This window comes from Capricornis sumatraensis, chromosome 9, assembly GCF_032405125.1.
Source record: "Capricornis sumatraensis isolate serow.1 chromosome 9, serow.2, whole genome shotgun sequence".
Classification (NCBI taxonomy): domain Eukaryota; kingdom Metazoa; phylum Chordata; class Mammalia; order Artiodactyla; family Bovidae; genus Capricornis; species Capricornis sumatraensis.
The window spans coordinates 34671119-34815297 of NC_091077.1; the positions used below are offsets into that span (position 1 = coordinate 34671119).

General features: G+C 38.1%; 1 protein-coding gene across 1 annotated transcript; it reads left to right on the plus strand.

Annotated features, from left to right (window-relative positions):
- The first annotated feature begins 9179 nt into the window (after positions 1-9179).
- DTWD2 (DTW domain containing 2) lies at positions 9180-83618 on the plus strand. The gene is made up of 6 exons (XM_068981394.1): positions 9180-9397; positions 42636-42726; positions 47903-47997; positions 53315-53507; positions 76526-76654; positions 83448-83618. The coding sequence occupies exons 1-6, from the start codon at positions 9180-9182 to the stop codon at positions 83616-83618; spliced, it is 897 nt and encodes a 298-aa protein (XP_068837495.1).
- Positions 83619-144179: the final 60561 nt, after the last annotated feature.

Genomic DNA, 144179 nt, shown 5'->3' on the forward strand with positions numbered 1-144179 from the left:
GACATTGTTATCAATCAATTATCAATAATATCATATTATCAATCATATGGGGGATCATCAATAATCCCCTATATGTTTGCTGGGCCATGCATAGATAATGGAACACAGAAAGGAATTTGTGCGTGTGTGTATGTGTGCTTTCTAAGGACTTGAAGTCTTTTAAATTTTTTTAATTGGAATATAATTTATTTACAATATTATAGCATAGTGATTCACATAGGCCTGTGGGTATATCATTTAGCATGTTGATGTATTACAATAAGCGTATGCTGAGGCTCAAGGTCTAGTAGAAGTTGACTTGTTCACCATCTTGGACCTAGCTGGTTCTAACCAGCTTATTGTTGTACCCTAGGGCTATATCATTCTTTTAAAGGTTGTGCCCTGCTCTCTTCCTGTCTCATTTTTTACCTCAGGATGAATGCTAGCACCATTTTGAAGCTCCTCATTAATGGATGGGCTCACTACATGAAGGATAGGGTGATGAAAGGCACAGTTCTTTCTTGAGCTCAAGGTCCTAGCAGGTTCCTACAGGAACTCACAGACAGGGTTGTTGCTTTGGGTAAAGAAGATTAGTAAAACCTGTACCCCTCCTCTGCTCAAGGACTGTGACGCTATACACTGGTTTTGGAACTTCAACTCTGAACATGAAAAATCACTTAATCATTACTTTTATAGCATTTTCCTTCAGAGATATCTGAATGGAGAACAAAATATAACTGCCAACAAACCTCTATAATCTTTAAACTTTGCATAACTTTTAAGCAAAGTTCATATTTCCCTTTATACTTCAATTTAAAACACAGAAAGAATTAAAAGGATACCTAGTGTTGGGGCCTATGCCTTTTAGTTACTGGCTCAAACGAGGAATTGCCAACAGATAACTTGTTAGATCAAGATGCCCTGCAGCTCAAAGTTCAGTTCAGTCGCTCGGTCGTGTCCAACTCTTTGCAACCCCATGAATCGCAGCATGCCAGGCCTCCCTGTCCATCACCAACTCCCAGAGTTCACTCAAACTCATGTCCATTGAGTCTTTCACCTTTGGATTCTTTACCACTGAGCCACCTGGGAAGAAGAGGCTTTCTTCTTTTCTTCTATGTTCTTCTGGCTAATATAAGAATTGGCATCAGCACCTTGACAGGAGAAAATCAAATAAAATTTTAATAACATGTACACATGAGAGAGACTCAGGAAAATTGAGTAACTCGCCACAATGGCTGAAACCCTAGACTTAAGTACCATTTTCAGCTAAACACAATGGAGGATGCTGAAGTAGTGGTTTAGGACTTCCAAGGGGAGAAAGGCAATCACCTTCTAGGTAGAAAAGCAGAAGTCCATATAGTCAAAGCTATGGTTTTTCCAGTAGTCATGTATGTGAGAGTTGGACCATAATGAAGGCTGAGCACTGAAGAACAGATGCTTTTGAATTGTGGTGGTAGAGAAGACTTTAGAGTTCCTTGAACATCGAGTCAACCCTAAAGGAAATCAACCCTGAATATCACTGGAAGGACTGATGCTGAAGCTGAAGCTCCAATACTTTGGCCACCTGATGCAAAGAGCTGATTCACTGGAAAAGACCCTGATGCTGGGAAATATTGAGGGCAGGAGGAGAAGACAGAGGATGAGATCGTTGGATGGCATCACTGATTCGATGGACAGGAGTCTGAACAAAGTCCAGGAGATGGGATCCCAGGACATAGATGCCTTGTGTGGTGTGGTAGTGTGGTTCATGGGGTTACAAAAAGTCAGACAGGACTGAGAGACCACACAACAGCAACAGCAAAGCAAATATTTGATATACAAATGTCTGTTGGGCCATGCACAGCATGGGACCCAGAGAAATTTTAACAAACATACGTTACTGGGATCTGCTCTGTCTACTGCGTCCAGTTTACTCCATAGTTATCTGTCACTAGAAAAGGGCATCTACCACCTCCATTCTTTTAGGCACTTAAGGGGAAGGTCAAAGTTTCTTCCTGAGTCTTTAATCTTTTGGGCCCTGGTGATTTTTTAAAAACTTCTCATTTTGTATTAGGGTTTAGATGTTAACAATGTTATGGCAGTTTCAGGTGAACAGCGAAGGGACTCAGTCATACGTATACATGTATCTGTTCTCTGCCAAATCCCCCTTCCACCCAGACTGGCACATAACATTGAGTAGAGTTCCACGTGCTTGCTATACAGTAGGCCCCTGTTGGTTATCCATTTTGAATATAGCAACATGTATATGACCTTCCCAAACTCCCTAACTATCCCTTCCCCCTGGCAACCATAAGTTCATTTTCTAAGTCTATGGGTCTCTGTTTTGTAAGTTTGTTTGTATAATTTCTTTTTAGATTCCCCATATAAGGGATGTCATACAATATTTCTCCTTCTTTGTCTGACTTATTTCACTCAGTATGACACTCTCAATATCCATCCATGTTGCTGCAAATGGCATAGTTTCATTCTTTTTAATGGCTGAGTAATATTCCATTGTATATATGTATATATTTCCCCCTTTACCCTTCTTGAATTTTTGTGTCTGGTCTAACAATAAAATTGACAAAAGACAGATAAACAGGGAAAAAGAAATCATTTTAATTCATGTGCATAGAGGTCCCATAGAAATGAGATATGGTAAGTGGCCAACGCAGGTGGTTTTTTATATTTGTTAAATGAAAGAACAATAAATTTGTAAGGAATTCACAGGACAATTCACAGGACAAACCTGAGATCCCACTCAGGTTTGGGGTGTCCAGTTAGCGAAAAATTTAAATGGAGTTTCAGCTTGAGGTAGTGAATTAAAGACGTAAGGGTGTTTGTTTATATAGGCTTAGAGGCTGGAATTCACTATTTTTGGCAACAAGGTGTCTTTCTCCCTCCAGATGCAAGGAGTATACCTTTCATCTGAGTGATGGATTTTCTGCTTCCAGGGAGACATGAAGGAGGGTCAGAGTGTCCTCTTGTTGGCTGTTTCTTAAGTATCTTTAATTCTAAACAATACACCATTAAGGCACAATTTGGGCAGTTTTCTCTGCTGCTGCTGCTAAGTCACTTCAGCCATGTCCGACTCTGTGCGACCCCATAGACGGCAGCCCAACAGGCTCTCCGTCCCTGGGATTCTCCAGGCAAGAACTCTGGAGTGGGTTGCCATTTCCTTCTCCAATGCATGACAGTGAAAAGTGAAAGTCAAGTCAGTTTTCTCTGGGCCCCAACAATTCCCTCCTTTGAAACTTGTCTGGAAGTTTCACATACTCAAAGCTGAATTGATGACCATGGAGAGAGAGAGCAGGTTCGCAAAGTCTTCCGTTTCACTGAGCCGGTTTCTTAGTTCTGAGAAAAGGACAGATTTTTTTCAATAATTGTATCTCATTTCTGCAGAAGGACATGGAAATCCACTCCAGTATTCTTGCCTGGAGAATCCCGTGGGCAGAGAAGCCTGGTGGGCTGCTGTCCATGGGGTCGCACAGAGTCGGACATGACTGAAGCGACTTAGCATGTATGCATGCATGTATCTCATTTCAGGAGGCAGTCAGGCAGATGGGCTCCCAACACTAGGTCTATTGTGCAAAGAGTCAGGTATTTAATTAGTGGCATTTCTATGGAAACGAAAAATAAAGGTTAAAAATTGGAGCAGATTATAAACCAGTTTTTGAGCCCAGAGGGCAGTCAGTCAAGAGGACTTCTAGATTATCAATGTCCAAGCATCTTTTGCAGTTTGAAACATCTCTGATGATGTGATTGGGTGTTCCTGTAAGCTCTCTGAGTGACTCATATAGCAACAGGCACAAGGATTATTTAAGTATAAGCTGTTGTGGCAATTTCTCTGAACTTTATGTCAAGTTGTTTAGCTTTGGTTTGCGGAATAGTTTTAGGTTTCAGTGATTTCAAGTCCAAAAGATGGGAGAAAATTGGAAAAGTTAGTTTAGAGAGTTGTAGTCAAACACTAGAGGAAACTCTAAAAACTCAGTCTAGTTTTTAGGTAAATTACAAAACCTCAAGGAAAGTTAACAGCAATAAAATCTGATACCTATATGTATGAATTATTATTGACACACAATTGTCTCTCTAAAATCACCCTAATTTCTACTAAGGTAGCCAAATTAAGACGAATTTGTTTGCAAATTATGTCTAGAATTAATAAACTTGAACTGAGTGTTTATATAAGTCTAGCAAGAATAGTGACTAACCATATATGATCTTTTAAACCTATTTTGCTTGAACTTTTACAAGGAATTTCCAGATTGAACTTTTAATGCCGTTTGAGGCCAGGAAGCCACACCAAAGATTTGCTTATCAGACTTTCCTGTAATACCTATAGATTTGGGTGAATTCCTCCTTTCTTGAGGTCCCCTCAATATCCTGCATTTCCTGTACCTGCCAGGATGTGACCTTCCTTACTCACCTGGTAAGGCTGTTGGGATAGTTGTAAGCAAGGTATTAATATTAGGCTGTTTTTACAAGCTTTATTGGCTCCATAAAGTCAACCTTAGTTCCTTTAACCTGTCTGGTCATGTCTGAGTCTACAAGGGTCTGTCGCACATATGACTATTCTTGGGAGCTCCCTGGTGGTCCAGTGGTTAGGACTCCAAGCTCTCACTGCCAGGCACTAGGGTTTGATCCCAAGTTGGGGAACTGAGATCCTGCAAGCCTCAAGGTTCAGCCAAAAAAGAAAAGACCATTCTAGTCAAAGCCTTGGTAATGTAATCAATGTTTCCAATTGTGTTCTGTTTTAAAGTGAACAGATTCTTATTGAACTTACATAAATAACTATATTGCCAAAAAATAAGGATACTTCCTGAGAGTTTCTGAATTCTGGAGGGATCAGGTAGAGAGAAAAAGGTAAGTGTTTCAATTCTGCTTACAAAAGTATAATTTACCAAATTTTTATAAAACTTCCTTGTATCTGAAAAACAAAAAGTTTAAAAATTAGTCATATTTTAGACCGCCTTGCCAAGCAGCACAGTGGCAAAGTCTCTACCTGCTAATGCAGGAGACACACGAGATGTGGGTTTATTCCCTGGGTGAGGAAGATCCTCTGGGGTAGTAAATGGCAACCCACTGCAGTATTCTTGTCTGAAAAATCCTGTGGACAGAGGAGCCTGGCAGGCTATAGTCTATTATAGAGTCATAAATAGTTGGCCACGACTGAACACGAGTATGAATATTTTAGACAAAAAGTCATAAAAACTGTAACCATATTCATTAGTTCATTCAATCCCATATAATTAATTGTTGTTCTTCTTTGAGTTCAGTTTTTCCACTAGTTCTGTTGTCCTTGCCTGATAATTGAGAGTGACAGGGACAGTGATAGTTCCAAGAAGTTTGCAAGGTTTTTGTTAAGGCTTATATGTTTTGCCCAGTGAACTGGGTATCTTGATCACTGGAGATTGCAGAAAACCCCAAGAGGAAAACACATTTTTGAAAACTGTCTCTTTGCCAATATCAGGGCATCAGCCTTGTGGTAAGGGAAGGCCTCAACCTATGGGAAAAACATACATATATTGATAATAAGGAGAACATATTTATAACCCATACTAAGTGGCAGTTGAATGAAGTCCAGTTTTAGGTGTTCCACGGGTCCAGAGAAAGGAGGTCTGAGGTCTCTGGGGCAAGAATAGTTTTTTCCCAGGGTTATGGACCTGACCTGCCAGACATTGCTGATACTGTTTTGCAGTTTTATTCATATTTTTTAAAATAATGATTTTTGTAAGTTATCACACACTATGTATACAACTTTATCATTATTATTTATTAATTTTTTTGAGGGAGGCCCACTGAAAAGCATGCAGGATCTTAGTTCCCCAACCAGAGACTGAACTTGTGCCCCTTGCAGTGGAGGCGCAGTCTTAACCACCGGACTCCAGGGAAGTCCCTGTTTTTGCAGTTTGCTAGAAATCTTCCTACCAATGTCTATTTACAATTTGAGTCATATTAAGCGAATTGTGAGTGAGGAATGCAACAAAAAGAAAAATGAGGTTTTCCAGGGAGCTGGGAAAAATTGCTTCTATCACCAGTCAAATCCACAACTGGGTATTGTTTTTGCTTTGGCTCCATCCCTTCATTCTTTCTGGAGTTATTTCTCCACTGATCTCCAGTAGCATATTGGGCACCTACCGGCCTGAGGAGTTCCTCTTTCAGTATCCTATCATTTTCATACTGTTCAGGGGGTTCTCAAGGCAAAAATACTGAAGTGGTTTGCCTTCCCTTCTCCAGTGGATCACATTCTGTCAGACCTCTCCATCATGACTCGTCTGTCTTGGGTGGCCCCACAGGGCATGGCTTAGTTTCATTAGTTAGACAAGGCTGCGGTCTGTGTGATTGGCAGAAAGTGAAGAGGAACTAAAAAGCCTCCTGATGAAAGTGAAATAGGAGGGTGAAAAAGTTGGCTTAAAGCTCAACATTCAGAAAATTAAGATCATGGCATCTGGTCCCATCACTTTATGGCAAATAGATGGGCAAACAGTGGAAACAGTATCAGACGTTATTTTTTGGGGCTCCAAAATCACTGCAGATGGTGATTGCAGCCATGAAATTAAGACGCTTACTCCTTGGAAGGAAACTTATGACTAACCTAGACAACATATTAAAAAGCAGAGACATTACTTTGCTAACAAAGGTCCGTCTAGTCAAGGCTATGGTTTTTCCAGTAGTCATGTATGGATGTGAGAGTTGGACTGTGAAGAAAGCTGAGCGCCGAAGAATTAATGCTGTTGAACCATGAGCCAAAATACCCAGGAGGCCCCCTTGGAACTTCTGTAATCATTTGCTATCAATGAAACGCCGTAGTCCCTGGTTGTTGGTCACATGTAACTTGGTGGCAGCGGCAGAATCTTCACAAGCCTGGGAAATTTGGAATCTAGGGTTCATCTCCTCTAAGGCATCCAGGAAATCATCCCCTCATTCCTCCCCTCTGGGTGTGGTATCATTACCTGGGAGCGCTGGGGGTTAGGAATGGGATTTTGGTAACCCTTTGTCCCCTTCTCAGGGAAATCTTCCCTCTAACAGTCTAACAATCTTTGCTTTTAACTCAAGGACACATCCATCTCATTCCTCGCACACATGTGCACAAACATCAGGCCTGATGTTGAGGTTGTCTCTAATCTGTTTTAACCTCTCAGACTCCCTTGAAACAAAGAGCATAATGATCTGGTTACTAGGAGTTGAGAGATAAATAAAACATAAATTAACATCTTAAGATTAGTTTGTTAACACTGATGAACTAAGTTGGTTTTCTCTTTTAAAGGAGCTTTTGCTTAGCTTCCTAGTGCCTTGGTATTTCTCAGAGGTTTGGTGACTGATGGTTTTTATTTTGGTATTGAAGTCTGTCTCAGGCTGGTAAACTCACATAAAATAGCAGCTGGCTGGGTGTGTGATACATTTTTTTCAGGCTTCTTAAGGTCAGGGTTCATAAACTGGACGTTGGGCGAATTTCTTGCTTTTCAGAGGGGAAAAGTGATTGTCTTTTCACCCAGCTCTGGCTCTATCCCACCTGCATGGGAGTTTTCTTTGATTCTGGTCAACCTCTAGGAGAATGAACTGTAGAGAAGCAAGGATGAAGCAGGGGCCCATTTAAATGTGTTTATGGTAATATTCTAGGCAAGAGATGACACAGGCTTGAATCAGGGCAGAGGTAGTAGAAATAAATGGTTGGATTTTGAATTCTTTGATGGGTACAACCGACGATCTCATGTTGGGTGCTAAAAGAGAAAACCAAATATAAATAGGCTTGTTAGAACTTAATTTCCTTCACATAATTCATAGTTGGGAGTCTGGAGGGACCTTAAATGACTTGCCAGAACATTTCACATCTTGAGACTGGAGATCAGAGTTTAAGGGTTGTCACAGGAGACTTTTAGTAGTTAAAGAGTTGGTTCTCCAATCTAAATTGCATCCTTATTTCTTTGTTTTGATTCACCTCCTTTTGTACAGTCTCTAGGATTTCATTATCTCCCAACTACAACTGACATTAAGTTCCAGCTTTTTCTCCCATCCCACATTCATCACCAGGCAGGTTTTCCAGCTTTTTTCTATTCTCCCTTCGAGTACCCCAAAATAAATGACAGGTACCCTTTTCAGGGGAAAAGAATGCAGAAAAGTTGAAAACAATAGCCTTGTATTCTATATACAAGCTTGATTTTAAGATGACTAAAAATGTCATAGTGAGATCAACATTTTAAGAAATACAGTACTGTTCTATTACTATCAATGATAAATCTACTTTATTTTATATTTACTCTTTCGTAGCTCAAGAATCAAGATAATTGTCATTGCAAAACAATTCATATGTCTGGTGAAAACTTTTTTTGTTTAAAACATTGAATGCTGGAAGAAGTAACAAAGTATTAATAAGTGAGAAGAATCAGCACCCATATAAGGCAAGAAGTAGTCTCTTTTCTAAAGTGAAGTTAGTTAGTTTTTAAAAAACTGCGGGCTATATTGCTGTTTTTCAGAGCTGTAAAACCTTAGGCAAAGCAGTTATCTTTCTGTGGCTTTTCTTTCCTCTCCATGAAAGCTCAGCTCTCTTATTGCCTCCTGAGCTTAGGGTCCTCGGATAATGAAACAAAACAAAAAAACCTCATTTAAAGAAATATTTAGTGTCTAGCGTAAAATGCATGTTTGCTATTGGAAATACCAAGTACAAGTCACAGGGCACAGGTTCCCGACCTGAGTAGGAAATCCTCTGAAGCAGACCAGCAGTGAATCCTATTTACAGTCGGTGCATACTTTCCCATGCTGGCCTGAAACTACCAAGTACATCAGCGGCTGCGACTGTGTACACTCACACAGCTACTAATAATTATTAAACTGCCATCCTGAGGCGGAATATGCAGAATTCCACTTTACTTTCACTTTTGAAGGGGTTAAAAATAAGGAAAGTACAACTTTGCCACCTGAGATGTTTTTAGAAAAGATTTCTTTGCTTGCCCCAGAGACACTACCCTAACCTCAGTAGCTTCCCAGGACAAACCACACTTTGCTTCCGGGTTCCAGCTGAGCTGTTTTACTAGGCACAAACCAATGGGCTCATTCCTTCTCCGCGGCGGGCGGGGGGGGTCTTCCGCCTGGGCTTCGGAGACCCGCCCTCCGTACGTGGCGTGCGTGCGTAGCGCCGTGCGACGCGGGACGGTTTCTTCAGCTTGTGGCGCCCCCCGGCGGTAGCAGTGAAGCGATGTGAGGGCCGGCCGTGAGCGCCTGCCATGGAGCAGCACCAAGAGGCGCGAACACTCGGGGACCCCGTCGCGTGGCCGCCTGGGACCTTGAGGTCTCAGACGCCCGAGGAGGAGGAGCCGCGGGTGGGCGGGTCAGCGCCAGCGGCGTCTGTTTTGGACGCGGAGGCGTATGCGGCCAGTGCGGACGGGCTGTGGGAACTGCCAGTGGAGCCGGCGGAGCGGAGGCCCGAGTGCAGCCACTGCAGGTGACCGCCGGGCGGGGGCGAGGGCGGGGACTGAAGGCCCGCGGCGGACTTGGGGGGCGGGGTGGGGGAGGGAAGGGGCGCGCTGCAGCGCCCCCTGCCGGGGAGGCGGCTGCTGCGACTCGGACCAGGGGAGCGTTGTCTCTGCGCTTGGAGCAGCAGGGTCCACTGGTTGACGTTGAAATCACTGTGAAATAGCCACCACTCTTTCAGTAAGAAGCCTTTTCTCCAGGTTCAGGATTACTTACCCTTAATTCATGCAAGACACTAGAGGGTCATGCGATGAGCGGACAGAAGCTCCGCTGTCAAGAAACAAGTGTCTGATGGAGGAAGTAAGGCGTAGTAACAGTAATAACACTTTTATGTTTATGTGACACAGCCATCTCACGGTCAAAACAAAACAAAAGCATAAAACGGGTTAGAGACTAGAGACAATCAAGGTGGCTATTACAGTAGTTGAGATTGGATTCCGAATTCTGAATTCACTTAGAAATATATAGTGAGCACCTACTGTGAGCCAGGCACTGTGCTCGCTTTCTGGAAACCTAGGCATGGATTGCGGAGAAGGCAATGGCAACCCACTCCACAATTCTTGCCTGGAAAATCCCATGGACGGAGGAGCCTGGTAGGCTGCAGTCCATGGGGTCGCTAAGAGTCGGACACGACTGAGCGACTTCACTTTCGTGCATTGGACAAGGAAATGGCAACCCACTCCAGTGTTCTTGCCTGGAGAATCCCAGGCACGGCGGAGACCGATGGGCTGCCGTCTATGGGGTCGCACAGAGTCGGACATGACTGAAGCGACTTAGCAGCAGCAGGAATGGATAGAACATGTCTCTGAGCTCACTGGGCCTCTTCTGGTCTAATGAGGAGACTGTTTATTAAACTGAGTGAATGTGAGTGAAGTCGCTCAGTCGTGTCGGACGCTTTGCGACCCCGTGGACTGTAGCCTACCAGGCTTTTCCGTCCACGGGCTTCTCCAGGCAAGAATACTGGAGTGGGTTACTATTTCCTTCTCCAGGGGATCTTCCCGACCCAGGGATCGAACCCGAGTCTCCCGCACTGGAGGCAGACGCTTTAACCTCTGAGCCACCAGGGAAGTAGCAATTAGCATTGTCTGCTCGATTTAGTTATGGCAGAAATTGAAGAGGAACTAAAAAGCCTCTTGATGAAAGTAAAAGAGGAGAGTGAAAAAATTGGCTTAAAGCTCAACATTCAGAAAACTAAGATCATGGCATCTGGTTCCATCACTTCATGGCAAATAGATGGGCAAACAGTGGAAACAGTGGCTGACTTTATTTTGGGGGGGGGGGCTCCAAAATCACTGCAGATGGAGATTGCAGCCATGAAATTAAAGGACGCTTACCCCGTGGAAGGAAAGTTATGACCAACCTGCTGCTGTTAAGTCGTTTCAGTCATGTCCGACTCTGTGCGACCCCATAGACGGCAGCCCACCAGGCTCCCCCGTCCCTGGGGTTCTCCAGGCAAGAACCAACCTAGATAGCCTATTAAAAAGCAGAGAAATTACTTTGTCAGCAAAGGTCCATCTAGTCAAGGCTATGGTTTTTCCAGCGGTCATGTATGGATATGAGAGTTGGACTGTGAAGAAAGCTGAGCGCCGAAGAATTGATGCTTTTGAACTGTGGTGTTGGAGAAGATTCTTGAGAGTCCCTTGGACTGCAAGGAAATCAGTCCTGGGTGTTCACTGGAAGGACTGATGCTAAAGCTGAAACTCCAATACTTTGGCCACCTCATGCGAAGAGTTGACTCACTGGAAAAGACTCTGATGCTAGGAGGGATTGGGGGCAGGAGGAGAAGGGGACGACAGAGGATGAGATGGCTGGATGGCATCACCAACTCGATGGACATAGGTTTGAGTAAACTCCCGGAATTGGTGATTGACAGTGAGGCCTGGCTTGCTGTGATTCATGGGGTCGCAAATAGTGGGACACGACTGAGTGACTGAACTGAACTGAATGTACTTTCACGATTGTAAGGACTGTTTTCCCTGCTTGTTTGTGTCTCATACAGATGTACAATTTTTTAAAATAACTTTCTTTTCTGTTGTAACATTAACATAGGCTGTAAGAAATGCGTATTTATTTTTATTATATGTGGCTGTTTGGGGTCTTAGTTGCAGCACAAGGAATCTTTGATCTTTGTTGTGGCGTATGTGATCTTTAGTTGTGACATGCAAACTCTTAGTTGTGACATGTGGAATCTAGTTCCCTGACCAAGGATCGAATCTGGGCTCCCTGCATTGTGAGTGTGTAATCTTAGCCACTGGACCACCAGGGAAGTCCCACCAGGGAAGTCCCACCATTAACCTTAATGGAATGAAAGCTAATGGAGCCTTTCAATTTTTACTGGACCTCTTGGGAGAATTCTGCCATTGAAATATTCCTTGAAACATTCTTTCTTTGGTTTCTGTGTGATTTATCTGACTTTTCTATCCTAGTCTTCTTTGCCTGTTCTATTCAAACTGTCAATGTTGGGCCACCTCAAGGTCTTTTTTGTATATTCTCTTGTTCTAATTCCATTCATTTCCCACAGATGATCTTACCAGTTTTCATGGTTAAGTTGTCACCTCTACATTGGTCTACATCAGACTCTTCTCTGGAGTAAGAGGTGAATGTCTTCATATAATCATTGTGTATGGAGTACTTTGCTAATTACTGTTAATACAGTTGGAGGCTTTATCCATATAGACTGTTTAGTTTGTTGTTGGGTACAGATGAGAAACCAGTAAAAAAAACAACCAAATAGTAATTACAGATTTAAAAAAAAAACCACAAAAGAACAGCAATGAAGGAGAGAAGTGGGATGTTGTAATAGAAAATAGCAGGATGATGTCAGGAAAGATTTCTGAAAAGATAGCACTTATATTGAGACTTGAAAGATAAGAATGATTCAACCAAGAGAAAAGTGTTTCAAGAAGGGGAGCCGAAGGACAGACTGGTTGCTTTTCTTTACCATTTGACCTTTTCCCAGGGCTCAATCAAAAGACCTCAGAGTCAGAATCTTGAGTGTAAGGACCTTTTTATATTTTCTGACTGTATATGTCTAGTAGGTATTCTGTAGACCTTTGACAAAGGTGAGTAGTTTGTATCTAGAAGAGACTGTTTGGAAGAGAGGGGTGAATACAATTTAGTTAAATAAATTGTCTAAAGTTGTTAGATGATAACACTTAAAAATGCGGCAAAGAGGTCTAGTAGAACGCTGAAAGAAAAATGTTTCAAATATAAATCCAGAGCTAAATTATGCTAGCTTTATCATATCGCTTTTTACTCAGAACTGTAGTTGAAATAGTTTAAAAACTAGTCTTCTGTGGTTAGCAAAATTTTATAATGTTTCTGACCTGTTTCTCCTTGTGTTTTAAAGCACTTTTAGATTGATAACAAACTTGAGAGGAAGGTACAGAGATTTCCCATATGGCCTCTGCCCCCTCCATCCCCCCACCACATACATAGCTTCTCAGTTATCAACATCCCCTTCCAGAGTGGTACATTTGTTACAATTGATGGACTCGAGTGACACATCATTATCACTTAAAAGTCCATAGTTTAGATTAGGGTTTACTCTGGGTGTTGTACATGTCTTAAGTTTGGACAAATTTGTAATAATATTTATCTGCTAATATAGTTCATGCAGAGTGTTTTCACTGCCTTAAAAATCCTCTTGGCCCTGCCTTTTCATTCCTCTCTCCCCTCTAACCTGATCTACTGTTTAAAAAATTTACTGGATTTTAGCTTGTTTTCAGTTTTATTTAGTTAATATTTGAGAATTATAATTCACTCTGACATTTCTGGGTTTTGCTTTTTCTGGTGAAATTTTCTACCTTTTAAGGACTTTTCTTTCCCTTGGCATGTTATTTTTTTAATTGGTTAGGATACAGTTCTAGAAATAGAATATTTAGGTGTTACCAATAAAATATAAACTAATTTATAGCTATTTATATTTTATTTCATTAGGCTGTTAGGGTCTCAACTAGTTGCCTGAGTGAACTTCTTTACTGTTATGCTTATAATAGTTTTTAAAATTGAAATGCATTTTTAGGTTTGAGTGGTCAGTATGTCACAATCATTTTGCCCTTTTTTAATACTTAAAACACTATTTATTTCTCTAAATACATTACTATAATTATCACTGCCTACAGAGTTCTAGCACAGAAGGCAATGGCACCCCACTCCAGTACTCTTGCCTGGAAAATCCCATGGAAGAAGGAGCCTGGTGGGCTACAATCCATGGGGTCTCTAAGAGTCGGGCACGACTGAGCGACTTCACTTTCACTTTTCACTTTCATGCATTGGAGAAGGAAATGGCAACCCACTCCAGTGTTCTTGCCTGAAGAATCCCAGGGACGGGGGAGCCTGGTGGGCTGCCGTCTATGGGGTCGCACAGAGTTGGACACGACTGAAGTGACTTAGCAGCAGCAGCAGCAGCAGCAGCAGCAGCAAAGAGTCCTAGAGATTGGTTTTGTTTGGGAAGTGTAGACTCAATTTAAATTATCTTGCTCGTTAGAAATAGATCATATCTTAAATGTTGGGGCCAGTGTGAGGAAAGCAGGAGAGACTCCATCTTGAGGCCTGTCATTGGTCTTAAAGATAGGATATGAACTGGGCCTGAACCCTGCCCAAGAGTGAGGAAACTGTTGCTAATGGAAACCAGGTCTCCTGGAGACTTCCCTCCCTACAGATGGCAAATGGAGATTGTAGTTGAGGTCAGGCTGCCCCTGTTAGATTAACCATGGAGACATCCCCCCTTGATGTATAACCATTATCCCCCCTCCCCCTTAACTTAATTGTTTATTCTCCTAGCACCTACTTATTGTAAAACTCAGTCATATACAACAAAGAGGTTGCTAATATGTAACCAGTCACGTGGGGGTTGGGTATGAAACTGGGCCTCTCAGAAACATCAGGGTCCTTGTTGGGAACTGATTCCTCTTGGACCCGCTGGGGGAATAAGCTATACTCCACTGTCTTGAGCGTCTTCCGAGGTGTGTTTTGTGACTCTGGATCCCACAACAAAATATGAATGAAATATCCTTTAAAAGATCCCTACTAGTTTGGTATTGCAGGTTACAGATTTTATAAAAAGTATGTCCCTGTTAAAAGGAGCAGCATGTACAGGAGTACACTGTATCTGTACAGTGTATTTGGAGAGCTTGGCAGAAAGGAGGGAGAGGTGAGGCTGCAGAGGTTGATGGTGGTTCTGCTGGGAAGGGCCAAATAAGCTGTGTTAGGAAGTTAGAATTCCTGGCGGACTGCAGTCCATGGGATTGCAGAGTCGGACATGATTGAGTGTTTAACCACTTTCACTCTTCTAATCTTCCTCTTTAGCTTAGCAGATAAAGAATCTGCCTGCAGTCCAGGAGATATGAGTTGGATCCCTGGGTCATGAAGATCTACTGGAGAAGGAAATGGAAGCCCCTTCCAGTATTCTTGCCTGAAAAATCCTATGGGCAGAGGAATTTGGTGGACTATAGTCCATGGGGTTGAAAAGAATTGGACATGACTGAGGGACTAAGCAGCAGCAGGAAGTTTGAGCCTAAAGCACTGCTGCCGCTGCCGCTAAGTCGCTTCAGTCGTGTCCGACTCTGTGCGACCCCATAGACGGCAGCCCACTAGGCTCCTGCGTCCCTGGGATTCTCCCGGCAAGAACACTGGCGTGGGTTGCCATTTCCTAAAGCACTAGAGCCCGACAAAATAGCCACTGAAGTTTTTTTTTTTTTGAATGGAGGTGTCAATTTGACTTCCGTGGGTGGCTTTTAGCTATCATAATTTATACTCTGTTTTATTAAGAGAAATGCAAACCGAATGGAGATACAGTGGTAAAGGCTTGCCTGGGAAGAGTCAGAGCCTCATTATAGTAAAGATGCCAAACATCTTAATTATATCTTTATGTCTTCTGTGGATATTCCTGCCTGCGAACAAGAGTTGGAAACCACTTGCAAATCATTGGTCATAAAAATAAGAACAGAGAATGTTTTAATGTGTCTGAGGGAGGAAGACAGCAGGGACAACATATACATAAACTGACACAGATCGGCCCTGAGACGTGATTTTTCTCTCTCCAGTGCTTTTTTTCTTTCGAAAGTACAAAGTTGTAAGGATTATGTGAACCCACATTGATATAAATAGCACCCATTTATTAGATACTGGTCATTAGCAGGTCATCCACTGAGATGAGGTGTTTTCTATTTGCTATTTTTTATGTCCCATAGCAGCCTTCTGGAGTTGATGACATCATTAGCTTTTGAAGGATGCAAAGGTGGAGGTAACAATCAGGTAGCAGAGCAGGGTCCCTGGCTCCAGTCCGCTTGGCTCCCCAGCTCCTCCCAAGCTCCTGCAAGCTTGACTCTTTGCTGTACGCTCCACGCTTGCTGAAGAAGCCGTGTTATTTTGATTGTGGAGTGGATGTAGTCACTAGTTAAAGCAGAGCTATTAAAGCGGTAGGAGTAGCTCTGTTTTCATACTTTTTAAGCTGAAGTATGTTTCAGTTCAGTTCAGTCACCTAGTCATGTCTGACCCTTTGTGACCCCATGGACTGCAGCACCCCAGGCTTCCCTGTCCATTACCAGTTCCGGAAGCTTGCTCAAACTCATGTCCATGATGATGCCATCCAAACATCTCATTCTCTGTCGTCCCCTTCTTCTCCTGCCTTCAATCTTTCCCAGCTTCAGGGTCTTTTCCAGTGAGTCAGTTCTTCGCATCAGTTGGCCAAAGTTTTAGAGTTTCAGCTTTAGCATCAGTCCTTCCAGGACTGATTATTCAGGACTGATCTCCTTTATGATTGACTGGCTTGATCTCCTTGCAGTCCCAATGGCTCTCAAGATTCTTCTCCAACACCACAGTTCAAAAGCACCAATTCTTTGGCGCTCAGCTTTCTTTATGCTCTAATTCTCACAGAAAAGAAAATTAGATACCAAGTGAATTAGAGATACCAAGGGAACATTTCAGGCAAAGATGGGCACAATAAAGGACAAAAATGGTATGGACCTAACAGAAGCAGAAGATGTGAAGAAGAGGTAGCAAGAATGACCAGAAGAACTATACAAAAAGATCTTAATGATCCAGATAATCACGATGGTGTGGTCACTCACCTAGAGCCAGACATCCTGGAATGTGGTCAAGTAGGCCTTAGGAAGCATCACTACGAACAAAGCTAGTGGAAGTGATGGAATTCCAATTTCAAATCCTAAAAGGTGATGCCGTGAAAGTGCTGTACTCAATATGCCAGCAAATTTGGGAAACTCAGCAGTAGCCACAGGACTGGAAAAGGTCAGTCCCAAAGAAGGGCAGTGCCAAAGAACGTTCGAGCTACTGCACAACTGCACTCATCTCACAGGCTAGCAAAATTATGCTCAAAATTCTCCAAACCAGGATTCAACAGTACGTGAACTGAGAACTTCCAGATGTTCAAGCTGATTTTAGAAAAGGCAGAGATCCAATTGCCAACATCCCATGGATCATCAGAAAAGCAAGAGAGTTCCAGAAAAACATCTATTTCTGCTTGATTGACTACGCCATTGCCTTTGTGTGGATCACAACAAACTGGAAAATTCTGAAAGAGATGGGACTACCAGACCACCTGACCTGCCTTCTGAGAAATCTGTATGCAGGTCAAGAAGCAGCAGTTGGAACTGGACATGGAATAACGGACTGGTTCCAAATTGGGAAAGGAGTATGTCAAGGCTGTATATTGTCACCTTGCCTTTTTAACTTATGTATGCAGAGTACATCCTGCAAAATGCTGGGGTTGGATGAAGCACAAGATGGAATCGTGTTGCTCAGACAAATATCAATAACCTCAGATATGCAGATGACACCACACTTATGGCAGAAAGAGAATAAGAACTAGAAAGCCTCTTGATGAAAGTGAAAGAGTAGAGTGAAAAAGCTGGCTTAAAACTCAGTCTTCAAAAAACTAAGATCATGGCATCTGGTGCCATCACTTCATGGCAAATAGATGGGGAAACAATGGAAACAGTGACAAACTTTCCTTTCTTGGGTTCCAAAATTACTGCAGATTGTGACTACGGCCATGAAATTAAAAGACGATTACTCCTTGGAAGAAAAACTGTGACCAACCCAGGCACCATATTGAAAAGCAGAGACATTACTTGGCTGATGAAGGTCCGTCTAGTCAAAGCTATGGTTTTTCCAGTAGTCACGTATGGATGTGAGAGTTGGACCATAAAGAAGTATGTTTACTTCAAGCTTAGTAACAGGATGCCTGAGTGTTAGTATTTTCTAGCTCCTTTTTTAGGATTCCCAGGTGGTACTAGTGATGAAGAGCCCACCTGCCAATGCAGGAGACGTAAGAGAAATAGGTTCGATCTCTGGGTTGGGATGATTCTTTGGAGAAGGGCATGGCGACCCATTCCAGTATTCTTGCCTGGAGAATCTCAGGGCCAGAGGAGACTGGTAGGCTGCAGTCCATAGGGTCTCAAAGAGTCAGTCATGTACAACTGAAGTGACTTAGCATGCACACAGCTCCTTTTTTACGTAAATTGAGATACGCTTGGTCGGTGTACAATGTTATGTAAGTTTAAGGTATACAGCCTGTTGATTTGATACATTTATATGTTCAGTATGATTATCCCTGGTAGTGGTTAACTGTTGTCACCTAATTATCATTTCCTTTTTTGTGCTGAGAAGTTTTAAAATGTAATCTGTTAGCAAGTTTGAAGTATGTAATATAGTATTGTTGACTATATCAGAGTGCTGTGTATTAGATCTCCAGCATTTTTTCATCTTCTGCTTCCAAGTTTGTACCCTTTAATAACATCTTGTTTCCTTATTCCATGTCTTAACCTTTTCTGTATTCTTTAGGCTTGAATATTTAGGAGAAAAAGGTGATGGGAATGAACACATGAGAAAGTGAAGCAGGGAAAACTGTAGGTGTTTAAGAAGAACACAGGAGCCACAAGCTGGCAGCCCACAGATGTTTTGTTTAAAACTATATCTTTACCAGTTTGAAATTGGTTTGTTAATAGTTAAAAATGAGGATGTTTTATATCAGAATCCGGATTTCTGGTTTCTGTAAGAATAGGGAGATCAAGCAGCTTTGGGGCCACCATCCTGAGTATTGGTTGTGCCTTTAGATTGAGTATGATCTGTCCAGGTCATCATTGCTCCCAGTCCGTCCTGCTTCATCCATCTCTGATTAACTGCCTGCCCCTCATAGATACTTGCCTTTTCATCTGGGTCTCATGTATGTCATTGTGGTCTGGTCTGCCTTAGCAGCAGGGTAAATCAGCCTGCACGTTTTATAAGTAAAAGTGAAAAATGGTAATTCCCAAAGCAGTTACTTTATAATAATTGAGATTGTTGAGTTGGTATTGACACTTAGAAAACTGTTTGAGTAAATTTAAAATAAGCTAGATTATTGATGATAATTTTTAGGATAAAAATCTAGATAGTCTTCAAATTTAATTCCTTGTGCATATCAAAAGTATATTCTTAAGACACTAGGTTAATTTGTTCTTTCTTGTTAATCTAGAAAATCTGTTTATTCTTTGAAGTAGTTTATTCCTAAGATATGTGGGACGCTAACTGATTTACAAATTACTGTGCAAGCTAATCATATGTTCAGAGTTGAGCAGAAATGATATATCTCAAGAGGGAGTTTTTTTCTTAATTAAGTCTCCAAAGATGAGTGACCAATTAAAAAAAAACACATCAGAGCTTTCTAAATGTTTGATTTATTTTCCACAAGAAAAACAAGAATGTTATCATTACCCTCTGATAGATGTTTTCTTCAAAGAACATCAAAGCACATTAATTTTTTAACTATGTTTACATTTGTCCTGAATTAAAAATTTATAGTTCTGTTAGTGCTTATGTACTGAGAGAATATATTCTGAGATAGTCTAGTATAACATTTGGTTTTTTTATTTTAAAAAATATGTAATGTACTTTAATTTTTTCCAGTTTTATTGAGATTTAATTGACATACAGCACTGTATAAGTTTAAATACAACATAATGATTTGACTTGCATATACCGTATGGGACGTATACCATGCGTATACCATGAAATGATTATTCTGATAAATTTGTAGAACATATGTCATCTCATATAGATTAAAAAAATAAAATTTTTTTTCCTTATGATGAGAACTCTTTAAGTTTTATTTTATTTATTTATTAATTTATATATGCTGTGCTGAGGCTTATGGAATCTCAGTTCCCCAACCAGGAATTGAATATGGGCCATAGCAGTGAAAGCTTGGGATCCTACTAACTACCAGGCCATCAGGAAACTGCCAGGATTTACTTTGTTAACAACTTTCATCTATAATATACAGCAGTGCTAATTACATTATATTGTACATTACATCCCTGGTACTTAAATTTATCTTATAACTGGAAGTTTGTACTTTTTGACCACCTTCATCCAGTTCCCCCTCTCACCGCTTCTCACCTCTGGTAACCAAAAACCTTATCTTTCTTTGTTGGTTGAACTATAATTGACCTTCAACACTGTGTTAGTTCCTGGTGTCCAAATAGTGATTTGATACTTCTGTACATTAGAAAACAATCACCACAGAAAGTCTAGTTACCAGTGTTACCAGTTACTATTGTTTTGTTTAGTCGCAAAGTCATGTCTGACTCGTTGTGACCGCATGGGCTGCAGCCATTCAGGCTCCCCTGTCCTTCACCATCGCCTAGAGTTTGCCCATCCACCCATCTCATGCTCTGTTGCTCCCTTCTCCTCTTGTCCTCAATCTTTCCAAGCATCAGGGTTTTTTCCAATAAGTCGGGTCTTTGCATCAGGTGTCACTAGACAAAGATATTACATGATTGTCGACTATATTCCTCACACTGTACATTTCATACAGGTAGGACATTTATTTTGTAACTGGAAATTTGTACCTCTTTATTTCCTTCACCTTTTTCGCTTATCTTCCCACCCCTCTCCTCTCCTATGGCAACCACTTGTTTATTCTCTTTGAGTAAATTCGGCATTATTTTAAAAGAGTTCACAGGTTACACAGTGCTTTTTTCATATATGTTTTTATTTACCACATAAAACAACTTTGTGATTTAAATAGTTATTCTCTTTTATGTATTTTTAAGGTCTTGTAAGTAATAGGGTAGAGCTCCATTCAGTTCAGTTCAGTTCAGTCGCTCAGTCGTGTCTGACTCTTTGCAACTCCATAAACTGCAGCACGCCAGGCCTCCCTGTCCATCACCAACTCCTGGAGTCCACCCAAACCCATGTCCATTGAGTCAGTGATGGTATCCAGCCATCTCACCCTCTGTCATGCCCTTCTCCTGCCGTCAATCTTTCCCAGCACCAGGGTCTTTTCAAATGAGTCAACTCTTCACATCAGGTGGCCAAAGTATTGGAGTTTCAGCTTCAACATCAGTCCTTCCAAGAACACTCAGGACTGGTCTCCTTTAGGATGGACTGGTTGGATATCCTTGCAGTCCAAGGGACTCTCAAGAGTCTTCTCCAACACCACCGTTCAAAAGCATTAATTCTTCGGCACTCAGCTTTCTTCATAGTACACCTCTCATGTCCATACATGACCACTGGAAAAACCATAGCCTTGACTAGACGGACTTTTGTTGACAAAGTAATGTCTCTTCTTTTTAATATGCTATCTAGGTTGGTCATAACTTTCCTTCCAAGGAGTAAGTGTCTTTTAATTTCATGGCTGCAATCACCATCTGCAGTGAGCTCCATTACTGTTCATATTTATATTTCCACATCAGATAATAATGAATGATACTGAAATGAACAATATTACAGTCTTTGTTTTCCTATTGCATGTAATAAATACTTCCAGTGAGGTGTTCCTTTTCCTTCTTCTAACCCATTGATTCTTTTGCTTTGTCCATGGTGATTTTTAATTATTTTAAGAGGGGCAGTTTTATTGTCTTTTTTAACGTCCCCCTTTACCTCCTGAATCCTTTATCTGCTTGTGGTCAGCTTCTCTCTTGGTGACTGTTCATCAATCAGAAAGGCAAATTTGAAGGAACTATTGATTTTTTTTCTCTTCCCTGGTAGCTCAGATGGTAAAGAATCTGCCTGCAGTGCAGGAGACCTGAGTTCAATCTCTGGCTGGGGAAGAACCCCTGGAGAAGGGAATGGTGACCTACTCCAGTGTTCTTGCCTGGGAAATCCCATGGACAGAGGAGTCTGGTGGGCTACAGGCCATGGGGTTGCAAAGAGTTGGACATGACTGAGTGACTGACACTTTCACTTTTTCTTTTTTTCTCTGCTGAGCTTTTTAAAGATTTTTAAATTTATTTATGACTGCTGGATCTTCATTGCTTCACACAGGCTTTCTCTAGTTGCAGTGAGTGGAGACTATTCTAGTTGTGGTGGTTTCTCTTGTGGAGCATGTGCTCTAGGCACACACAGGCTTAGTAGTTGTGGCACAAAGGCTTAGTTGCTCCATGGCATGTGGGATCCTCTTGGGCCAGGGGTTGAACCCACGTCCCCTGCATTGATAGGTGGATTCCCAACCACTAGACCACCAGAGATGCTCCTCTGTTGAGTTTTTAGCTTTCCTGTTTCTCATTTTTCTTCTACTGGAAGCCTAATCAAAACATTGTGTTCCAATATTATGAAACACAGTAATGTTCCAGAATTACTCAAGGGAAAAAAAGAAGTGTTCCAAGATTACTCAAGTTGGGGGGGAAAAAAAAAGAAAGGAAAGTTATGGAATGAGTCTCCTGACCTTGCAAAGACTTACAGAGATTGACCTGATGGAAACATGTCTGATCTCACAGGTGAGACCCCTAGGAAAAAATTAAAATTAAGAAAAGAAAAAGCTGGACAGACATATCAGTGACTACACACTACAAGAGGAGAGAGTCTGCAGTTTAAGCCTAGCTAAGTTTAGACAGCATATTAAAAAGCAGAGGCATTACTTTGCCAACAAAGGGCCATCTAGTCAAGGCTATGGTTTGTCCAGTAGTCATATATGGATGTGAGAGTTGGACTATAAAGAAAGCTGAGCACAGAAGAATTGATGCTTTTGAACTGTGGTGTTGGAGAAGACTCTTGAGAGTCCCTTGGACTGCAAGGAGATCCAACCAGTCCATCCTAAAGGAAATCAGTCCTGGGCGTTCATTTGGAAGGACTGATGTTGAAGCTGAAACTCCAATACTTTGGCCACCTGATGCGGAGAGCTGACTCATCTGAAAAGACCCTGATGCTGGGAAAGATTGAGGGCAGGAAGAGAAGGGGACGGCAGAGGATGAGATGGTTGGATGGCATCACTGACACAATGGACATGGGTTTGGGTGGACTCCAGGAGTTGGTCATGTACAGGGAGGCCTGGTGTACTGCAGTTCATGGGGTCGCAGAGTAGGACACGACTGAGCGACCGAACTGAACTGAACTGAAATTTACAAAGAACCAGAACCAGAAAAATTAAGTAGACTCCAGAGTCTCTATACTAGATTGTCTAAAAATGTCCAGTTTTCAACCACAGCTTACTGAACTTGCAAAGTAACAGGAAAGTGTGACTCACATACAGGGAGAACATTAGAAAACAGGAACTGTCTTTGAATGGATCAAGATTTTGGATTTAGCAGAAAAATAAAATATTTGAAGTTAACTCTTATAGTAGATTCAAAGAATTAAAGGAAAAAAATACAGTGACTATGATGCAACAGAGATTCTCAGTAGAGGCATAGAAATTATTTTTAGAAGTCTGTGCAAATTGTCAACGTAGGTTTGTCATTTGTAACAAAGGTACCACTCTGATTGGGGATGTTGTTAATTGGGAGGCTATGCATGTGTTGGGGCAAGCGGTGTATAGAAAAGCTCTGTACATTCTTGTCAATTTTTCTGTGCATCTAAAGCTGCTCTAGAAAACGTCTTAAAGATGTGTATGATTTATTTGTCTATGTAAATGTGTTACTTGGCAGCTCAGTTTAAAAAAAAGTGTGTTAACATGTATATAACAAATTTATCATTTTAACCTCTTACAAGTGTATGGTTCAGTGGCATTAAATACATTCATAATGTTGTATAACCATCACTGCTTATCTCTACCCAAAACTTTTTATCATCCGCAGTATAAAATCTGTACCTGTTAAATAATATTTTCTCATCCCCTTCTCCCCCAGGCCTTGCTAACCTCTATTCTATTAATACTGTTTCTGAGAATTACCTACACTAGATCCTTCGTATAATCATACAATATTTGTTTTCTGACATTTCACTAAGAATAGTGGTTTCAGGTTCCATCAAAATTTCATTTTTATGACTGAATTGTATGTATGCATGCATGCATGCAGAGTTGCTTTGGTCGTGTCCAACTCTTTGCGACCCTATGGACTGTAGCCCACTAGGCTCCTCTGTCCATGGGATTTCACAGGCAAGAATACTGGAGTGGGTTGCCATGACCTCCTCCAGGGCATCTTCGCGACCCAGGCTTCGAACCTGACTCTCACATCTCCTGGATTGGCAGGCGGGTTCTTTACCACTAGTGCCACATGGGAAACCCTGAATTGTATGTATATGCCATTTTAATTTATCCGTTATCCATTCTTTTGTTGATGGATACTTGTGTTTCTTTTTGGCTACTGTGAATAGTGTTACCGTGAACATTGGTATACAAATATCAAATCTAGTTTCTGCTTTTCATTCTTTTGGATGTATACCTAGGAATGGAATTGCTGGCTCTTAGGGTAGTTTTTTGTGTTTAACTTTTTGAGGAATTGCCAAACTGTTTTCCATTGCAGTTTCAACTATTTTACATTTCTGTTGGCAATGCACAAAGGTTTTACTTTCCACAATACTGAAGGTACCTGAGTAGTTAACAAACAAAGCATATATATCATGCTTAATATACTTGAAATTGAAACTTTAATACAAACCCTCAAAGGGAAGAAATCACTAAAAAAAAAAATGTAGCAGTTAACATTGCTTTAGCAAAACATAGATTCTTTTAAAATGTATTTATTGAGGTATAGTTGACATATAACCTTATATTAATTTCAGGTGTACTACAGCATAATGATTTGATATTTATATATAATGCAAAATGATACCCCAATAGGTCTAGTTAACATCTGTCACCTTAATATAGTTACAGAAGAATTTTTTCTCTTGTGACGAGAGCTGTTGACTCTACTCTCTTCAGTTCAGTTCAGTCGCTCAGTCGTGTCCTACTCTTTGCAATCCGTGGACTGCAGCCCACCAGGCCTCCCTGCCCATCACCAACTCCTGGAGTTTACCCAAACTCATGTCCATTGACTCGGTGATGCCATCCAGCCATCCCATCCTCTGTCGTCTCCTTCTCCTCCCATCTTCAATCTTTCCCAGCATCAGGGTCTCTTCCAAAGAGTCAGTTCTTCACATCAGGGGGTCTACTCTCTTAGCAACTTTCAAGTATGCAGTTTATCACTGAAAGTCTGTACCTTTTGACCCTCTTTATCCATTTTTGTGACTCTCCTTGATAAATAATGAATTCTTTGGAAGGAGAATCTAGTGTAGTGTAAGATGTAAAAATTTTACAGTGACAATGATGACTCATTATTATTTTCTTTTGGAGTATAAGAGTTGGAATTTGGCTACTGATTGATTTAATTTTAAGTTAAAAATAATTTTAGGCTTAAAGGTTGTAACAATAGTACAGAGAGTTCCTGTATACCTTTTTTGTTGATAGTTTCCCTGCTTTGGTTTTGTTTTTGTTTCTCTTGCCTGAGGAGACTTATCCAAAAAAATATATAGTGCTAAGATCAATGTCAAAGCATACAGGCTATGTTTTCTTGTAGGGTTTTTATGATTTCAGGTTTTACATTTAAGCCTTTAAATGTAAATTTAAGGGTTTGAATTTGAATTCATTTTTGTATATAGTGTGAGAAGGTAGTTCAGTTTGATTCTTTTGCATGTAGCTGTCCAGGTTTCTCAGTACTGTTATGGAAGAGGCTGTCTTTGCCCAACTGTATATTATTGCCTTCTTGTCATAGACTAATATATAAATGTTGGTTTATTTCTGGGCTCTCTATCCTGTTCCATTGATGTGTGTCTGTTTTTGTCCTGGTACCATATGATTTTGATGACTGTAGCTTTGTAGTGTACTTTGAAATCAGGGAGGATGATACCTCCAGGATTTTTTTTTTTCTCAAGATTGTTTGATTTTCAGAGTCTTTTGTGCTGCTATACAAATTTTAGAATTGTTTGTTCTAGTTCTGTGAAAAATATGATAGTATTTGGATAGGGATTGCATTAAATCTGTAAATTATCTTGGGTAGTAGGGTCGTTTTAACAGTACTGATTCTTTCAATCTGTAGTATATTTTTCCATTTGTTTGTGTCATCTTCAGTTTCTTTCATCAGTGTCCTCTAGTTTTCAGTATATGGATCTTTCACTTCTTGGTTAGATTTATTCCTTGGTATTTTATTCTTGATGATGCAACTGTGAATTGATTTTTTTTTTCTGAATTTTTTCTAATGGTTTCTAATGGTTCATTGATAGTGTATAGAAATGCAACAGATTTCTTTGTATTAATTTTATATCCTGCAACATAATGAATTCATTTATTCTGATAGGTTTTATGGTGGTGTCTTTAGGATTTCATATATAGTGTCAGGTCATCTGTAAACAGGGACAGTTCAGCTTTTTCCTTTATGATTTGCATGCCTTTTATTTCTTCTTCTTGTTTGGTTGCTGTGGCTAGGACCTTCAGTACTCTCCTGAATAAAAGTGGTGGGAATGGGCATCCTTGTCTTGTTCCTGATACTGGACAAAATATTTTTTACTGTTGAATATGATGTTGGCTGTAGGTGTTTTGTATATGACCTTTATTAGGTTGAGATACATTCTCTGTGTATCTGCTTTCTTGAGAGTTTTTATCATAAATTGATGATGAATTTTGTCAAAAGCTTTTTCTGGATCTGAGATGATCATATGATTTTTATTCTTAAGTTTGTTAATATGGTCTGTCACACTGATTGATTTGTGGGTATTGAACCATCTTTTGTTCCTGAGCTAAGTTCTACTTGATCATGGTATATGTTTCTTTTAATGTAAAGCAGAATTTTGTTGGTTAGTATTTTGTTGAGGATTTTTGCATCTATGTTCATTAGTAATATCAGTCTGTAATTTTTTTACTTATTGTGTCTTTGTCTGGTTTTGGTATCAGGGTAAATCTGGCCTCATATAGTAAGTTTGGAAGCATTCCTTTTTCTTAAAATCTTTGAAATAATTTGAGAAGCATTGGTGTTAAGTCTGTTTCGTAGAATTTACCTGTCAAGGTGTTTGGTCCTTGACTTTTGTTTGTGGGGATTTTTTTATTACTGATTATATTTTGATGTTATTAATTAATTAGCCTGTTGATGTCTTTTATTTCTTCCTGATTTGGTCTTGGGAGATTGTGCATTTCTAGAAATCTTTCCATTTCTTCTAGGTTGACCATGTTATTGGTGTGTATAGTATTATATTGGTGTTCATAGTCATCTCTTATGAGTCTTTGTATTTCTATAGTGTTGGTTGTTACTTCTCTTTCATTTCTGATTTTCTTTTCTTTCTTTTTGCCTGCGCCGTGCAGTTTATGGAATCTTCCCTGGTCAGGGATTGGACCCAGCCCACTGCATTGAAAGCCTGGAATCCTAGCCACTAGACCACCAGGGAAGTCCCTGACTTTATTTATTTGGATCTGCTTATTTTTTGATGAGTCTGGCTGAAGGTTTGTCACTTTCGTTCATCATTCCTTTTTGAAAGATAATTTTATTTATTTATTTTTGGCTGGGCTGCGTCTTCGTTGCTGTGAGGGCTTTACTCTGGTTGTTGCAAGCAGGGGCTGCTCTCCAGTCGTGGTGCGTGGGCCTCCGTTGCGGTGGCCCATCTTGTTGAGGAGCACAGGCTCTAGGGCAGGTGGGCTCAGTGGTTGTGGTTTCCAGTCTCTAGAGCACAGGCTCAATAGTTGTGGTGCATGGTCTTGTTACTCCGTGGCGTGTGGTATCTTCCTGGATCAGGGATTGAACCTGTGTCTCCTGCATTGACAGGTAGATTCTTTACTGAGCCACCAGGGAAACCCCAGTTTTGTTTGTCTTTTCTAAGAACCAGTCTTAGTTTCACTAGTCTTAGTTTCATTCATCTTTTCTTTTTTCTTAAAATTTTTTATTTCATTTATAGTTGACCCCTGAATAGCTTCACAGATCAGCTTTGACTCCTTGCTTGTCAGGATGGTCATTCATGCTGTTCCTTTTTGTTGGCCATTGGCTAAGGAACATAGAATTTTGCCACTCATGGACCTGGAGGCTTGCTTTAACTAACCATGGGGGTAGTCTTTGTTCATTCAGTTATTATTAAGACAGTATCCAGTAAAGGGACATAGAAAAATGAGTAAGAAATTGTTTCCTCTAGAATTCATAGTGAATTGAGTATGAGAAAACATGTCTATGTAATTAATATTTAAGACAAATTATGAAAGTATAAATTAAGAATTTGCTAAGAGTAATTTACTTAATTTATTAAGATTTTTTTGTTTTATTTCTATATAAGAAGACAGAGTAAATAATAAGATAACTGACTGTAGATGTTTATGATAAGATTCTCAGTGTTAATCTGACATTTTGTCATTGAAGCTCTAGTAGAGGCTTTATATAGCTATTATATATAATTATATCTCTGGACGCAGGCTTTTGTTTTCCAAGCATCTGGCTCATTTGAAGGCTTCTTTAATTATAATAACACTAACATTTTTCTCATAGATCCTGTAGTAGGAACAAACTTATCTCTAGGCCAGTGATCCCTAAATTATTTTGAATACATACCACAGTTGATTAAAACACTTAAGATGTAATTCTAATAGGTATACATATTTATCTCTGACAATACATGTTGATCATATACTAATGTATGACTTGCATCATAAAAAATAGAAAAACATAGATAAAAGGAAGAAAGTATGATGAAATAAACTGTTTAAAAATGTCCTGCTTCCCTGGTGGCTCAGAGGGTAAAGCGTCTGCCTGCAGTGCAGGAAATCTGGGTTCAATCCCTGGGTCAGGAAGATCCCCTAGAAAAGGAAATGGCAACCCACTCCAGTACTCTTGCCTGGAAAATCCCATGGACAGAGAAGCCTGGTAGACTACAGTCCATGGGACCGCAAAGAGTCAGACACGACTGAGCGATTGCTTGCTTGCTTGCTGATTGTGATAGAGCCCTACTCTTACTATTTAGTATTTTTGGGACATAATATATACTTACAGTAAGGTTCATGATAATAAGTTACTGATAGTAAGATGTGATTTCACAGTTCAAGTGTCTTTATAATTTCTCCTTTCTAAAGTTATTGACATATCTGAGATTTATTAACTCTAATGAAGAGTTTGAAGTAGCAGTAAGGAAGAAACACCTCTGCCATATACTTACTGTTTGTTTGTGATTATGTAGTTATAATTTCTTCAGTATAGACTCTTTCCTGTGGATGCTATTGTTAGCACTTCATGGTATGAAACTCCTTTTTTATTAGGATACTGCATATCCTGACACATTACCATGTGCTTTACCATCCCACAGAGGGCGTGTTTATTCTATATACTGAATATTAGTCATGCTTAATTATAAATAGAAGTGATAATATTACCTTTTTGCACCTGCTTGGGATAATTTACTCACTTTGGAAATCACTGCTCTAGACATGCTTAGGTCAATATGTCTCATCTAAAGATATTTATTCTCTTTAGAGAGTTACTTCCTCTCCCAAAACAATGACTTATTTTTCTGAGCCTGTTGTTCTTCTACTTCAGAAGGCATTTATAAAATAAAATAATGTAGTGATAGAAATGGTTTTGGGGGTTATGAAAATATGGTTTACTACACTTCAAGCTGTTAGGCATGGATGAGATTGCTTCTCTTTATAAGATGAAATTTTATTGTGACATTAATAATGAAAAGTTGTTCCTTCTTTTGCTTCTTATATTTAGTTTCAGAAATGTAAAACCTAGAGTTTATTTTACAAATTATTTGTTTCTTTAAAATGACAATAGAGGGCACTGTGGCATTTAGTTTTTCACAGTCTTTTAAAGTTGGAAAGTTGTTGCTATTTTTAATGTGTGATGCAGTGTATCTGTTCAACTGATCTATTGAAGAGTGATAAAACTCTTTGTTCTTTGCTTTTTCACTCTGTGGAACTATAAAATTTTTGTTGAGTACTGGGAAATTTGAGGTGCGGTATCTTTCTGGGTTCTATATTTGCTTTACTTTAGTGGGTAAAAGAAATTCTTTTTAAATGAATGATTTTTGTAAATCTGTTCATTAATCTTTAAACTTTGCCTCTGTGAGATTTTCTTGATTAAAATTAGTACTATGAGAAAAATAGCTGTTGGTAAATATTGTTAGAGATTTAATTAAACTTTTAAATATTAACATTTAAGCAAAAAGTTGTTTTTGTAGGTTTTAGCATCTGTAGTCATATTTATTTGCCTACAGGCTGTCAAAGATAGCATACGAGAGTGACAGCTTGCCCTTGTGTTACATCGTTCACTTCAGAAGCTAGTCAGTCCGTCTGACAGGAGGTGTATGTATTTATTCATACAACCTTAATGAGAAAAGAAAAAGCATGCTTCATAAAATTTCTTTAAGGAAATTATTTGAAAACCCCATTTATGTATTAAGAGTTGATAAACACTTATTGGGTTGTATAGATAACCAATAAATGTCTACTGGGTTGTGTAGCTAACACCCGGTGACAGAAAACAGTATTTATAATACATTTGCAATGCGTTGTAAATGTAGAAGAGTTAAAAATCTCAGCTGTTACTTCAGTCATTCTGTTATAAATTAGTTTAAAATAGTCATAAATGACTACATTTTATTACATTTGCCTGTGATTCAGTGATTATTTCCCAGAACTTTCTTGGTGTTTCATTGCCAGTTCTATGAAAAAGGAAATTGAAAACCTCTGACACAGACAAGATCAGGTAGCAAGACAATGATATTGTCAGTGAGATATCTTAATAGCTGTTTTCCCAACCTATACCCAGTCTACCAGTATATTTATCAGATATTAATTTTTCTTCCTGAGAGCTATGTAAATTCTAGAAGTATGCTTGATTTTTTATTTCTCCACACCTTCTCCAGCATTTGTTTCTATTCTTTTTGATAGTAGCCATTCTAACAGGTGTGAGGTGATATCTCATTGTGCTTTTGGCTTGCATTTCACTGATGAATAATGACATAAAGCATTTTTTCATGTACCTGTTGGCCATCTGTATGTCTTCTTTAGAAAAATGTCTATTCAGATCTTATATCCATTTTTCAATTGGATTGTTTGTTTCTGTTCTTGAGTTGTATGAGTGCTTTATATATTTTGCATCTTAGCCCCCATGAGATATATGATTTGCAAATATTTTCTTCTAGTGTGTTGGTTGTCATTTCATTTTATTGATAGTTTCTGTTGCTAGGCAGAAACTTTTTATTTAATATAGTCTCACTTGTTTATTTTTGTTTTTGCTTTTGTTATCAGGTTAAAAAAATCATTACCAAGATGTAAGTCAAAGAGCTTACTGTCTATATTTTTCTTCTAGTGGTTTTATGGTTTCCAGCCTTACATTCAGATCTTTAGTTCATTTTGAGTTGATTTCTGTTTATGGTTCAGTTTCTTTTATTTTAATGTCCAACTTTGCTAACACCATTTAGAACAGACTGTAATTTCCCCAGTGTATATTCTTGGCATTTTTGTTGTTAATTAATTCACCATATATGCATGGGTTTATTTCTAGGCTCTGTGTTCTGTTTTGTTGATCTACGTGTGGTTTTATGCCAGTACAATGCTGTTTAAATACTAGTGCTTTTTTAGTATAGTTTGAAATCAGGGATCATGATGCCTCAAGCTTTATTCATCATTCTCAAGATTCTTTGGCTATTTGGTTTAATGGTTCCACAAATTTTAGGAATTTTTGTCCTATTCTACTAAAAAATGTCATTGGAAGTTTGATAGGGTTACATTGAATCTGTAGTTGTCGATATTCAGTTGCCCACTCATGTCTGCTTGTGATCCCATGGACTGTAGCAAGCCAGGCCTCCCTATCCCTCATCATCTCCTGAAGTTTGCCCAAGTTCATGTCCATTGCATTGGTGATGCCATCCAGCCATCTCATCCTCTGACACCCTCTTCTCCTTACGCTCTCAATCTTTCCCAGCATCAGAGACTTTTCCAGTGAGTTGGCTGTTTGCATCAGGTGACCAAAATACTGGAGCTTCAGCATCAATGCTTCCAGTGAATATTCAGGGTTGATTTACATTAAGATTGACTGATTTGATCTCCTTGCTGTGCAAGGGACTCTGAGGAGTCTTCTCCAGTGCCACAGTTCAAAGGCATCAATTCTTTGGCATGCTACCTTCCTTATGGGCCAGCTCTCACAACCTTACGTGACCACTGGGAAGATGGTAACCTTGTATATGGACCTTTGTTGGCAGAGTGATGTCTCTGCTTTTCAACACTGTCTAGGTTTGTCATAGCTTTCCTGCTGAGAAGCAGTTGTCTTCTGATTTCATGGTTGCAGTCACCATCTGCAGTGATTTTCAGACTCAAGAAGAGGAAATCTGTCACTACTTCCACCTTTTCCTCTTTTGATTGCCATGAAGTAATGGGGTGAGATGCCATAATCTTTGTTTTTTCAATATTTAGTTTTAAGCCGGCTTTTTCACTCTTCTCCTTCACTCTCATCAAGAGGTTCTTTAGTTCCTCTCTCTTTCTGCCATTAGAATGGTATCTGTATATTGAGGTTGTTGATGCTTCTCCTGTCTATCTCGATTTCAGCTTGTAGCTCACCCAGCCTGGCATTTCTCATGATGTGCTGAGTGTATAGGTTAAATAAACAGGATGGCAACAAACAGCCCTGTTGTACGCCTTTCTCAATCCAGTTGTTCCAAACAGTGTTTTAACTGTTGCTTCTTGACCCACATACAGGTTTCTCAGGAGACAGGTAATATGGTCTATCTCTTTAAGAGCTTTCCACAGTTTGTTATGATCCACACAGTCAAAGACTTTAGTATAGTTGATGAAACAGAAGTAGATGTTTTTCTGGAATTCCCTTGCTTTCTCTGTGATCCAGTGAATGTTGACAATTGACCTCTCCTTCCTCTGCATTTTCTAAATCCAGCTTGGATGTCTGGAAGTTCTTGGTTTGCATAATGCTGAAGCCTAGCGTGCAAGATTTTAAGCATGACTTTACTAGCATGGGAGATGAGTGTAGTTGTCTCATGTTCTGAACATTCTTTAGTGCTGCTCTTCTTCGGAATTGGGATGAGGATTGACCTTTTCCAGTCCGGTGGCCACTGCTGGGTCTTCCAGATTTGCTGACATTTTGAGTGCAACACTTTGATAGCATCATCTTTTAGAGTTTTGAATAGCTCTACTGGAATTCCATCATATCTACTAGGTTTATTGACAGCAGTGCTTCCTAAGGGTCGATTGACTTCACACTCCAGAATGTCTGGGTCTGGGTGGCTGACCATACCATTATTCTTATCCAGTTCATTAAGGTCTTTTTTTTTGTACAGTTCTTCCATGGATTCTTTCCATCTCTTCTTGATCTCTTGTCCTTCTACTAGGTCTCTGCTGTTTCTCTTCTTTATTGTGCCCATCTCTGGGTGAAATGTTCCCTTGATATTTCATATTTTCCTAAAGCAGGCTCTAATATTTCCCCTTCTGTTGTTTTCCTCTGTTTTTATGCATTGTTCATTGAAGACCTTCTTGTCTCTCCTTGCTATTCTTTGGAACTCGGCATTTAGTTGGGTGTACCTTTCCCTTTCTCCCTTGCTTTTCACTTCTCTTCGTTCTTCAGCTACTTATAAAGACTCCTCAGATAACCACTTTGCCTTCTTGCTTTTCTTTTTCTTTGGGATGGTTTTGTTTGCTGCCTCTTGTACAATATTATGGACCTCTGTCCATAGTTCTTCAGGCACACTGTTCACTGTATCTAATCTCTTGAATCTATTTGTCACCTCCACTGCATATTCATAAGGGACTTGATTTAAGTTGTACCTGGCTGGCCTAGTGGTTTTCCCCAATTTCTTTAGTTTTAAGTCTGAGTTTTGCTATGAGAAGCTGATGATCTGAGCCACAGTCAGCTCCAAGTCTTGTTTTTGCTGACTGTATACAGCTTCTCCATCTTTGGCTACGAAGAATGGAATCAATTTGATTTCAGTATTGACCATTTGGTGATGTCCATGTGTAAAGTTGTTTCTTGTGTTGTTGAAAAAAGGGTGTTTTCTATGACTAGTCCATTCTCTTAGCAGAATTCAGTTAGCCTTTAGCCTTTGCCCTGCTTTATTTTATACTCCAAGACTGAACTTGCCTGTTACTCCAGGTATCTCTTGACTTCCCACTTTTGCACTACAATCCCCAGTGATGAGTAAAACATCTTTTTTTGGTATTAGTTCTAGGAGATCTTTCTTATAGGTCTTCATAGAATTGATCAACTTCAGCGTCTTTGGAATCAGTGGTAGGGGCATAGACTTGAATTACTGTAGTGTTGAATTGCTTGCCTTGGAAGTGAACCGAGATCATTCTGTCATTTTTGAGATTGTATCCAAGTACTGCATTTCAGACTCTTTTGTTGATTATGAGGGCCACTCCATTTCTTGTATGGGATTCTTGCCCACAGTGGTAGATATAATGGTCATCTAAATTAAATTCTCCCATTCCCAACCATTTTAGTTCACTTATTCCTAAGATGTCGATGTTTGTTCTTACCATCTCCTGCTTGACCAAGTCCAATTTACCTTGATTCTTGGACCTAACATTCCAGGTCCCTATGCAATACTGTTCTTTGCAGCATCAGATTTTGCTTTCATCACCAGACACATGCACAGCTGAGCTCCACTTCCTCTTTGGCCCAGCCGCTTCATTTTTTCTGAGGCTATTAGTTGTCCTCCATTCTTCCCCAGTAGCATGTTGGACACCTTCCAACCTGAGGGACTCACCTTTCAGTGTCATATATATATATTTTTTTCGGTGTCATATTTTTTTTTTTTTATACAGTTCATAAGATTCTCACAGCAAGTATACTGGGGTGGTTTGCCGTTCCTTCCTCCAGTGGATCAGGTTTTGTCAGAACTCTCTGCTATAACCCATCTGTCTTGGGTGGCCCTACATTACTGTTCAGTTGCTCTGTTGTGTCTGACTCTTTATGGCCCCATGGACTGTAGCACAGCAGGGTTCCCTGTCCTTCACCATCTCCTGGAGCTTACTAAAGCTCATGTCCATTGAGTCAGTGATGCCATCCAACCATCTTATCCTCTGTCGTCCCTCTCCTGTCTTCAGTCCTTCCCAGCATCAGGGTCTTTTCTAATGAATCGACTCTTCTCATAAGGTGGCCAAAGTATCGGAGCTTCAGTTTCAGCATCAGTCCTTGCAATGAATATTCAGGGTTGATTTTCTTTAGGATTGACTGGTTTGATCTCCTTGCTGTCCAAGGGACTCTCAAGAGTTATTTCCAACACCACAGTTCAAAAGCATCAATTCTTTGGTGTATGGCTCATAGCTTCATTGAATTACGCAGACCCCTTTGCCATGACAAGGCAGTGATCTGTAGTATGGACGTTTAAAAAATATTAATTTTTCCAATATATGAGTATGGAGTATCTTTCCATTTATTTGTGTGTTCTTCATTTTCTTTCATTAATTAATGTCTTGTAGCTTTCAACATACACGTCTTTCACCTCCTTGGTTAAGTTTATTCCTAGGCATTTTATTCTTTCGGAAAAGGATTTTAAAATTAGAAGAGCAGTTATTCTGCACTTACCAGTAGTTTGGTAAGAAATGGTTTAACATTTGGATAGCTAGTCACCAGCGTAGTACATACAGACAATTGTAGAGTAGGAAAGTGTGAGAAAAATAGCTGTTAATAATAAATAAACACACATTCTTATTGTAAAGTAACGTGCTAAATATAAAGTTAATCAACTGAAATACAAAATGTTTTAAAGAGCTATAGTTTTATTAGCTTGAGGTAATTAGAATTAGGTTAATAAAGGGGGCATGCTTTAAAATAAACAGGTAATGATATTTTATGAGCATGTTAAAGCATAAGCCAGAACAATTAGGTTTAGCTTAAATCACAGTTACAGGGTTTATATGTAAAGTGCTTAACTGTTTTTTTTGTTGTTGTTGTTGCTATTTTTTAGTAAATATTTTCTTCAGTATATATTTTTGCCTGCTGTGTGCTATTGCTTACAAGAAAGATCACAGTTCAGTTCAGTTGCTCAGTCGTATCTGACTCTTTGCGACCCCATGAATCGCAGCACGCCAGGCCTCCCTGTCCATCACCATGTGAGAGTTGGACTGTGAAGAAAGCTGAGTGCTGAAGAATTGATGCTTTTGAACTGTGGTATTGGAGAAGACTCTTGAGAGTCTCTTGGACTGCAAGGAGATCCTACCAGTCCATTCTAAAAAAGGAGAAAGATCACAAATGATAACAGAGGAAGATCTGAGGAAATTCTTGGCTCTCCAGTGTCTAGAACTTGGTGCTTTCACTGTTAACACGCAGGGGAGCTACAATCCCACAAGTTGTGTGTTATGCCCAGAATAAAGCAACAAAAATGTCAAAGTCTTCCTTTGAGAAGGAAAATCTTCCTCTGAGACTCTGAATTTCATTTATAATGCAAACTAATTGTCTTAGTACTAGAGAGGAAGTGAAGGAGAGATTAGTATTTGATATGTAAGAAAATGAAGGGATAGGATAAGAAATTGTGTAGGAGAAGGGTATTCCAAGGTTGAGGTAAGAGGGAATGCAAAGGTATTTGCTTATGTATCCAACAGTATATATTGAAAGCTTACTATGCTAGGTGCTGGAATATGAAAGTGAAAAAAGTAGGTCAAGTCAAGTCCTTGCCCTTAGGGAGCTTACTTTGTAGAAAAGGAAACCCACCTTAACAAAACATGTCAAATAGTGGTAAAATGCCTCTTTCTTGGGCTTCCCTGGTGGCTCAGACGATAAAGAATCTGCCTGCAATGTGGGAGACCTGGGTTCAATCCCTGGGTTGGGAAGATCCTGTGGAGTAGGATATGGCAACCCATTTCAGTATTCTTGCCTGGAGAATCCCCATGGACAGAGGAGCCTGGAGGGCTGTAGACCATGAGGTTCCAAAGAATCAGACACGACTGAGTGACTAAGCACATGGCCCAGCCTCTTTCTTACTAATCACACCCTAACATTCTTTTTTCACTGCATTTTTATATTTTTAAAAATAACAACTTTATTTAGATATTAGTCACAGACCATGGTGTTTATCATATTAAAGTATATAATTTAGAGTTGTTTTTGTTTTTGTTGTTTTTGTTATATTAGCAAAGTTGTGTAGACACCACCAGTATTACAGTGATTTTAGCAGGTTTTCGTTGAATGTCTCTTCAGCATCTTTCTCTTAAGCTGCCTTCTTCTTTTTGTATTACATCCTTCCCATTAGCCTCTACTAATTATCAGCTGATCATTCTGGAGAATTGCTCAGCAGTCCAGTTAAATTTGGGGAGGGGTAGTTTTTGAGGTTTTGACTGCAGATGTGCTCTTCTGAGCTGTTTCTATGGTTCTTTCTGATGACTAGCTGGCCTATTATTTAGCTTGTTGCTCTTAACTAAGAAGAGTTTTGTTTTGAGAGCACTCTTGGGCTTGAATTTCTCATACTCCATTTCAAATAAATCATTTACTTTAGGGAGAGCTTTAGAGCTCTTTTTTCTTACATAGCCTGACTCTCATCCAGGGCAGTTCCTGGGCACAGGGCTGAGCAGTAGCCACTGACTTGCTGCTTCTGGTGTAGCAGTCTTGTACTTCTATCCTACAAGTGATTTGGGGTGAGAGCAGTTGGGGTCCCAACATTTTCAGCCTCCTGCACAGTAGTAAAGCTTCTGTGTTGTAAATGAAGGCTGGCTGGAGGAAGGGAGCCTCTTCTCTTCTTGGCCACACTCACTAGGAATTTATTTTCTTCAATTTGGAGTTGGAGGAGATGACATATGGTAAGTCTTGACTGACAGCTGCGAAGAAGCTCTGCTCTCTTGGCCACACTTACCTAGAGAGGACTTTCTATCAACCTGAACCAGGGCAAGGTAGTAAATAGGTTATAACTCAAATGCCACAAACTATCCTAATACCAAATTTTCCTGTAAATTTTCTTGAGTAATGTTTTTTTTTAATTCAAATGTACCCTTAGGATAATTTCTAGAGTCTTTAAGTGGTTCTTTTTAAAAATAGTATTAGTCAGTTTTGCCTGCTTCCCTGGAGATTGGGTGCTTGATGCAACTTTCCTTATTATCCTGGGAGTGCAACTCTCCAAACTACTTAATTCTGAATCTTCCTAAAGACCAAGCATATCTTCCTAGTAAAGAAATTACTCTCCTAGTTTGCTGCCGCCCCCGTGAACAGAGGTTTGGTCAGACATGAAATCCAGAGCTATCAATAACCAGAGCAGTTCTTTGCACTATCCTGTCATATTAAGGACTTTTATAATTATATATATATATATATATATACATGTGTGTGTATGTATGTATGTATATATGTATATTTGTATATATATGTATATGTGTGTATATATGTATGTATGTACGTCATGAGTTAAAGATGTTATTGTTCAGTCGAATCAGACTCTTTGTGACCCCAGCATGCCAGAACTGGGGGTCTGCAGCATGCCAGGCTTCCCAGTCCTTCACTATTTCCTGGGTTTGCTCAAACTCATGTCCACTGAGTGGATGATGCCATCCAACCACCTCATCCTCTGTCGCTCTCTTCTTCTCCTGCCCTCAGTCTTTGGTAGCATGAGGGTCTTTTCTAATGGGTCAACTCTTCTCATCAGGTGGCCAAAGTATTGGAGCTTCAGCTTAAGCATCAGTCCTTCTAGTGACTATTCAGGGTTGATTTCCTTTAGGATTGACTGGTTTGATCTCCTTGCAGCCCAAGGGACTATCAAGAGTCCTCTCTAACACCACAATTTGAAAGCATCAATTCTTTGGTGCTCAGTCTTTGTTATGGTCCAACTCTAACATCTATACATGACTACTGAAAAAAACCATAGCTTTGACTATACGGATCTTTGTTGGCAAAGTGATGTCTCCACTTTTTAATACTGTGTCTAGGTTTGTCAGACTACCACACAGCTGCACTCATCTCACATGCTAGCAAAGCTATGCTCAAAATTCTTCAAGCCAGGCTTCAGTAGTATGTGAACCAAGAACTTCCAGATGTTCAAGCTGGATTTAGAAAAGGCAGAGGAACCAGATATCAAATTGCCAACATCGGTTGGATTATCAAAAAAGCAAGAGAGTTCCAGAAAAACATCTGCTTCTGCTTTATTGGCTATGTCAAAGCCTTTGACTGTGTGGATCACAACAAACTATGGAAAATTTTTTAAAAGATGGGACTACCAGACCACTTTATCTGCCTCCTGAGAAATCTGTATGCAGGTCAAGAAGCAACAATTTAGAACTGGACATGGAACGACAGACTGATTCCAAATTGGGAAAGCAGTACATCAAGGCTATATATTGTCACCCTGCTTATTTAACTTATATGCAGAGTACATCATGTGAAATGCTGGGCTGGGTGAAGTGCAAGCTGGAATCAAGCTGTGTCCCCTTCTCCTCCTGCCTTCAGTCTTTCCCAGCATCAGTGTCTTTTCCAATGAATCAGTTTTCCACATCAGTTGTCCAAAGTATTGGAGTTTCAACTTCAGCATCAGTCAACTCTTCCAGTGAATACTCAGGACTGATTTCCTTTAGGATTGACTGGTTGGATCTCCTTGCAGTTCAAGGGACTCTCAAGAGTCTTCTGCAACACCACTGTTCAAAAGCATCAATTCTTCAATCCTCAACTTTCTTTATTTTCCAACTCTCACATCCATACTTAACTACTGGAAAAACCATAGCTTTGACTAGATGGACCTTTGTTGGCAAGGTAATGTCTTTCCTTTTTAATATGCTGTCTAAGTTGGTCATAGCTTTTCTTCCAAGGAGCGAGCATCTTTTAATTTCATGTGTGCAGTTACCATCTGCAGTGTTTTTGGAGTTCCCCAAAATAAAGTCTGTCACTGTTTCCTTCCCACCCCCCACCCCCATCTATTTGCCATGAAGTGATGGGAGCGGATGCCATGATCTTAGTTTTTTTGAATGTTCAGTTTTAAGCCAGCTTTTTCACTTTCCTCTTTCATCTTCATCAAGAGGCTCTTTAATTTCTCTTCACTTCCTGCAGTTTGGGTGGTATCATGTGCATATCTGAGGTTATTGATATTTCTCTTGGCAATCCTGATTCCAGCTTGTGATCACAAGCTGGAAAGATGCTATTAACAAGAGTTAATTTTGCCAATTTTTTGCTATTCACAGAAGTCTATGGCTTTCACTCAGCTTGTTTTCTTGATTGGATTTTTCAGTTCTTTTGCTTTACAGATATGTGGATTTTCCTACATAGGGTATATGGTAGTTTTTTTTTTTTGCATTCTTTCATATTCTTAGAACCATATAGTTTATAAATATGTCAGTTGATTTGCAGTTAAGTTCTGATTTTTAAAAAATGACTTAATCTGATCAGATTTTTCTTATTTTTGGCTGTACTGAGTCTTTGTTGCTGTGCTTGGACTTCCTTTATTTACAGAGAGTGAAGGCTACTCTTTGTTGTGGTGCTTGGGCTTTTCATTTTGGTGGCTTCTTTTGTTCCTAGAGCACAGGCTCTAGGGTGCATGGGCTTCAGTAGTTGCAGATGGTGGACCCTAACGTGTGTGGGCTCAGTAGTTGTAGCGTGTGGGCTTTAGCTGCTCCTCAGCATGTGGAATATTCAGAGACTAGAGATTGAACCCATGTCCCCTGCACTGGCAGACAGAGTCCTATCCACTGTACCACTGCGGAAGTCCTTTCATCTGATCTTAAATTACATTTTATAAAATAATGTTATTGACATTTGGTCATGCATTGCAGTCGTATGCAGTTTCATGCAAAAAAAAAATTCAGAAACTTATACTTTTATCTCTTCATATATTTTCTTAGGTCCTTTGTCTCTCTCCTCTCCTTCTGGGACCCCTAGAATGTGAATATTGGTGTGTTTAATGTTGTCCCGGAGGTCGCTTATGCTGTCTTCACTTCTTTTCCTTCTTTTTTCTATGTTTTGCGGCAGTGATTTCCACCATTCTTCTTCCAGATCACTTATCCGTTCTTCTGCCTCAGGTATTCTCTTACTGATTCCCTCTAGTGTATTGTTCACGTCTGTTTGTTTGTTCTTTAGTTCTTGGACTTTGGTAAACATTACTTGCGTCTTCTCCATTCTTTTTCCAACATCTTGGATCATCTTCACTGTCATTATTCTGAATTCTTTTTCTGGAAGGTTGCTTGTCTCCATATAATTTAGTTGATTTTCTGGGAATTTATCTTGTTCCTTTATCTGGGTCATAATCCTATGAATTTTTATTTTGATTAACTTTCTGTGATTGTGTCTTTTGTTCTGGAGGCTCTGGGATTGTAGTTCTCTCTTCTGTCTGACCCCTGTGGATGAGACTAAGAGGCTTATGTAAACATCCTGATGGGATAGACTCCAGAAACTTAAACTTTTAAAACTCGAATATATCTCATCCACTGTCTCCTTTCATTGAATGGGCAGTCCTTTCTAATTGTAGCCCTTGATTTGTTTGTCACTGAAAGTGAAAATGAAGTTGCTCAGTTGTGTCCAACTCTGTGTGACCCTATGGACTGTAGCCTGCCAGGCTCCTCCATCCATGGGATTTTCCAGGCAAGAATACTGGAGTGGGTTTCCATTTTCTTTTCCAAGGGATCTTCCTGACCCAGTGATCGAACTCTGGTCTCCCACATTGCAGGCAGACTCTTTACCGTCTGAGCCACCACGGAATCCCTTGTTTGTCACATAGAGTTCCATAAGTCACTCCTCCTGTGTTTGCTCATATTTACTCTTCTTGTGACCACTGAGGGACTCTCTGTTCCTATAAATTTGCTCACATTCCTAAGAGGGAATCCTTGGTAGGACTGAGTAGTCACACTGAGTCATTTCAGATGTCATTGGAAAACAAGTGTATTGATTTCCTTGGGTTAATCATTCACTCTTGGTTCAGTAGTGAAGAGGGGACGTGGGGTCACTTTGTACAATACGTTTATATCTCTGCCTCAAATATTATTTAGATAATTTCTTCAGCAGGAGCAAAGGTTTAACAGTTTCTTGCAAAGTGAGGTGGTAGATACAATCGAACCGATTTACTCACACTGTGTGTTTTATTAATATACGTATTTTTTACCTCAGGCTATAATTCAACATAAGTAAAATTGAGGAAACAGTAGGTAGCAATCAATTTTCTAGTAGTAAGTGTGCTGTTGGGAATTCTCTTTAAAATATAACATTCACTTGTATACTGTTATAATGCTATGTGACATCTGCCTGTAATAGTGATTTATTGTGAACATTTGCTTCCATCATATTGTATCTGGCTGCTTGGTTAATTTCATGTTATAAACACACATATTTAATACAGGATGTAATGATAAACTACCCATGTATGTTCCTTCAGTACCTTTGGAAGGACACACAAGAAACTGATCACTGGTTGCCATTAGGGAAGAGAAGGCACTAGACTGGAGAAGTGAGACGGGAAGTGCACCCTTTGATTCCATCCGAATTTTGTAATAAGTGCTACTGAAACAAGGCACTAAAAAGTAAGGAAAATGAAAGCAACAGAGTAAACAATAACAAAAGGGAAAATAAATGGGTATGATACATGCTCTTGAGGATGTAATTCTAGCCAAATATTCTTTGGTGGCCCCTGTTTGGGTTTCTTCTCACAATTGGTAAGTTCTCCATGTTGACTGATGGCTAAGTTCGATTAGCACTGTCTTCTAGGTGGTGATTATATTCCAGTATTTTATTACCACTTTGTTCCTTCCAACTTCAAATGATTCAGATTAGTTGCCAGGTTTCTGTTTGACATGAGATCTGTTCTTGATTTGGAATGCAAGTTAGTAGAAGTATTGCTTCATGAATGAAAAGACCATAGTGGTGACTTATGACTCTTCTTCCACTGAAGATAATTAAGGCAAGATTTTTTGAGATACTTTGATCTACTATGGATGGTAAAAAATTTACCTGAGTCTTATTTTTCAAATTCTTATATTGAAAATATGTTTGATTAAATTCTTTCTTAATAACACTTTAAAAGAATTCAGCTTTAGCAAATCTATATAATTAAGTGTGATTATGTTCAAATTTTACATTATTGTTATATAATTTTATTTTAAACATATTACAGTTTTTCTTTTTTATTTTGTCCTTTAGCCGGCCTCAGAAAGTGTGTTTGTGCCCATTTCTACCAGCGCATCCTCTACACATCTCTACCTACTTGTATATAATTCAGCATCCAGCAGAGGTGAGTAAGGTGTTGTGAAATACACAATGTCAGTTAGGATATTAGTACACAAGAGGATGCATGCAGGTGAACATACTCATCCCTTTCAGCTTTTCAGCATTTTAAAAAATAAACTGGTATGCTTTATAGACAGATAAAATATATTTCATAAAATGGTACTATTTCATAAAAACTGTGTTACTGAATGGTAGAGAGAAATTTAGAATTCCAATGAATTTATATGGAGAAAAAAATGAAATTTTGTGAGTTGAGTCAAGAAATTATTGCTTTTTAAATTTTGATCTTAGCTTTTGTTCTTTGATGTCTTTCCTTGTTAAGGTAGAAGTTATTCTCAGCACTTTAGTGTTATAAAATGAATGTGTAAGTTTTTTACTTCTTTAAGTGAATAGAACAAATGTGTATATTTTACATGTATTTATGAAAATAAAAATATATAAAATATGTATATATGTTGTGTATAAAAACTTTTTAGTTAATGGTTTCATATATTGGGGAGGATTATGCATGTGTGTATGTGTGTTAGTAACTCAAATGCAGTAATGAAGAGAGGAGGGGAGGATATCATAGATAATCAGAAATTGACATCAGTACCAAACTCTTTGATGTGTGATACAGGTACAAAAATGAGTTTAGTGTAAACTGAAGTTAAAACTCTTCCAGGCTTTGAAGGAAGAATAATTTTTTTCTTGTATTTCTGAAGTATTAATATACAGACTTTAACAAAGACATTAAAGGATATTAATCTGTCACTTTCCTTTTCCAAATGATAAAATAATTACTTTTATTGTGAATTGTTAGATGTTTCATTTGCTGGACAACCCTTTTTTTTTTTTCCCCAGTGTTAACAGCATGCTTTTGTTAGGATTGTGACACTTCTATCACTAGCATTATATTACTGCATTTAAACTTATAACCTGGTGTAGCTTAAATTTACATAAAATGATAGCTTATTGGCCATAACAGTTTTGACTAAAGCTTGACTTTTGCTGACAAGTGTTGTTTTCATTTCATATTACACATAGTATGGGGCATTTTCATTGTTATTTGATTCCAGACATAAGATGGATTTTATTTTTTATTTTTTTTATTGAAACATGTATACTATCATGTAAGAAATGAATCGCCAGTCTATGTCTAATGCAGGATACAGGATGCTTGGGGCTGGTGCACAGGGTTGACCCAGAGAGATGTTATGGGGAGGGAGGTGGGAGGGGGCTTCATGTTTGGGAACGCATGTACACCCGCGGTGGATTCATGTCACTGTGTGGCAAAACCAATACAGTATTGTAAAGTAAAATAAAGTAAAAATAAAAATTAAAAAAGAAAAAAGAAAACTAAAAAAAAATAAGATGGATTTTAAACTGGAGGTTTTTCATTGATTTGTGGCAGTTTTAATGTTTTCATATCTTATTCCTTGTTTTCTTCATTCCTGCCTTTCCCCCCTTCCTTTTCTTCTTCCCTCTCTCTATTCTTCACTTCCTTCCTTCTTTCATGGTTAATCCACCCTTTAGATGATCCATTCATAATTGTATGTGCTGCAAATATATTTCATGTATGTACAAGTCAATCAGTATTGCTTTTCTTTATCACCCAAGGAACTTTACAGTCTTAATCTAACTCAGTCATACTGGGCTGCCTTGTGCTTAATCTCAGCATACAGTTTGCAGTCACAGAACAGGTCAGTTTGATGACTTCCCCTAAAAACTGATTGAAAACCAGTTGTATAGGCTCTAGGAAGGAGCTTTGAGGAAAGAAGACTTGATGGAATGGATGAAATGGTGTTTATTATGGTGGAGCATTTCAAAGAGTATGGACATGCAGATAGAAAATTACTTAAGGATGGAAAGAAAATAGTTACCTCAAAAATAACAAAAAAAACTTTACAGAAAAGAAATGTTATGTTAAATAGCTTGGCTTTTTGTGAACTATATATATATATATATATATATATATATATATATACACACACACATATAGCCATTAATGATGTAAACACTGTTTATTGATTTCACTAAAAGTGCTAGAAGATGTAAGGGTAAGGAGCGATGTAAGAAAGCTAAATCTTCATTTATTATGAGAGGCTATAGTTATAGAGTGAGTAAGGCTCAGGAGTTTAAATTCTTCACAGCTCTGTAAACTCTGTAACCCTGGGAAAGATAACCTCTCTGTGCCTCAGTTTTGTCATTAATGAAATATATAATAAAAATATACTGTGTTACTGGTTTATGGTGAATGGTCGGTGTTTAGTCACTCAGTCGTATCTGACTCTTTGCGACCACATGGACTGCAGCCCGCCAGGCTCCACTGTCCATAGGGATTCTGCAGGCAAGAATACTGGAGTGGGAAGCCTTTCCCTTCTCCAGGGGGTCTTCCCAACCCCTGCATTGCATTGCAGGCAGATTCTTTACCAGGTGAGCCACCAGGGAAGCCCAAGAATACTGGAGACAGTAGCCTATCCCTTCTCCAGTGGATCTTCCTGACCCAGGAATCGAATCAGGGTCTCCTGCATTGCAGGTGGATTCTTTACCAACTGAGGGTTTGAGAGGAGTATGCAGATAGAGGGAAGGTATGAGGGAAGAGTCTTATGGTGAGTAGTAAATGAATAATACATAAAATGCACTTAGAATTACATACATGAAGGTTACCTAATATGATGGTAATAATTGACAGTTTGTATGTAATATCTAAAATTGATAAGAAATAGCAAGGCACATATAGAAATATGGACATAACTACTGGAAGAAATAGCTGGAGAAGTTAAAGCAATTGCCTCTGGGAAGTAGTATTGGGGATTGTATCTGGGAACAGTTTAAATCTTTGGCACTGTTTGACTCTTACACATGTGTTACTTTGACAGACGTTTGGAAGGTGGTTTACTTATGTGTCAGAGACTCAGAAGTGCGGGGAAGGAGGGAAGGAGACAGTGTGAGACACTGGAAATAGTCCTGGAGCCCCTTCGCCCGCCTCCTGCAGCCCCCCGCCAGGGGAGCTGCCCCAGAGTGCTCTTGCCAGGCTGCTTCAAGCGCCAGACTGCTGCATGTTCTTTTAGTTAAAATCCCAGCAAATTCTGACTCTCCTGTTTCTGTTTGAATTTTTTATTAGGTAGATCAGTGTAGCTACTCTCAGCATGTTTAAATTTACCTTTTTCATATTATTTTAATTAATACTTCCTAGATTTAGAGGTTAAAGAAGTAAACACAGAATGTTCCTGAGAGAGTAGCTAACTGTGTGTATGTGTTTGTTGAATACCATTACTACAATACTTTTTGTTTCTGTGCAAAAATAAATAATGTAATTACACATTTATTTTTAATTACTTCAATACATTCATGTATAATTTATTGTTTTATGTATTAGTTTGCTAAATAACTGATATTCCTAAAGGAAGGTAAGTAATATTTGATAATCCTTTAGGACATTGTCACTTTTTTACAGACACGAAAGTAGTCAAATTATTTACTGTGAGGATGTATATACACACAAGATTAAGTAAACTGGTAAAGATAACATTGGAGTCTATGTGCGTGCGTGCTTAGTTGCTTTAGTCGTGTCTGACTCTTTTGTGATCCCTTGGACTGTATGTAGCCTGCCAGTCCATGGGATTTTCTAGGGCTCTGTCACTTATTTCATTAAGTATGACATTCCAGTTGGGCCAGTGGAAGAAAGCCAGGAAGTGACTGAGCACTATAGGCCAGAATAACCCAGATAAGTATGAGGCTAAGACAGAACAGCTAATCACCTGCAACAGTTGGACTGTGAAGAAAGCTGAGCACCGAAGAATTGATGCTTTTGAACTGTGGTGTTGGAGAAGACTCTGGAGAGTCCCTTGAACTGCAAGGAGATCCAGCCAGTCCATTCTGAAGGAGATCAGCCCTGGGTGTTCTTTGGAAGGAATGATGCTAAAGCTGAAACTCCAGTACTTTGGCCACCTCATGCAAAGAGTTGACTCATTGGAAAAGACTCTGATGCTGGGAGGGATTGCGGGCAGGAGGAGAAGGGGACCACAGAGGATGAGATGGCTGGATGGCATCACTGACTCAATGGACGTGAGTTTGAATGAACTCAGAGAGATGGTGATGGACAAGGAGGCCTGGCGTGCTGCGATTCATGGGGTCGCAGAGTCAGACACGACTGAGCAACTGAACTGTCTGAACTGACTCTACTAGGCTTAAATATGGAATTCTTGTGACAACCAGAAAGGTGATTTTTTTGTGTTGGAAGTTAGGACATTGAGAGGGAAAAACCACTGATTTATGGTGAACATTAACTATGATGATAGTTAATGCAATTTACAGAAATTGTCACCAACTTTTTCTACATGAAAACTATATTTTATTTCTCTTTCCATACTTTATTCTTTGGATGGAAGGTCATAAATGCAGCTCACACTCAAGTAGGAAAGAGAGAGTAAACATTACCCCCACTGGAGTGGGGAGAGTTTATGTTTATTACTCGGAATTCTTCTATGAGGAAGACTTGTCTCTTCTCTCCTACTTATTTAATATTTATTTATATCTGTCTGGACTCTATTTTATACTTTGTGTTATAATCCAAATACTATATTTGTTATTTTATTGCTCAAGTTGTTCCATTGGGTGCTTTTAAGATTGGCTTCTGTGTTTCTTTATTGTTCCAAAACAATATGCCCAATTCTTTTGTTTTTTTGAACACATGTTTGCTTTTGAGGCATCAATATCTAGATAATTAGCTTCAAGTTGACATACTACAAAATGTAGTAGTCAAAAAAAGTTTGTTTTTTTTTAAATTGAATCAAGAAGTTTGATTCAATTTAAACACATTTACATTTTTATAATCTTATTATTTAGATTAATGTTATCTTTTTTGATCAGTAAACATGTAAACACACCCAAATAGAATAAAAATGTACACTTATAGTACTGATAAGTTGGAGAAACTGTAGCTCTGTTTTATTAAATTGTGGTCTGTAGTAAACAACTTGTAAAAGTTGTATATAATGTTGTGAATCAAATGTTCATCAGAAAATTTTTAGTGGGGAATTCCCTGGCAGTCCAGTGATTAGGACTCGGCACTTTCACTGCTGAGGGCCTGGGTGGGGAACTAAGATTCGGCATGTGCAATGTGGCCAAAAGAAAAAAGTCTTAAAAGTGTGTTTATCTAAGTAAAATCTGGATTTTAATTAATTTTTTAATTACAGGAAAACAAGGTGTTGCGGACAGTTCCTCTTCTAGCAGCATGTCTCCCCAAAGATAAATGTAAAATCAAGATTGGTCGTCGCTTCAGTGAGGAAAGGTAAATTAATTTTTAGGGCAATTTAATCAAATTCTTTTTTTACTTCAAAAATGATTTCCTTCAGGTTATCTATCAGACCTAGAACATAGTACATTGGAAGTGGTTAAAAAATAGAATTTCTGCCTTGTCCCTCAAAAGGCATGCATATTTACTGTTTGTTTCATTTTTGTTAAGATGGTTTATTTTAAGATGTTAGTACTTGTATTAGATTCAGTTCCTGTTTTTCTTTCTTTTTCCTTTAATTATATATGATATCCATTTGTATAAAAACGTATATTCCATTTCTAGTCCATTAAGACCTTCCTAAGGTACAGTGACGAGAACTGTATTTAGTATTCTAGTAATAGGCACGTCATATTTTAAAAAAAATGATAGAATGCCTTCTCTTGTGTTGTAAAATATTTTTTTGATGAGGTCCCATATGTGTAGGAATTTGTTAGTTGATATCTTCACAGACGATTCTACAATACTCTTGGATCCTATTTTGCTCTGTATTATAGAACCCATTATATAAATATATATTATTTAAATTTTTCTACAAGTTGTTTCTTACCTTTGAAGCATATTTGTTGCTTTTCTGCCTATTCACAGTCTTCACAATTACTTTGATCCTATCTATACTAAATATCTGAGGTTATTGATATTTCTCCCGGCAATCTTGATTCCAGCTTGTACTTCTTCCAGCCCAGCATTTTTCATGATGTACTCTGCATAGAAGTTAAATAAGGAGGGTGACAGTATACAGCCTTGACATACTCCTTTTCCTATTTGGAACCAGTCTGTTCCATGTTCAGTTCTAACTGTTGCTCCCTGACCTGCATATAGGTTTCTCAAGAGGCAGGTCAGGTGGTCTGGTATTCCCATCTCTTTCAGAATTTTCCACAGTTTTGTGTGGTCCACACAATCAAAGGCTTTGGCATAGTCAATAAAGCAGAAATAGATGTTTTTCTGGAACTCTCTTGCTTTTTCCATGATCCAGTGGATGTTGGTAATTTGATCACTGGTTCCTCTGCCTTTTCTAAAACCAGCTTGAACATCTGGAAGTTCACAGTTCACATATTGCTGAAGCCTGGCTTGGAGGATTTTGAGCATTACTTTACTAGCATGTGAGATGAGTGCAATTGTGCTGTAGTTTGAGCATTCTTTGGCATTGCCTTTCTTTGGGATTGGAATGAAAACTGTCCTTTTCCAGTCCTGTGGCCACTGCTGAGTTTTCCAAATTTGCTGGCATATTGAGTGCAGCACTTTCACAGCATCATCTTTCAGGATTTGAAATAGCTCCACTGGAATTCCATCACCTCCACTAGCTTTGTTCATAGTGATGCTTTCTAAGGCCCACTTGAATTCACATTCCAAGATGTCTGGTTCTAGGTGAGTGATCACACCATCGTGATTATCTGGGTCGTGAAGATCTTTTTTGTACAGTTCTGTGTATTCTTGCCACCTCTTCTTAATATCTTCTGCTTCTGTTAGGTCCATACCGTTTCTCTCCTTTATTGAGCCCATTTTTGCATGAAATGTTCCCTTGCTATCTCTAATCCATAACCTCAGATATGCAGAAGACACCACCCTTATGGCAGAAAGGGAAGAGGAGCTAAAAAGCCTCTTGCTGAAAGTGAAAGAGGAGAGTGAAAAAGTTGGCTTAAAGCTCAACATTCAGAAAATGAAGATCATGGCATCTGGTCCCATCACTTCGTGGGAAATAGATGGGGAAACAGTGGAAAGTGTCAAACTTTATTTTTTTGGGCTCCAAAATCACTGCAGATGGTGATTGCAGCCATGAAATAAAAAGATGTCTACTCCTTGAAAGGAAAAGTTATGACCAACCTAGATAGCATATTAAATAGCAGAGATAATTTGCCAACAAAGGTCTGTCTAGTCAAGGCTATAGTTTTTCCAGTGGTCAGGTATGGATGTGAGAGTTGGACTATGAAGAAAGCTGAGTGCTGAAGAATTGATGCTTTTGAACTGTGGTGTTGGAGAAGACGCCTGCAAGTCTCTTGGACTGCAAGGAGATCCAACCAGTCCATCCTAAAGGAGACTAATCCTGGGTGTTCATTGGAAGAACTGATTGATGCTAAAGCTGAAACTCCAGTACTTTGACCACCTCATGCGAAGAGTTGACTCATTGGAAAAGCCTCTGATGCTGGGAGGGATTGGGGGCAGGAGGAGAAGGGGACGACAGAGGATGAGATGGCTGGATGGCATCACTGACTTGATGCACATGAGTTTGGGTGAACTCCGCAAGTTGGTGATGAACAGGTAGGTCCTGCGTGCTTTAGTTCATGGGGTCACAAAGAGTCAGACACGACTGAACGACTGAACTGAACTGATACGAAATATATTTTTAGATGAAAAATTTAATTTTTCTTGAAAATATGGAGATTTCTTTTTCAGTTCACTAATGAAAATGCTAAGTAAGATTAGTGCCAGCACCAAGCCTAAGGAATTTACCAAACGTTTTTCTTCCTTTATTATTTTATCTTTGTATTATGAAAATAACATTATATTAGAAGTTTATAAAATAACTTTTTTCCTTTTTCTGAAATTGTTAGGCATTCTTTATATATGTGTATATTTACAGTTTGCGTTGCTTTGCCCTGCAGAAGTGAGCTTTTGTCTGGGCTTGGTGCTGCTGTTTGAATTTTGCTATTTTGTTGCGAATGGAAGCACTATCCAGAGCTCTTCCTGGGGGAGCAACCAAATAATTTACACTGTGACACTTTCACACACAGAGGCTCTTTATAATGATAGTTTCTTTATAATTCTTGGATAGATGTGGATATATAATTTGCCAACTTGGACCTTGTTTTTTTATTGCAAAAATGGTGAGTATCTTAATGGTAGAAGTGGAAACTATCTGGGTCGTCCCTGACATTTGGCTCTCTAACCGTTCCACAAATATGCTCGGGGATGAGAAACTTCATACTTTTCTAAATTGTGTACCTCATTTTGAGCCTATGTTATTAAGTTCAGTTTTTTTGACGGTGCCTAGTATAGTGCTTATGCAGTAAATTATCATTCACTCTTGGATTCTAAACTAAAGCTGATTAAGAATATTGTTTTAATATTAGTTCAGTAATTAAATGATTGATTTAGTTTTCTGTTATAGAGTTTATGATATTACTCTGGGGGGATAAGAGGCCTATTACTTTTGGTATCCTTTGTAAATAGAATTTAAAAGAGTTGGGCTTTGTATATTAGCCCTGTATACTATGATTTTCTAAGTTTATTTGTTAGTCAGAAATTGTTTTGTAGATTCCCTAGAACTTTATTTTTATTTTTATTTTTACTTCATTTTACTTTACAATACTGTATTGGTTTTGCCATACATTGACATGAATCAGCCACGGGTGTACATGAGTTCCCAATCCTGAACCCCCCTCCCACCTCCCACCCCGTATCATCTCTCTGGATCATCCCTGTGCACCAGCCCCAAGCATCCTGTATCCTGTATTGAACATAGACTGGCGATTCGTTTCTTACATGATAGTATACATGTTTCAATGCCATTCTCCCAAATCATCCCACCCTCTCCCTCTCCCTCAGAGTCCAAAAGTCCATTCTATACATCTGTGTCTCTTTTGCTGTTTCGCATACAGGGTTATCATTACCATCTTTCTAAATTCCATATATATGTGTTAGTATACTGTCTTGGTGTTTTTCTTTCTGGCTTACTTCACTCTGTTTAATCGACTCCTCCCTAGAACTTTATATGTAAGTAGCATTTTATGTCATTTATATGTCTTCTTTTCTGTTGCTTATGGCTTTTATTTCTTTTTCTTGCCTTATTGCAGTAACTGGGACTTTCAGTATGTACAATATGTATTATGAGTGGCAAAAGCCCATATCTTTACCCTGATCCTAATCTCAAGGGACATCGTTAAAACTTAAATTAACTGTATATTTTTGTAGATGCCATTTATTAGTTCAGAGATGATAGCATATATTATTGTTAATTGATTCTTTAACTTGTCTCTTTCCCCCTGAAGTTTGTTTTGTTGCTTGCAGACAGGCTTTCTTACTCATTATTATATCTCTTGTGCTAAAATGCTTTAACATGCATTTTTGAGAGAAGTTCAACAAGAATAATAAAGCTGCTGTCCTCCTCACAGACTAATAAAGACTTTTTATTTTAAATTTTTATTTATTTTTAATTTTTATTTTTACTTTATTTTTCTTTACAATACTGTATTGGTTTTGCCATACATTGACATGAATCCACCACAGGTGTACATGAGTTCCCAATTCTGAACCCCCCTCCCACCTCCCACCCCATATCATCTCTCTGGATCATCTCCGTGCACCAGCCCCAAGCATCCTATATCCTGTATTGAACATAGACTGGCGATTCATTTCTTACATGATAGTATACATGTTTCAATGCCATTCTCCCAAATCATCCCACCCTCTCCCTCTCCCTCTGAGTCCAAAAGACTGTTCTATATATCTGTGTCTTTTTTGCTGTCTCGCATACAGGGTTATCATTACCATCTTTCTAAATTCCATATATATGTGCTAGTATACTGTATTGGTGTTTTTCTTTCTGGCTTACTTCACTTTGTATAATCAGCTCCAGTTTCATCCAACTCATTAGAACTGATTCAAATGTATTCTTTTTAATGCCTGAGTAATACTTCATTGTGTATATGTACCACAGCTTTCTTATCCATTCATCTGCTGATGGACATCTAGGTTGCTTCCATGTCCTGGCTATTATAAACAGTGCTGCGATGAACATTGGGGTACATGTGTCTCTTTAAATTCTGGTTTCCTTGGTGTGTATGCCCAGCAGTGGGATTGCTGGGTCATAAGGCAGTTCTATTTGCAATTTTTTAAGGAATCTCCACACTGTTCTCCATAGTGACTGTACTAGTTTACATTCCCACCAACAGTGTAGGAGGGTTCCCTTTTCTCCACACCCTCTCCAGCATTTATTGCTTGCAGATTTTTGGATCGCAGACATTCTGACTGGTGTGAGATGGTACCTCATTGTGGTTTTGACCTGCATTTCTCTGATAATGAGTGATGTTGAGCATCTTTTCATGTGTTTGTTAGCCATCTGTATGTTTTCTTTGGAGAAATGTCTGTTTGGTTCTTTGGCCCATTTTTTGATTGGGTCATTTATTTTTCTGGAGTTGAGCTGCATAAGTTGCTTGTGTATTTTTGAGATTAGTTGTTTGTCAGTTGCTTCATTTGCTATTATTTTCTCCCATTCCGAAGGCTGTCTTTTCACCTTGCTTATAGTTTCCTTTGTTGTGCAGAAGCTTTTAATTTTAATTAGATCCCATTTGTTTATTTTTGCTTTTGTTTCCAGAGATCCTGAACTTTCAACTATTTGTCGGAAGTCTGATACATTAATATTATATCCAGGGGCTGAAGCTGCTAATTTGGAAGAATTTATATTAGATTCTCCTGTTTATCCTTCCACAATAATCATCATCGATGGCACGTGGAGCCAGGCCAAGGACATTTTCTACAAGAATTCCTTGTTCCGACTGCCTAAACAGGTACACTAGTATTTTGACCTAGAGAAAATATAAATGTATAGTTCTATGTGTAGTATGTATTTTCTGAGAGGACACATGTATGCTGTTATATGTGAATTTGATGGTATTTATATATAAGCATGTCTGTACATAGGTATGAATATGCTCTTGTGTATGTTTTATATATATGTAGAAAATTTCAGATTTGTCCTTATTTCTCAATTCCTACCATCAAGTTTCACAATCGTTTAGGTATTTAGATGTATTAAAAGTCTCATTTAATCAGGAGAGTCTAAGGATTATTTACTTTATGTGTATTAATGTTTTTGTTAAGAAATGTTATGTTTAAATATTTTTGGGATACTAAATTGCTTTTTTTCTATTGGAAATGACTGAGTTTTTATGAAGGGCTTTTTTGGTCGTTCATGATTATAATCATATAATAATTATAATCATATAATGAAATCAAAGTTTAGTTTGTTGATGTAATTGATGATGATAAATTTCCTAACAGTTAAACTGTTCTTGTGTTATTAGAATGAACACTTACAGTATTCTTTTGATACATTGCCAAAGTTTATATTTTTAGTTAATGGCATTAGATTATAATTTATATATTTTTTGTACTTTTATTACAATATTTGAGAACTAATATAATGTTCACTTCACCAAATAGAAATTTTAGTATTTTTCTATGGCTTAGAATAGTTTAAATAATAGTTTGCTCCTTAAAAGTTACATGGAACTTACTGGTAAAACCACCTGATCCTGGTCACTTTAAAATAACTTGAAAATACTTCTTTCAAACTCTTTTATCAAAATTATTTAAGCTTTCTACTTCTATTTGATTTGGTTTTTAATAGCTTATCTTTTTAAGGGAACTATTCCTTTCTCTTTGGTTAACAAATTGGTCATCTGTACCTGTATATTCTTAAGGACTTACTTAAATTTCTTTTGAATGTTTACTTTTTTCTAATCTCTTTCTCTCTCACATACTCACTTTTTCCCATGAACAGACTCAAAAAGGGTTTCCCTATTTATTGAGCTTTCAGAAGTATTAACCTTTAGATTGTTTTAATGACTATTAAACTTTATTCTTTCTTCATTAATTTGAGCTTTTCCCTTGATCCCTTTATTTCATGTTTTCAGATTTTTTTCTTTTTGATTTTGTAAGATTTGTGCTTACTAGTGCTATGTTTCTTTACCAAGATTAGTTAGTTTCTTCTTTAATAATAAAGGAAGACTGTAATATTCTTCTTAGTGTAATTGTCATTGTTTTCTGTGGCTTTGGATTGATGTGTTTTTTGTTATCTGTAACATTGGTATAATTTCTTATTTGTTTTGATTTCTTTCTATTCATGAACTACAGTGAGTTCTTAATTCTCAAGTGCTCTAACATTTTTTGTCAGTATTTTATTTCTTATTTTGTTGGATCATGATACCATTGCCAACAATATTTTGAATAATTTTATGATATTTATGAGGGCAAGTACATGGAAAATTTTAATGCATGTTCTATGAGTATAAAAAATTTATGTTCTCTGTTTACCAATGAAACTGTTTACATCTTTTTAAAGTTTATTTGCAGTTTTGTCTTTAAGCTTTTATTTTTGGCACACTTAGGATATTTTATATTGAAACAGGTATATGAAAAACTTCTATTTGTATATTTTTAATGAAATTATTCCTATACTTTCACTAGTTTTTACATACTTTTCTACACTCTTTTTGGGTTTATACAAGCCATGCACTTAGTGAAAAATAGCTGTGAAACCCTAATTCTGAGATTTTCGATCTCAAATTCTTTATAGTTTTCATTCCTTTAAACTAAAATGTGGGCATGGTTTTTAGATGAAACTCAGCTTATATGTTGAATGCTTTGAATGGGCCAGTACTATTTCCAAGTACTTTACATATATTAATCTGTTTAATCTTTCCCCAGATTCCATGATGTAAGTATTGTTAATTATATTAGTTAACTTCACTTTAGATCATATAACTACTTCATAACAGAACTGTGATTTGAATCTACCTAGTTTAGAGCCACAGCCTATGGTCTTAAAGTACTGTACCACTTCTGAAGTGGAAACTTTCATCTGGAATATTTATATATATATAATGGCTTCTGTAGGTTTATTTAACTTCTGAAGTAGTCCGTGTGTTCACAAGAACCAGCTCATTGAAGGCATAGATACTGTTAGAATGTGGCACATTTCAGGTAAAATTTTATGTTTACATTCCCTTTTCCAGGGGATCTTCCCAACTCAGGGATCAAACCTAAGTCTCTGGCATTGCAGGCAAATTCTTTACTGTTCAGCCACCAGGGAAGTGTGTGTTTGCATTACATTTAGATATTTCTTAGTGTAAAGAAAAAAGTTTGATGAAAGTGTTACATTTGTAAAACATTTGTGCAAATATTTGATTTTTTTTTTCTTTTGTGCACAGTTATGTCATGTCTGCAACTCTAAGCTTTCATTTTGCAGTAACTACATGACTACCACAGAAATGAAGTACATAGTCACATTAAAAAAATTAAAAGCTATTTTAAAAATGAAAATTCACCAAAACTAATTTTCTCTTTCAAATTTAGTAGCAGAGAAGGAAATAGGTAAATTAATTTCACTAGTCCTACTATGCCATACTTTTCTATCACCTTTTTCTCTTCTTGTTTTTCTAAACTAGAAGCAAATGTAGGTAGATTATATATTAAACCTTTAAATGGGTATCTCACAACCAGAACATAGGAGAAAAGGCCTAAAAGAAACATCAGATAGGTTTAACATGGGGGAAAATATCACCATAATAAGTGAAAAGGCAAATGGCTCTTGAGAAGAGTATGAATCAGCAAAAGGCTTCATAAACTTGGAGTTCTTAGAAATTAATAAGGTAAAGGCAGAAATCTCAAAAATGGGTCTTCAATATAAAACCAAAATTCACAAAATAGAATATACTTTTAATGACGTCATCAATTACTCTAATAATCATCTGATAGACAAGATATAAAGTTGTGAACTTTGATGCTGACATAACTTCAAACTTACAGAAAAATTTCACAAATAGTACAAAGTTCCCTCAAATACCCTCAGCTGTTAACTTTATGCCATATATCACTCTGTCTCTGTATAATTATGTTTTTCTAAACCTTTTGAGAGTAAGGAATAGATATTTAAGGTTTACTTTTTGGAATTGAAATTTTGCTAGCTCTAGACCAGAAAGATGATTTTTTCCTAAATATTTTTGCTTGAAATAAAAAATAGTAATTAAAACATGACATAATTTATAAAAACTTTTTATATATCTTGATAAGTTTCATCTTAATGTATTTTGGAAATATGAATCATTGTAAAAACAATAATATGCATTGCTTTTTAGAGTATCATAGTATTCAGCCCCAATATATGAGTATGACTTAGAAAAGATACGTTTCTAGAAGTTGTTGCAAAAAAACCCAATGAAATCTGTATATTTACTCTTTTTAAAACAATAAATATATTTTGTACGTAAATTATATATGGTATATATACAGTATATAAGTATATACTTTGTATATGTTCAGTTCAGTTCAGTCGTTCAGTTGTGTCCGACTCTTTGCGACCCCATGAACTGCAGCATGCCAGGCCTCCTTGTCCATCATCAACTCCCGGAGTCCACCCAAACCCATGTCCACTGAGTCAGTGATGCCATCGAGCCATCTCATCCTCTGTCGTCCCCTTCTCCTCCTGCCCTCAATCTTTCCCAGCATCAAGGTCTTTTCAAATGAATCAGCTCTTTGCGTCAAGTGGCCAAAGTATTGGAGTTTCAGCTTCAACATCAGTCCTTCCAATGAACACCCAGGACTGATTTAGGATGGACTAGTTGGATGTCCTTACAGTCCAAAGGACTCTCAAGAGACCCTGTATGCAAGACAGGAAAAAAGACACAGCTGTGTATAACGGACTTTTGGACTCAGAGAGAGAGGGAGAGGGCGGGATGATTTGGGAGAATGGCATTCTATCATGTATACTATCATGTAAGAATTGAATCGCCAGTCTATGTCTGACGCAGGATACAGCATGCTTGGGGCTGGTGCATGGGGATCACCCACAGAGATGTTATGGGGAGGGAGGTGGGAGGGGGTTTCATGTTTGGGAACACATGTAAGAATTAAAGATTTTAAAATTTAATAAAAATAAAAATAAAAAAAAAAAAATTAAAAAAAAAAAAAAAAAAAAAAAAAAAAAGAGTCTTCTCCAACACCACCGTTCAAAAACATCAATTCTTCGGCGCTCAGCTTTCTTTATAGTCTAACTCTCACATCGATACATGACTACTGGAAAAACCATAGCCTTGACTAGACAGACCTTTGTTGACAAAGTGATGTCTCTGCTTTTTAATATGCTATCTAGGTTGGTCATAACTTTCCTTCCAAGGAGTATGTATCTTTTAATTTCATGGCTGCAACCACCATCTGCAGTGATTTTGGAGCCCAGATGAATAAAGTCAGCCACTGTTTCCCCATCTGTTTGCCATGAAGTGATGTATGTATATAAACATAAATACATACAAACAGAAATAGGTGAGATGAATTAAAAGTGGATTTTTATTTTTTTGAAAAGTGGATTGATTTTTAAATGTTACTATACACATATCCTTAGACATATATCTAGTTATAAAATGATATTGGTAATTGCAGTGATTATATAGTAAGGTCTGAACTGTCTTCTGTAACAATAAAAAATTCGCTTGTTTTTAGTATTTCTCCCATTTCTTGAAAACATTTCCTGTATATGTGATGATTTTTACTTAATTATTAACTTTGTTCCTCAGTTTTTCTTAAAGAAAATTTATTTTATTATATAGTGGACTTTCCTAGGGGCCTTGTTTTAGTATATCATACGAGTAAATTGTATGTAACATGTCTTTCTCATGGATGACAGAAATCCAACTCAAGCTAAACAAAAGAAAGTATGTAAGTCATGTTACTGGGAAACTCTGAATAGATGGGGATGAGTTCTAACTTGCCTGAATCTGGTTCTGAAGTATCTTTTGAGAATTTGCTTCCCTTTGTGTTTTGATTTTTCTCTTGTTATGAATGAGCTTCCTCCCTGCCCCTGGAAGATGTGTGTGGGAAGTGGTCTCCCCTGGTTTTATTTATTATAATAGAAAGATAAATTATCTTTCCCAGAGTAGAATCCTGGGTTGTTCTTTCATTGGAGTTGTTGTGGATGGTGGTACCATTGTTGACAGAAGTACCGCAGGAATTAGGAATAAATTCCTTAGGGAACTTGGGGTGTTGCTATCAGCAGGATGATTTAGAATCATGAATGGGCAGAACAAAAGCCCTTAAGATAACTACAGTCTACTATATACCAGTTGTTTACTTGTAAAACTATGCTTATTTATACATTTCTTGGTTCATTCAAAGTTATTGCTCTATATAAATAGTTTAATAATTCTTTCTTACAGTCTAGTTCACCAAGTGAAAAGTAAAAATGAAAAAGGAAAACGTACATCATCTCTTGCCAGTATGAGATGTAGTTTAAAATAATCCCTAAATAATAATTTAAGTTAATTATGTTTTATTTGTAAGTGTAATTTATTTGTCATTTCTTTTACTACCACCTCAGTATACATACACCCATATACCTGCCTTTTGCATCAGTTTGTCTTAGCTATTATTCTCAGTTTAGTTGATCTGCTTAGTTTCTGTAAGTAGTATGCTTTTTTGCTTTAAATACAAGAAAGAAAAAAATGACAAAAAGAAAACAGAAATCAGAATTAACATCCAAAGTATTGGTCTTTTCCAAAATACACAGGTGGACTTCATACTTACCTAACTGTGGAATGAAAGAATTGTAAATCAGACACTAACTTGCTATGCTCAGTCATGTCTGATTCTTTTGTGACCCCATGGACTGTAGCATGCCAGGTTCCTCTGCCTTGGGATTTTACAGGCAGGAATGCTGTAGTAGGTCGCTATTTCTTCCTCCTCCAGGGGCTCTTCCCGACTCAGAGAAAGGTCCTGTGTCTCCTTTATCTACTGTGTTTGCAGGCAGATTCTTTACCACTGAGACACCTGGGAAGCCCAATGCAAACATTAACTTGGCCTCCTTTTAATCTGAATTTCTAATATATCCAGGCCATTTGGCAATGAATGACTATCTCTTCCCTCAGAAGAATTTTACACAGGAGACTCTTGACATTTGCTAGGAATAAATCTAAGGTGAATATGGAAATGTTTGTAGAGGCGTCTGGCTTTCTTCATAAACTTATTTTCAGGGAGTGTTTGCATATTCTTGCTTTATTGCCTTTAAAATTTTCACTAAAGCTTGATTTTTCACTTGATAATCAGAGCACTGTTGGGAGCACTCACTGGCTAAGACATTTTTGTAAAAACTTTGTCTTGTGTCTATATAGAGCTGTTAAGGACTGGCTTAGGTTACATCTAATCTGTTGCTTAATTAAAATTCATTGTTATCCTTAAAATGTTTTTTATTGAGGTGTAATTGACATGTTATATTAGTTTCAGGTGTATAGCATAATGATTCAATATTTGTATATATTGCAAAGTGCTGTCCACAGTAAGTCTAGTTAATGTCCATTCCTCTACAGAGGTACAGAATTTTTTTCTTGTGATTAGAATTCTTAAGATCTACTCTCTTAGCAATTTTATTTAATTAATTTATTTATTTTTACTTTACAATGTTGTATTGGTTTTGCCATATGTTGACATGAATCCACCATGGATGTACATGTGTTCCCCATCCTGAACCCCCCTCCCACCTCCCTCCCCATCCCATCCCTCTGGGTCATCCCAGTGCACCAGCCCTGAGCACCCTGTATCATGCATTGAACTTGTACTGGCAATTCATTTCAAATATGGTAATTATCATGTTTCAGTGCCATTCTCCCAAATCATCCCACCCTTGCCCTCTGCCACAGAGTCCAAAAGACTGTTCTATACATCTTTGTCTCTTTTGTTGTCTCACATACAGGGTTATTTTCTAAATAACTTTTTTTTTTTTTACAATATTGTAATGGTTTTGCCATACATCAACATGAATCAGCCACGGGTGTACACGTGTTCCCAATCCTGAACCCCCCTCCCACCTCCCTCCCCATACCATCTCTCTGGGTCATCCCAGTGCACCAGCCCCAAGCATCCTATATCCTGCATCAAACCTAGACTGATGATTCGTTTCTTATATGATATTATACATGTTTCAATGCCATTCTCCCAAATCATCCCACCCTCTCCCTCTCCCACAGAGTCCAAAAGACTGTTCTATACATCTGTGTCTCTTTTGCTGTCTCGCATACAAGGTTATTGTTACCATCTTTCTAAATTCCATATATATGCATTAGTATACTGTATTGATGTTTTCTCTCTGGCTTACTTCACTCTGTATAATCAGCTCCAGTTTCATCCACCTCATTAGAACTGATTCAAATGTATTCTTTTTAATGACTGAGTAATACTCCATTGTGTATATGTACCACAGCTTTCTTATCCATTCATCTGCTGATGGACATCTAGGTTGCTTCCATGTCCTGGCTATTATAAACAGTGCTGTGATGAACATTGGGGTACATGTGTCTCTTTAAATTCTGGTTTCCTTGGTGTGTATGCCTAGCAGTGGGATTGCTGGGTCATATGGCAGTTCTATTTCCAGTTTTTTAAGGAATCTCCACAGTGTTCTCCATAGTGGCTGTACTAGTTTACATTCCCACCAACAGTGTAGGAGGGTTCCCTTTTCTCGACACCCTCTCCAGCATTTATTGCTTGTAGACTTTTGGATCGCAGCCATTCTGACTGGTGTGAAATGGTACCTCATTGTGGTTTTGATTTGCATTTCTCTGATAATGAGTGATGTTGAGCATCTTTTCATGTGTTTGTTAGCCATCTGTATGTTTTCTTTGGAGAGATGTCTGTTTGGTTCTTTGGCCCATTTTTTGATTGGGTCGTTTATTTTTCTGGAATTGAGCTGCAGAAGTTGCTTGTATATTTTTGAGATTAACTCTTTGTCAGTTGCTTCATTTGCTATTATTTTCTCCCATTCCAAAGGCTGTCTTTTCACCTTGCTTATAGTTTCCTTTGTTGTGCAGAAGCTTTTAGTTTTAATTAGGTCCCATTTGTTTATTTTTGCTTTTATTTCCTTTATTCTGGGAGTTGGAGGACCTCTAAGAATATTCATAGAGGACCCTGCTGTGATTTATGTCAGAGAGTGTTTTGCCTATATTTTCCTCTAGGAGTTTTATAGTTTCTGGTCTTACATTTAGATCTTCAATCCATTTTGAGTTTATTTTTGTGTATGGTGTTAGAAAGTGTTCTAGTTTCATTCTTCTGCAAGTGGTTGACCAGTTTTCCCAGCACCACTTGTTAAAGAGATTGTCTTTTCTCCATTGTATATTCTTGCCAGCTTTGTCAAAGATGAGGTGTCTATAGGTGCGTAGATTTATCTCTGGGCTTTCTATTTTGTCCCATTGATCCATATTTCTGTCTTTGTGCCAGTACCATACTGTCTTGATGACTGTGGCTTTGTAGTATAGTCTGAAGTCAGGCAAGTTGATTCCTCCAGTTCCATTCTTCTTTCTCAAGATTGCTTTGGCCATTTGAGGTTTTTTGTCTTTCCATACAAATTGTGAATAATAATAATATACTATATATGTTTTTAAAAACACTTTCTTCCTGTGCCTTCATTTGGCATATGAATTAAGGAAGGTAATTCATGTAATTAAGGCTCAAAACTTGTGAAATTGGGATTTTGCATTTTGATGACTTGCTGTAATTTATATCCTAAGGATTACCTTCTACCTAGCAAGTGAGGTCCACCAGTTTTCAAAGACACATAGAAATTTAAAAGAATTAATTCAAAATCTAACAACTTTAGAGTTTATAAAATATGAATTACTAAAGAGTAGATAAAAGGCTGTCTTCTTAGAAACTTATAGTACCTTGTTTAATGGAATGTGTGGCACAGGCCTCATGGCATATCTCAGCTCAAACTTTTGACATCAGACTGCCTGACTTTATTCTTGGCTCCACAACTACTTACCATTTGACATGACAGGTTATCTCTGCTCTTAGAGTCTTCATTTGGAAAATAGAAATAATAATGTCATTTACATAATAGATTTTTGTGACATTTAAGTGAGATAACACACACAAAGCATTTAGCATAGCTCCTGGCTTATAGTGTGTACCTACTAAGTATTATTTACTGATATTATGTATAATGTTGTTGGATAACTAGGGCTTGCCAAAGTCATTTACTTTTTTCTTAGTTAATAACTTTGCTTCATATTACCAGATAGTAATAGAATGTAGAATATATTTCTGAAGCTAGAGGATCTTGAGTTTCAATAGACAACTGAATTAAGTTCTTAATTCTTTCTGGAAAAATTGTATTTTTTAAGGGATAAATTTTAGTCTTAGCAATGATTTAATCACTTTCTTTTATCACGGTAATTAAATAATTGTTGAAAAGACTATAATTATAATTCATGTTTAGGAATTTAATTTTTTATAAAAGTAATATATTCACATGGCTGAAAGTTTAAAAGATATGAAAGAGTTTAGAGTTAAAAGTCTTCCTCTGGCCTCTATACCCCATATGCCCTCTTATCATTCCCAGAGGTAACCAATATATCAAGTTCTTATGCATTTTTCCAGATTACTTTATTTATATACAACTAAATCCCCCCTTTCCTCAATATGTGGTAGATACCTGCTGCTCTAATCTTTGCTTTTTTCATTTAACAAGTTATTTTAGCACTTACTTGTATCTATAGGTAAATAGCTTCTGTATTTATTTTAACTGCCTCACTTCTTAGGAATGGATGTATGTAATTTATTAATGATGTTAAATTATGCTTCCTTTGTCATTTGTTTTTCCTATTCAGTTTTTTCCTTAATTTTCTGGCAAAAGCTTTGCTGTGCTAGTTTCTGTTCTTGAGGCCTGTTAATGCTGGGAGGTAACTGTGAGAAAAGGGCCATAGCCCTGGGAGGAATTTTCTTTATTATCTTAGGTGTGCTCAAAATTTCACCCTAAGCACTGTCTATAAAAAACAGAACTGTCTTGTACTTTCCTCAGAGTAAAAGCTTCTGCTTTTCAAAAGTCACTATTAAGAGAATGAAAAGAAAAACCACAGACTGAGAGATAATATTTGCAAAGAATAGGTTAGAAAAAAGAGCTGTATTCATAATATGTAATGAACTTTTAGCATTCAGTAATAAGAGAACAAACATCTCAGTTAAAGAATGGATTGGCTAAAATTTTAAATATTTCTACCAGAAGAAAGTGGAAGTGAAAGTCCCTCGGTTCTGTTTGACTTTTTGTAACCCCATGGACTGTAGCTCCCCAGGCTCCTCTGTCTATGGAATTCACCATGGCAGAATACTGGAGGGGTAGCCATTCTGGGAGCTATGAGGGAAGCCTTCCTCAGTGATCAATGCAAAGAAATAGAGGAAAACAATAAAATGGGAGAGTAGAGATCTCTTCAAGAAAACTAGAGATACCAAGGAAACATTTCATGCAAAGATGGGTGCAATAAACGACAGATGGTATGGACCTAACAGTAGCAGAAGATATTAAGAAGAGGTGGCAACAAAGACAGAAATATAGATCAATGGGACAAAATAGAAAGCCCAGAGATAAATCCATGCACCTATGGACACCTCATCTTTGACAAAGCTGGCAAGAATATACAATGGAGAAAAGACAATCTCTTTAACAAGTGGTGCTGGGAAAACTGGTCAACCACTTGCAGAAGAATGAAACTAGAACACTTTCTAACACCATACACAAAAATAAACTCAAAATGGATTGAAGATCTAAATGTAAGACCAGAAACTATAAAACTCCTAGAGGAAAATATAGGCAAAACACTCTCTGACATAAATCACAGCAAGGTCCTCTATGACCCATCTCCTAGAATAAAGGAAATAAAAGCAAAAATAAACAAATGGGACCTAATTAAAATTAAAAGCTTCTGCACAACAAAGGAAACTATAAGCAAGGTGAAAAGACAGCCTTCAGAATGAGAAAATAATAGCAAACAAAGCAACTGACAAAGAGTTAATCTCAAAAATATACAGCAGCTCATGCAGCTCAATACCAGAAAAACAAACAATCCAATCAAAAAGTGGGCCAAAGAACTAAACAGACATTTCTCCAAAGAAAACATACAGATGGCTAACAAACACATGAAAAGATGCTCAACATCCCTCATTATCAGAGAAATGCAGGTCAAAACCACAATGACATACCATCTCATGCTGGTCAGAATGGCTGCGATCCAAAAGTCTACAAACAATAAATGCTGCAGAGGATGCAGAGAAAAGGGAACCCTCTTAGACTGTTGGTGGGAATGTAAACTAGTACAGCCACTATGGAGAACAGAGTGGAGATTCCTTAAAAAACTGGAAATAGAACTGCCATAATGACCCAGCAATCCCACCTCTGGGCATATGCACCAAGGAAACCAGAATTGAAAGAGGCACGTGTACTCCAACATTCACTGAAGCACTGTTTACAATAGCTAGGATATGGAAGCAACCTAGATGTCCATTGGCAGATGAATGGATAAGAAAGCTGTGGTACATATATACAATGGAATATTATTCAGCTGTTCAAAAGAATGTGCTTGAATAAGTTTTAATGAGGTGGATGAAACTGGAGCCTGTTATACATAGTGAAGTAAGTTGAAAGAAAAATACCAATATAGGATATTAATGCATATATATGGCATTTAGAAAGATGGTAACGACAACTCTATATGCAAGACGACAACTCTATATGCAAGACAGCAAAAGAGACACAACTATAAAGAACAGACTTTTGGACTCTGGGAGAAGGCGAGGGTGGGATGATTTAAGAGAATAGCACTGAAACGTGTATATTGCCATATGAAATAGATGACCAGTCTAAGTTCTGTGCATGAAACAGGGCACTCAAAAGCAGTGCACTGGGACAACCCAGAGGGGTGGGATGGGGAGGAGGTGGGAGGGGGATTCAGGGTCAGGGGGACACGTGTACACCCATGGTTGATTCATGTGACTGTATGGTGGAAACCACGATATTGTAAAGTAATTAGCCTCTAATTAAACTAATTAAAAAAAAATTTTAAAGAATAATACTTCATAGGTCCACATTGTTGTAAGTAGCAGAATTCCTTTTTATGGCTGAGGGCACTGGCACCCCACTCCAGTACTCTTGCCTGGAAAATCCCATGGATGGAGGAGCCTGATAGGCTGCAGTCCATGGGGTCGCTGAGAGTCGGATACGACTGAGCGACTTCACTTTGACTTTTCACTTTCATGCATTGGAGGAGGAAATGGCAACCCACTCCAGTGTTCTTGCCTGGAGAATCCCAGGGACGGCTGAGCCTGTTGGGCTGCCGTCTATGGGGTTGCACAGAGTCGGACACGACTGAAGTGACTTAGCAGCAGCAGCAATATTATAGTGTGTGTGTGTGTGTGTGTGTGTGTGTGTATGTATCCAACTATCTGGCTATAGCATCTTCTTTATCCATTCATATGTTGTTGGATACTGGTTACTTAGGGTGTTTACATATCTTTGCTATTGTAAATAATGCTGCTGTGAATTTTGAGGTGCAGTGCATGTATCTTTTCAAATTAGTGTTTTTATTTTCTTTGGATATATATATATATATATATACTCAGGAGGAGTGGAATTGCTGGATCGTATGATAGTTCTGTTTTTTAATTTATTGAGGATTTTCCATACTGTTTTGCACAGTGACTGCACCAATTTACATTCTCACTGACAGTGCACAAGTGTTTCCTTTTCTTCCCATCCTGGCCAACATTTGTTATTTGTAGCCTTTTTAATGATAGCCATCCTGACAAGTGAGAGGTGAAATCTCATCGTGGTTTTTATTTGCATTTCTCTAATAATTAGCAGTGTTGAACATCTTTTCGAGTACCTGTTAGACATCTGTACGTCTTGTTTAGAAAACCATCTATTCAGTGCTTCTACCCACTTTTTGATTGGGTTATCTTTTGATAATTAATTCTTTGTCAGTAACTTGTTCTTTTCTGGTATTCAGTGAAGCTCTCTTCTGGTTCTTTCTTTTGCTTCTAAGACTGCTTTTTCTCTGCCTCTTCAATACCTTTTCTTCTTCCATCTTGTAAAAGTTGACATTCTGCTAATAAGTTTTATCTTATCCTACACTGTTGATCAAACTACTCATCTGGCTTTATTGCAGAAAAACTGAGTTGCTTCACACTTACTCAATAAATTGTGAAGAAAGAATTGTGAATCATCACTAGCACTACCCTTGTTAACATCAGTAGCGTCAGTACCACCTTCATAACATCTTTGTCTGTAATCAAGTACATACTATATGGCAGGCATTGCTGAACACTTCACATGTATTAGTGCCATAAAGCACAATCATTCTTTAAGATTGTTTAAGTTTCAGACTCTCAGAGTTTAAATCTTGTTTGAGGTCATACTATTATGCAGAGTTAAATTATATAAGTCTAATTTCCTGTCTTAAGCTTTTAGTGTGGTGTTTTTCTACCTCTCCATTCATGCACATTATTTTAATTCAAGGTTATAGAAAAGTGTTTTTAATAAAATGAAAAAGTGTACAGTTTTAACTCAGTAAATTTTAAAATAAAAGTTTTATGTGACAGGTTGAACTTATGAGGTAATTGCATAATATGTGCTTTATTTCACACCTAGGCTAATTTATGATTCATTTTCCAGTAGCTGTTTATGAAGCCATGACAGCTTTGTTAAATGAAATTTATCTTTGGTAAAAAAATGTTTCACTCGCAAGACATTATAAAATTGGTTATTACTTAGATGAGACTAGGAAATCAATTTCTAATACCCTAAATCAGTTTCTGTTCTGTTTCCTAATAAATGATATAAATTGATGTAAGCACAGTATGAATAAATACATACCTGTAGATATGGTTAGGTTGGACAATTTCCTTTTTAGATGTTCCAAAAGTTAGTTTCTATAGCATTGCTCAACAGAGACTTGTATCCATTAAGTATTGCTGGAAAAAATAGATATTTGGGCAGCAGAAAGTAATGATAAAGCTTGCAATCTGTAGTGACATTCTTCTCTCTGGCCTGTTTAATGGTATAAAATTTTGTTAACTTACTGTAGTCTTCTAAAGAGTTATTGTAACCAATCATTTCTTTTTATAGTTTTTAAAAGTTTATTTTTAATTGATGGCTAATTCTTTACAATGTTGTGTTGGTTTCTGCTGTACAACAGCATGAACCAGTCATAACTATGCGTATATCCCCTGCCTCTTGACTCTTCCTCTCGCTGCCCGTCCCTCTCCTCTGGGTCGTTACAGAGCAGAGCACCAGGCTGGGCTCGCTGGGCTCCACAGCAGCTTCCCACTAGCTGTCTGTTTGACACATGGCAGTGTATACATGTCAGTGCTGCTTTCTCCTATGTCTGCATCTCTATTGCCTGCAAATAAGTTCATCAGTGCTGTTTTTCTAGATTCAATATATATGCATTAATATACAAAATTTGTTTTTCTCTTTCTGACTTATTTCACTCTGTATGACAGGCTCTAGGTTCATCTACCTCAGTTCAGCTGATTGACCTTTGTTCCTTTTTATGGCTGAGCAATGTTCCATTGTATATAACAGCTTCCTTATCCATTCATATGTCAATGGACATCTAGGTTGCTTTCATATCCTAGACTGTAACCATCAATTTTAATTCAAGGTTGTGGAAAAGTTTTTTTGTGCCTCTATTAATTCTTTTTTTTTTTTTAAAGAAGAGGCTTTGAAACTCAGAATAAATTATTTATTTAAGATAAATTATATTTCAGTATTATTTTAAAGTTTATATTAATTCTGTCAATCTAATGTTTTAAAAGAATAATTATATCTTAGAATAAGGAGATAGACTATTTGACTTATAATGATAACTTCCTATTCTGTGATCTCATGAATCCATGTGTTTTTATTTTCTTTCTCTAGATGTTTCCATACCCATAGCTCTCTGTGACTTCAGATATACATTACTTGGAGTTATGTGAAAAACAATGGTAGATTAAATATTTGTATTATTAGGAAAAAGCACTAGTCAAGATATGTCTAAATGACTAAATATATAATATACATTTATATATAAATATAATATAAACAAATATTTAATATAAATGAAATATATAAATGATATATATATGACTAAATATGTCACTGAATAAAATTTTAAATTTATATCATTATTTGGATTTGCTTAAGTTTGAAATTTTTAACTGCTTAATTTTTAGACTTCTGAATTGTATGTTTGCATTTTAACATCAAAGTTTTTGTATGTTGAAGAAGTGTGGTGTAACTTTATTATCACTTTAATGTATAAGAAAGCACTAAATTTTAAACCTGATGTGTTCCACAGGTTTTTTAGTAATTTTGGAGTTGTGCTTTACCATGGAAACTTAAGAGGTGAATTTTCTCTGGTCAACTCAGAAAAAAATTAAACAATAATGTGTTTTAGAAGTAGCACTAATATTATCATTTAATCTATAACTAATGCTCCCTTTAAATTTATTTTTATCAAGTTTTCTGAATTTCAACATTAACCTTGGAATCTTTCAGTTCAGTTCAGTCGCTCCATCGTGTGCTACTTTTTGCTACAACATGGACTGCAGCATGCCAGGCCTCCCTGTCCATCACTAACTCCCGGAGTTTACTCAAACTCATGTCCATTGAGTTGGTGATGTCATCCAACCATCTCATCCTCTGTTGTCCCCTTCTCCTCCTGCCCTCGATCTTTCCCAGCATCAAGGTATTTTCAAATGGTTCAGTTCTTTGCATCAGGTTGCCAAAGTATTGAAGTTTCCACTTCAGCATCCGTCCTTCCAGTGAGTATTCAGGACTGATCTCCTTTAGGGTGAACTGGTTGGATCTCCTTGCAGTCCAAGGGACTCTCAAGAGTCTTCTCCAACACCACAGTTCAAAAACATCAATTCTTTGGTGCTCAGCTTTCTTCACGGTCCAGCTCTCACATCCATACGTGATACTGGAAAAACCATAGCTTTGACTAGACGGCCCTTTGTTGGCAAAATAATGTCTCTGCTTTTTAATATTCTGTCTTTTATATATGTCTTTTTAATATATATATCCTTTTAGTATGCTTGGAATCTTAAGTTTTAGAAAAAGTGTACAGACTTCATAGTGTGATGAGGTTGGAGCAAGACCACAGATAGTGATATTTATTGAGAAACTTTCACTGTTGAGAAGACTCCTCCCCTGTACTGTTGTTTTTTTATTTACTTTTATCTTTTATTATTATTATTTTTTTGCTCTTTATTTATTTTTTTTTTACTTTACAAAACTGTATTGGTTTTGCCATATATTAGCATGAATCCAAATCATAAAATTCCTCAGGAGTGCCTCAGTCTTGTTTTCCATCAGAATAGCTTTGTTTTGTTTGTTGGGATTTGCTGAAGAATTCATCCATTTAATTATTAACCTAGTTATAAAGAGCTCAGGGTCTTGAATAAGACTTTATAAATTCATTTATCTCTTTTACCATGATTGATTTTGGAACCTTGGGTAAGTTACTTCACCTCAGTGTACTTTGTTTTCCTCATCTGTAAAACTGAGATAATACCAGTACTTACTTCATAAGGTCTTTGTGAGAATTGAATGAGACAATACATGTACGTTTTCTAGAAAAGCAGTTATTGTCCAAGTGCATGACACTGTGCATGTAAGTGGCTAAGTCTGTGTTCATATTGGCAACTCTCTGATGTCAAAGCTGGACCCTTATCACTATGAGAACATAGTGTTGAACTAAACTGAGGAAATAAATGAAGTGGGTTGAAGAATTGGGACCAGAAGAAAACATATAGCACCTTGCCTTCAAAGGGCAGATCCTAAGCTCAGATAATGAATCCTGTTTATGAAAGATCATAGAAGAAAGGTTGCTTCAGAAAGGAGGGTTTTTATGTGTATCTTCCACTGGTAAGGAATTCAGAATGTCACTAAAAAGTTTATTTCAGCTTGTTCTAGATTAGGGTTGTTTCAGAAAGCCTACAAAATAGATTGATTTTTCTAGAATCCTTTAGAAGTGCAGCTTTAGAGTGCCGCTGTGAAAGTGCTGCCCTCAGTATGTCAGCAAATTTGGAAAACTCAGCGGTGGCCACAGGATTGGAAAAGATCAGTTTTCATTCCAATCCCAAAGAAAGGCAATGCCAAAGAATGCTCATACTACTGCACAATTGCACTCATCTCACATGCTAGCAAAGTAATGCTCAAAATTCTCCAAGTGAGGCTTCAGCGATACGTGAACTATGAACTTCCAGATGTTCAAGCTGGATTTAGAAAAGGCAGAGGAACCAGAGATCAAGTTGCCAACATTGGTTGGATCATCGAAACAGCAAGAGAGTTCCAGAAAAACATCTATTCCTGCTTTATTAACTATGCCAAAGCCTTTAACTGTGTGGATCACAACAAACTGTGGAAAATTCTGAAAGAGATGGGAATACTAGACCACCTGACTTGCCTCTTGAGAAACTTGTATGCAGGTCAGGAAACAACAGTTAGAACTGAACATGGAAAACAGACTGGTGCCAAATAGGAAAAGGAGTACATTAAGGCTGTATATTGTCACCCTGCTTATTTAACTTATATGCAGAGTATATCATGAGAAACACTGGGCTATACAATGGAGTAAAGACAATCTCTTTAATAAGTGGTGCTGGAAAAACTGGTCAACCACTTGTAAAAGAATGAAACTAGATCACTTTCTAACACCACACACAAAAATAAACTCAAAATGGATTAAAGATCTAAATGTAAGACCAGGAACTATAAAACTCCTAGAGGAGAACATAGGCAAAACACTCTCCGACATAAATCACAGCAGGATCCTCTGTGATCCACCTCCCAGAATTCTGGAAATAAAAGCAAAAATAAACAAATGGGATCTAATTAAAATTAAAAGCTTCTGCACAACAAAGGAAACTATAAGCAAGGTGAAAAGACAGCCTTCGGAATGGGAGAAAATAATAGCAAATGAAGCAACTGACAAACAACTAGTCTCAAAAATACACAAGCAACTTCTGCAGCTCAATTCCAGAAAAATAAACGACCCAATCAAAAAATGGGCCAAAGAACTAAATAGACATTTCTCCAAAGAAGACATACGGATGGCTAACAAACACATGAAAAGATGCTCAGCATCACTCATTATCAGAGAAATGCAAATCACAACCACAATGAGGTACCACTTCACACCAATCAGAATGGCTGAGATCCAAAAATCTGCAAGCAATAAATGCTGGAGAGGGTGTGGAGAAAAGGGAACCCTCCTACACTGTTGGTGGGAATGTAAACTAGTACAGCCACTGTGGAGAACAGTGTGGAGATTCCTTAAAAAATTGCAAATAGAACTGCCTTATGACCCAGCAATCCCACTGCTGGGCATACACACCAAGGAAACCAGAATTTAAAGAGACACGTGTACCCCAATGTTCATTGCAGCACTGTTTATAATAGCCAGGACATGGAAACAACCTAGATGTCCATCAGCAGACGAATGGATAAGAAAGCTGTGGTACATATACACAATGGAGTATTACTCAGCCGTTAAAAAGAATACATTTGAATCAGTTCTGATGAGATGGATGAAACTGGAGCCTATTATACAGAGTGAAGTAAGCCAGAAAGAAAAACACCAATACAGTATACTAACACATATATATGGAATTTAGAAAGATGGCAATGATGACCCTGTATGCAAGACAGCAAAAAAGACACAGATGTGTATAGTGGACTTTTGGACTCAGATGGAGAGGGAGAGAGTGGGATGATTTGGGAGAATGGCATTGAAACATGTATACTATCATGTAAGAATCGAATCTCCAGTCTATGTCCGATGTAGGATACAGCACGCTTGGGGCTGGTGCATGGGGATGACCCAGAGAGATGTTATGGGGAGGGAGGTGGGAAGGGGGTTCATGTTTGGGAACACATTTACACCCGTGGTGGATTCATGTCAATGTATGGCAAAACCAATACGGTATTGTAAAATAAAGTAAAAACAAAAATTAAAAAAAAAAAAGAAACACTGGGCTGGATGAAATACAAGCTGGAACCAAGATTGCCAGGAGAAATATCAATAATCTCAGATATGCAGATGACACACCCTTATGGCAGAAAGTGAAGAACTTAAGAGCCTCTTGATGAAAGTCAAAGAGGAGAGTGAAAAAGTTGGTTTAAAACTCAACATTCAGAAAATGAAGATCATGGCATCTTGTCCCATCACTTCATGGCAAATAGATGGGAAATAGTGGAAACAGTGGCTGACTATTTTTCTGGGCTCCAAAATCACTTCAGATGGTGACTGCAGCCGTGAAAATCAAAAGACACTTGCTCCTTGGAATAAAAGCTATGACCAACCTAGACAGCATATTAAAAAGCAGAGACATTACTTTGCCAACAAAGGTCCATCTAGTCAAGGCTATGGTTTTAAGAAAGCTGTTCAGTTCAGTTCAGTTCAGTCGCTCAGTTGTGTCCGACTCTTTGTGACCCCATGACCCACAGCATGCCAGTCCTCCCTGTCCATCACCAACTCCCGGAGTTCACCCAAACTCATGTCCATTGAATCGGTGATGCCATCCAACCATCTCATCCACTGTTGTTCCCTTCTCCTCCTGCCCTCAATCTTTTCCAGCATCAGAGTCTTTTCCAATGAATTAGCTCTTCTCATCAGGTGGCCAAAGTATTGAAGTTTCAGCTTCAACATCAGTCCTTTCAGTGAACACCCAGGACTGATCTCCCCTAGGATGGACTGGTTGGATCTCCTTGCAGTCCAAGGGACTCTCAAGAGTCTTCTCCAACACCATAGTTCAAAAGCATCAATTCTTCTGTTCTCAGCTTTCTTTATAGTCCAAATCTCACATCCATACATGACTACTGGAAAAACCAGAGCCTTGACTAGACAGACCTTTGTTGGCAAAGAAATGTTTGAACAGACCCTTTAAAAAGGTATCTGAACAGTGATCATAGCTGTTGAGCTGTTATCTGGTATTCTTATATATTAAATATACACTTAATGGAAGAGAAAAAAGGATTTTATGAGGTTTTAAGGAATTAGAATCATAGCTAATCCAGAGAATCAGTGGAAAAGATTGAAGCTACGTCTTTGGAGTAAGATTTGGATAATTTGGCTGTTTCTAAAGTAGAAGTGATAGTCTTACAACCTGTACCAGTAGAATTCTAAACTAGCTAGTCTTACTCCTGTTCCTAAAGAAGTCATATTAAGAATCCTTAGACAGCTTCTACCCTCGGACAACCAACTTCCAAGATCAAAATTAGTGAAACATTCTTTGCATAAACATGGCTTCCAAAAATTGAAAAGAAGATTATATATAATAATTATACATAATATATGATGTATAATATACACATTAATCATAATGACCTATAATTAATATAGAATTATAATTGCATATATATTATATGATCTTGGGATTCATCACTAAACATAGGTTTTAATACCATCATGTCTAGCTATCTGATTTTTTATCAGGTGAGCAGGAACTGAAAAACTAAATGACTTGACTGAAATTAATTATTGTCAACTTTGATATAGTAGTCTTGATGCCTTTAGTAGTTCCTCTTTCTACATAACATACTTTTATTATATGTTCATTTTTTTCTTTCTTGGAATAGCTAATTTTGCCATGGATTTTCTTGACCTCTTATGCATGCTGATGAGGCAGTTTCTAAAAATTATTATGATGCTTGTGATTTCTCAAGAAGAAGGTTTTCTTTTTGGTTTTGCTCATTTACTTATTGAATTAAGCATGTGTTGAAGGTGATGTAGCACATAAGTATAAAAAGAAGAGCTGTGAGATCATATTATAATGTTTTAGTAACATATATGCTACTAATATAACAGATGATAGTTATGTATACTCTTTTAATATATCCAGTTACTGAATAATCCCCGGAGAGATGATTTGTGAAGGATATTCTGAAATCTTTTAACAAATGACAGATTTCAAACTCTTGTTTTCATACAGCCATGTGAGCCATAGTAAGAAATAAAACTGCCCCCATTTTCTTTCAAAGATAAAATTAATTCCAATAAACAAAATTCACTGTGAATTTTGCATGTTTTCCATAGGTTTTGTTTTAATCAGATGTCTGTTATAAACTCCTCCACTGATAACTTGGAAATGAGTATTGAAAGCAGTAGTTGGCTTTACTCTGTTTTAGTACATTGACCTGATGAAATAATCAAAGCTGTTAGTAATTACAGTTAATCAGCATTATGAATTTTTATACAGCTATTTAATCATAGGCTTTCTGTTATAATTATAGATGTTTCTCAACCATTTTCTTCTATTTCTTTCCCTCGCTGCATCTATTTTTTATCTTGTCCTTTGGTTAAAATGTGAGGTGATTTTAATATGATCATATCTAAAACATAATTAGTCAAATATGTATTTCAAAATCACATACATTCTGTAGTGAATCTCTACCCACTTTATTTCTCACTTTATTTCCCCACTTCTCTCCCCCCCCCCTCTCCTTTATCTCTTTTTGAGGAAGGAAAGGAAACAAGTTGTAGAGAATTCTTTACAAAAAGAAGAGTGAAGGAACCATATTTCTCATCACGTTTTCTTAAATATGAGTATGGGCTTAGGATATAGCTTTATGAGTATAGGATAATGCTTGAGTTTCATGTAATTAAAGTAGAAATCAAAGAGCCAAAATTCTGACATTCATTTTTCTATTGCTTTTTTCATGTATGACTCTGTCTCAGCTAGAGTATTATCTTGATGGAGAAAAGTATTTGTAGTATGCTACTACTTTTATCTAAAAAGAGGATATGTATGTATATGTCTGTGTGTTTATATGCATTCACATCCACACAGACATAGACTTAACCAGTTTAAAAAATAATGGAAGGGACTTCCCTGGTGGTACAGTGGCTGGGAATTTGCCTGCCAATGAAGAGGACATGGGTTCAGCTCCTTGTCTGGGAAGATTCCACGTGCTGTGGATCAACCACGCTGTGCCTTGAGCCACAGCTGCTGAGCCCACGAGCCATAACTGCTGAAGCCTGTGCTCCTAGAGCATGTGCTCTGCAACAAGAGAAGCCAGTACAATGAGAAGCCTTTGCAGTGAAATTAGAGAATAGGCCCCACTCTCTGCAGCTAGAGAAAACCTGTATGTAACAACAGACCCAACACAATCAAAAATAAATTAAAAAAAATAATTGTTTAAAAAAGATACAACAGGAGACCTCAAAGACATTTAAAAAAATAATGGAAGAATAAACTGTAAAACAAAAAATTCCAGTTGTCAGTTCTCCAAAGTGATTAAACCATTTTCACTCCTAATTCAATGTATGAGAGTTTCATTTGCTGCATCCCGATTTGGTGGTGTTAGTCTTTTTTATTTTAACTGTTCTAATGGCTGTGAAAGGGGGCTTCTCTGGTGGTTCAGTGGAATAGAATCTGCCTGCTAATGCAGGAGACACAGGTTCAGTCCTTGGGTTGGGAAGATCCCCTGGAGGAGGAAATGTCAATGCACGCTAGTATTCTTGCCTTGGAAATCCTGTGGATAGAGGATCCTGGCGGGCTATCGTCCATGTGGTCGCAAAAGAGTTGGACACAATTTAATGACTAAAAGCAACAATAACAGTAATGAGTATGAAATATTATCTTATTGTGATTTTAATTTATATTAAATCATGTTGAGCCCCTTTACATGTACCTATTTGTACTTGTATATATTCTCTTGTGATGTGTCTGTTTACTCTTTTGCCCACTGGGAGGGTGTTATTAGTCTTATTATTTTTGATTTGTAGGAATTTGATATATTTTGAATGTATCCTCTTTATTAGATACGTAACTATCTTCTTTTTAACAGAACAATAATGAAAAGATTTATATAAAGAAGATATTGATACATTTAATATTTATAAACTAGTGATTTTGGAAGGAAATTAGAGTAATTAGTATTTAAAACACAGACCTTATGTTTTAAACCTAAAATGAAAATTGCATTCTATTCTGTTTTTGGTTTCAGGTGCAATTAAAAACTAGCATTTCTAGTCAGTATGTAATTCGGGCGCAACCAACTAATAGGTGCCTTTCTACACTGGAGTGTGCAGCTGTTGCTCTTTCTATCTTGGAGAAAAATAACTACATACAAGAGGTATGTCTTTGGAAAGTTACATAGTTTTTGAAAGTAAGTGTTCGGTTAGGTTTTTGTCTGGAAAATTTAAAAATGCATAACTTGTTAAATTTGTAGCTCTAGTGACAAGTAGACTATATCTGTGATAGAAATGTGTGTATTTTAAAACCTTCCTTTCTCCTCTGATGTTTTTCTGTTAGTTTAGCATTCCAGATTGCATTATTTAAATATTCATTCTAGGCTGTGCAAACAGCATTTGTAATATGCTAAATTGTTTTTAAGTAGCATAACATTAAATACAGTTTTTTCTTGGCTAGATATTTCAGCATTCTGTATTTCTTAGTATTTGTGTTCTCTTGTACTTGACTTTTTTCTTTTTAATTAAAAGAACATTTTACAGCAACATTTTTTTCATTGGTACTTTTATTTGAGCAGAAATATCAACTTTCTGTTTATCTTATTAACATTGCTTAGAGTATAAAAAGATACAATTTTTTTTGAGGAAAAAGCCTACTGAATATGAAAAGGTTATAACCTGCAATCAACATTTTATTTAATTTCCATGAAAGCCTGATGATTTCATATATAATTCATAATCATTAGTAAATAATAACATTCTAGTAAGCTCACTATCTCATTCTGTTAGAACTTGTAAGAAACTTTACACTTATGACAAGAAAAAATTACCAAAATAAAACTGAATTGTTAGATTTTTTTAATTCGTGAAAATTTTTGATAAATTCAACTCAAGAAGGTAAGTCAGAGGATAATAGAGCATAACTAAATGAAGTTTTGTAACTCCTCCTTCTCTCTCTCTCACACACACACACACACACAGACACACACAGACACACACACACGCCACACACACAGAATCCTCTCTTCTGCCTTTTTCCTCTCTCCCTCATACATCATGGTTCCTATTATAAAAGTATGCCTTAGCCATGAAGGAAATTCCAATAATGGATAAAAGCTCAGGTCAGAATCACTGGATTAGTTACCAAAAAAGAAAAAAATGAAAAACCTGCAGGGCGAGGAGAGTTAAAGAATGCTAGAAGAAGCACTGAATTGCCCTTTTCCTTTCACCCTACACTAAGCCATGTCCTGTGTCCGGAAGTAGGGTATTGTGAATAAACTATTTTTGTGTGAATCTGTGTGAGTAGAGTTAATTTGGGGTCTTGACAATTTCTCTTTTTCTCTTTTGAGGAAAAAAATTCATGAGGGATCCTAAATCCTTCCTCCAGTTGACCAGGGAGTATTCTCAGACATTTTCCCCTCTCCCTTAACTTTATCACCTATTCCAATGTACCTTGCATCAGCAAAACACACTTAATATTCCCCTATACTTATCTGTCAGCTTTGTTTATTAACCATCATCTCTGTATGTTCTTGAGAAGAAAGTAACACTATACTTAGGTATCTTAAAGGAGAGATGAAACTCAAGACGGTTGTTTAGGCTTGCTTTTTGTACAGTCTCTGTATTTTCCTTTTTGTTGATGTAAAACACTAGGATCAGCCAACATCAGACATCACTTCAGTTACTCAGTCTTGTCCAACTCTTTGTGACCCCATGAACTGCAGCACGCCAGGCCTCCCTGTCCATCACCAACTCCCGAAGTTCACCCAGACTCATGTCCATTGAGTCTGTGATGCTATCCAACCATCTCATCCACTGTTGTCCCCTTCTCCTCCTGCCCTCAATCTTTCCCAGCATCAGGGTCTTTTCAAATGAGTCAGCTTTTCACATCAGGTGGCCAAAGTATTGGAGTTTCAGCTTCAACATCAGTCTTTCCAATGAACACTCAGGACTTATCTCCTTTAGGATGGACTGTTTGGATCTCCTTGCAACCCAAGGCACTCTCAAGAGTCTTATCGAACACCACAGTTCAAAAGCATAAATTCTTCGGCACTCAGCTTTCCTTATAGTCCAACTCTCACATCCATACATGACTACTGGAAAAACCATAGCCTTGACTAGACGGACCTTAGTCGGCAAAGTAATGTCTCTGCTCTTGAATATGCTGTCTAGGCTGGTCATAACTTTTCTTCCAAGGAGTAAGTGTCTTTTAATTTCATGGCTGCAATCACCATCTGCAGTAATTTTGGAGCCCAGAAAAATAAAGTCAGCCACTGTTTCCACTGTTTGCCCATCTATTTGCCATGAAGTGATGGAACCAGATGCCATGATCTTAGTTTTCTGAATGTTCAGCTTTAAGCCAACTTTCTCACTCTCCTCTTTTACTTTCATCAGGAGGCTTTTTAGTTCCTCTTCACTTTCTGCCATAAGGGTGGTATCATCTGCATATCTGAGGTTATTGATATTTCTCCCAGCAATCTTGACTCCTGTTTGTGCTTCTTCCAGCCCAGCATTTCTCATGATGTACTCTGCATATAAGTTAAATAACCAGGGTAACAATATACAGCCTTGACGCACTCCTTTTCCTATTTGGAACCAGTCTGTTTTTCCATGTCCAGTTCTAACTGTTGCTTCTTGACCTGCATACAGATTTCTCAGGAGGCAGGTAAGGTGGTCTGGTATTCTCATCTCTTTAAGAAGCCCCCTTACAGAATGGGTCAAGCTGCACATAAGGTCCCAAAGCAATAGTGAGGTCATTAAGTTATCATTCTTTTTGCTTTGGTCACTTGAGGTAGTGGTAGTGACCAGGAGTAGAAAAATGATGTTTGATAGTCAGGTATGTTATTTGGGAGGTTCTGATAAGATGAACAGCAGGAGCATGAGCAGAAAAAAAGCATAATGAGACATCACAAATCGCTTATTATTGCATCTGGCTGACAATTAGCTTTCTTAGTGGGAGAACTCCAAGTCAGCCTGTTTAAATCTAGCTGCAATAAAAAAGAAAAAAAGAAAATTGGTGCATTCTTCTGAGAAACACAATAAACATCTGCTTAGAAATAGGTGTTTTCTTTCTTTCCTGGGAAAGAAAGCTATAACATGCCTTTTCCCCCCCAATAATCTTTTATTAGATGTATTCTAATATAACCTTAAGATGATAAGGGGAGAAAAATTACTATTTTTCAGCTGGCTTCATTCTGTAGAGGTGGGGCTTCTCAAAATAAAGCACTTGGCATAGAATGGCCTTCTTAGACTGTTGACTCATTCTTTTCCTTTATTCTTGAGCAGTTTTCAAACACTGGGAAATAGCATGATACGAGTTTTGAAGCAAGTTTGAATTAGAACTTCATCACTTGTCATCATCAGTTTTTACCAGAAGGCAATTCATGTAATCTCTTTGTGGCTGTTTTCTTATGTGTAATATACAAGAAATAGTTACCTCATAATATTGTTATGAGAAGCATAACATAGGGATACTTTATATTAAATGCCTGACAGCAGACTCTTCAAGAAGATTTCATTGTTTTGCCCTTCCTTGTCTCTCATGTTCTTGTCTGTAGATTGACAGAAAAATTGAACTGAAAGTTGGTGACTTTCATTCTGCTATTGTAATAAGTACCAGGGTTTTTCATACCTTGGAAGCCGTATGAACTTTTATAACTAGATGGGGCAAGGCTTTGTGCTGTAGCTGAAATGCCTTAGTTCTACTCCATCATCAGAAGCTGGTAATAATGGTCTTTTGAAACTGTCACTTTGCATCTATAGACAAGGGATTTATAGAACCCTGATTTTCCCCCAAATAAACTTTTAGAAATTAGCTAATTTTGTAACTAGAGGATATTTTTGTTCTTCTGAACAAGTAAACCTCTCATATAGCTTCACATTGCCTCACATAGAATCTTATTAATGTATAGAGAAAAATTATCCTTTATGTCAAGTTGTATGCTAAGCACTTCAAATGTATCATCATAGCCCACCATAATAATAACTGTGTAAGATGGACTTTACATCTTACCTATTCCTCACTTTACAGATTAAGAAAGTGAGGCAAATAGAGATTACCTAATTTATTTGGAAACACATAGCTGGTGATTTCATCAGTACTTAAAACTCCAAAATCAGAATGGCATAATGCACTCTCTGTACAGTGGGGTTTCCAGTGGGACCTCTACTAATAATACTGGGGGTGCAGGCTGATGGATGCACCATCTAGACACATCATTCTACTTTTATCAAGGAAGGAGTGAGAGGACGTGGGGAATCATTAACCACTTTTAAAGCACCTGTCCAGACAACTGAGCGACTTCACTTTCACTTTTCACTTTCATGCATTGGAGAAGGAAATGGCAACCCACCCCAGTGCTCTTGCCTGGAGAATCCCAGGGACGGGGGAGCCTGGTGGGCTGCTGTCTGTGGGGTCGCACGGGGTCGGGCACGACTGAAGCGACTTAGCAGCAGAGATGATGCACACTATTCATGCTCATATTTTGTTAACCATGTCAAGTTATATGGCCATACCTAACTTCAGAGGGGACTAGAAAAATGCAGTCTGCTCATGTATCCTGAAAGAGGACTGGTATATTTGTAAGCAGCCCTAGTGATTATCACAAATCTGTCTATCTCCAAAATTCATTCTCTTAATTACTTCAGAGAATTGATAGAATCTTATCTTCGGGAAGTAAAAAGTTGGAAGCCCTTATAGGAGTTATAGGAATATTATAGGAGCATTACTCTTCTATCATGAAGAATCTAATAAATGTCATAGCATAGCAATAGAAACTTCAGTTTTCTTAGTCTGTATATGGTCCTGGATGTGTGTCTCTGATATGATGTTTCAGGATCCAGACACTTCCTTTGTTGATCCTAAAAGTAATATATAGTCATTTCTGTATTTCTTCTCTTGTTTGAAGAATTGAAGATACTAAAATTATAAGAACATACCAGAGACTTTCTGCAGCAATGTCAGAGCTTTTTCCAATATGTTTGTCTTTTTCTCATTGGTGTCAGTTGGGAGTTTCCTTTGGTTGCATGTAACAGAGTCCTTACTGCAGTGGTTGAACCATATATGGGCTTATTTTTCTCCTGTGAATAAGAAATGCTGAAGTGAGTAGTCCAGGGCTGGGGATGCAGCTGAAAAGAACATCAGAGACCTAGATTTCTTCTCTTTCTGTTCATCATTGTATGTTTTTGGCTTTAATCTTCATTTTTATTGCCCGGTAGTCACATAATGGTTATCTCACATCTAACAGTCATGTTCCAGATATGAAGAAAAGGCAAAAGCCTATGATGCCTGCTAAGTCTGTCCTAATCCAAGGCCTTCCACTTATCTTGTTGGATAAACTGTCACTAGTTAGTGTAGTATTGCTAGTTGGACACATTGCCACTTTGTATGAAGTTTTGGATTTTTTTGAAATAAGAAAAGAATGGATATGGAAAAGCAACTATCAGTGAGTGCCACATATTTGTAAGAATTCATTGTAAATTCAAACTTAAAAGCCCTTTGCTACCACTTATGTTGTACATGGGAGGGAATACATTTTTACTTAGACATTGTGAAATTTTTGTTGTTAAATCTATCTTTAGATTTAACTGTCTATTTAACTAAAAAGATCTGTGTATCTTTTTATTTTTTCAAAACAATCTGCACAGTCAGGTTTGTTATTTAAAAGCGTTAGATCAGGTATCGGAGAAGGTAATGGCACCCCACTCCAGTACTCTTGCCTGGAAAATCCCACGGGTGGAGGAGCCTGGTAGGCTGCAGTCCATGGGGTCACTAAGAGTCGGACACGACTGAGCGACTTCACTTTCACTTTTCACTTTCATGCATTGGACAAGGCAATGGCAGCCCACTCCAGTGGTCTTGCCTGGAGAATCCCAGGGACGGGGGAGCCTGGTGGGCTGCCGTCTATGGGGTCGCACAGAGTCGGACACGACTGAAGTGACTTAGCAGTAGCAGTAGCAGTAGATCAGGTATCTCAGGCCCAAGGAAAAAATCTGACTCAAATATGTTTAAAATGCTGGCTTAATCTTTTTATTTTTTCCTAACTTTTGAATTTGAATAACTTCACGGACATTATGGCAGCAGCAGCAGCAGCAAGGACATTATGCTCCAGTTGTTTTACAACCTTCGCCATTCTTGTGTTATCTTATGGGTCCATCTAGTTCACATGTTTGTGTTTTATATCTGGCTCTATAAGTATTTGAGTTTAGACAGCTATGTATACAGTTACAGTTATTTCAAATGCACCGAAAACTGAATATCTAACTGGTATGTGGGCCTTGGGTGGGCTTCCTCTGTGGCTCAGTGATAAAGAATCTGCTTGGAATGCAGGAGACACAGAAACGCAGGTTTGATCCCTGGGTCGGGAAGATCCCCTGGAGGAGGAAATGGCAACCCACTCAGTATACTTTCCTGCAGAATCCCATGGACAGAGGAGCCTGGAAGGCTGCAGTCCATGGGGTCACAAAGAGTTGGACACGACTGAAGCAACTGAGCACGCGTGTAGGCCATGGAGTAGTGTGAGAATTAGTAAACTTATCCATTGCTGCCATCATCTAATTGTTATCAAGTAGCAGGAAGCTTGTGTTAGTCTGTGATTGAAACTGAATTAACTAATTTGTACTGAAATGTCTCTTTTAGTCTGCTTGTTACAAATTAGTTATTATAATGACACCAATTTTTGTACTGTTTGAATATATTAAAGTATAAAACTAAGTTTAGACTTTATCACCTATATAGAAAATTAGTATTTGTATCTTCTTACTGGAATTCCTCAGTGATGTAAGGTATGAATTTATATGAATCATTCATTTAGAAATTATCATATATTTATTAGAGTATCTATTGCTTTTCATAGTTAACAGCTGATAATAAAAATATAATAATCTCTGTTTCCAGAGAAAAAAATCATGATTTGTCACACTTGTGTATGTTTCTTTTTTTTTTTTTTATCTTAACAGACTTTGCTTCGCCCTCTTCAGGCTTTATGCTCTTTCCAGCTTCAGCATGGTGCTCAAATTCGCCTCAGCAAGGAACATCTTCTGAAAAATGGATTATATCCCAAGCCAATGCCAAAGAACAAACGCAAACTCAGGAAAATGGAACTATTAATGAACAGTGTTAAAATTTAGTACAACTGTTCTTATGGTGCTAGTTATGATAATCTGCAGCTGACAATACCAGGTTAACTTTTTTATACATTTTAAGTCTGTGGGTTTTTGTCTAAAGAATTAAGAGTTACATACTAAACTTACCTAGAAGAAGAAAGTAATCCAAATAGCCATAAAAACAAATTTCACTTACTCAACGGAAAACAAGATTTATTTCATACTATATTGTTTTAAAAATGTACCTCAAATTTTTTTTTTTTTCCAAATCAGTAATTTGAAATGTGACTAGTTGTTGAGCTGGGTTAGACGTTCTTATTTATAAAATGGAATGAAAGGAAAATGCTATGCCTGATTGGTTCAGTATTGTTTCTGTGGGTGTTTATAGATAATTACATAGAGACCTACAGTAGAGGATACGTATAGCAAGTTACAGTCTTGTACATGAGTTTTATAGCTTGAAAAGAGTAGCAAACGAAAATAATAATCAAGTAATTTAGGTTGAAATTTTATTTCATAAATAAGTATTTAGGAACTAAACTTGAATTCAGCTAATGTGATTTAAGTGTGCTATTAATTGCCCTAATTTTAAAAATTAAAGTATGATTAGAAAAAGTACATTTGACATATAATGTATTATTATGTATATAATAATATATATTATTATTGGTATTTATATACAATAATGATTTGGTATTTCTATACATTGCAAAATGATCACTACAGTAAGTCTGGTTAACATCTGTCACCATTCATAGTTATAACAAATTTTTTTCTTGTGATGAGCAGTTTTAAGATTTACTCCATTAGCAACTTTAAACTGTAGAGTATTACTAAGTATAGTCACCATGCCATATATTATATCCCCATGACTTAAAAAATGGACCTTTTTGACCTTCTTCACTCATTTCATTCCACCCTCACTTCCACTTCTGCCTCTGGAAAACACCAGTCATGTTCTGTTTATCATAGAGCTTGTCTTTATATAAGCTTCCCCCTTCCCTGGTTCCTTATATAAGTGATATCATTTCTTTTTCTTACTTCACTTTGCATAATACCCAGAAGTCCATCCATGTTTTTGGAGATGGTAAGATTTCATAATTTTTTATGGTTAAATACTATTCCTTTATAGATCTACACATATTCATATATATATATGTATACCTACATATATATATACACACACATACACAGACAAGCACACACACATGCACACATGTATGTGTATCACATTTTCTTCATCCACTGATGGATGCTTAGATTGTTTCCTTGTCTCGGCTATTGTATATAATGCTGTAATGAACATGGAGGTGCATATATCTTTTCAAGTTAGTGTTTTCTTCGGATAAATACCCAGAAGTGGGGTCACTGGGTCATATGGTAATTCTGTTTTCAATTTTTGAGGAGCCTCCATGCTGTTTTCCATAGTGGCTGCATCAATTTATATTCCCACCAACAGTGCACAAGGGTTCCCTTTTCTCTACATCCTTACTAGCATTTATTATTTATTGTCTTTTTGGTGATATGGCCATTCTAACAGGTGTGAAGTGGTAGCTCTTTGTGGTTTTTATTTGCATTTCCCTAATTGTTAGTCATGTTGAGCATCTTCTCATGTACCTGTTGGCCATTTATATGTCTTTGAAAAAATGTCTGTTCAGATCATATGCCCATTTTTAAGTTGGATTTTTAAGTATTTAATTTTATTAATTATTTATATATTTTAGGTATTAATCTATTATTAGTATGTGACTTGCAGATATTTTTCCCTGTTTAAGTAGGATGCTTTTTCATTTTGTTTATGATTTCCTTTACTGTGTAAGAGTTATTCAGTTTAATGTAGTCCTATTTGTTTATTTTTTGCTTTTATTGCCTGCCTTTGCTTTTGGTGTCAGATTTTAAAAAATCATTGCCAATCCCTATGTCATAGAGCTTATTGCTTATGTTTTCTTCTAGGAGTTTTATGATTTCTAGTCTTAAATTTTAGGTCATAATACATTTTGAGTTGATCTTTGTGTATAGTGTGAGATAGTGGTTGCGTTTCTTTTCTTTTGCATGTGACTGTATGTGGCTGTTTAGTTTTCCCAACAGCATTTATTGAAGAAAATTTCCATCTTTTATGGTAGACTAATTGACCATATAAGTGTGGGTTTATTTCTGCGTTCTCTATTTGTTTCATTTGTTTTGTGCCTGTATTGTACTTTTTTGATTACTATAGCTTTATAATGTATTTTGAAATCAAGGAGCATGATACCTCTAGCTTTGTTTTCTTCCCAAGATTGCTTTGACTATTTAGAATCTTTTTTGGTTTCATATACATTTTAGGATTATTTGTTCTATTTCTGTAAAAATGCCACTGGAATTTTGATGGATAAAGCACAGAATCTGTAGATTGTCTTGGATAGAGCTGTAATTTTTAACTAGGTGCCTGCCATTTTGAAATAGCAAACATTTTCATTTTTATGCAATCTGAATAATTTTAGATTTCTCAGTATTCATTGAACAGATTTGTTGACTGTGATACCTTATTGATATTGAAGTTTTCACATGGAAATAACTGTAGGATATAAGACTACTATAATTTTGAGAACAAATTTAAATATTTTTAGTGGGCAAAAGCTTTCAATTTGAGAAAATAAATTTTCCTGTCTGCTTGGGAAAATATTTATGGGGATTTTTGTATAGAATAAGAGATGTATATGTAGTATATATGTATTTCTAACTCAGATTTACTCCAGTTATTTACACATTTAGGCAAGAAGAGGGAGCTCTGGTTTTTTTCTTTACTACTTCTAGAGTTTCCTGTATATAGTTTGTAGTTGTAAAGAAAAACTAAACATTAGATTTAAAAGTAACCTTATATGTACACACACACATATTTAATTTTTCTAGTATATGGAGCTTTTTTAAGTCACTTACTCTCATTAAGCAGTTTTAAATACATTTTAAAAACTATCATTTTTAATATTTTTAGTTACTAAAATTTTCAAAATATGTAGTATTATGTGAGAATTTAACAATCTGAAAAGTTGTTACTTTTTTTTATTACATTAGTTGACTTTTAATTTCAGTTGCTTTGTATTTGGTTGAGTTGCCTGGACTAGTTCCAGATTTTGTGGATTTGTAGCTAATAGAAGACTTTACATGTAGACTCAACACTTTGATGTAGGGTAGATTATTTTGTGAATTGTTATTTAAGCCATGTAGTTAACTCAGAGAGTATTTGTTTATATAAAGGTGACTGTGTGTTTCATCAGCCTGTTTGTGGTGGGTTAAAAAATTGCTGTGTATTTGAGAATCTTATGTACATAAAGTGTTGAGGACTATGATATACAAAACAAGTCACAGTGCTTAGCAGCTTTCTGTAGCTTAGGTTATAAAATGTGTTATATGGAACATGAGAGTTTTATTAAGAAAAATTATTTCCCCCCACTTTAAGACTCCAAACCAGCTTTCATTAGCTGTAACCGTTACAATCTTGGGGTCTTTTCCCTAAGATTTTGGAAGGAGGAAGCTCTTCACCACCACCATTGTTCGTGAATTATGTAGAAGAGCACTTCCATATGTTCTTCATCACATATCCCTTTACTCATCACATATCCCCGTTTAATGCCCTAAATTGGCTGTTTAAAAATGTGATCATGTTAATAGAGAATCCTTTCCATTGAATGATGTTGAATTTCAGAAAAGTAAATTGATCATGGATACAGCTTCATTGGTGTAGAAGTAAATGTTATTGATTCTCTAAGTAAAGCATTAGTTTTGACTTAGTAAACTTAGAAGTTTTATATAACTGGATTTTTACTATGTAGAGTTATTCCTTAAAAATAGATGTGAGTTTTTAATAGGTAAATTTTTATAGATAATTGGATGTTTTTATAGATTAGTAATACTGTGCTATTTTTTTTTTTAGTAATAATGTGTTTTAGATGTATGAAACTTTGAATCTAATTGTTTATAGCATAGGATAAACCACTGCCTCTTAATTCCTGTAGCAGTTTTAGTAGATTATAATAGATTAAAATTTGTGCAGGAAATCAGTGCTCCTTAACTTACTCTGTGTTGATGACTTGGCTCCCTTAGTTTATTAAAAAAGCATATTAGAGAAACAAATAATTGTTTATTAGTCTTTAATAATTGTTCACTTGAACTAACAACATAAGAATTATTTTTTAAAGAAATTTTATAGTGTAAGGGATTAAAAACACTGAAATAGATATTCCTTGAATAAGAGATTATAATTTACTGTTACTTAAGAATATACTGAGGAATTCAGACATTTTTAAAAGTACATCTGCCTCAGGATTATTTTCATTACAGATGAAGTCTTCATTAATTTTGTATGCTAAAAGTATTTATCCATTTCTGTCTCCAGATATGTTATATGCAAGGTAAAAAATCTCTTATTACGTTTTTTGCACGTATTTAATTTTATGGGAAACATAATTGATGTGAAAAAGGCAATAACATACAATGTGAAAAATATCAGATTTTATAAGTATAATTGCATATTTTTAAAGCTTTATTAAATAATTTTATTTCTAAAATTGTATCTTTCTTAATATAATCAATGAAGAAGCAGTTAAAAATATACATGAAAAACTGTGATTTTGAATCTAAAATGTAAGCTTGCCTTTTCACATCTCTAGATTATCTGCAATTATAGAAATGAAACCAGTATTTTAACATACATTTAATAGTATTGCTTAGTAACTCTTAGAATTCTTGCAAATTCAAATTCTATGGGGCAGACAATGACAGATACTTTCACCCATGATGGGTAGTCTTTTATAAAAGAAAAATATATATTTAGTGAATAAAGTAAAAATAAAAATGAGTAGAAACAGTATCTTTCAGGCAAAATATAGTAACAAATTGGCTATTTCTTTAATTTATAAAGGGTTCGTTCAGTAAGTTAAAGTGGGAAAAATGGATTACTATGTTACTTTTTGATTTTTTAATTTGTGCTACTTGATTTCATTACTTTTCAGAGTATTAGTCTTCATTTTAGCTTAACATTTATTAATGTTTATTCTTACAGAGTATAACAATAGTTTTTATTTAGAACTTAACATTTGTAATTTGTAATATCTAATAGTAGATTAATATAATAAAATTAATTTCCATTTTAAAAGAAATCATTACATGACTAATGACTTAATGCTTCTACTAATTTTTGTTAAGTTATTTGAATTATTTCAAAATTAAAATTGTTATGTTTTATTTTTATGGTGATTATCAATAACATTATTAAAATATCTTGAATGATTAATTTGAAATATTAATATATGAATCATTCCCAGTATTGCATCAAAGAACAAAATGTTAGGCAATATATCTCTTCATGCATCTACCATTATTTTGGATAATTGGATGTGATGCTTTAGTAGTGAAATAGGCTTTAGTATTTATAAAAATTCAAGGTCAGTATATAGTAAAAGTGTCTTAAGGTCTGTCTTTTATGTCTGTTAGTAGATAGATCTTAGTCTACTTAGTGTTTCTCAGTAATTTAGTAAATATTTTTATGTAGCACTTAGTATGTATTAGGCACTATTTTAAGTACTAAAGAATATAGTGATGTTGAAGACAGAATCCTTGTGTCCAAGAAGCTGAAGTTTGGTGGTTGGAAACAGATGTAATAAAATAATTTCAGTGATTGATTGCTGTTACAGAAGAGAGTCCAGAAGTAAAGTATGAGAGTTCAGCCAGAGCAGTTGGTAAAGGCCTTGTTGGACGAGGTGACTTCTCCGTTTTTTTGCAAATGATGAGAAGGATACAGCACATAAATAATCTTAAGGAATTTTTCAGGGAAATAATCATTCAGAGGGATCAAAGGACAGGAATTTTTTTTTAGAGATATGCGATATTAAGGATGGCTGTCTGGGTAGATTGGTAGACTTGCTGAAGGAAAAAATGACAGATTTTTGAATCTGATTATATTTTTTCAGTGAAGAAAGTGGTAAAGTTACTAACCAACTATGAAGAAGCATATTGAGATATGTTTATGGAGAGAGAGAATGAGGTATTTATCTGGAGAGTGGGTTTACTAGGGCAAGGAGTAGGACTGTTTGGCATTGTTGTGTACCCCTTTCAGATAATGAGTATACATCTGAAGTAGATCTGTGTATGTGAGTTGTGTATGTGTGTACTCTATGTTCTGCTGTGCTGCCTAGTCCTAGAGGAAGCAGATGATTGGATTGGGGTATTATTAGATGAGCACAAGAGAAGGAGAGAGGGTAAGGGAGTTGGAGTACTATGTTATAAACTAGACTGCAGACTCTAGGATGGATGAGGAGAGAAGGACATCTAGACCGTGTGTGTGCAAAGCCTTTTTGGTCGTGTCTGACTCTGTGACCCTATGGGCTATAGCCCACCAGGCTCCTCTATCCATGAGATTGTCCAGGCAGGGGTACTAGGATGCCACCTCTTTCTCCAGGGGATCTTCCCGACCCAGGGATCGAACCCATGTCTCTTATATCTCCTGCATTGGCAGGTGGGTTCTTTACCACTAGTGCTACCTGGGAAGCCATCAAGTAAAGAATTAAGAGGCTATGGAATGGAATGGTCAAGTTTTGGGGTCTGGAAGTCCCCAAGAATAACAGGAGTATTGGTGGAAAGTAGGTGCTGAATTCATTAATGAATGAGGGGAAGTGACTGGAGGTTAATAGGTAATGTCAACAAGGAGGGAAAGGGGTGATAGTCTGGTAATGCCTTTCCAAGGTGCTATAAATTTTTAATGAAGAAAGAGGAAAGAACAAGTGAGTTTGATGGAAAGTGACAAGGGCCATCAAGGAGAGCTACTCTGTCTCCAGGCTTTGAGGTAAGAGGAATGTGAGAGGAAAAGCAGCTTCCACTTGAGAGGACCAAGGAGAAGCAGCGTCCTAAGCGAGCACCCAGTTGCACTTATGGTGAGGGAAACCTTCAAGGATAGGAGGGCTTACTGGTAATTAGGTTGAACATCTAATTTATTATATAAATGAGGGAAATTTTATCTATTGGGTGTGACACCGTACAAACAGTAAAGTGAGATAGGAATGTTCAAATGGTAATACATAGTCACCCTATTGATCACTGACCATGAATTCTAAAAGGTGCAGTGGAAAGGTTTGTTCATTGTGTGTATTTTTCCCATACTACCGAGGAATTAAATCAGTTTCTGAGGACACTGACCTAATATTCCACAAATTTAACTCAGTTCTGATACTCCTGAGAGACAGTGGTGGATTCCACAGACTACAGGCTTAACCTCCCAAGTCACTCCCCTGTCTCAGGTCCAGGTTGTCACCTGTGCCTTCTGACCAGCTGGCTGTAGACTGAAAGGTCCAACAATCCTTGCCTTGGGTTGGATTAGTTTGCTGGAGTGGCTCACAGAACTTGGAGAAACATTTTACTTACGAGACTGGCAGCTTATTATTGAAGGATGTAACTGAAGAAGAGCCAGATGGAAGAATTACATAGGACAAGGTATATGGGATGGGGCTTGGAGCTTCCGAGCCCTCTCTAGGCTCATCACTCTCCCTGAATCTCCATATTTTCAACAACCTGGAAGCTCTCTGAACACTTTCCTTTCTGGATTTTTACAGAAGCTTCGTTATATAAGTATGTTTGATTAAATCAGTGACCATTGGAGACTGATTCAGCCTCTCACCGCTCTCCTCTTCATGGTCTTTCTAATTATGGCTTATTTTACTTCGAGTTATAACCTCCAGAATCATCCATCTTGTTGAAAATGGCAGAATTTCCTTTTTTAAAATCATTACACACACACACACACACACACACACACACACACACACACACATTTTATTTATCCATTAAAGGACACTTAGTTTACTTCTATATTTTGGCCGTTGTGAATAATCCTGTAGTAACATGGGGGTACTGAAAGTTTCAACCCTCCAATCCTGTGGCTGGTACTCCTGGCAGCAGGCTCCCATCATTAAGTGCTTAAAAGTCACCTTGTTAACATAAACTCAGGGTTGGTAGAAAGGAGTTTATTATAAACGTAAGGGTCCCTTTATTGCTTTTATCACTTAGGAAATTCCGAAGATTTTAGGAGGTCTGTCAGAAATGAGAAAGAAGATGAAATACATATTTCTTGCTATAAATCACAGTATCACAGTTTGTAAGGATAAGAAGAGTAGGAAATGGAGTTTTAGAGAAGTCTAGTGGTGAGTCTGTAGGATGACAGATAATCTTGGAAGTTTGCATTTCTTATTGAAATGACTGGACATGTAAAGTATGATGGGACTCATCCTGAGGTCAGAACACTCAGTAAATCTTTAAATCCCAAGAATGTTTTTTTATTGTTACAAAGGAATAATTGGAAAATATGATTTATATATTTATATAATATGATGATTTGATATACATATGCATTATAAAATGATTACCAAGATCAAGATAATTAACATATCCATCACCTCACATAGTTGATACTGGCAACTCTTGTGTATCTGGTGTGAATGCTTAGGATCTAATGCACAAAGTAACTTGATATTTGTATATACTGCAAAGTGATCATCTCAATACGTCTAGTTAATATCCATAACCATACAGAATTGCAATTTTTTTTTGCCTGCTATGAGAACTTTCAAGATTTACTTTCATAGCAACTTTCAAATATACAAATATTATTAAGTATAGTCCCCATGCTGTATATTAGATCCTCAGAACTTATTCTTGTAACTGAAAATTTGTGCCCATTGCCCTGTATCACCCTATTCCCCCCTACCCCAGCCCCTGGTAACTACCATTCTATTTTCTTTTCCAATGAAATTAGCATTTCTTTTTAAGATTTCACATATAAGTGATACCATTTAGTATTTGTCTTTCTTTATTTTACTTAGCGTAGTGCTCTCCACTGTACATCCATGTTGTTGCACATGGCAGGATTTACTTCTTTTTTATGGCTGAATAATATCTGTGTGTGTGTGTGTAATATTTTCTCTTAATCTGTTGACCCATTGAAGTACATTTAGATTGTGTTCATGTTTTGGCTATTGTGAAAAATGCTGTAACATGAGGATGCAGGTTTGTCTTAAAGATTCTGACTTTAATTCCTTCATATATATATACCCAGAAGTGGGATTGCTGGACCTTATGGTGGCTCTATTTTTTTATTTTTTGAGGAACTGTCATACTGTTTTCCATAGTGGCTGTACCATTTTTACATTTCTGTCTGCAGTGTTTAGGGATTCCCTTTTCTCAACATTTTTGTTCTCTCTTGTGTTCTTGTTCTCTTTTAACAGGTATGAGATAATAACTCGTAGTTTTAAACTTTTTTATTTCTTTATTGAAGTATAGTTGGTTTACAGTTATCATATTCTACAGTATTCTTGCCTGGACAATTCCGTGGTCAGAGGAGCCTGGCAGGCTACATGGGGTCGCCAAGAGTTGGACACGACTGAGCAATTAACACTGACATATTAATTTCAGGTGTACCACACAGTGATTCAGTTTGAGTGTATATATGTATCTGTGTGTGTATATGTATATATATATATTCTTTTTCAGATTCTTTTCCATTATAGGTTACTACAGAATATTGAATATATTTCCTTGTGCTATACAGTAGGTCTTTGTTGGTGATCTATTTTATATATAGTAGTGTGCATATGTTAATTCCAGCCTTCTAAATTAGAAGGGATAAATTGCCCCTCCTCTCCTTTCCACTTTGGTAGCCATAAGTTTGTTTTCTGTGTCTGTGAATTTGTTTCTGCTTTGTAAATAAGTTCATTTGTATTTTTTATTCCATGTATAAGCGATGTCACGATACTTGTTTTTCTCTGACTTCACTTAGCATGATAAACTCTGAGTCCATCCCTGTTGCTACAAATGGTGTTATTTTGTTCTTTTTTAATGGCTGAGTAATAATTCCATTATACACATGTGTGCGCGCGCACACACACACACACACACACACACACACACACACACACACCCCACTTCTATATCCATTCATCTGTCAATGGACATTTAAATTCCTTCCATGTCTTGGCTATTGTAAATAGTGACGCAGTGAACATTGGGGTGCATGTATCATTTTGAATTATAGTTTTCTCTGGATATATGCCCAGGGGTGGGATTGCAGGATCATATGTTAACTCTGTTTTTAATTTTTTAAGGAACTTCCATACTGTTCTCCATAGTGGCTGCATAATTATGGGTTTGATTTTCATTTCTCTGATGATTAGTAGAATAAGACCCAACTGTATACATTCCATAAGATGCTCCAGACATTTTAAAAGTCAAGACAAGGTAAAAGGTAAAAGGCTGGAAAGAGATACACCATGCAGATTTTGACTTTTTAAATTTTCTAATCCATGTTATCCTTCATCCAACATATATATATTTAACACCTAGTAGCTGTCAGGTACTGTCTTAAGTACAATGCTGTATGATTAAAAAAATCTAGTTATTTGGATTTTCCTTTATTTTGAAGTTAGGAAAAGTTGAGAGTGGTAGAAGATTTTCACATAAATGTTTGTTCCTAAAAAAGTCTTATTCTTAAAGGAAAAAAGCCAATTTTCACAGCCTGACTGTCCAGTTAATTCTTTTTTGTGGTTATAAATGTCTACCAGAAAAAAACAGAATACTTTTAGTCACAGTGGTAGGCATCAGCAGTCTTTAGTAAATCCTTTAATCCTGTCTGGATCTTTATAAGGAAGGATATAACAACAGTAATATTTTATATGTATTTGTTTGATTAAAATAGTTGTCTCAATACTGTGATCTGGTCATTAATTCTTTAATGTATTACTTTAGAAACCATGTCACATTTACTTCCTTTCTGAATGGGGAATGGAATCTGATTTTTCCTCTTTGAGTGCAGGATGTTATTCTCAACATGTGGTGAATCCCTGTCAGAAATGAATAAAAGCTTCATTAGATGTTTCTTATAAAGAAAATTAATTTTCTTTTCTTAACCTACTTCACTTTATTATCAAAATATAATCAGAAAAAGGATTATAATATATCTTGACAGGGCTTTCCTGCCGAGAGGTTGTTCCAGTTGACTTGCTGATTTCTACAGGAAAATTCCTTGCCTAGTGCATAATTTAGGTATGATAGTAGCAAGGGACTGCACTGTCCAATGATTTCAGTGAAGAAATCAGGTTGAAAGCCAAAATATTTCATGTAAAATGTATGATTTCCTTAATGTTCTTATTTAATATTTAATAAATCCAGCCCTGAAGGATAGTCTTTGAAGTGCAAGTTCAGCTACCTTACTGATATTTTTGCATGCCACAATTAGAGCTGTCAAAACAGTCTTTTAAAAATAGAACCAGAAAGAGATTGAGTGCTTGTTGTCTGAAGTTGTACTAACATTCCTTGATGTGAATACAGGATTTGCACAAAAGGTGAGGCTAGAAAAAACTTTCAGGCTCTAAGTACAGCACTAACCATAATATGCATCAAAGGAAGCAGTGTATTTTTCAAGGCTATGGTGAGATCTTTTAATTATTTAGATATATGTATGAAAAAGCAGGCATAGCCAAAAAAATTTATGAAGAAACGTGTAGGTAAACATTTCTGAAATTTGCTTATGGAACAAAGAGCCTCAAATATGTTGTTATAATATGCAAAAGAAAATAGGGCAATATATAGAGAATCCTAAAATAGTTATTCATAAAGGACATCATACCTCTGACAGAACTGCTTTTAATTTATTATCTTAGGACTGCATTAGAGTAAGTGAAGTAAGGTAATAAATAGCTCATAATTCCTAGTCTTTTCTTTTGCAAAACATATTTTTAAATGATCAAAATCTGAAATATTTCCTAATTCACAAATAAAATTCTCATTCTGCATTGCTAAGAATCCAGCAATCAGCCAAACAGAATTGCATAATTTAGATATAGATATAGTTCTTGCATTTAGATTGGATATAGATACAGTTTTTGCATCAACTTTTTGCTCCTCTTTCACCTTATTTGCCCATATATTTAAAGCAGTCTAGAAAAATTCTCTCCCTTTCTCTCCCTCCCTCTCTGCATTCTCATAGTGACTTAACCTGATGTTATTGTAAGCCAGGTTCCTGATTGTCAGATTTTAAAATTCTGATAGAAATTTTGTGACAAATTCTGTAGTAACGTCTCAAACATAATGTGAGGGGTAAATCTCCCCACTCCTTTTAAGTAGAAAATGAATGATAAAATCTGTACTGTAATATCAAGTGTTCTGCTCTCAAACTGCCTGACTTGCTCAAAAGTCAGGAAGCGCAAAGAGAAACATTGGTCCCTGCAGTATGTGAAATTTTAAAATGTGTTTGTTGCCTTTTGAAGGAAAAGCTAAATTATTGTCTAAAGGTTTTTGGCTAAAAGCTTTACTATCTACTCCCCAGTAACTCTCCCTTGGCTTCATATTGTGATTATCACCAGCTGAGTGCTGGAGATGGGCCAGCTATGGTTGGTCACTGCATTAGAGTGCAGGGAGTCAGCTGTACCTGAGGTGAACTGTTAAGAAAGTGAAACTCTGAGGCCCAGCAGAAGAGCCCTTAAGGGCACTTGGCAGTTCCATTAGCAATTATGCCAAAAAGAGAAAACCTTGTGGAGCCTGGACCAGGCTGACGCATGCTGATCCTGCCTGTGCAGAAAGAGTGCTCTGGATTGTGGAGATGCTGCTGCCTGGGATCCTTAACATCCTGTGATCTCTTTCAGGGTTGCCTTTCTAGGTGTGAGGTTTTCGTTACTGTATCTCTAGAGCTCCTGATGAAAAATGGATGTGTTCTCTCAAAAGTGCCAGACACATGTGATTAAGAAAGAAAAAGTAAATGCTGATCTACAGAGACCCTCATAAACTAGGGATAGCAGAAAGAGAAGAGGGGCATGAAAGTCGTTCAGAGAAGCGGGGAGTTCAAGCCCCCGAAATGCTGCACCTACAGCTACCAGTCTTGAGAAAATTAAGCCCCTCCCCAGATCACAAAGATTCCTTTATGAAATACTCATGGTAGAGAATTTTTATAAAATCATTAAAGTGATTTCTTAAAAATATACCTGCATATATACATCCCAAGGAGCACTGTCTCCATCAGAATAGTCAGGTCAAGATGTTACACACATTCTCCACAATATTTTAGAAATCTTCCTGAATTACATTCAGAATACAGGTCATTTTTTTCATATTCTTAAAGGTAAGAAAGTTATCTCTTGATTGTTGATTCATTATTCAAATACTTTAGCTCAAAATAGGAAAGTGGAAATCAACCTAGCTTCAAAAATATGGTGAAGAAATTATAGTTTGTTTCTTTCTAGTTAAAAAGAAAACCCAAGCACTTCACCATTTCTGTACATCAAGCCTGATTTCTCATGTAGTATAAATTCTTCATGAAGGAGTCTGTTGATGTGAAAGAAAAAGTCCTATTTGCATTACTTTTGCATCAGATATTTAGACATTTAAGGCTTCTAAGTATTATGGATATCTTCTGATTTAATTACTGATTAATATTTATTATATTAAATTTTTGGCCCCCCAAAATCATCTTAATGTGTTTGCTCAGTCTGTGACAAAATAATTGGTAAAATTTGTTCATGTTAATTTTATTTTACAATCATCTTTTCTTTCATCTATATTTGACTCCTTAATAACTAAATCTATCTTAATGAACTAAGTCTTAGCTTTTCAACATTTTCATAGATATTACAGATAATTAGATAACTTACCATTCCTTATATAATTGTGAATTATTAAAACTTCCAAAGAGCCCAAACTGCTCTACCTTAATATAACTTCAACTGCATGAGCTTTTAGCAGGTCAAAATACCTTTCAAAAAACCAATTTTTTGGTCAGTATCATAACCAGTCACCTGATATGAAGCAACAAGAATGTGCAAGAATGATATCAAGACTTTACTAGCTGATTTTTGTTGTTCTTGAATGGGTAACTGCAAGTTGTAATGTTGCAATATTTTCTGTTTTAGTCAGTCTTCTTTGTTATAATGACTGAGCACAGTACAGTACTTACAGTATTTTTCTATAACCAAAAAAAAGGAGCTTCTGGTTGTGAATTGCAGCTAACTTGCTTTCACTGGATCCTATTTTGTTACTGATTACTGAGAGTTCTGATGAAGAGGAGTTGCTAGTAAATGCATTTGTGGCTAGATTTCCATCCTGCCTATAGCCCCATTTTACTTTCAACCCCAGGGGGTTGAGCTTGATCATATTTAAACCTCAGTGACTCTCTTTTCATCTTTTCTCACTTGAAAGCCTAGATCTTCCTTTTTCCCTAAAACCTCATCTTGCCATGTGTGCATGTGTGCTCGGTTGTATCCTACTGTTTGCAACCCCATGGACCGTAACCCACCAGGCTCCTCTATCCATGGGGTTTTCCAGGCAAGAATACTGGGGTGGGTTGCCATTTCCTACTCCAGGAGATCTTCCCTACTCAGGGATTGAACCCATGCATCTCCTACATTGACAGGCAAATTCTTTACCACTGTGTCACCTGGGAATCTCAAAGCCTCTTTGAGGTCCATTTAAATAAGTCCTTGAAAGAGTGATTGGACAGTAAGTACTCTCAGGCCCGTAACAGCATCTGTTGAAGAAAACATAGAGTGGGGAGAAGCAATAGGAGAATTGGATTTCTCACTGACATTCACCTGCTGAAGCAGAGCTGAGTGAAGGCCCAAGCCCTTGGAATGTAGAGTTTTGAAGATTAATTATTGGAGGATGTATCAGCCCATCCCCTGCCATGATCAGGAGCTGATATCCAAGCCTTAGGGATAACACAGTAGAATCTACACTTGTTCCATCCCCTTGGTATTTGCTAAATCATCTCTCTACAGAGGCTAGCCACCTTTCTGTGGAGCTTCTCTGCATTCTCAACCTTGTTCATTCTCTCCCACACAGTAAGGTGGCCATTGATAGATGAGAGCAACTGTTGCCTTAATCCACTTCTCATTGTGACCCTGTGTTCCTCTTACCAAAGCATCCAGTCATTAGTCCTAGGGGAGGTGGTGAGTGGGACATCAGTCTGGGGTACTTCTCGCATCAGTTTTCTCACAGGCTCACTCAAGAGAGTTGCTCCCTCGTGGTAGAGGGTAATGCCAAAGCTGTGATGAAACAATTTGTTTTAGATATGTGGATATGACATTGGTGGCCTGAGCACTAAATTTTTTTTTTTTTTTAACAACCTGCACATGGTTTAATTTTAAAATTGCCAGCTGCTAGCATTTCAAATTGGGAATCTCACTTAAAACTTAAGTTTTCTCTTTTCTTTTAAAAAATTAAAAATTTTGCCTCTTGAGCCTATATTCCTTCATGGCAACAGATGGAGGTCAGTGTTGCCTGTCCCCTTTGGACATGCATTCTTCTGTGTTCATTTTTTCCTGGCCCAGAGCACAGTCACTTGTATTATTGCCTGGCTCCTGTGTTCATTTGAGTCTGAACCTTTTGTTTTAGAATCTCACTGAATGTGTGACTGCTGATGTATTGCTCCTATCATGTCTGTCTAATCTAAAGGTACAAAAATGGGCCAGATTAACAGTCATAAAAATATTGTTTCTAAGATGTTTTCAGTTTTTACTTTGGCCTTGGCAGTTTGTTGAAAGTGTTAGTGTAAGTTTTTAGTGGAGAATAATCGTATTTCTATATGAACTGAATTGCTCATTCAAAATCTTTGTCCTTGGGGGTGGAAGCAAGGTTGGGGAAGACATTTCCTGCTGTTGCTGCTCTCTGCACTTAAAACCTTTTACACAATTTTGATTCCAGCTGGAGTACTTGAGTAAAAATTTTATTGTATAGGGATGATCCACAAATTGTTTTGAAGGAATAGTGTTTGTCTTGAACATAACTGACAGTAGCACGAGACAGTAGGTTAGTGGAGCCTTACGAAGCACTGGGCTTCCTGGGTAGCTCAAATGGTAAAGAATATGCCTGAATGTGGGAAGCCTGGGTTTGACTGCAGGATTGGGAAGATCCCGTAGAGAAGGGCAATGTAACCCACTCCAGTATTCTTGTGTGGAGAATTCCATGGACAGAACAGCCTGGTGGGTTATAGTCCATGGGGTTGCAAAGAGTTGGACATGACTGAGCGATTTTACTCGTTCACTTCATAAAGCACTGGATATAACCGATCCCATATTCAGAGACTGCTCACCTTCCACTGTTCTTCATACCTTCCTAGAATGTTTGTATCTAGGGGGAGTAGGGCATATTGAAGATGCATTCCAGAGACTAAAGCAAAAGTGGTTATGCTTCTGTTGCTTTCTGGTAAATCCAAAGACTTTTAATGCAAGATCTTGACACTTTATTTCATTCTTGCTTTTTCCTCCTAAGTTGAGACAAGGTGCTAAAAGCATATGTTATAGAATGAGCATCTGAGGAAGTGTTCTAAATTTGGTAAATGAATGTAAAACTGTTGAAGTGGCTAGCTTTTCTGGAGAGCATCAAGAGTAGGGCGTGTGTGGAGCAGTAAATGAGGCAGAGAAAAAATGGTATGCAGAGAGGGAAGGAGAGAGAGAGGAAGAGAATGCCCATGTGTGCATGTAGTATATAGTACTGAAGGATTTTAGGGAAGAATTAACACTGAATTAGGAACAATTCTGGGCATCTGTGAGATGCAACTGACTATAGAGTTGAAATGCCAAAGCCTTCTTTTGGTTGTTTTTCTATACATCTGTTCTCCTGGCTGCTACTGACATTTGTACTTTTTGAGTCTTTTAAGAAATTTTAAGGTGAAGTAATTGATTAGGTCTATAAGTATTACTCAAAAGATGAGGCAAAATTACAGTTGCATTGACTTTTGGAAAACTGTTGATCTGAATGTGAAATGACATCCAAGAGGCAAGTGAGGCAGAGCTGTTAGCAGGTTGTAGATGGTTCATTTCCAAGGCCATGCAGTTATTTCACTATTGACCCAAGTCTGCAAACACTGTGTGGAAGTATCCATTTCCTTTTTATTTTCAGCTCACAACAAACCAAAAAAATTGCACTACATTTGGAATCATCAGTTGCCTTTCATGATGAAATCAAGGATATATAAGTTGATATCTTCATATGAAGATTTTCTTTATGAAAATTTAAATGATTATATTTCTGAAAAACACTCCAATTTATAACTTGAAAATATAAAAATGTAATGTAAGCTTATTCAGTTAGTTAAAAAAAAAACAATATAACAACACATTAATGGTAAATGGTGTACTACAATATATGTCCACCTGGTCTGTATGTTTTAGTAGTAAAGGGAGAACCTTAATTCAAATGTTTGAAAGGTAACCTTTAATTGACATGGTTATTAATCTAAATGTGGGTGCTTGAAAGGAAAAAAGTCACAGAGAACCTCATAGGTACCAGATCATCTTAATGGAAGCTTGAAACCTGAGAGAAGAATTATCTAACGTTCTGGTCAAAAAAATGCTTCTAAAACCCTATAAGCTGATGCAGAATTCATCAGGGCTATGAACCAGTAATCAATTTCAGGGGCCAGTTTCTGTAAGCTACACTAGCTTCTAGTGTAATGATATAATCTTACTAACTTGTGCATCCTTATGTTGTCACATGGTAAATACTAAGTTAATGACAAGAAGATGAATGATTTATTTAGATGCTAAGATTCTGGTTCAGTGTTATGGTAGCTTGTAATTCAGAGAACTTTAAAATGTAAGCATATTATTGGATACCCATGACTCTGACTTGCTTATTAGATAAGCTAAAAATTCATATGGTTGAACTAAGAAGACAGAGTGAAGTCCTTCTGAAAGCCTGATTTCTGGAGGGGTTCCTAATCATAGAAGGGAAAAAGGACTTTGGGGAAATCACTGTGTGTGCTCATTTTTCCCACCTAGTATTTTTATTTGTGTGAAATCAGATTAATATAATCATCAAAGAAACTTCTGGAAGAATGGGATAAGACTACAGAGAGTAAGAGGAAGTCATAAATCATTCTCTCTAGTAGGATATGTGTGGAAGGGAGGAAGCACCAGTTTCACTGTTTGATTTGTAGAGGGTTTATGTGAAATAGCAGATCTTTTCTAACTCTGGTTTCTGGAGCTTCCTTCTTTCCATGGATTCATCTTGGTGTTACTGCTCATTTAGTGGAGTGCCCTGGAGCTGGGGTCAGGTGACTACTCTTTGAGGGCCAAATCAGGTCTCCCACTTGTTTTTTTTTGAAAGGCTCTGAAATTGAGAATGGCTTTTATATTTTAAATGGTTGAAAAAAAACAAAGAATGTTTAGTAACAGGTCAACATTGTATTAAGTCTAAATTTCAGTGTCCACAACTGCATTTTTATTGGCACATAGCTGCTTTCATTTATTTACATATTTTCTGTGGCTTCTATCACACATCAGTGGGAATGAATACTTGCTGTGGAGATTGAATGGTTGGTTAAGCCTAAATTATTAACTATCTGGTCCCTTACTGAAGTTGGCCAATCCCTGACTTAAAGCATGGAAGAATTCAGGAAGAACACCACGATGTTCTTCTCAAGATTTGGGCATCCGTGACATAAAATCACCTGTGATGATTGTAAAAATGCAGATTCCTGGGTTCCAATGACACTTTCTACTAAACAGAAACTCATGGAGCCAAGTAGCCTGTGGGGTTTGCATTTTTAACTAGTGCTCCTTTGGGTAGTTTTTCCAACCAGTATGGAACCAGAATCTTTGCAGTGTGTAGGTAAAGGGAACTGAGCTTATGGATGCCTAGACTGACACAGGCTATATAGTCTACCTTGTTTTACATGACATGTTCATAGATTATCTAAGATAGGCTGGGGCATTCTCTTGGAATTCTACTTTTTTCCTGTGACCTCTTCTCATTTGCAGAGCTCTTAGAAAGCCTTGTTATTGAAATAAGGTCTTATTTGTCTTACTGTATAAAGTGATAGTCTGCAGAGTGGAATGTGTATACTCAGTGTCTGTAATCCTCTCACTTCCAGGAATAAAATATTAAAATTGTTAATTTCCCTTTGTAACTTATTTATTTTCTTTGTGAATGAAATAATTTATAAAACTTAACCATTTGAAAGTTTATAACAGAAAAATGGTGTTTCCCAGTTATACTCATTGCTACCCTCATTCCTTTTCCCTGGAGGCTGTTTTCTTTGCCACTTATGTTTATATTTCTAAGTACTATACCCATGTTACTATTTCTTGATTTTTCTATTGTAGACATTACTTGTTGTTTTCTGTTATGAAAGATGAGGATTTTGTTCTATATTCTGCTTACTCCTACTCTTGCCTTACTGCCATTGCCTCAGTATGTTTATGTAAAATTTTTGTTTAACAGTCAGTGGTTACATTATTATGGTAGTGGATTGATTGTTTCCTAGATCTACTGCTTAGCTATTGTCCTTTGACTTTTCTTCACCATCTTGGAATTCCTTTGTCTTTCTTCTTTGTCGATTTCCTACTTTATTCACATGTTTTTTTATTGCTTTTCTCCTAATTTTGGTGAATCCCATTCTCAAATGGCTTCCTGATAGAAGGTATGTGGGAGATAAACTTTTCAAGAATTTGCTTATCTGAAATGCCTTGATTGATAATTTTGATGACGATAATACTGGAGTTTAGAAATTTTTTTTCTTCATAAGACATTATTTCCTCTACTTCCAGTTTCCAAGATTTCCATCAAGAAATGTAATATCACGTTGATTCCTGGTGCTTTACTGTTTTCTGGGAACTTTTATAAAGGTTTCTTTTTCATCCAGTGATCCGAAATTTCACAATTATATGTCTTATTGTAGATCTTTGTTCTTTTATTGTGTGGAGTACTTGGTTCCTTTCAATCTAGGCACTCATGTCCTTCAGTTCTGAAAACTTTTTTCTTGTATTACTTTTATTTTAGTTCCCTCTTTTTTCTCTATTCTCTCTTTCTAGAATTCTTATTAATTAGATATGGGAACTTCCATATTTATTTTAATTTTCTCATTTCTCTCTTGTTTTCCATCTATTTTGCAGTCCTGTTGTTCAGTCATGTCTGACGCTTTGTGACCTCATGAACTGCAGCATGCCAGGCTTCCCTGTCCTTCACTATCTCCCACAGTTTGCTCGAACTCACATCCATCGAGTCAGTGATACCATTCAACATCTCATCCTCTGTCGTCCCCTTCTCTTCTTGCCCTTAGTGTTTCCGAGAATCAGGGTCTTTACCAGTGAGTCAAATCTTCGCATCAGATGACCAAAGTATTGGAGCTTCAGCTTAAGCATCAGTCCTTGCAATGAATAGTCAGGGTTGATTTCCTTTAGGATTGACTGGTCTGATTTCCTTGCTGTCCAAAGGACTCTCAAGAGTCTTCTGCAACACCACAGTTCAAAAGCATCAATTCAAAATTAAAAAAACTAAGATGATGGCACCCCATTCCATCACTTTAAGGCAAATAGATGGGGGAAAAGTGGAGACAGTGACAGATTTTATTTTCTTGGGCTCCAGAATCACTGCAGATGGTGACTGCAGCCACAAAATTAAAAGACGCTTGCTACTTGGAAGAAAAGCTATGACAAACCTGGAGAGCATATTAAAAAGCACAGACATCACTTTGCTGACAAAAATCCATGTAATCAAAGCTATGGTTTCTCTAGTAGTCACATACGGATATGAGGGTTGGCCCATAAAGAAGGCTGAGTGCTGAAGAATTGCTGCTTTTTAGTCGTACTTTCTGGTATATTGTATCACCCTTATCTCCCAATCCATATATTAAACTGTTTTTTTGGCTAACAGTTTTATTTCCAAGAGGTCTTTTTTTCTCTGTGTTATTGCTTGATTATATTAATAACACATTATTCTTGTTTCACAATTATAGTATCTTCTAGTAGAGCTCTCGGAGAAGGCAGTGGCAACCCACTCCAGTATTCTTGTCTGGCAAATCCCATGGACGGAGGAGCCTGGTAGGCTGCAGTCCCTGGGGTCGCTAGGAGTTGGACACGACTGAGCGACTTCACTTTCACTTTTCACTTTCACTTTTCACTTTCATGCATTGGAGAAGGAAATGGCAACCCACTCCAGTGTTCTTGCCTGGAGAATCCCAGGGACGGGGGAGCCTGGTGGGCTGCCGTCTCTGGGGTCGCCCAGAGTCGGACACGACTGAAGTGACTTAGCAGCAGCAGCAGCAGCAGCAGCAGTAGAGCTCTAATTATAGTTTGCTGCTGCTGTTTTAATCTGTGCTCTATTTCTTCTGAGTGCCTTTTTTTTTTTTTCTCCTCTGTTAGTTTTGATTTCTGTTTTTTTACGTCAGAGACCTTCCTCAAGTTTCTGATGATCTTTGGCCCTTTGTTCATATTAACAAATGAGACATAAAAAGCTTAATGATGAAATTTCTGTATGTACAATTGAGGCTTATCTATTGGGGAGCTTCATAATAGGATAGAAAGGCAATGCACAGGTTTTTTCACTTTGATACAGCCAAATAATGTAGCTATTCACTTAGCAGTTCCATTTCCTCAGAGGAATTTTTAGTTTCATTCATGGATGGAATAAACGTGACTTCTAGCATGCTAGTAGCTGAGAAACGCAAGGTGGGGCTGGAGGTCTCATCTTTCTGTATGCAGAATTTAACTTGATCATTCTCAGTACAGTGCCTCACTCAACCATGCAAAGCTTTCTAGAAAGTAAACTTACTGTCTTCTGCCAGAATGTGTAGGTTGGGGTGAGGGGTAAGAGGATTCATTCAGCTGCATAAATCAGAGATGGGATCTTCCAACCAATCCTCAAAACTTCTAGACAGTGCCTCTAGTTTCTAAGTCCTTCTAGGAGAAATCTGTATTGTGAGTTGAGTTTTCTAGTCACTTTACTTCTCTCAGACCCCTGCTCCTGCCCCCATTACTTGCAAGATTGCAATTTTCTGTTATCTCTAAAAAATCTTTTACTGTCACTTTTGTGGGTTTGGGACAAAGTAGTGATAAATGTGTGTATGTAATATACTATGTTTAATGGGTCATGTAGAATTCTTTATTTTCTAATAAAAATTCATATTGATGTATTTTAATAATTTAGTAGTAAAGAAACACATGCATGTAATTTATATACACATATTTGAAGGTGTGTTCAAAATACTAACTGATGGAAGGTATTGGATTAGAAACACATTAGAAACTACTAATTTTAAAGATATATAGTTAAATTTTTGAAAACTTTGAATATTAAGATAGAAGTTGAACTGAGGATTTCTTAAGTCAGAAATACTAAAAAATTTGCAAGAGAAAAACATAATAAAGTTTGGTTGTATTGCTTTGTATACACATACAAGCAAGTATACTAGCTTACATAGCTTTTTAGAAGATATCGCTGGGTGGAAATTTTAAGTATCATATTTAGTCCCAGTTTATTAGAGACTTTTCTTATAATTAGAATGATTCAACAGTGAAATTTGCTACTTTAAGATTTTATTTTTACCTTAATAATCTGTGTTTTTCCCCTCTTTTCTTTCATCATGCACATTTATATATTAAAGTTTCCAGAGTTATTGTACAAGAGGTTTTGCTTTTTGGTGATTTACTAGGCTAGAAAAGTTTTAAAGTTCCTCCCAGGTCTGATCTATTATTTATAAAAATCAGATCTAAACTTGTAAAACACTATATTAGGGTCAGTTTAAATAAGCAACACAGAATGCAGAGTACTTCTTAACGTGTATAGTGTGTTTTGTAGTTATAACTTCATCTTTGCTATTAATATTTGTGGCTAAAGATTTATCTGATTGGTATGACTTACAGAAGGTGTTCCTCAACAGGGATTCTGCACAGCTGCTTGACAGTTTGAAAGAAAGGCCTTGTCTTGATGGGAGACATCCATCCATTCCACTGGGCTATCTTTCATGTGGAATGAAAGTAATTAGATGTCTGGCTTTAGTAGCAGAGTATTAAGTCTTATCTTGACACCCAAGGTTTATGTGATACCCAGGCATCAGTCAATTAGACTGAGAGGAAAAAAAAAAAGTCAATTTTACGAGTCTATCTACATGACTCAGGCATTTGATTATCCTGAGAAAACAGGGGTCTGGCTCCTTTCAGTGAAACTTTCTTTCTGCAATCGATTAACTGCTGGCTCTAGTTCTATTGACCCTCACTAATTTTGTTGCCTGGTCTGTCATTCCTTATCTGGAGTGAGAGGGAGGCTCCTCTATAAATATCAACAACTGTTGAGGTTAAGGGAGGCACCATGTATTCTGGGATGGATCTTCATAGTGTGTGGCTGTGTGGAGGGCTGTTCTAGAGCTTCCATCTAGCACATTTTCTAATACCAAGTTTTAAGTTCCTGCTCTCTCTTTTATATATAAAGCAGTTGGACATCCATCATCAGTATAGATATTTACAAACTAGAATTTGACTTTGTTGGTACTTCATTCTTTTATTTTTATATTATTAGTTACATTAATAACTAATATATTATTAATATATTAATTGTTTATATTCTAATGTAAAATCCTGCCTTTATATGGAAATGGAGTTTAGAGACTCAATAAATTATTTCTTTCTAGCTAAAAAGCTGGTGGTATTTCATTTTACTCTGTTTCTTTGTATCAAAAAAATGTAGTGGCTTGTTTAAAACAACAAACTTGACCTATTTATTTAATTAGAATAAATAATTAGAACACCCACTTACAATCTAGTGCTGCTGGTTTCATGTTATTTGTTGGATATTATTTGAATCTCTGTATCTATTCCCTAAATTGTCTAAAATATGTTGGGTTGCGTCGTATCAGATTTCTGTAATTTTAAGACAAAATTTCTGAAGTCTAGCTAAATTATAAGTTATCTATTAGACATAGAATGAGGAATTCACTGGGATAGACTTCTTTTTGACTGAGCTCTCTCTCCAGAGTGGCATACGATTCATTACTGCTGAATACTTTTTGCCTTATCACCTTAAGTCAAACTGAAATGTGACATTTATAAACTGTGATGCATTTAGATCCAAAGAAGTTGGACATTCTAGAAAGACAGAGCAGTGTAGGCTTAAGAGTACAAATTTGCTTCTGTTTTGACTGTCTCACATAATATGTGTAAAATGGAGCTGCTAAGAATTTGGTTCTCATCTGAGCCTGAAGAACTTTATCCTTTGCTTCTCTCCAACATGTAGCTGTAGTCTTATTGAATGAAGTCATTTGAAGGTTCCTGAGCATCCTGTTTTATTTATTTCTACACCATCACTATTTCCTCTATCCAGTATTATCTTTTTCTTTTTAGTTGGAATGGCAATTTTTTAAGACAAAGTTGATGTACTCTGATGTATTTTTTTTGCTTTGAAACTTCTGATGAGCCAAAGTAGGGTAGATAACTCCTTCCTTTATGCCATTCCCTACCAAGTACTACAACCTTTGTTACACTGTGTAGTTATTTTATTAACATGCAAGTCTCTCTTAAGACTCTGTACTCCAAGTGCTCAATAAATGTTGAATTAATGCTATTTATTAGGTCCAGAATGTGTTGCATCAGTTGTCAATTGCTGTATAAATCCCTAGATTTATGGGTGAAAGCAACTCTGATTTGTTTGCACAGTTTTTCTGTTGGCCTCACTGGATCTCACTCATGTGACTGTGGTCTGCTGGCAGTTTGACAGGATCAGAGGGTCTTATATAGCCTTATTCATGTGTCTGGTGCCTCAGTTGGGACAGTTGGAGTGACCAATCCTCTCTCTCTTTGTGATCTTTCATCTGCGCTCCTTCACATGATGGTGGGCTAGTCCTAATGAATGGGTGCTTCTAAAGCCTCCATGATGTCATATTTGCTGGTATTCCCTTGACCAAATCATGTTACATGGTCAAGCTCAGAGTCAGTGTGGGAAAGTACTATATAGGAGCCTGGATGCCAGAACACATGGTTCATTGGGGGCCACTAATGTAAAAATTCAGGATGTTTACTTATCTCCATGGTCTAGCTTTTAAAGAACTTTGTTCAAAACTCCCTTTTTCTCCTCTAAAGAGCCTTCCATATTTCCCCTAAAGATTTTTTAATGTGTTTCTATTGCTCATAGTCCACAATTATCTCACCTGGAAGCAGCAGTGAGGTATTCATCCAGAACTTGGAGAATGTATTCATTTTTACTTCAGCTTACTCTAGAAAAATTTAAGGCAGCAATTTGGAAATAGAGGGTGTAGAGTCACCTTGGAAACTTTAACTGTATAGCATATAAGATTTAGTACTCTATGTACTATAAGATTTAGTACATATTGATTCAAAATTCAAGTCAGTCTTTACAGAAGGTATCAGTATATCTAAAAGAAATATGTTGTTTTTCAGATGTCAGTTTTGAAAAGATAAAAGCAAAACCCCCAATACTCTGTGTTGATAAGGGCTCAAGGAGAAGGGCACTCTTGGGTGCTGTGGGATTGGAATTGGAATTGTTCTCTAAAGCCATTGGGTAGTTGGTATTGAGACCTTAAAAAGTTCATTTTGTGTCAGATCCAGTTATTCTACTTCTAGAAAATTATTCTAAGGGAATAATTGAGACAGTTTTGTTTAGAGATGTTTACTGATGCATTATTTATGCAAAGAAAAGAGAAAAAAATCCAAATTGGGAAATGATGATGTTTTTCAACAATGAATGATGGTTGTTCCATGGAACAGTTATGTAGTGGAATATTATGCCATCAATAAGAAGTGCTCTATAGGGAGAAATTGCTATGACTTTGGCAGTTATTCACAATGTAAAATGTAATTGATTCAAAGGTATATAGAGGATTAATTCAGTTCTGTAAAACCCTAAATATGTGTGTATGTTCAGTGATCACAAATGTATTAACATACTTTGTTTGGCACTAGGACTTTTTTGTAAAGAAGAAAGACATGGTCACTTCCCTCACCCTGCTTACAGATTTGTGGGAAAAATAGATGCTGAATGGCTTTGATGCTGATGGGGTAATAGCTATATTTACACTGGAAATGGAAAGACTAAGAAGAAAAAGGAACAAGCCAGAGAGCTTGTTGGTTTGAAAAGACTGAGTGAGTTTTGAAGGGGTTAAATTTGGGGGTGGTAAAGAATTGTAGGTGTGAAATATTAAGAGAGAATAAATCAAATGAGGTAAAAAGATTTTTAAGAATTTCTACTAAATGTATTCCTGCTCTTTTCCTTTTTTTAAAATAAGGGGCTTTCACAAATATTTAAGTTACTTTACAGTTATTTTAGATGCTGAACTGAAATATCATTTAGATATGACACCACACTGACAAGGAACATTCCAGAGCCCCTGCTTACCATGGGATACATATACATATGGGGTTCCTGGGTGGTGCTAGTGGTAGAGAACCCACTTGCCAACACAGAGATGTTTACTCCTTGGAGCAAACCACTCCAGTATTCTTGCCTGGAGAATCCTATGGGACAGAGGATCCTGGCAGGCTACAGTCCCTAGGATCACAGAGAGCTGGACACGACTAAAGTGATTCAGCATGCACACGTGCATGTACAAATATACATACATCTCTCTATGCAAATGTAATAAACATTGGGGGGAAATGCATTCCAGTATCTAGGATTACAGTTAATTTAAATGTTAATTTTTTTTGCAATTATAAAAGTATATACATACATTAAAATTAGATATACTTAAAAAATGAGTTAATGAGGGAGGAGGCTGGTCAGCAGGGAAAGCATGCTGTTGTCTTGACCAGGAGTAGGGTGACTGTCATCTTAATGATTCAGGTGTTCTCAGCAGGTTTCATTAGTGTGGAGATGGATTCTTCATGGTGTCATAGACTGAAGTCATCAAATGTGTGTTGCATTTAAGTCATTGCCCTAGTTTTGACTCTGTAGTTATCTATATATATATTTTTGAGTATAAGCAAGGTTGAGAATGTGTAGGAAGATCTGTCTTCAGAAGCAGAGTGAGCACGTTGTATCATTACAAGCCCTCTTTCCCTAGTCCTCATAACAATACATGTTTCATTATAAACTGGGTGCATTCTGAGTCGTTTCAGTCATGTCTGACTCTTTGCAACCCCATGGACTGTAGCCTGCCAGGCTTCTCTGTCCATGGGATTTTCCAGGCAAGAAAACCGGAGTGGGATGCTTTCTCTGTTCATTATCAACTCATTAGTTAGAATTCCGGGTTATGCTTTAAAGTTGGTAAGCTCAGTTAATATAAGTTAATGTTACAGAGACAGATTCATGCTCAGTGTGCTGACAAAATCAGATGTTTGAGCTTTCCAGGGAGCAGGCCAGGCCTTATACATGGAAATTTACCAAGGTAAGTCCAGCCTGAGAAGCTTCTTGGCAGTTTGCCATGTGACCTGTTCTGTTAACACTTGCACCCGAATGTATGTTCATTTTCCTTACTATTCAACATTATTTACTTAAACTTTATAGAACCCTGTCTATTTTCTTGTTTTTCTTACCAGAGGGAAGAACCTTTGAAAACAGATAGTTCTTTTTTATTTTTTAGCATGTAGCACATTACTGGGCATAAAGTATGTATTTAATATTTATTGGAAAAAACAAAATATATTAATTGAGGTTAATTGCTACACATATTTAACCATTATGTACAAGCGAAAATATAGATAGATTTTGAAACATCCTCTCTTTTGGATTATTTATACTTATGTTAATCTAATAATCAAATAGATGCATTTATAAACTATTATTCTATCTTCTCATCCCCTGTCCAGTTCTCTGGGTGAACACTGCTGTAGTGTTATTAGAGGTGGGTGATGTTTGTGGTGATATCTGTTCTGATGTAGTATCATTTGTAAGAAATGACAGGACTGGGTGGATGTAGCTAAGGTAAGAAATCAGTCTATCAGCCTTAAGTCTGTTCCCACGACATTTTCTTTTGTTGTTTTAAAAGTCTATCTTCCATAAAAAAATATGTAAAATGAATGCATCAAGGGCTCAAGAATGAGGAGAGTGTTTGCATTTTCGCCCCTTTTTCAATAAAACTGATTGAAACAGATGGAGGAGAAAGGTAAATACTTGTGATCTCCTTTCAGTCGGCCTCTGTTGAACTCACTTGGCATGAAATAAGGCCTGCCTGCAGAGAAGGGTCCTTCAGGAGGCCCCTCAGGTTTCTCCTTCATCCAATGGGATTTCTTTTTTACTCTGAGTAACGCTTTTGTGCTCTCGGGAGGAAAACAGCTAACAAGGTTAGATGTGAACAATGGGCTCCACATGAATCGTGCAAATTTCTCAAATTTCATTTGTACAAAACTGCTCTATGACATTTTCTCCACTCCAGCTATGGTCTGTACCTCTGGGGAATGTGGGCACTGTGGCTAGGTCAGCCCTACAATGAAGCTGCTTTCTTGGTCTCAATAGGCACTTTATGCCCATTCAAAAAGTAACACTTTGAAGGCTTGCTCTCTCTCCATCTCAGGGCATGTGAGCAATGCTGTGCAGAGAGAAAGAGCCAGCTTGAGTTGAGCCCAAGGGAATCAGGCTAACCTTGCTGAGGGATCTCAAAACTGGCTCTAAGACTGATTGGGGGACACAGGACATGTTTGTTTGAAATATCTTTGACTGTTTTACTTATAGGTAGGGTTTTTTTTTTTTGCATGTTTTGGATTGGAGCCCTAATTCCCCTTTAAACTGTTTCTATGTATTTTATGTACCATATTATATAGGCCAGATATAATAATTATCTTTTTAAAAAATTATAGGATAATTACAATATTGTGATGATTTTTTGCCATACTTCAACTTGAATCAGTCATAGGTATACATATGTATGTCCCCTCCCTCTTGTACCTGCCTCCCATTGCAGCACCATTTATAGTAGCTAGGACTTGGAAGCAACCTAGGTTCCATTGATAGATGAAGGGATAAGGAAGTAGCGGTACACATACACAATGGGATATTACTCAGCTATAAAAAGAAACACATTTGAGTCAGTTCTGATGAGGTGGATGAACCTAGAGCTTATTATATAATAATTATCTTTGAGAATAATCCTCAAGAGGAAGTTTTGAATTATCTACCATTTCAAGTCCATTGTTTTTCAGCTTTTACGATTTTCAGGGAAAGTTTTTGTTCTAGAGGAAACATTTTGTAGTAGATTTCAGTGAAAAAACAATAAGGAAAACTTTAGTGAGAAAAAAATTAATGAAAATTTGGTGAAATAAATAATCCTGATTTGAGGGCTATAAGAAAGCAAGAAGAAACATTCCACTGTGTTAGATTACAGATGCGAAAGTCAAGAGTCCTGTGAGCAGGTATAATTTGTGATTCCTGAGGTTTAGCAAAAGAGGAAAATAGAATATAGAGGGAAGAGTATTAACTGATGCATGGTCGTATTGGCTCTGTAAACATACATTTCCATAGGGTAGCATCTCATTTATATGAAATCATGATAGCCAGTGACTTTGGTGATTATTAATAGGAAACCAACACAAATGGGCTTAAGCAAAAGGAGAATTTAATGGCCGTCAAAAGTGAAAGGTAGTAAGGGCTGGTTGATGAAAGGACTCGGATGGTATGACCAGAGCTCTGCTTCTCTCCATCTCTCCATTTCTTCTTCCTTCAGATTGTCTACCCTGCATGGGTAGACATTGCTGCACCTATTTCAGCCTCAGCACTTCACTACCCACTGCTTCTTTTCCACATGATCCTGAAAACTGTTTAGATTCACTCTGATTGAACTGGTTTAGATCACATGCCCATCCTCTTCCCAATCATGAATATGATTTAGAGAAATTCTATGTATTGATTGCCTTAGGTCTGGGTGGTTGACTTCCTCTGGGGCCTCAGGAGCCCTGAACTGTCCAGTAGCTTGAAAGAGAGCAAGGAGTAAGCTCTGAAAATTAAGGGCATAAGAAAGTATAATAAAAGCTAGAAAGGCAATGATAAATGTCTGTCATAAGTACCAAAATCTTATTTTAAAACTTGTAATTTTTTTACCTTCTTTAATAGTTTATTATATAATTATGGCTGATTCGTGGTGTTGTATGGCAGAAACCAACACACCATGGTAAAAATTAAGAAACAAAAAATAATTTTAAAAAAATGAAAAAAGAAGTAAAGTTTTGTGAAAGCCCTACCTAGGTAAATAAAATTTACTGTTTTTAGTAATTGATAAGTTTTTCAAATTTCTGTGCTTACTTGTGTGAAGGCAATCAATCACATTTAATATCTTCCTCATATAGGCATTTTAGAAAATGTTTATTGAGAAGGCATGGGTTAAATAGGAATTTGTATCTTTTATATCCTGTCTCTTCCATCTTAGTCATAGAAATATGCAGTGAACCTCTAACAAATTGTACTTCCTGGGTGGGGTGGAATGCACTCTTCTCAGATGGACTGGATTATCCTCTACAGGAATAATACCTGTGGGACAGTAACTAAGTCAGGAAGGTGAACTGGAATGAGAAGACCCTATCCAGTGGCCCTGGCCATCTGAATTAGCCAGGAGCCTCCAGACTCTCACACTCCACCTTTTGACTTTAGAAGTGAGTGACCATCACAGGTAGGTCAGCTTGGTGAATCTCTAATCTGTTTTCTGTAGACTGTTTTTGTATAATGTTTCTTCTACAACATATCTCTTTCTTTCTTCATGTTTGATGAAGGATACTTGAATCCTATTCGTGTCTGAATTTATGTAAACATTAACCCTGTCCACATTTTTTCCCCTACCACAATACCTTATCAGTGATTACCTGCCACTCTTTAGTCCAAGAGGCTTCTCTGATAGCTCAGTTGGTAAAGAATCCACCTGGAATACAGGAGACCTGGATTCGATCCCTGGGTTGGGAAGATCCCCTGGAGAAGGGAAACGTTACCCATTCCAGTATTCTGGCCTGGAGAATTCCATGGACTGTATAGTCCATGGGGTTGCAAAGAGTCAGACATGACTGAGCAGCTTTCACTTTCATCAGTCCAAGACTTGAGGATTCAGTGGCTATGTAATCTTTATTAACTCTGCTATGCCTAGGGATGTGTTTAAGATATGAAATAATTTCAGTTATTAGAAGAAACACCAATATGGATGCAGATTATAAAGATTGTAAAGCTTAATTGAAGGCTAGTATTCTTAAAATTTAATCCTCTTCCATATTTTCTTAATAACGTTTCTTTAACTGTAAACTTTAACATTCCAATGCCCTCATGGATTTCTAGACTACTGAAGCTCTTTCTGTGCAGATGACCCCAGGCTGTTGAGCTTTCTTAATTTTGGTATTTCTCGATTTCTAATAGCTGTCACTTCAGAGAACTGTCAGTGTAACTGATTTTAGGACACCACCTGGCTTCCATCTTATTTTCTAAGATAAGGAGAACTGAATCAGCTTGCATGCCACATATAATTCATGTGCATGCATTTAATGCACTTATTTTGGAGTGTTGAGTTTGGTTTTCTGACTGTCATCCTCTCTCTTCTCTTCTAGTATTTTCTGGGTTCTGGGTGTGAAAAAAATGGCAAGGAGAAATTGGATCTTTGCATCTTGCCAATGGCAGATGTCTAATTTTTACTGTGATGGACCTAGGTTAAAACTAATTTTACCAACTTCATGCTTTATAAATGACCAAATGGTTTTCTTTCAGTTATTCTATTAATATTTTCAAATTATGGAAGAGGCTCACTGAGTGAATGCATGTTGGTTTTGCCGCTGGCATAGAGATGTGAAATATAGCAGTAACAAGTGGGCCTGGCTTTTTGCTGAACTATGATATGAGGGCCTCAGGGGCCCTAACACATCCCCTGTTTTGCTCTTTTCCTGTTTCCTGGGCCCCATTCTCCACCTGTCTTTGCTTCCAGATATGCAGGGCTCTCACGCCACTCTGCAGTCGGGGTTTGTTCCTGCCCACCAAGGTCTTCCAGCTCCAGGCAGTGCATCATGCCCTCGTTTGCTCTTCCAGCCAATCATCTAAACTAGACAGAGCAGATTCCTAATCTAATTAGACAGAACAGATTCCTCATCTTGCATCTGGATCCCACTAGATGCCCCTACTAGAGATGAGTGCCACTTAGTTCTAGAAGAACTAAGCCTCATGAAAATCTTAATGCACTGGAATGCATAATATATTATTACTCCTGAGATTGCTGGCATTTCGATAAGAAACTCTTAAGGACGATTTAGATTTATAGCAAAGGAATGGTCATCCTAAAGTAGAATTTCAGGCAAATCTGTGGTCCAGTTGGCCTAGAGGAGGCAGCTTTCTCTGTCTCTTCTGGGGCAGACAAATCCCTTTCTTTGTAGACGTTCTTCCCATCTTACACCTTCAGTAGGCTTTCTGAGAACCCCTCCCCTGCCCTTACATCCAGGCTGGCAGGAGATTCCTTTCCAACTGTGTTCCTGCCAGGTCCACATCCAGGTCTGGCCTGTTTGCAATGGTTCCCACCAGTTCTCGGAAGGATCTCCCTCAGATACAGTCCTATTCCAGATGTGGTCCTCCTACCATCTTCAGCTGACCATTCTGAAGCCACATTCCATCTGTTTTGTGATAGAATCCTGTGGCCTTCCATCTGGAATTGCTCCAGAGATGCCATATCTATAATATGAGCTTACTTTGTGAGTTTAACGTCTCCTTGGGGCTGCTGACCCTTCCCCCAGGTTTTCTCATTTCCTACCCCCTTCTCTCTAGTTCTGGCTCTCGGTCTCCCACCGCTTTGTACTACCCACTCAGCCCTGTAGATATTGCTGCGAACAATGGAGTTCCAGTACAGAGCATGGTAAGGGCATGTGGATGACACAAAGCCTTTTGTAGTAAAGGAAAATTCATGATTTGGACCTCTGTTACCCCACAGAGGTACATTCATTCTACTCTGTCACAGATACACACCCCTTCCCTGGTTCCCCCAGAGTCTTCGTTTTTCAAAGATAAAACATTTCATCCCTCCTAGGATAGGATTACCAGATTCTTCATCATTCTGACCATTTTCTTACAGGGAAATTCACTTTGTCAATGTCTCACTGAAAATTTGGTGCCCAAAAAGGAACAAAATATAGGCAGCACAAGAGTTCACATAAGTGTTTTATCATCCAGCCCATATTTCTCCATCTTGTCCATGAAGATATCATGGGAGACTTTATAAAAATGCCTTGCTGAAATCTTTGCATGAATTTACCATGTCAAAAAGGAAATTGGGTTATGTCATATAAAGAATACACACACTCACACGTGGTACAACATTTACACATTACAACTTAAATGTGCAAAAAAAATAGTATTCTTTATTTCCCATAAGTGATATCATCTTGCCCTCAATCCCATATTCCATTTGGAAGCAGGAAACGTAAATCTAAAGCTTATCAATTCTTGGTCTTGGTAAATGAGTCTCTTCTGTTTTTAAATAGTCTCTGTTAGGTGAGCTCAGTATCTTCTGGATAAATATTTATTCAGATCCAAGACTCAGACTTCTTACCAGGAAGGGTATTTTGCTCCTTTCAAAGATTTGCCCTCTACTTCTGATCCCTAGGGTGCTATATGGGCATCAGTGAGGGGCCCTCAGGTAGTTCATCCTTGTTGGGGTCTTTGCACTGTCTTTGCGGTCTTCCCTGGTCACTGTGGAGATGTTCCTTATCTCTCAATCATTGGATGTCCTCTGGCATCTTCTGATGGAGTCTTCAACAAGGCTCATTGTGAAGCATCTATCTGCTATAAGTTGCAGCCCATTTTTCCGCCCTGAAGAGTCCAGGTAAAAAGTGCAGAGACAGAAAAGATGACAGTGAACTGATTACCGCTTAGGGTTAAGAATGGGCACACTAGCACACTAGCGAGAATTGGGCTAGCTGCCTTGGCTCAGGCCAAAGGGAAAGCTCCTGCTCAAGCCAGCCTTTGATCCCCTCATCCATTTTGGCTGAGGGTTTGGGAGAGTAGAGCGAGTTGTAGAGGAGTGCTTCTGCACATCTGTGATCTCGATGTGAAAATCTGTTTCAGGTCTTTAGTTTCAGGAATGGGAGGATTTCAAAGTAAGGACTCATGTGCAAGTTTATTTGTGAGAGCAAACCAACCTCTGTCATCATGGAAGCAGGGGACAGAGAGGACAAAGCACACGCTTGGAGACAGAACTGGGTTTATTCCAACTGACTCCCTGTTGACCCTAGAAAAGTTGTTGAACTTTTCTGAACCTCAGTTTCATCATCCGTACAACAGGGGTAATAAATGCCTATATGATTAAATGAAAACAACGTTCATCAGTAAGTGACAGCTGTAATTGTAAATCATAGCAATGTCTTCCCAGCACAAACACTGTTTTTCTAACATTCTGAGGAGATTTCAGCTTGCTTCCTTTACCATTGGTTGGCTTCATTAAGTATGACATTTCCCCCTAATGCAACCATTTTTCTTTGAGACAAATGCCTTGTTTTCTCCCCTCGGAGAGATGTGTTTCTTCTTCCTGACAGAGCCCAGGATCCCAGTGAACATCCTTCCACTCCTTCCCCTTAGGATCCTGGGCCACACTGGCCCTGCATCATTGCCATCATTACTCTGCCCAGATAGGCCTGGTAGAAACTCCTTTGTGGCTTTTTGATGTCAATCCTGAGGATGTTCAAGATAGATTAAGAAAAGTCCTTTAATAGTTTTTACTTTTCAGAAAGTCAAATGTTTTTCAAATCAGAAGCAAAGATATTTAACACAGGTAGGCCAGGCCCAGATGTTTGTCAAGGAAGAGACAATGAAATTCTCATTTTCCCCTCTGTAATCCCTCAGATATTTCCTACTGGGCCTCATTTACCTATCATGCTTTAAGCCTTCCCTTCTTGAGATGTCTTGGCCAGGCTCTGCTCTGTTCTGAATCCAGAGAGTAACTGAGGATGAAGGCAGGCAAGGCAGAGAGATCCTACTGTGAAGAACAAGACCATTTCTATCCTTGTGATTGTGTAGTTGTGTTTTTTCCCAGCTGGTTCTGGGTATTCCCTCTACTTACTTGGTGGTGGTAGTGGTTTAGTTGCTAAGTCGTGTCTGGCTCTTGTGATCCCATGGACTACTTACTTAATCTAATTTCTGCAGTAAGAGTTACAAAACACAAGGATGGCTAGTTTTCTAACCAGTATTTGATCCCTAATGCCAGGGGGTTCCCAGGTGACACAGTGGTAAAGAATCAACCTGCCAATGCAGGAGATGCAGGTTTGATCCCTGGGTTGGGAAGACCCCCTAGAGAAGGAAATGGCAACCCACTCCAGTGTTCTTGCCTGGAAAAATCCATGGACAGAGGAGTCTGACGGGCTACAGTCCATAGGGTTACAGGGAGTGGGATATGGCTGAGTGACTGAGCACTCACGCACACATATACCCACACATGTGCCAGAGGGAACATGGCAGTCTTGTCACAGAACTAAGAGTTCCTTTCCTCTTAATCCAGGGAAAGTGGCTCCAAGTAGTAATGTGTATCTTACCTTCTCCAGTGACTGCCCTCTGCCTGACTGTCTTTGGGACGTGGCGAGAGCTGCAGGTGAGTGGGGGATTAGTAGTACAGTCATATCTTTCTTGCTCACAGAGAATTCTCAAGCTTTTGAAGCCAAGAAGTGGAGTTAGATTGATCCTGGTCTTTCCAAGGTGGCTGAAACCAATGAATCCTAAAAGGACATTAACCCTGAATATTCACTGGAAGGACTAATGCTGAAGCTCCAGTACTTTGGCCACCTAATGCAAAGAGCTTACTCATTGGAAAAGACCCTGATGCTGGGAAAATTGAGGGCAGGAGGAGAAGGGAGCAACAGAGGATGAGATGGTTGGATGACATCACAGACTCAATGGACATGAGTGTGAGCAAACTCTGGGAGATAGTGAAGGACAGGGAAGCCTGGTGTGCTGCAGTCCATGGAGTTGCAAAGAGTCCAACATGACTTAGTGACTGAACAACAACAAATACGGTCTAAAGAAGCATTTGCAGTTTTAAAAGTTATCTCAAAGGTAACATGGTCTGGAGTCTCTAGAACCTGTAAAGAGCTCTAGAGATCTCTGCAGATATTTTTCTAGGAGTCCATAATTCTACAATACGTATTATTCACTGGCTTGCAGAAAATGAGGCCAGCATGTGACGAGGGGCATGCTATAGAAGCAAATGACCAAAAGGTGGCACTAGTAGTATTTATAAGTTTGCCTTTGCTGAACATTAGGTAACTGATGCAGCCCTTGCTTCCTTCCAACTGGCTAAAAGTGACACAACTGTGTTTTGTTAACACAGTGTTGGTGGGTTTCTGCTTTTACCCAAGCATCCTACTTTCCTGCTGTGTGAGGAGTGTTACTTACAATGAATTCAAAGGCCGGAAGGTTTTGTTTGTTGAAATTTGCTTTATGTATTTATGATGCTTTCTATTCTTTGAAGCTTTGACAAAAACAGCCCCCAGTTCTCTGGGAAATGAGAGAACTCGTTTGTTTAGCAGCTGTTTGCCCACTTTGGAAATGTTCCAGAGGTCTAGATGCAAGGTTGTTATTATCTCTCCTGTCAAGCTCTTTGCTGTCAAGGCTTTTAATATTCTTCGTGTGAGTTTAATGTAAAAAGGCACCAAGTTAATGCTGCTTTTACATGACTGATAGACTGCCTCATGAATAAGTAACTCTGTCTATATATTTTTAATAGGAAAAGTACTTACTTGAAAGGAACTTGAAAGCCACCAAGAAACTTGGGAGAAATTCAGCAAGAAGCCTCCCTGACTGTTCTACTTTGTTTAGCAAAAGACGGTTTTTCAGAGAAAGTAATCGGCAGCCATTCTAGTAATGGCAACATAGAAAGCCATCTTCTTATCCATTTGCTTGAAGCATTTGGGAAACAAGGAGCTGCCGGTCATGAGAGGAACTACAGCAGAGATTGTAGATTTTTCTGTAAGCATCCAAATAGTGCATATTTTAGGCTTCATAGATCATTAGGTATCAGTTGTTGCTGCTCTTCTTTGCCACTGTAGCTCAAAAGCAGCCACAGATAGTATGTAGCTGAGTGAACATGGATTTGTCCCAATAAAACTTTATTTACAAAAACAGATGGCACTGGGAGATTGGGCTTGACACATATATACTATTGATATGATGTATAAAGAGATAACTAATGAGAACCTGTTGTGTAGCACAGGAACTCTATCCAATGCTGTGTGGTGATTTAATGGGAAGGCAATCCAAAAAAGAGGACATATATGTATATGTATAATTGACTGCTATATAGCAGAAACTAATACAACCTTGTAAAGCAACTATGCTAAGTTTCTGCTAAGCTGCTAAGTCACTTAAGTCGTGTCCAACTCCGTGCAACCCCGTGGACGGCAGCCCACCAAGCTCCCCCGTCCCTGGGATTCTCCAGGTAAGAACACTGGAGTGGGTTGCCATTTCCTTCTCCAATGTATGAAAGTGAAAAATGAAAGTGAAGTCGCTCAGTTGTGTCCGACTCTTAGCGACCCCATGGACTGCAGCCTACCAGGCTCCTCCGTCCATGGGATTTTCCAGGCAAGAGTACTGGAGTGGGGTGCCATTGAATTATACTCCAATAAAAAATGATAAATGAGAAGAAACTGAGCTTGGAACAACAGACTGGTTCCAAATGGGAAAGGAGTACGTCAAGGCTGTATATTGTCACTCTGCTTATTTAACTTATATGCAGAGTACATCGTGAGAAATGCTGGGGTGGAGGAAGCACAAGCTGGAATCAAGATTCCTGGGAGAAATATCAATAACCTCAGATACACAGATGATACCACCTTTATGGCAGAAAGTGAAGAAGAGCTAAAGAGGCTGTTGATGAAAGTGAAAGAGTAGGGTGAAAATTTGGCTTAAAGCTCAACATTCAGAAAACTAAGATCATGGCATCTCATCCTATTACTTTATGGCAGATGGGGAAACATTGAAAACAGTGAGACTTTATTTTTGGGGGCTTCAAAATCACTGCAGATGGTGACTGCAGCAATGAAATGAAAAGATGCTTACTCCTTGGAAGGAAAGTTATGACCAACGTAGACAGCATATTAAAAAGCAGAGACATTACTTTGTCAATAAAGGTCCGTTTAGTCAAGGCTATGGTTTTTCCAGTAGTCATGTATGGATGTGAGAGTTGGATTATAAAGAAAGCTGAGTGCCAAAGAACTGATGCTTTTGAAATGTGTTGGAGGAGACTCTTGAGAGTCCCTTGGACAGCAAGATCAAACCAATCAATCCTAAAAGAAATCAGTCCTGAATATTCATTGGAAGGACTGATGATGAAGCTGAAGCTCCAATACTTTGGCCACCTGATGCGAAGAGCTAACTTATGAAAAGACCCTGATGCTGGGAGAGATTGAAGGCAGGAGGAGAAGAGGATGGCAGAGAATGAGGTGGTTGGATGGCATCACCGACTCAATGGACATTAGTTTGAGTAAACTTTAGGAGTTGGTGATGGACAGGAAAGCCTGGCATGCTGCAGTCCATGGAGTCACAAAGAATCTGACATGACTGAGCAACTGAACTGAACTGATTCATCAATGGCCATAGTTTGAAGACACTTGAACAGGGAAATGGAAACTTAATTGTTCCTTCTCTGTTGCGAATGTTTCCTTTTTATTAAAAAAAAAAGTATTTATTTTAATTGGAGGCTAATTGCTTCACGATATTGTGGTGGTTTTTGCCATACATTGACATAAATCAGCACCAACTATACATGTGTCCCCCATCCTGAACTCCCCTTCTTCTTCCCTCCCCATTCCATCCCTCTGGGCCATCCCAGTTCACTAGCTTTGAGTGCCCTGCATCATGCATCAAACTTGGACTGGTAATCTATTTCACATATGGTTATATATGTGTTTCAATGCCATTCTCTCAAATCATCCCACCCTCACCATCCCCACAGAGTCCAAAAGTCTGTTCTTTATATCTGTGTCTCTTTTGCTGTCTTGCATATAGGGTCATTGTTACCATCTTCCTAAATTTCATATATATGCATCAATATACTGTATTGGTCTTTCTGACTTACTTCACTCTGTATAATGAAGTGAAGTGAAGAGAAGTTGCTTAATCATGTCACTCTTTCCAACCCCATGGACTGTAGCCCACCAGGCTCCTCGGTCCATGGGATTTTCCAGGCATGAATACTGGAGTGGGTTGCCATTTCCTTCTCCAGGGGATCTTTCTGATGCAGGGATCGAACCTGGGTCTCCCGCGTTCTAGGCAGACACTTTACTGTCCAAGCTACTCCAGTTTCATCTACCTCATTAGAATTGGTTTAAATGCATTCTTTTTAATAGCTGAATAATATTGCATTGTGTATATGTACTACAGCATACTTATCCATTCATCTGTCAATGGACATCTAGGTTGCTTCCATGTCCTAGCTATTGTAAACAGTGCTGCAATGAACACTGTGGTACACGTGTCTCTTTCAATTCTGGTTTCCTCGGTGTGTATGCCCAGCAGTGGGATTGCTGGGTCATGTGGCAGTTCTATTTTCAGTTTTTTAAGGAATCTCCACCCTATTCTCCATAGTGGCTGTATTATTTTCCATTCCCATCAACAGTGTAAGAGGGTTCCCTTTTCTCCACACCCTCTCCAGCATTTACTGTTTGTAGACTTTTTGATAACAGCCATTCTGACTGGCATGAGATGGTACCTCATTGTGGTTTTGATTTGCATTTCTCTGATAATGAGTGATGTTGAGCATCTTTTCATGTGTTTGTTAGTCATCTGTATGTCTTCTTTGGAGAAATGTCTGTTTAGTTCTTTGGCCCATTTTTTGATTGGGTCATTTATTTTTCTGGTATTGAGCTGCATGAGCTACTTATATATATTTGAGATTAATTCTTTGTCAGTTGCTTCGTTTGCTATTATTTTCTTCCACTCTGAAGACAGTCTTTTCACTTTGCTTATAGTTTCCTTTGTTATGCAAAAACTTTTAAGTTTAATTAGATCCCATTTGTTTATTTTTGCTTTTATTTCCATTACTCTGGGAGATGGGCCATAGAGGATCTTGCTGTGGTTTATGTAAGAGAGTGTTTTGCCTATATTTTCCTTTAGGAGTTTTTATAGTTTCTGGTCTTACGTTTAGATCTTTAATCCATTTTGAGTTTATTTTTGTGTATGGTGTTAGAAAGTGTTCTAGTTTCATTTTTTACAGGTGGTTGACCAGTTTTTCCAGCACCACTTGTTAAAGAGATTGTCTTTTCTTCCTTGTATATTTTTGCCTCCTTTGTCAAAGATAAGGTGTCCATAGGTATTTCTGGGCTTCTATTTTGTTCCTTTGATCTATATTTCTGTCTTTGTGCCAGTACCATACTGTCTTGATGACTATAGCTTTGTTGTATAGTCTGAAGTCAGGCAGGTTGATTCCTCCAGTTCCATTTTTCTTTCTCAAGATTGTTTTGGCTATTCTAGGTTTTTTATATTTCTGTACAAATTGTGAAGTTATTTGTTCTAGTTCTATGAAAAATTCTGTTGGTAGCTTGATAGGGATTACATTGAATCTATAGATTGCCCTGAGTATTATACTCATTTTCACTATATTGATTCTTCTGATCCATGAACATGGTATATTTCTCTATTTATGTCATTTTTTATTTCTTTCATCAGTGCTTTATAGTTTTCTATATAGGTCCTTTGTTTCTTTAGGTAGATTTATTCCTAAGTATTTTAGTCTTTTCATTGCAATGGTTAATGGGATTGTTTCCTTAATTTCTCTTTCTGTTTTCTCATTGTTAGTGTGTAGGAATGCAAGGGATTTCTGTGTATTAATTTTATATCCTGCAACTTTACTATATTCATTGATTAGCTCTAGTAATTTTCTGGTGGAGTCTTTAAGGTTTTCTATGTAGAGGATCATGTCATCTGCAAGCAGTGAAAGTTTTACTTCTTTTTTTCCATTCTGGATTCCTTTCTTTCTTCTCTGATTGCTGTGGCTAAAACTTCCAAAACTATGTTGAATAGATGTGAGATTGGGCACCCTTGCTTGTTCCTGACTTTAGGGGAAATACTTTCAATTTTTTGCCATTGAGGAAAATGTTTGCTCTGGGTTTATTATATATGGCTTTTATTATGTTGAGGTATGTTCCTTCTTTGCCTGCTTTCTGGAGGGTTTTTATCATAAATGGATGTTGAATTTTGTCAAAGGCTTTGTTTGCATCTATTGAGATAATCATATGGTTTTTATCTTTCAGTTTGTTAATGTGGTGTATCACATTGATTGATTTGCAAATATTGAATAATCCTTGCATCCCTGGAATAAAGCTCACTTGGTCATGAGGTATAATCTTTTAAATATTTTGCTGGATTCTGTTTGCTAGAATTTTGTTGGGGATTTTTACATCTATGTTCATCAGTGATATTGGCCTGTATTTTTCTTTTTCTGTGGTGTCTTTGTCTGGTTTTGTTATTACGGTAATGGTGGCCTCATAGAATGAGTTTGGGAGTTTATCTTCCTTGGCAATTTTCTGGAAGAGTTTGAATATGATAGGTGTTAGCTCTTCTCTAAATTTTTGGTAGAATTCACCTGTGAAGTCATCTGGTCCTGGGCTTTTGTTTGTTGGAAGATTTTTGATTACAGTTTCTATTTCCATGCTTGTGATGGGTCTGTTTAGATTTTCTATTTCTTCCTGGTCCAGTTTGGAAGGTTATACTCTTCTAAGAATTTGCACATTTCTTCCAAGTTGTCCATTTTATTGGTATTTAATTGCTGATAGTAGTCTGTTATGATCCTTTGTATTTCTGTCTTGTCTGTTGTGATTTCTCCATTTTCATTTCTAATTTTGTTGATTTGATTCTTCTCCCTTTTTTCCCTTTGTGAGTCTGGCTAATGGTTTGTCTATTTTATTTATCTTCTCAAAGAACCAGCTTTTAGTTTTGCTGATTTTTGCTATCGTCTCCTTTGTTTCTTTTTCATTTATTTCTGCCCTAATTTTTATGATTTCTTTCCTTCTGGTCACCCTGGGGTTCTTCGTTTCTTCTTTTCTAGTTGCTTTAGGTGTAAAGTTAGGTTATTTATTTGATTTTTCTCTTGTTTCTTGAGGTAAGCTTGTAGTGCTATGAACCTTCCCCTTAGCACTTCTTTTACTGAATCCCATTGGTTTTGGGTTGTTGTGTTTTCATTTTCATTTGTTTCTATGCATATTTTGATTTCTTCCATGACTTCTTGTTTATTCAGAAATGACTTATTAGCCTCTATATGTTTGTAGTGTTAATAGTTTTTTTTTTTTTTCCTATAGTTGACATCTAATCTTACTGCACTGTGATCATAAAAGATGCTTGAAATGATTTCAGGGTTTTGAATTTACTAAGGCTAGATTTATGGCCCCGGATGTGATATATCCTGGAGAATGTTCCGTGTGGACTTGGAAAAAGGTGAAATTCATTGTGTTGGGGTGATATGTCCTATAGATATCAATTAGGTATGGCTGGTCCATTGTATCATTTAAAATTTGTGTTTCCTTGTTATTTGGTTGACCTATTCATAGGTGTGAATGGGATATTAAAAGTCTCCCACTATTATTGTGTTACTATTAATTTCCCCTTTCATACTTGTTACCATTTGCCTTACATATTGTGGTGCTCCTATGTTGGGTGCATGTATATTTATAACTGTTACATCCTCTTCTTGGATTGATCCTTTGATCATTATGTAGTGTCCTTCTTTGATCTTTTCATGGCCTTTATTTCAAAGTCTATTTTATCTTATATGAGTATTGCTACTCCTGCTTCCTTTTGGTCTCCATTTGCATGAAATATCTTTTTCCAGCCCTTCACTTTCAGTTTGTATGTGTCCCTTGGTTTGAGGTGGGTCTCTTGTAGACAGCATATATAGAGGTCTTGTTTTTGTATCCATTCAGACAGTCTTTGTCTTTTGGTTGGGGCATACAACCCATTTACATTTAAGGTAATTACTGATAAGTATGATCCCATTGCGGAGAAGGCAATGGCAACCCACTCCAGTACTCTTGCCTTGCAAATCCCATGGATGGAGGAGCTTGGTAGGCTGCAGTCCATGGGGTCGCTAAGAGTTGGCACAACTGAGCAGCTTCACTTTCACGCATTTGAGAAGGAAATGGCAACCCATTCCAGTGTTCTTGCCTGGAGAATCCCAGGGATGGGCGAGCCTGCTGGGCTGCCATCTATGGGGTCACACAGAGTCGGACACGACTGAAGCGACTTAGCAGCAGCAGCAGCAGCAGCAGCAGCAGCATGATCCTGTTGCCATTTGCTTTGTTGTTTTGGGTTTGAGTTTATAAACCTTTTTTGTTTCTTGTCTAGAGGCGATCCTTTAGCATTTGTTGAAGAGCTGGTTTTGTGGTGCTGAATTCTCTCAGTTTTTGTTTGTAAAGCTTTAGATTTCTCCATAATTGAATGAGATCCTTGCTGGGTACAGTAATTTGGGTTACAGCACCTACAGGTGTTTCTCTTTCATCACTTTAAGTATGTCTTGCCATTCTCTTCTGGCCTGAAAAGTTTCTATTGAAAGATCAGCTGTTATCCTTATGGAGATTCCTTGTGTGTTATTTGTTGATTTTGCCTCACTGCTTTTAATATTTCCTTTTTGTGTTTGATCTTCGTTAGTTTGATCAACATGTATCTTGGGGTGTTTAACCTTAGGTTTATCCTGTTTGTGACTCTCTGGGTTTCGTGGACTTGGGTGGCTATTTCCTTCCCCATTTTAGGGAAGTTTTCAACTACTATCTCCTCAAATATTTTCTCATGCCCTTTCTTTTTGTCTTCTTCTTCTAGGACTCCTATGATTTGAATGTTGGGGCGTTTAACATTGTCCCAGAGGTCTCTGATGCTGTCCTCATTTCTTCTAATTATTTTTTCTTTTTTCCTCTCTGCTTCATTTATTTCCACCATTTTATCTTCCACTTTACTTATCCTATCTTCTGTCTCAGTTATTCTACTGTTGTTTCCCTCCAGAGTGCTTTTGATCCCAGTTATTGCATTATTCATTATTGATTGACTCTTCTTTATTTCTTCTATGTCCTTGTTGAACATTTCTTGCATCTTCTAAATCCTTGTCTCTAATCTATTTATCTGTAACTCCATTTTGTTTTCAAGATTTTGGATCATCTTTACTATCATTATTCTGAATTCTTTTTCAGGTAGACTCCTTGTCTCCTCCTCTTTTGTTTGGTTTGGTGGGCATTTATCATGTTCCTTTACCTGCAGAAAATTTCTCTGTCTTTTCATTTTGTTTAGATTGCTGTGTTTGGGGTGCCCTTTCTGTAGGTTGGAAGTTTGTGGTTCCTCTTTATTGTGGAGCCTGCTCCCTGTGGGTGGGGGAGGACTAGTGGCTTGTCAAGGTTTCCTGGTTAGGGAGGCTTGCGCCTGTGTTCTGGTGGGTGGAGCTGGATTTCTTCTCTCTGGAGTGCAATGAAGTGTCCAATAGTGAGTTTTGGGTTGTCTGTGGGTTTGGTATGGCTTTGAGCAGCCTGTCTTTTAATGCTCAGGGCTGTGTTTCTGCTTTGCTGGAGAATTAGCATGGTATGTCTTGCTCTGGAACTTGTTGGCTCTTGGGTGGAGCTTGATTTCAGTGTAGGTTTGGAGGCTTTTGGATGATCTCTTGTTTATTACTGTTCCCTGGAATCAGGAGTTCTCTGACGTTCTCAAGTTTTGGAGTTAAGCCTCCTGTCTCTGGCTTTCAGTCTTATTCTTACAGTAGCCTCAAGACTTCTCTATCCATACAGCACAGATGATAAAACTATCTAGGTTAATGGTGAAACAGTTCTCCAAAGCGAGGGACACCCAAAGAGGTTCACAGAGTTACATGAGAAGAGAAGAGGAGGAGGGAGATAGAGGTGACCAGGAGGAGAAGAGGGAGAGTCAAAAAGGGAGAGAGCAATCTAGCCAGTAATCAATTCCCTATGTGCTCTCCACAGTCTGCAACACCCAGAGCGATTCACAGAGTTACTCAGAGAAGAGAAGAGGGGTGAGGAAGATAGAGGTGACCAGGAGGAGAAGAGCAGGAAGTCAAAAGGGGAGAGACCAGTCTAGCCAGTAATCAATTCCCTATGTGCTCTCCACAGTCTGCAACACCCAGAGAGGTTCACGGAATTGCAGAGAGAAGAGAAGAGGGAGGAAACAGATAGAGGTGAGCAGGAGGAGAAGAGGGGGAGTCAAAAGGGGAAAGACAGATCTAGCCAGTAATCAGTTCCCTAAGTGTTCTCCACAGCCTGGAACACCCAGAGAGATTCACAGAGTTAAGTAGAGAAGAGAAGGGGGAGGGAGGAGATAGAGGTGACCTGGTGGAGAAAAGGGAGAATCAAAAGAGGAGAGAGCAATCAAGCCAGTAATCACATCCCTAAGTGAAAATGGATACAGAAGATTAGATTCTTAAAGGTACAAAATTGATAACAAATACCAAAAAGCAAAGATTAAAAATCTAGAGTAGAGGTTAGACTCTCAAAAATACAATACAAAATCAATCACAAAGTATAAAATATATATATATGAAATTTGCTTTAAAAATAGGGTCTTTTTTGCAAGGTAATAGTAGGTTATAAAAATGAAAATTAAAGGATTAATAAAGAACTTAAAAAATTAAAAAGTGACAATAATAAAAATAAATCTAGGAATTTCTCTGGAGCTGCTGTGGGCAGTGTGGGGTCAGTTCAGTTTCAGACAGTTGCTTGTTCCAGCTTGTACTTGTTCTCAATATCTGTAAGCCCCCTCCAATGCTTAGTCAATGTTAACTAAAGGGTTTTAATCTGTTGCACCTGTCAATTCCAGAGCGGTTCCCTCTTCTTTCTTTATTTTGGTTTCCTCTGCTTGCAAGTCTCTTCGGTGTCTAATTTCCGCCCTGACACAAGGGGGCGAACGTGGTCACTTATTTAGGCTCTCTTGTTCAGTTGTGTTGTGGTGAGGGAGGAATACTGCAAACAAATATCACTGGTGTGTGTGGGGAGTGCTCGCAGTGTATGGACCACACTGGGTTTGCCCCAGCTCACAGTGGCGTGTGCTTTCTGGGTTTACACTGCTCAGGCTCCAGGGTGCGCTGCAGGACACTGTCCAAAGAGGGCCCTGCGGTTTCATTCACTTCTCAGGTCTAAGCCTCTCAGGTTCAGGTTATCGGGTACTCCGCAAGGACACGGACTTGGTTGGGCATGCATTTTGTGCCCTTCCCAGGTCCGAGAACCTCAGGCGACCAGGTGCTTGGTGAGCGCACTGTCCCAAGTGGGCTGTGCATCTTAATCACCTCTGCAGTCCCAGCCGCTTGGTTTCCTGGGTACGCCTCGAAAGCACCGTCTCAGGTGTGCCATGTGTCTCCTCTGGGGAGCTGATCTCAGGCTGTGACCCTCCTGGCAGATATCAACCATACAGGATCCCAGGGAGACGTGGTTAGCAGCTGGGAGCCTATACCCTAAGGACCAATGATGCCACCCACGCCTCACTGTCCAGTCCCCCTCGCTGGTGATGGATGTGAGCATCTGGGCTACTTCTCCACTGGCAGTTGCAGTTAGGTGGTGGTGGTGTTTTTTTTTTTTTTTCCCTCCTGTCATGTTATCCTCTGAGATTCCAAAACTCCCCACAGACCCACCTGTGAGAGGGTTTCCTACTGTTTGGAAAATTCTCCTCCTTCACGACTTCCTCCCAGGACGGGTCCCCATCCCTAACTCTTTTGTCTCTCTTTTTGTCTTCTATATTTTGTCCTACCTCCTTTTGAAGAGAATAGGCTGACTTTTGGGGGGCCTGATGTCCTCTGCCAGCATCTGGAAGTTGTTTTGTGGAAGTTGCTCAGCATTCAAATGATTTTTTGATGAATTTGTGGGGGAGAAAGTGGCCTCCTATCCTATTCCTCTGCCATCTTGGGACTGCCCCCTGAATGTTTCCTTTTGATCCTTTTGTTTTGCTGTGGTAGCAGCTGAGGGTTATCTAGATATGTTTGTCTTTGTCCTCTTGGATTTCCCACTATTATAGAACAAAAGGCAGAGAGCAGGTTGTTTCTGTGGCCACTGCAGGTAGGGTAAACCACTGATAAAAGTAGTGGGCCATGGCCATTTGTTTCATCGTCTTGGTTCTTAAAAGTGATGGTTGTATTGCACCAAGTGGATTCAGCATAATCTTCTGGTAGCATCATACTTGGCCAACAGTCATCCTTTAGAACAGGAGTTGGCATAGGATAGCCTGTTGGCCTAATCTGCCCTCCACTGTTCTGAAAATAAAGTTTTATTGGAACACAGCCATGCTCATTTCCTTTCTCATCCTCTGTTGCTGTTTTTGCTTTAAAATGACAGTTAAGTAGTTGCTACAGAGACTTTGTCACCTACAGGGCTTAAGGTATTAACCATCTGGCCTTGTACAGAAAAAGCTGGTTGACCTTTGCTCTGGAGTAGTGTTTTCCAGATTTTGTGATGAAGAACTAGTTTTTATTTTTTAAAATTCATCATGATGATGTTGGCCTCTGCTGTCCATGACTGGTAGCAGCTTGCACCACCTGCAGCCCACCACAAAGTGCTGAAACCCCACACTGGCTCATTCATTTTGAAGGACACAAGTCCACTGCTCCTTGGATGTGGCCATATGTTAAGTGTCAAATGACTGTGAAAGCTTTAAATGCTTGCATCCAGTTTCTGTACTTATCTAGTAGTGAAGAAGGCATAGACAGCTTACAGATCAGCAACTTGGTTTTAAGGGCAGTGCATCAACCATTAACTTCACTTAAATATCTTATTTAAATGCAGATTCTGATTTATTCAGTAAATCTAGGGTAGAGCTTGTTACTCAGAATTTCTAACAGACTTCTGGATGATATTGATGCTGCTGTTCATGGGCTATTCTTTGAGTGACTCTGCTCTAGCAGTATTTCCAAAGCAGTCAAATCAAATGTCAGTACAGCCTCTTCTCACAGATTGGTGCTGATTCCGTTTGACTGACAAAGATTATGTTTTGTAGAGGAGTAAAACAATTTGTATTGACTTCCAAGAATGAAGTGCAGTTGCCATTAACCAAGGGATGCCTAAGGAATGTGGACACCCTCATCCTGCCCTATAAATATTTTAACCTTAAAATCAGCTTCTTAGTGCTGACACCAGCCTTCAGTTCAGTTCAGCTCAGTTGCTCAGTCATGTCCGATTCTGCAACCCCATGGACTACAGCACGCCGGGCCTCCCTGTCTTCACCAACTCTCAGAGTTTACCCAGACTCATGTCCATTGAGTCGGTGATGCCATCCAACCATCTCATCCTCTGTCGTCCCCTTCTCCTTCTGCCTTCAATCTTTCCCAGCATCAGGGTCTTTTCAAATGAGTCAGTTCTTTGCATCAGGTGGCCAAAGTATTGGAGTTTCAGCTTCAACATCAGTCCTTCCAATGAACACCCAGGACTGATCTTTAGGATGGACCAGTTGGATCTCCTTGCAGTCCAAAGGACTCTCAAGAGTTTTCTCCAACACCACAGTTCAAAGGCATCAATTCTTTGGCACTCAAATTTCTTTATAGTCCAGCTCTCACATCCATACATGACTACTGGAAAAACAATAGCCTTGACTAGATAGACCTTTGTTGACAAACTAATGTCTCTGCTTTTTAATATGCTGTTTAGTTTGGTCATAACTTTCCAAGGAGTAAGCATTTTTTTAAATTTCATTGCTGCAGTCACCATCTGCAGTGATTTTAGAGCCCCCCCAAAATAAAGTCTGTCACTGTTTCCACTGTTTCCCCATCTATTTGCCATGAAGTGATGGGACCGGATGCTATGATATTTGTTTTGTGAATGTTGAGCTTTAAGCCAACTTTTTCATTCTCCTCTTTCACTTTCATCAAGAGCCTCTTTAGTTCTTCACTTTCTGCCATAAGGATGGTGTTATCTGCATATCTGAGGTTATTGCTATTTCTCCCGGCAGTCTTGATTCCAGCTTGTGCTTCTTCCAGCCCAGCATTTCTCATGATGTACTCAGCATATAAATTAAATGAGCAGGGTGACAATATACAGCCTTGATGTACTCCTTTTCCTATTTGGAACCAGTCTGTTGCTCCATGTCCAGTTCTAACTGTTGCCTCCTGACTTGCATACAGATTTCTCAAGAGGCAGGTCAAGTGGTCTGGTATTTCCATCTCTTTCAGAATCTTCCACAGTTTATTGTGATCCACACAGTCAAAGGCTTGCTTGAAACCATATCAGTAGTGATATTGATTATGGTTGTTACATATGCATAGAACATAAGAGAAATGCAAATTGCTCTTAACCTCCTTTTCCCTTCCTTACCTCACTTCCTTATTTTCCTTCTTCCCTTCCCATCATTATGTGTTATATGAAGAGTCTCTAAATCTTCATTTGGACTTGCAAGAAACTGGGAAAGAATGTATCAAGCAGGAAATGGAATCCTTTTCACATTCTTGTAACATTAAATTCAAAAAATATACTTAAGAGATTGGGAAAATGCCTTTCTATGTCATTTGGGGGCACTTTTGCTACCACATATGCTAGTCTTTGGATTTGCATCAAGGTTTATGTCACCAGAGTTGAATTTTGCCCCTTTCCTGCTCTCCCTTAGCTACTGTTTGTCAAGAACTTTTTGTGTAGTTCAGCTGCTGCTTATCAGTTTAAATGATCTGGACCACTGAGAAGAAGAGCAAAAGAGGTTAATAAAGTTTACTTTCTGGGTTGCTTACCATGAAAAGTTTATTTAGGAGCTGAAAGCTGAAACTCCAGTACTTTGGCCACCTCATGTGAAGAGTTGACTCATTGGAGATGCTGGGAGGGATTGGGGGCAGGAGGAGAAGGGGATGACAGAGGATGAGATGGCTGGATGGCATCACCGACTCAATGGACGTGAGTTTGATGAACTCTGGGAGATGATGATGTACAGGGAGGCCTGATGTGCTGCAATTCATGGGGTCGCAAAGAGTCAGACATGACTGAGTGACTGAACTGAACTGAACTGAATCTCCTTTTAAAAAGAATCACTCCGTATAGTACATTAAAAATGCTGATGATGTTTGCTTATCAATTTTACAACAAAAACTGCTTTGTGTTTGTATATATACTGTTGTTACATAGTTTTTCAGAAATGTTACCATTGGAGTTTATTCATACTGCATTAAAGCTAAGTGATATCCATGTTCTCTTTAAAAAAAAAAAAAAGTGCCAACCTGGGACAAAGTCATTTGTATCAAATTCTTGGTTAGGCTCTCTCTTCTTCTCCTTATAGTACCTTGACCTCTCTAAAGTTTGCCAGATGTAAAATCAACACTATGATAACTTGGTGTTCCCTGGTGGCTCAGTGATAAAGAGTCCACCTGTCAATTCAGGAGACATTGGTTTGGTCCCTGATCCAGGAAGATCCCATATGCCATGGACCAACTAGGCCTGTGTGCCCAAACAATTGAGCCTGTACTCTAGAGCTCATGGGCTACAATTCTTGAAGCCTACGTATCCTAGAGTCTGTGCTCTGCAACAAGAGAAGCTACTGTGAGAGGCCTGCGTGCTGCCACTAAAGAGTAGCCCCCACTTGCTGCAACTAGAGAAAAGCTTGTGCAGCAAAGAAGACCCAGCATAGCCAAAAATGAATAAACAAAAATTTAAAAATGATAACTTTTCGCTGATAGTTTGGCCAATGTTGGAGTAATGTCACAATGGCATTTGAAATGTGGGATTCTAAACTGTTGACAAAACACTACTATGTTGTTTGTGATGCTTCGAGTGTTGAAACAAATTACATAAAGCGGCAGGGATCAAAATATAACATCTTTGTTGGTTGAAATCAAAATACTTCATCCTTGAAAAATCCAGAAAACAGTCAAGATGAAATACATTTCCGTAGGCTAAGATCTTAAATTTACTAACAAAAGGGGAAAAAAAGGCACCCACAAGTCAGTACGTGCACGCTTGTTCCTCCTTCTCAGCCATAGAGTGTGATCACCTATCCTTCTTTATGCTCTTGTCATCAGCTTCAGGGCCATCCACCCAGGTCTCCTGCACACATATCAGCCTGCTCCTCCTTTTCAGGTGCTTGGCCTCATCGTGTGTCTTGACTTTTTACACAGCTCCTGAGTGATCCAACTGCCTGAAGTCTTATTCTCTCCATGTCCTCTTACTATCGAACTGAAACTCAAAGCCTGTATGTCATTTTCTTTTCTGAGACTTACCCAAAAGGATGACATTCCTTTACTTCTGCATGTGCTCTCAGACCCTCTGTTATCAGTCTCCTGTGCGTCTCCATTCCCACCTCCAGGCATTCCCAGTATTGCCCTAACACTGTAGTAATTTGGAACGATGCGTAAGATTAAAAAATGTCATGCTGTGTCACACTTCAGGCCTTTGATCATGATTTTCCATCTGCCTGTAGTAATCTACCCCAGTGGTTTTCAGCCAGAGGCAGTTTTGCTCTGCTGGGAGATAGTTGGCAACGTCTGGAGGCATTTTTGGTTGTTATAACTTGGAGAGAGATTCTACTGTCATCTAGTGGGAAGGGATCAGGGATGCATGAAAGCCTCCCACAGTGAAGAATTATCTGGCCTCAATGTCAGTAGTGCCAGGGTTGAGAAGCCTTGCTCTTCCTCTACATTTCCAGCAGGATAAGTTGGACATTCTCTGCACTAGCAAATTGTCCTTGATCCTTCCTCTCAGAGTCTCAGTGAAGCCCCTCCACCGTGTTATGAAATTGTTCTTTATGTATTCCTGCAATGTCACTGCACAGATCATATATTACTATGTTTTTATTTCACTTTTAATAAAGCTAATACAGTTGCAACAAACAAACTCCGGGTCTTCCCAGAATAATGGCTAAATCTCACTTTCTTGATTCAGAACAAAGCTAATAGATGGCTCAGCTACCTCCCCTCAGCATTAAGATAGAAACAAATTCAGAAACCAGCTCAGCAGCACCCACCCTCCCTCCACACAGCCAACACAAGGAGAAGACAGGTTACCCCCCACTCACATTTTTATGGAGGACATGCTTCTTTTCCAAAGGTCAAGTGGAAATAACAAAAGAATTCCTGTTTGTCTTTTTCTTTTAAAGAAAGCCAATAAGGAGGGCATGGCAGCCCACTCCAGTATTCTTGCCTGGAGAATCCCATGGAAGAGCAGCCTGGTGGACAAGAGTTCATGGGGCCACAAAGAGTTGGACATGACTGAAGCAACTTAGCATGCATGCATGCATGTACGAAACCTATGAAAAGAGCGACTGCCCTTATTATTCCTTTTCTGGATGTCTGCTTTGCCAGAGAATTAGGGACAATGAGGTGGAGGGGGGGGCGAGCTTTTACCTGGGGAACATGGTGGAGCCACCGTCTGTCCACACCAGACTCCTGGAGAGCATATGCAATGAGCAGAAGAGCAACTACCACCAACATCAGGCAGGACTGCGACCTGGCCCAGTCAGGGGGCTATTCGTGTTCTCTTCCTCCTGTCTCAGCCCCACTCTCACAGGGAAGGAAGCAGCAGTGGGTGGAAGAAGGGGAGAAGAGAGATGGGAAAAGTCAGACCATCCAGCCCTCTGTCCACTTCAGGCCAGTCAAGTCAGAGCTGTGACCTGTGCTTGGTGTTGGGGTGGGTAAGAGAGACAATATTAGAATAAATGTAACACTGACATTTTAAATAAGTCAAACTGAGTCTTGGGAAGTGAAAGGACACTGCTTTTATAAGTCAGAATGTCTAAAAACTTACAGAATTGGGTCAAGATGATATTAGGGAAGGCATTACTTATTTAAGATATCTAGGAATAGTTACTGGCCAAAAGAAAATCAGGTTTACATCCTCATGAACTGACATTCCTCAATAAGCTATATATATCCATGATAAGAATTTCAAACAGTACAGAAAGAGATAAGGATTATGTAATAATGACATAATCTATTTTTCAACACAACATTAAAGGTCCTTCATTCTTAAAGGCAATTTTTCACTACAAATGTGTGTCATGAAGTTCGGAGTTTCTTGGGTGCTTTCTACATGGTGGGAGACGCTGTCATTTCAGAAAGCCTCCTGCAAACCTGGGGTATGAGGTGACTGAGAAGTTGGCACCAATGCCATTGTGCATTTGTGCTCAGAAGGGAAGGAACATAGCCACCTTGCCTATCCCAGCCTTCGTCCTATCAATCTCCACTAGCCCCATGTGACCCACTCTAATATCAGTATATAGAGTTCTTTTTTGAAGGGTTGAATATTCTAAGACTTTATAGAGGTATAATTTCTACTGAACTCAGAAGTTGCCACATACTCCCCAAAGGAAGGAATTTCAAACTTAGGACCTGTGTATCCTGTATGCACCTCTAACTGGCTCCATACTCCACTGTACATGTGTGTGCATGCACAAACATGCGTGTATGTTATTATGCAACCCCATCCTTTGGTCTCTGAGGACAACTTTACTCCTTTCCCAGGTAGATTTCTCCCTCTGTGTTCTTGGCTTCTCACAATGTGAGAAATGTCTCACTGTTTTCTCTTTAGCTTTGCCCTTCTCTGCCCTTCACACAGGCTCTTGAGGAAAGGAAAAGGGGCTGTGTCCTCCCATTTCTGTAGGACTAGTGTAAAAGGATAATATGGGACCTTTGGTTGAAAAAATTCTTAGGAATTAAAAAAATGGTGATGACAAAGCACTAAGCCAAACACAGGGGCCCTCTCCTGAGCACGGGGCCCCCTGGGATTGGGCCCCACCTGCTGTGAGGGCAGAAGCCCAGCAGCTGCCTTTACTGGGTCACCCTCTGAAGGGGAGCTCACCTTTCAAAACCATGAATTCATTTTCCTCAGGGGCAACATAGTTGTGTACACCTCCTGGAAAGAGATTTCCCAGCTGTCCTGACCCCAGCTTTGCCATCCAGGAACAATATGTGACCCAAGATGGTGCTGCAGTGCATTTGCTGGGGCCTGAGAACAGCCCAGAGGGAAGGACCCACACACTGGTTTTCCTGCCCCTTTCTTGCTCAAAGAAGGTGCTGTTACCAGTTGGTTTCTCTTGATCGATTCTTCCTCTGAAGAAAAGGGAAAGAGGGAGTGCCTATTCCCGCTCTTTTTGTGGTGAAATATGGGCTTCCCTGGTGGCTCATATATAACATGAAATTCAGCATCTTAACTATTTTTAAGTGCACAGCTCAGTGGCAAGAAGTATATTCATGCTGTCATGAAGGCACCACCACTATCCATTTCCAGAACTTTTTCATCATCCCAAATCTCATTCCTTTTATTGCGCCTCTTACCCTGGACCACAAGCCCCTTGGAGGGTGCAAACATGACGTACTCATGCTTGAATTTCTGTGGCCTTTCATGTAGTAGATACTCAGTACGATTACTAAGCAGAGGGAAACAGAGGAGAGCTGCTGTCACTGTACCATGGAAATGAAAGGACGCCTAAGAACAGTTAGCAATGTTTGCTTCTCGTATCGATGCCACCCTTTTCGTTCCCAGGAAATAATGTGAATAGGTTATTTCATATATGAGCTGTTAAGTCCTTTATGATGTCCTGCTAGCTTTTAAATATAGAACATCCGGGAATTTCCTGTAAATGGAGTAATATGTCCCTAAATGTATAAAGCTGTGTCTTGAATCTTTACATGAAGGGGGGAAAAAAAAAAGCCAAAAAGCCAGTACAGGGAATAATTAACAAGCAAGCCTATACTTGCATCTCATCCTGAATTCTTACATTGGTCCAATCCTTTTTCAAATGAATAAGAATTCCATTTGACCTAAAGTTTTTATGGCTTAATGTGAGGAAACCATTTTTTATCCGTTTGAAAACTGGTCAAATGTGTCTAAAATACAAGTTTAGGAAAGAAAGACTTGGTCTAATCAGTGTCCTCTCCTTACAGTGTCACTTCAAGAATTCAATAATATTTTTGTATGATTCCTTGAAGTTCAGAGGTTGGAGGAAAGTTTAGTAAATTAGTAAGACCAGATGCTGAAGTTATTTTCTATTGAGAGGAAGAGAGTTAAAGGGTTCTTATAGTGGGACTTCACTGGTGGTCCATTGGTTAAGACTCCATACTTTTGATGCAGGGGGTTAGGGAACTAAGATCCCACATGCCACTGGGTATGGCCAAGGAGGGAAAATAGTCTTGGCTTAAGAAAAATAGTTTGAAATGAAAAGAGAAGAAATGCAAAGCAGGCAAGTAAAGGGAGGAAAGTTATGATTGTTGAATGGATGTATATTCAAAAAATTACCCCTTTCTGATAAATTTAAGCAGGTAGATATAGGCCAAAATAAAGCTGCCTATAGTATGTTGAAACAAAATTGCTCTAATGTAATTTCCTGGAAGTTTGGGGATATTAGAAAAGATGAGGAAAAATACAGTTGGGCTTAGAATAGGAGTCTCAATTTGGCTGTTGTGGGGAGCAGGCTGTGTTTCTCTTCTTGAGGAGTCATTGTTACCTGTTGGTCACGTTTTTGAGACCCACAATTATATCTGGGGTTATTTTCTAGTTCTTATCTGTTGGGGAACAAACAGAGAACCATTTTTCTATAACAATGCCTTTGTTTGGAGTTATCAGATAGTGATAATCGTATATGATGCTGCTTGTTCAGGAAATGTCTTAACATCTGCCCTTGAGCACTATTCTCTCATATCTTGTTTTAAATCGTAGCTCTGTTAGGAAAAGATATGTGATTATGTTTATGTATTTATTTACAAGAGGCATTTAATTTTTGTGTTGGTTAGAGTAACAGCTGCTACAAAAAAATACACCATAACATTTCAGTTGGATGACACTGAGGTCACAAAGAGTCAGACATGACTGAAGCAACTTAGCACGCACACACAAAGAGACAAAGATCCATTTTAATTTCTGTAAATGTAATTGTGATATAGCCCTGCTGAGTTCAGCCCTTAGCACTTGGCTGAATCTGTGTGCTATCCCCCAACCTTGTTACCAGGCAATAGTTACCCCAGACAGTGGTCCTGCTCAGCCTTCAGTCTGGGCCCCTCCCCTAAGCAATCAACTGTCAATGAGCAACCGTTAGTGATCCTGCTCAGCCATTGGAGGATGCTACAGTGAGGTCCGCCCACAACGAGCTGTTGATAAGTGACCTTAAGTGGTTCCATTCAACCAACGGTCCCTGGAGTGGTAGTCTTCAGGCGGAGAGTGAAAGAGGCGGATCCCACTCTTCTCCCCAGGGACTTCCAGCTCACTCGTCCTCAGACTCGCCGGTGAACAGGCTGGGGGCTGTGTCCTGCAGGGCTCCAGAGCTCTCGCCGTGGCCTCCCACTGACTAGGCTCAGACCTTGGATTGGCGGTGAATGCAGTCCATGGGGTCGCTAGGAGTCGGACACGACTGAGCGACTTCACTTTCACTTTTCACTTTCATGCATTGTAGAAGGAAATGGCAACCCACTCCAGTGTTCTTGTCTGGAGAATCCCAGGGACGGGGGAGCCTGGTGGGCTGCCGTCTCTGGGGTCGTACAGCGTCGGGCACGACTGAAGTGACTTAGCAGCAGCTCCCCCTCATCCCTGTCTCTGCGACCTAATGGCTAGTGGCCGTCTGCCTGGGATGCAGCCTGTGGGACCCGGTCCCTGCTGTACTGGTAGCTTGAGGAGCCTGAAGGCCAGCTGGGTCCTGGGTGCCTGGCTCCCTCAGCGATGTCGGCTGGGCAGATTTGGGGGACTTGGCCCTGAGAGAGCTTCCAACTGAGATCTGCCTTCTCTTAGCCAGAACCAGGACCTCGGAGGGAGAAAGTTGTATCTCGGGTCTCGGGAACATCGTTACCTGACCATGACCCAACCCCTTGAGCAAAGGGTCCAACACCAAGAAGTTTGCAACAACCACGCCCCTCCCTCATTTTTCTTAGGAAAGGGCTTTGCTGACAGCTTTCGGGAATTTGGGGGTTTTTAAGGTATGAGCTGCCCATCTCCTTGCAGGGCTCTCAATAAACCTGTCTCTGTTTCACACTCTGATGTTTTGATATTGTTTGGCCTCACTGTGCCTTGGGCACACAGACTTGCTTTTCGGTAACAGGAACAATAAACTATTCTTAAGAGACAAAGATCCATTTCATCTTACCTAAATTTTTCATTTTATAAATTTACTTTGGATTAGGGTTTTTCTTGCTCAATGTTTAAAGGAAATTAGTAAAAATATTTTAGTTTTATGGAAAATGTTAAACCATTATGTTTTCCTTTTCTGAAAAATGATAGATTTACTATCTATCTCTGAGTAGAAACAGCTAGGATTTATTTCTTATATTAGATTTGTTTTGGCTGTGCTGGGTCTTCCTTGCTGCATGGGCTTTTTTCTACTTGTAGTAAGTGGGGGCGACTCCTTGTTTCAGTGCAGGGACTTCTCCTTGCAGTGGCTTCTCTGTTGCACAGCACAGGCCCTAGGATGCATGGGCTTCAGTAGTTGTGGCTCCCAGGCTCTAGAGCACAGACTTGGTAGTTGTGGCACACAGGCTTAGTTGCTCTGTGCCATGTGGGATCAAACCTGTGTCTCCTGCAGTGGCAGGCAGATTCTTTACCACTGAGCCAACAGGGAAGCCCCTTAGCTAGGTTTTATATTTCTTGTTTCCATAGAAATTGTTAGCAAACCTTGTTATGTGTTTATCTATGTATCTACATATTTATTTTTATATATGCACTTCCATATCTAAATTTATAATAATTACCATATTTTAAAATTTTGGTTATACTATTGACTTATTATTTTATCTTCCCTCATTCCACAAAGGGAACTTGAGGTGGATAAAATATATTTACTTAGTAATATATGATGATAAAGGAGGAAACTGGAGGAAAAGAAAAAACACAAATACATTAAGAAGATGAAATCAGGGTAATGCCCTAAGTACTGAAGTACCCATACTTTGTCTTAAGTGCACTGAAAATTTAGCAACTCATTTCTAACAATTGATTTATATGTTATTGAGTTCCTGTAACAAGAACAAAGTAATGAGAGGCGTAGTTTTTCTTGGTACTAAGGTCTGAAAATAGACAAATGAGAATATGTGGAAAATATGTAAGAACACACTGTGTGTTCACAGAGAATACAAAAATGGTTCTTTGCCAAAAGGATTTTAGGGTGCAATGTCACACTTGCATCCAACATTTAGGAATATGAACATGCCTCTCAGTTGGGCCCTCAACCCTACCTGGCATCTCTCTGTTCCTTATTCTCTCGCAACGCCTTTCTAAACCTTCTCTACTTTCTTCAGAATTTCTAATCCTCTTGGCTCACCTCCCACCTTTCCCTGTCTCAGAAGGTGACCTACTTCAAAAATGAAGTGGAAGCTATCAGGGAACTGGGGCTGTTTACCACCACAAAGGAATCTCTCTACATCTGTACTTCTTCCTCTTCTCTTGGCTTGCAATAGTGGAGCTGCTCCTTCTTGCCAAGAACAATTCTTTCACTTATTATATCGATTCTTTTCTTTCTTGAAAATATATGCTAAATACAATCCCTTCCTCCTGCATACTTAACCTCTTTTATTGTCATTGAAATATGCTCTGGACTCCTTAATCTTAGAAAACATCCTCTTTGACGCTTCATCCACATCTGCGGCCAGCTCATTCTCTCTGACCTCCTCATTTATGGCCAAACTTTCCAAAAGCCAGTCTGTGCTCCTTGCCTCCTTCCCCTATTTCCTGATAACCATTAAGCCATTTCACTCTGGATCCACCAAAATGGCATAAGGTCACCAGTGTCCTTCATGGCACGAAATCTTATGAACATCTTTTAACTTTGTGAATTCTTTAGTGATTTCCAAAAAAACCTCCTCCTGACTTTGATGAAAAAGGCAGAGTTCATTTTTGTGGCTCACAACCGAAGAACCCCCATGGATACTCCCAACTCTCCAACTTTGTCTAGCAGTGCTCTCCCCTTTGATTTTCATGTGTACTCACACTGTCCTCATTCCTTGAGTGAGTTCTTCTTTCTCCTGCCATAGGACTTTGATGTATACTATTTCCCTGTCTGGTGTCTCTTCCTCTTCACTTGATAATTTTATTCCTTCAGATTCAGATCAAATGCCCCTTCTTTTGAGGAACCTTCCTGAGACCCCCAAACTTGATCAGTTTCCCATGTTATATATTCTCAAAGCTCAGAGATACCATTTAATATCCCCATAAATGATATGAAGATAGCTCTCTATGGAGCTATGTGATGGTGTCTGAATTTTAATTCCAACTACACTGCAACATTCTGAAAGTCATATAATGGATTCCTCAAGTATGATGTGTATGACCAGCGTTTGAACAGGTTGGAATATCCTCTTAAGTCAAGTGTTTACTTCTTGATGACTCAAGTTCTTACAAATATTTACATTGTTATCCATTTTCAACTCAGTGCAGCAAAGATACATTGAGTGCTGAATATAGAGAAGATTCAGAGGAATATAAAACAGTAATGCAAATTCTTCAAGCTTACGATTTGTTGAGAGGTAGGTTGGAGACAGGATAATATTAGCTACTCTATTACTTCAATGCCTCATGTCCAACTTTCACAAATTTGAAATAAGGCTTTATTGTTTCCTTTCGTTGCTTTCTTTATTATACATTTGTGAATATCTATTCATCTGAGACTGAATCAGATGACAAAACAACTTCTGAGAAGAAATTGCCGATGACTATCTCTTTCCTTGATTCAACTCTAACCTTGATTCAAAGTAGGAGCAAGTGACAATTGAGATTTGAGATGCATCTTAAACTTGAAAAATAATGAATTATTTATAATATTTTCTTTTGAACTGTGATGTTGGAGAAGACTCTTGAGAGTCCCTTGGACTTCAAGGAGATCCAACCAGTCCATCCTAAAGGAGATCAGTCCTGGGTGTTCATTGGAAGGACTGATGTTGAAGCTGACACTCCAATACTTTGGCCACCTGATGCGAAGAGTTGACTCATTTGAAAAGACCCTGATGCTGGGAAAGATGGAGGGCAGGAGGAGAAGGGGACGACAGAGGATGAGATGGCTGGATGGCATCACTGACTCAATGGACATGAGTTTGGGTGAATTCTGGGAGTTGGTGATAGACAGGGAGGCCTGGCGTGCTGCGGTTCATGGGGTCTCAAAGAGTTGGACATGACTGAGCGACTGAGCTGAACTGAATACAGGTTGATGATCTATTGAGAAACTTTGGGCTTTGTTTTTCGCTGCTGCCAGTTCATGAAAGAACAGGATGAATATTCAGCCTCTGTAGTATAAACTGCTCACTTGCCTTCCCCAATATCCAACCTGGCCATATGGGACAAAGACTATACTTTCCAGCTTTCTCCATAACTAGTCCGACTGTGTGACTATGTCCTAGCCAATAAGACATAATGAAAGGTTGTGGCAGCCCTGGGAAATCTTATAAGATATGTGGTATGCACCCTTTACCTGCTTCCATGCAGTCAATGCATGAATTGGTGGAACATTAAAATAAAAAGATTCCCTATGAACTCGAGGAGGCTATCTCAACTTCTTTTAAGTGAGATAAAGTGAAAATTGGTCTCTTATGGGCCATTGTTACTTTCTAGTTTGTGTCACAAGCAGCTGAACCCAATCCTAACTGAATCCCTACCCCTACTCTACCACCATCGGGAAGGTCCTAAAGCCTGGATTTTGTCTCCTGAGAAAGGCAAACCAGATATTTTTGTGTTTCTAGGGACTGAAGCCAATCCATCTATAATGATAAGCCTTCAAACACTATTGAGAAATGGCAAAATAAGTATAAATAGTTTTTTTATTTGAAAGAGGGGAAGGGAAAGGACTTGAGAAGGAAGAGAATTCTGGGATATTGGATGGGTTCTTGAGGACTGGGAAAGACACTGGGCTTTATAGTTCAGTTAGTAGTGGCGATATGATCTCACTGGAAAAGCAATGCCTTTGTGAATGCAGGACTCACATGGAGATTAGCTCATGGAGACTGGGTACTGAATGCTATAGTCTTATGTGCTTCAGTGAGGGTCAACTCAGCTTGAGTTGAAGGAAGAACTATGGGGGAAGTGATTT

Bases quoted from the DNA above. Each gene is read 5' to 3' on its own strand.
- DTWD2 (XM_068981394.1), top strand. From the start codon at position 9,180: ATGGAGCAGCACCAAGAGGCGCGAACACTCGGGGACCCCGTCGCGTGG. The intron at 9,398-42,635 runs GTGACCGCCGGG...TTTGTCCTTTAG, and splicing joins CCCGAGTGCAGCCACTGCAG to CCGGCCTCAGAAAGTGTGTT. The intron at 76,655-83,447 runs GTATGTCTTTGG...TTATCTTAACAG, and splicing joins AAAATAACTACATACAAGAG to ACTTTGCTTCGCCCTCTTCA.